Source organism: Phoenix dactylifera, chromosome 11, assembly GCF_009389715.1.
Source record: "Phoenix dactylifera cultivar Barhee BC4 chromosome 11, palm_55x_up_171113_PBpolish2nd_filt_p, whole genome shotgun sequence".
Classification (NCBI taxonomy): Eukaryota; Viridiplantae; Streptophyta; class Magnoliopsida; order Arecales; family Arecaceae; genus Phoenix; species Phoenix dactylifera.
This window is the reverse complement of record NC_052402.1, coordinates 29,031,925-29,157,431: the sequence shown is the minus strand read 5'-3', so window position 1 is coordinate 29,157,431 and position 125,507 is coordinate 29,031,925. Positions and strand designations below refer to the sequence as shown.

The window sequence follows — 125,507 nt, the reverse complement described above, 5'->3', positions numbered from 1 at the left end:
CTTTCATATTTTTCAGTCATACACGTTATGCTTGATATGTTCTTTTGAAAATAATGCCAAATCTGATAAAGATACTTCTATCTTTGGATATCATTCATCAAGCAATGCATATAGAATATTCAATGAAAAGATCCTAGTTGTAGAAATATCAATTCATTTTATTCTTTATGAGACTAATGATCTTTCATCAAGTCACTAAAATCAGATTATATGTGTATATGTTAATCTTTTTGCTTGCATATAACAATCTAAAACTAAAACACCTTAAGAAGAATGAGCAAGATTATAATTGGTCAAGTTAAACTAAATCATTTTTTAAAAGAGAGAGAATTTGAAATCTTGCCGATAAAATCGGAAAACTTGTTAATAATTAGAACCAAATTGAGTTTTCAGAAATGCACTTAATGAAGAAAAATTGGTGACTACTAAAAGATTCAATCAAGAAAAGATGAATTAAATCTTGATGAAATCCTTGCATGATTAGAAGTAAAGATCACCATTATCATTTGCTTGCTTCATGAGCTTTATATTCTGTCAAATGAATGTGTAGAATGCACTCCTATGTGGTTATTTCATTAAAAATGAGATCTATGTTAAATAACCACCATATTTGAAAATACTCATTACAAATATGTTAAAGCAATATATAATTTGGAACAAGCATCAAAAGCATGATATAAAAGCTTAAGTAACCTTTTTGATAGAAAGTAATAATGATAAATCTATACATCAAAAAGAAGAATTTGTGATATCTTATTTGCTCAAAGTATGCATTGATGACATCATTTTTGGTTCTACTAATGAAGAGTTATATGAAGATTTTACTTAGCTCATGTAAGGTGAGTTTGAAATATGTATGATGAATGAATTAACATCTTCTCTCAAACTCCAAATTAAGACAAACAAGAAAGGGGATCTCCATTGACCAAAGTTAGTCCACAAGAAAACTCTTATAGAAGATTGGCATAAAGAAGGTATGTCTATGACCCCATCTTGTAGAATTTGAAAAGGATGAGCAAAGTAGATCTATTATTTTAAAGCTGTATTGAAGCATGATAGAATAATTATTTTATCATACAGCTAGTAGATCAGATTGTATGCTCATTATGTGACCTTGTGCAAGACTTCAATCTAACTTTAATGAATCATATTTTATTGATAACAAATAAATCATAATCTGAATTTTGATAGAAACAACTGTTTAAGATAAGTTGATTAAAACTTAGCTAGCGTGTCTTATTGATAATTATCTTAAGCAAATAAAATCTAAACTAAATCGATTTCGAAAATAAGAAATTGATTTGACCTTGATAAATCTTCCTATTGCTTCACGTGCTTGTCCTTGAACCATCTTGGTTAATGAAACTATCTCTTTAGTTCAAGTGATATGTGCTTGCTTATATTTAGGCAATCTCTTGAGTAAAGTGACTCAATATTCAACTATTGTCATATCTTATATTGAGTCATCTAGTTAAAAATATGTTGGATGAATGGTTTGTATCTTAAAGAAACTAAAGACTTTCTTTCAAGAAAGAAAAGGAATTTGTTAATAATGCAGGATCCTTGAGTAAGAAAATGAGAGATTTCAACTTGAAGGACACCTCCACATAAGATATAATAAACATTCACATGCAAACAAGAGAGAGGACCTTCTTCAGCCAAAAGTTCATACATAAGAAATCTAGCAGGTATTTGACTTGAAGAATGCAGAATGAATCGGTAATTTTAGATACCTCTCTCATAAATTAGCTAAGCAAAGTCAATAACTTAAATCTTATTGTGGCATGATTAAAATCTTTAAATATTAATTTCTAGACATCATGTCTATATATGCATTAATTGACTTATGCTTTTAGACAATTGTTTCATGGTTTGCTCAAACTAAAATATTTCATTGCCTATATCATAACCATGAAATACACAAGTAAATGCTTAAAATTTTGATTTAAAATAACTTGTGAGAAGTTATGAATCCTTGAGCACAATGAAAATGTTGTTTGCATGATATACATCTATATGATACATAAGATTATTTCCTTATTCTGCTCTTTCATGCAAATTACTTGAGAATAACAAAAAGAGAGAGAGATAAAGAAAAGAAAATGGATATTATTCAAGAGAAGTAAAATCTAAGTAAAGGCAATTACTCCAATCTTAAGGAAAAGCAAAACAAGCATAATATATTCGGCACATTTGTGAGACTTGTGTGAGCATTCTTTTGGAAGGGATAAAATTCGTAATTAATTACACCTAAACAGGAAGAGTTTGAAGTAAACATTTTAACATTTCTATATTGCTCATCATAGGGATGGTGCCAATGGGGAGGCTAGTGGTAGTACCCGGCACTATTTGACCCAACCATTCGGTGTAGGGCATATTAGGGACGGCACAAGAGGGAGGCTAGTGGTAGTACCTCGTGTCCCTTCCCAACTCCACCGGATAGGGAGCAAATAGAGTATAGAGCATAAGAAAGTTAAAAATGAAAGACAAAGTAAATGAAAGTATATAAGAAGAATCAAGTCAAATTTTTAATCACTTGAAAACACACTTTAAGGATGAAATCAGTGCAAAATTATGTAGGGGGAGTTTATTTGAAAAGAATTGATTTTGATCCTTGACATTCTTTTTCTTAATATTTTAATGCATGACTTAACACATAATATATTATGCATGTGGCATGATGTTTTGAATTATGGGTTCTCAATATTTTGTAATGCTTCATGGTTGGATAATTTGATTGAATGTTTGAAATACTGCATAAATTTTTTTTGGTATTATTGAAAAGAAATTTCAGATTTGTCGGTCACAATCATCTTTAAAATCTGAAAGTTGAATAAATCTGTAAAAAGAAGAAGAGAAAGATATCTCTATTTAGGCAAAATGAATTGATCTTGATCTATCTCTCAACTTGCCTAACTTTGATATACAATATCCTAATACTTGTTAAAATATCCTCCATTTTGTATTGAAACTCAATATTAAATACAAAGACTCTGAAAGTGATCTAATGTTATTGAAATATGTGTTTTCAATCTTGGTAATTTAAGATGAACTACAATGTAGAAGATACATGTCTCAAATTATAATTTTGAGATCCTTCTTGGAAATTCTTATGAAAATTCAGAATCTGATTTTGTATAAAAGCTTAAACTTAACTTAAAAATGCTTATATCGTTACATCTTTGTAACCTTAGTCATATGCTTCAATGATCGTGTCATTTAGGAGAATAACTCAATATGACTTCTAAATGAAAACTTTAACATAAGAAAAACAGAATTAATTTTGATGCCTTGGTTGATTGCTCCGATACGCATCCGAAACATATCATTTCTTATCTTTTCTTATCTTTAAAATGTACTAAAACTGGTTTAAGTGATGTATTTTTCAACGATCTTGATTGCGAACAAATGTTTCTAAATATATGATTTTATTTAGATATTAAAAAGATTTATTGTGTTTCATGTATACATTGCTGAAAAACTATGATTAAGAAATTGAGTTCTGTAAATATATATACCTCAATGATCATCTATATGTTTTTCTCTCCTACATTCTTAAAGACTTCCATCAGAATTTATATATAGAGTGAATGATCTTAAAGCTAGAAATATTTCAGCTCACTCAAATGATTCTTAAAAGAAAGAAAATGTAAATGCTTTTGAAAGAAACTGAGCTTCAAATGAATCATTTTCTGATTAATATTTCTATACATTTTCTCTAAGATTAAGAGAAAGCATAACTTGTTCTTGAAGGATTAGAAAGAGTAATTGCTACAAATTTTGAATAATGCTAGATTACTCTACATTCTCGATATCATAGAATTTCAGTTTTATTCACGTTTATCATTAAAATCTGAAATTCAACAATAGAAAAGAATGATTAAAGAAGAATGCATCTTTTGAGGGGGAGCTTTAGATATTCAGTATCCTATCCTAAAGTTACTTTAATTTGAAGCATACCTTGATTTTTATGGAATGATTTTGATGAACCTCCTTATATTGCAAGACTTGCTTTAATTATATAATAAGTTTATACCTTGAGATGAGTTCTATAAAGGTTGTCTTATCTCAAACTTGAGTCTTATGAAAATAAGCTGAAACTTATAGAAAATATATTTTTGAGATTGACAATTTTATTGAACATTATCTTCAAATTCTAAACTCTTAAATGGAATGATCAATTGAGGGGGAGAAAGAAAATTTCAGAAGGAGAGATCTTATGGAACTTAATCGCATAAATCTATAACTAAAGGAGAGAGGAAGAATACTAAATGAGAAGTGATCCTAATACTCTCCAATATGTATCATTTGAAATTTAAATCTGAAAATCTTTATGATACACCTTGAGGCTTGTTATTTGGTTAGTATATCTTATGCATCAATCATGAACCAAATTACAATTCAAACAGTTGATCTTAAGAGCCTCTAGTTCAATGAAATAGGGGAAGAATAATGTGTTGAATTTTCTTGAGTGTCTCTCAGAAAATCTATTTTGGAATTCACTAATGAGTCCTAATTGGCTTGCTCTTTAGAACTTCAATTTAGTACCAATTCATATTCTTATATATCAAATTGTGATTATTTTTTAAGGAATAAAAGAAAGTCTTTAAAAGAACTCTAAAAGAACTTTCAAAGCCTTGCATTTTATGAATGCTCTAAGATATATCATAAATTTCATGATTCATATTTTGATATGTATGCCACAATATTTTTGTTCTTATATTCTGAAAATTAGTTCAATTGCTCTCATGTTGCTAAAATACTTAATATATTGGGCAAAAGATCTTAAATAAACAAGCTTTCATACTTATTATTGAAGAAAAGTTAAATTTCCATTCGTGCTTTCCTTGAATATCATTCTTGGTACTTCTTGAATTAACTTGAGAAAGATTCCACCTACACTTGATTTGAAAACTATCTTTGGAACCACATTCGATGTGTTCTCATTATAATTGGCTCTGATCTATGCTCATTAATCTTTTTCTAATATTATTGCCTTGAGTTATATGATTCATATTCTTGCAATAATTTGACATGCAAATCAGAGTACAAAAAGAAAAAGAAATATTTGAGTATTCTTATCTTTGTGCTTAATGTTTCATTATCTTGCAACCTTTTTGATGTTGTCAAAAAGGGGGAGAAATATCTAAGTATATGCTCATAATGCTGTATGTTTTGAATTGAATACAAATCAGCTTAAATTGAAATATGTTGATTGTGTTAATTGAAATATGTTGATTGTGTTAAGCTGGTTAAATCGAAAGCATTATCATGAAGTATGTTTTAAATATATATGTTTTCTAATTCATGCAACTTAGCTATGCATTAGTCCGAGAATACAATATATTTTATATTGCACATACTCCAAGTTTTGTCATCATCAAAAAGGGGGAAATTGTTGACCCTCTAATGGATTTTGATGAATACAAAACACTAGAGCATAATTTCCTTTATCTTAACAAGTTATTTGAGGATTTTAGTTGGTTAATTAAGAGTATTGTTAAGAAATGTCTAGGCAAGTTCCCATATTTTTCAAGAATTTATTGAAGAATTTTTGAGCTGAAGAAAACAGATCAGGGACAGCCGAGATGTCTCCGGGTTGTCTCAGAGACGTCTCTGGCACAAACAGAAAGAACTGGCACGTCCGGAGACGTCCCCTGAAAAAGCGGAGTCGACTCTCTCAGAGAATTCCAGAAGACCTGTTTTTCGGAGATATAACGGCGGAGTCATCCCCGAAGCAGCGGAGTCGTCCCCATGCAAAAAGCGTAAACAAGCGGAGACGTCCCCGTAAAGCGCGGAGACGTCCCCGGAGCGCGGAGTCGTCCCCGAAGCAGCGGAGTCGTCCCCATGCAAAAAGCGCAAACAAGCGGAGACGTCCCCGTAAAGCGCGGAGACGTCCCCGGAGCGCCTGGGACGCGACTGACAACTTTTTCAGGTAGATTTGAATTTCAAACGGTCATATCTTTGTGTCTAACGGCTATATTTGCTTTTTGGGCTATAAAAGGGACCTCTTAAGTGCTTCTCAACAACTTCAAACCAACTCAAAGCAAAATCATTCAAGAGAGAAGAAAGAAAAAGAGGTTCAAGGGAGTTAGTGCATTCAAGTGAAGAAATCAAGTGCTTTCAAGCTTCTCAAGTGATTTTAAGCTCAACTACTCTCTTCCGCTCGTGCATTCAAAGCTCACACTCAAACCTACGCGATCCACATCGGAAGAATCACCATTTTCCACGCTTCCAACGGCAAAAGGATTCTTCCGGGTTCTATTGTTTATCATTGTCATATTTGCTTATTTAGAGCTTTCCAATTGTTTGTAAAACTCTTCTAACATTGTGCTTGTTCCAGTCAAGGGACTTGGAACAAGGGAAAGGCGTCCCAAGCCTAGGTTAAATTGGGGGTTTTAGGGTTCGTTGTTAGCCCGGGGTAAAACAACGAGTTGGGTAGTTCACTCGAAAAACTACCGGATTGTAGGGTTCGTTGTTAGCCCGGGGTAAAACAACGAGTTGGGTAGTTCACTCGAAAAACTACCGGATTGTAGGGTTCGTTGTTAGCCCGGGGTAAAACAACGAGTTGGGTAGTTCACTCGAAAAACTACCGGATTGTAGGGTTCGTTGTTAGCCCGGGGTAAAACAACGAGTTGGGTAGTTCACTCGAAAAACTACCGGATTGTAGGGTTCGTTGTTAGCCCGGTGTAAAACAACGAGTTGGGTAGTGCACTCGCAAAACTACCGGACTGTAATCTGGAGGATTATAGTGAAATTCCCAAGAGGTCTTGGGGAGTGGATGTAGGTGCTGGGGTGCACTGAACCACTATATGTTTGTTGTGTTTGTGATTGTCTAACTTGCTCACTTACTTACTTAGATAAATTGCTTGCTTAACTCTTATCCGCGCATCCTTTAGTTGCAAGCATATTCAATTTACTTAATCAAGTCTCACTCAATAAATCAAACTGTTGCTAAGTTTAAATTCCACTGTGCATCTATACAACTTAGCATAATTAATTGAAAAGTGTTAGAAGTAGCATAAAAGTTTTAAAAGACCCAATTCACCCCCCCTCTTGGGTTGTATCCACTGGGCAACAGGTTTGTATGTTGTACTTTAAATATATATAATTGATTGTATTATTTTTTAATTTTTACGTCACTACTTGATTTGAGGATATTTTATAATGTTCATTGTAGAATGCAACATCTCACTAATCATTTTATAATTTGTATTATTTTAAAGCAATAAAAGGTATCATATAAGTTAAATTGGGATCATAGAAACATCAAAAAATATCAAGAAAATATAAAAAAAATCAAATTAGACTTAAGATTATTGAAAAAGTTCAAAAAGACGGATTACTAATTAAATATTCTTGAAAAGTCAAAAAAACTTATTGGTTTGTGAACTGGAGCCCTACCCGTACTGGTTCGGTACGGTACCGAACAGGTACCGAGATCCGTATCGGGCACTGACAGATATGGATCTCGGTATCGGTTCGGCGGACCTTGGTCACATGCGACCGATATGAGTCCTGGTACCGGTTCGGTGAACGTTGGTCACATGGCTAAGATTGCATTGTTAAAATGATAGATTCCTGCGCGACTATTCTTGTAACTCCATTGTAGGCTCTCTTGATTCGGCCTGCTCTAGAAAGAGACGAAGTCGTTTCTCCTAAGAGGAGGAAAGTAGTAGCCCATAGATCTAAACTTGCTCCTCTTCCCGCACATGAATAAGCAGGAGAAGTGACTAGAACGTATAAGTGGGGCTGCACCTTTTGAATCTGTGGTAGTTTTAGACATCAACAAAGACACAACGGAGTAGTCAGTTGAGGATCAAAGCGTTGCTAGTGTTACCGACTCGCCATTAGCCGAATCTTCAAAAGACCAAGCTCGATTTATGAAGGAGCTGACTCGCCAGTTTAGTGGATTGTCCCAACCATCACCTCATCGACTTCATTCCGGGAGTCACCAAGAGCTTCCTCAGCTGTCAAAGCAATCACCTGCTCCTATTACTAATATAGTAACCAAGATGCTACAAACTTCAAAAGAATCTGGGCCTCTTGTCAATCCAATCCCGATGCCAACTTCTAAAGCATTGCTCTTTAGCTCGTTAATTGCCGGCCTTGAGGTATTAATCATTATCTTTCTGATAATCAGTCCTTCTATCATCTTGATTCAATCTCCATTTACGAGATATAGGTAGATGTTTGATCTTTCAAACTTTGTTGGCCAGCGCTAGGGCCGGGCTATTAGCTTGTTCAGCCAAAGTTTCCTTTGCTGGCTTTGCATCTTCTCCCCAGATTCCAATCAAGGCACAGAAGGCCAAATGATTAGTACGAAGTATTATCGAGATCACCGTTGATAAACTCATCTCTCCTAGGAAGACAGTCGAGCTATCAAATACGATTGCAACTCCACGGCATTCAACCCACCTCATGACTGACTAGGCCTTTGTTGATCTTGAAGAAAGACTAACCGACCTCTCACTCCGTCACCGTTCCCTCGTAAACCTGACTAAGGAAGCCGACAAATTGACATCCTAAGTAGATGAGTTGGAGCTGGAGGTCGTTTCCCTCGAAGAAAATGTCAAACCTACTTTTGATGCATATCAAATGGTTTAGGACAAAATTCATACCTAGGAAACTTCCAAAGTAGAAACTTACCTCTAAAAGATCAGCCGCAGCTACCAAGATGGTAGCACAATTGGAATGGAGCTCTGTTTTCACCGAGGTAGCTCAGATTCGAAATACGCAGGCGTCGATTAAATTTGAGGCCTGGATGTCCCTAGCCTGGACACGCTCGGCAGAAGCGCTTCTGGTCCAGCTGGCACTGAGATGGCGCTGGCCGCATCGAACATTCCCTAGTGGAAGGAGGTCCAATAGGGGCTGCTACGCAGGTGGGGTTAATTCCCCCCTCCCCTGGAAGATTTTTTTTTTTTTTCATTAAATACTGAAAATAACGTAGTTGACCTCCCGAACCATTAGAAAGACGATAGTTGTCATTCTACACCACCGCTCGGCCGGTCCAAGTTGGTTCGACCACGTGATGGCTGTCCGTGTCTGATTCTTATTTGTAGGGAGTCGTGGAGGGAAGCGGTGTTCTCGCTCGCCACCCCCGGACATGTCTCTCTCCCATTCCATCCTCCGCACCCCTGCTCGAATCGCGGATGGGGACCCCGACCCTACCCCCGAATCCTCCAAATGTGCGCGCTCCCGCACCAGACGCCCTCCTCCCTCCCCTTCCTCCGCCCTTCGAATCGGATCGCGGACCGACGACGCTACCTTTCTCCCAGTCTCCCTCTCCTCTCATGCGCGCAGTCAAGTTTGGAAATCTGGAATTTTGACCCTTGTTTTGGATCTCTGTGAAGGATTGCTTCTCTGGAACTCGGTGATGAGGTTACTGTGAGATAAATTGATTGGAAAGAACCCAGTACCTTCAGCAGTGGAGATGGCATCGCCTGTCAAGTTCTTGTTTGCTCTTTTGATTTTTTGCGCCGTGGGATGGGCCATATCCTTGTAAGTTTTTGAAAAAAACATCTTATTTTTCACTTCAAAACCTCATAAAATTCTTTCACATTGGTCTAATTTCGATTCTTTGCTACAAAAGCTTTTGCTTTTTTTCTCTTTTTTGGTGAATCTTTGTTACACTATGAAGAAACAAGGAAAAAGTTAGTTTCCCCCCCTCTTCCTCAAAACCTAATTCGTAAGAAATTTCCTGGGCTTTGTAAATCCGTAGATACAAGAATATACAGATAATGCTGTTGATTTTAGCTTTTAACCTCAAGCAATTGGTCGATGATACCTACGCTAACCATGTTACAAGGCACGGGAATCACTCTCTTGTCAGTTCTGATTAGTTCGGATTTGAGTAGGATGGGTTCTTGTCTACATGCCATGGAACTGCGGCTTTGGACCAAAGTCAAAATTGTGGTAGTGAGTCATTGGATTACATGAGTTTCGGACTTATAGTGCACTTTCTGCCAAACATATGATCAAGAGTGATCATATCTGACTGATCTAGACTTCTGCTATTTTAGTTATAGCGAAGGAAAGAAAAAACCCTGTTACCTGCCCATGAAAACCGTCAAGTTTGCAGATGCAAAGTTCTCCTAGTTTATGTGTGCATAGATTAGAGAAGCTAAAGGAGAGAACCCTAGGTGAAGAGTTCTGATGGATGACAAAGATTCCAAGATCACTACTCTATGCTATGGGAGACTGGACCTCTTGCTGTTCTTGTGTAAATGACAGATACTTGAACGAAGTTCTCTCTTTTTCCAAATTTATCAAGGGGATAGCTCAGAAACCAATTGAGCCATTAATACAGAGTGCAGACATAGAGATCTTAATAGATACAAGAAGTGCCTATGAAGGAATTGAATTATGAAGCTTGAGCGGTCATGATGTTTTCTCTACCAAGTTAAGGATTAATAAAATTTCATGTGGAAGTATGAGATCAGTTGATGATAGTTTCTGTGCTCAAGTATTTTTGGAGGAGAGGGATATACTCAGTATTTACTCCATCCCACCAATGGATTAAAGTTCCTGTTAGCGCAGACTGGCATGTAGCTAGTGCCTTATTAACATGCAGCATGTCTGCATGTCCCTTCTTGGCTGTAACGTGCCATTGCATGCTAAGGATTGGCATGACATGACATTGAATTGCATCGGTAGTTATGACTTAAAACATAGTTAGTACATGCTAATTGCTAAAAATTTGCTAGAAGACCATCTTTGGTGCAACATTATGTTGATGAATATGATTCACATCCTACTAGGATAGTGATAGATCTTTGACAAGGGATATGCACAATGGCGTGATAGAAGTAGAACACCTAATTTCTTTTGTAGTGAAACAACCAAATTGCGTTCATGGTGAAGTAAAAGAAAATAAATTAAGTGGCAAAGTGAAAGAAAAAAATAAGTGAAAGCGGACATTTGCTACATTTCAAGCAAGGTTGTTAGATTGCCTAGGTGAAGCTAGGTTGTGGACACCCTTTATGGCCTAGGCGAGTGCCTAGGCACCTAGGCGGCGATCCAGGGAGGAAAGAACTCAAAGTCTTACTTATGAATGCCTTTAATGACATACATAAATTAGTTTGTATATCGTATATAAACTCCTTTTCACAATATATCACATCATAAAACCTTTTTTCACACTTAAAAGTTCAAAGAACAAAATCTACAAGAAAAAAGAGAGAATTGATAGAATTGCTGCCATTGCAACAACCAGCAAGCTATAGGGTCATGGCTCGGTAGCCAATACCCGGCAAGGAGAAGAAGAGGAAAGAGGAGAATGGTAAGGAAACGACAGCCAATAGACTATGGGGTCATAACAAACACCCATCAAGAAGCAGAACAGAGTCTGGTATGCAAGATGGAAGGAAAAAACATGAAAAACGGGGGAAGCATACCCAAATGAAGAAGTAATAGTAGAAGAAAATGAAGAAGGAAAATCAAAGGAAGAAGGAGACAAGGAAGAAGATGCTGAGGATTGGTCTAAAGAAGAAGAAAGCATGGAACTGTGAAAGGAAGAAACAATAAAAGATGAATACATTTTTGGGCACCAGTGGTAAGTGATTGCCATCATTGCCACTATCCATCACCATCAATAGCAACCGACCAGCCTCCAAGTAGCTGGTCGATTTTTTTCTATTAAAATCACGATTGCATAAAATTCATATATCACATAAAAATCCATTTACAATTTATTTGATATCAAAAATAATATTTTTTAAATAAAAAATCTCAGAAAGATGGATCATTACTTACCTTGCGAGAACAACTAGCAGACAAATCCAACTAATTCTGAAAGTCTCCTTTGGAGTCTAATATCCAAAGTTTTATTTTATCAAAATGCATCCATGACAAAATTTTAAAATAAAACCCTAAGCATCGGCAATCACCACAGAATAAGCCTAATAAATAGAGAATATTGCGATGGAAATTAGGGCAATGGTGGGTAATCATGGGAAAAAAGGTGAAGGATAGGGTTAACTAGGTGGTGGCGTCAGATGACCTAAGTTGACCCGATCTAGCAATCTAACTGGTCAAATGAGGATACTGGCCGGTACGAACCGGTCCGGGCTGGGACCGGTACCGGATCAGCGTGGGATCCAGTACCGGAAGTTTTTATTGAAAAACTGGCTAGTATGGCTGCCGTACCGGTACAGAGCTGGTACGTACAGGTCCGGGCCGCCATCGGTACGCCGACCGGTGCCGGTACAGCGGACCTTGGGTCAAATCATGGAACAAGAGTTAGGTTAGGGTATAAATAACACAACAGAATTGATGATGATGGAGTCCAGTGATGCATGACTCTTCTCTAGATTCCATCAGAGAGAGAAAGAAACTAGAGATAGAAAGAGAGTAGAGAGAGAAGAGAGAGAAAGAAAGAATAGGAGAGAGAATGAGAGAGAGGACAAAACAAGGAGTGTTGCCGACTTTCATAGGAAGAAGAAGAGGCCAATGATGGTGCTAGTGGTCATGGCCCACACGAACTCTCAAGGCTTAGCATGAAGATGGTGAAGAAGTCTCACCTCCACTCAACTTCTTCCAAAGGGAGCTTGGCGTCGCACCAAGAAGAAGAAGCATCTCACTTCAAGAAGAGAAAACTCTCAATTTTTTTCTAAAACTTCATTCCTATTGATTTATTCATCATCTCTTCTTTATATAGAGTAGGAGGTTGGAAAATTAGGAAACACTACAACCAGAATTTTAGAAAAAATCAGACCCCTACTCGACAAAGACTCTCTCAAAACAACTCCTACTTTGACAAGGACTCTGTCAAAACAACTTATATCTTTGACGCAATCAACTAAACAAGTCAACTAAGACTCCAAATCAGTTAGAACTCTCAAACGACTCATGAATTCAATGTAACTTGACTCATGGACTCAATATAACTTGGGCACCCCCAAGTTGGACCCAAACTCCACGCACGGCCCTTGCTTGGGTTCATACGTACTCATGGGTTCAATGTACCTTGGCATGCCCAAGGTTGGACCCACACTCCACGCACGCCCCATGCTTGGGCTCTTGCTTGAGCATGCCAATCGTTGGACCCACACTCCACGCACGCCCCATGCTTGGGCTCATGCGTGCTGCATCAAGCTGCCTGTAGGCTGGGCCTCATAGTGGTACCCTTGCCGATTTTCCATTGGATTGGTGTGGTACTGGTGGTACTCTCCTGGTCTTACAACATTTGATTCTTGGTTAACATTTTATTTGAAACAATACTTTCTTAAGTTACCAATTAAATTGCAAAACAAGGTATGCAAAAAAAACTTTTACCACTTATTTCTTTGTTGTATAGATTTGCTACTGTACTTATCAAAGAATTATAGTAAAGACAAGAAGATTTTTACCTTCGGATCCTTGCTTCCTCTGAGGAGATTGAACTATACATTTGGAGCTCTGATAAATGATGCAAGAGGAAGGGCTAGCTATCATTGTCATCTGACCCTCACTAAAACATCAGATATTATCAATGATTTGTAACATTATGATCATGACATTAGAGTTTTAGCATGCATTTGTTATCAAAGGGTGGTTGTTAAGTGTTCTATGCAGTCAATGACAATAGGTCACCTCATATGGTAGTCCTAAAACCAGCCCATGGCCAAAACATATCGTACCATGCCTAGCCATTATTTCCACAGCAAGTGAAAACGAAAATAGCCTTGGAACATTGGGTTTTTTGCAGATGACTATTTGGTTGAGATTCTTTTGGTAGCTCTAATTATTCCTGGAATCCTCTTGTAAAGGATGCATATAGCCTTTCCCATATTCTCTATATTTCAGCATACAATGCAGTTTTCAAGAAATATAATGACGATCATGCCTATAAATTGTGTCTTCTTAAGCACTATCTGCTATTTTGAACTTAAGCAAGCCTGTCTTAGGTTGATGAGTCATTCATAACTTGACAGTGTTTAATCAATCAACCTTGAGTATCAATGGTACATATTTATTGGTTATATAGTAATTACTGTCCACAAGAAATATTGCACTATTTTCCCTGCCTCTATTTATTTTTGCCTGTACCTGTAATCCAACTTGATGTCTAGTTAGCATGTTTCTTCTTAGTAGCTATGTATGAGTGCGCTGCTTTCCTTAGAAAATCAGAACATTTACCCTTTTAATCTAACCTTTAGCAATGCTTCTTATTTCAGGTTTGCTGCCAGGTTGTTAGCTTGGTTTCTGAGCCGGATAATGGGTGCATCTGTTGGTTTTCAGGTTGCCGGATGCAATTGTTTAAGGGATATTACTTTGTCACTCAGAAAGGTTTTTCCACTAAAACTATCAAAATACTCCAGGAAAGACAGTTTTAGTATATATGATTACCGTATTCATTTTATAGCATTCAGTTTTAGATACCTTTAGTCATTTTAACATAATCTTCTGGGGGAAAATGGATCATATTGTTGAATGCATAGCTCTATGAAATTCCATTATTCTTATGACCATATCTCAACTGAAAAATAAAAGCTTCATGGATGTGCACAGACACTGAATAGGTGCAGAACAAAAAAAAGTGCCAGTTTATCAGCATTGCACTCTTCTTTATTTTTGAGGAATAGGTCCTTCCTTTACAAGTTGTCTCGTAAATTATGTTCTGGTGCTAGAATGACGCTATAGGCCCTTTATAGAAACAAAATCTAAAATAAAGGCAGATCAAGTATGTTATTGTTGTACAATTATCATTAAAAATACTCTTCATAAATAATAATACGTACATTTGTAGTAGTGTACCAGATTTACCTATTTACATATTTATATATGTACTGATATATGTATATTGAATATTATAGTGTGAAAGCCTTCATCTTTTGTTGCACGGCCATGCATGGCTGAAGATACGATCGGTTGAATTATAACATGATTTTCTTGGCCTGTATGACTGACTAAAGTTGCCCAATACTTCCCTCTCTCCACAAGTTTTATATGCTTACAGCTTAAATAAATACTCATCTTGGTTCAGTTCTTGCTCTGTCTTTAAGAGTGATAAATAAGAGATGTGCAATACCCAAAAAAGACTGAATTTATCTATGGAGTTGCCGAAAAGTAGGAGAATCTTTGATCAGACAGCTGAAGACAGCCATCCATGCTTCTCTCACATGTTAGCTCCTGCCAACACGAGTAATTCAGGCTCCTTGGGCCAAACAACTGAACCTATGTCTTCACTCTCCACAATCTACAAATACTACTAACTTATTTCAATATGTCCCTCTTCTCTTTTCAATGTACAGAAACGGGAGCCTCCGAAAAGTGGGATTATTTGACAAGTTACATAAATAACAAAAAAGATTGATAAGGAATGAGGTCGTAGCGATCCATTCTTCCTCTCGCCTGTGAAAATGTATTTTAAATATACTTAAAAATGATTGTATAACATTTTTTTTGTCTATCTCATGCATCTCCATTATCTTCTTTCCATAGCCTAATCTTTTGAACTTGTAACAAGTGAACTCTGACTTTATCTTATGTCACATTACTAAATCAAAAAGATTACGAGCAAGATCTCTTTTCTAAAGATCACTTTTATGAGTCCTTCATTGCCATTTGTTGCATGGAATGCATGATAAACACACATTTACTCAGTTGACTTAATGGTTTTCTCATAAATGTATTTGGCAATATAATTGAAAATCCATGCGTTCTATGCAGAAAAACGTCTACATGTTACAATTTGTCAATGCTCTTTATAGTAGTAATGAATAGCCATTTTAAATTTTATACTTTTGTTGTATTTTATATCTGGTGCACATGCCAGTTATGAAAATCTGTTCTATTTTTCAGGGTTCTGTTGAATATCTATCGATTGGTGAAATTAAAGTTGTAGTTATCTTTGTCTCTCGGAGCCCAAAGATGCAATTCTTAATAAGTGATGTGGAAGTTGTTTTAAGGCCTACTGCAAAAAGCATTAAGAAGAGTAAACCTAAAAGATCACGTTCGGTAGGAAGAGGAAGGTGGATGATCTTGACTAACATGACAAGATTTTTATCAGTTTCTGTGAAGGAATTAATTTTGAAGGTTTGTTTTCGCTTATGAAATTGGATCTTGTTGGAAGATGCATGCCATCTCTTATTTATCAATGACATGATTTGCTCGGTGCTGCAACTAAATTGGATCATCTAAGCATGCTACTGCACATGATAGAGTTGATCCATTCCAATAAAACTCTCCACAGATTCTTAGTCAAAAAAATTGAAATGTCCAATGCTCTGCTGATTGTACTTTTTGCACTTTTTTCTTGAATTTTATGTTTTCATAGTCTTGTTCTATATGAGGAATGTGACAAATAAAGGATCCACAATTTTCAAGATTCCTGTTATGTACTGTTCTCCTCATGTGTGACCCACTAACGGCATTGATATTCATTTTTTTTCCTCCATACCAACTGCATGGTCCTCACTCTATGGCCTTCTTCCAAACAATTCTGAATAGCTTTTCTACCCTAACTATTACTATAACATTGTTTGAATTTTTAACATTTCAGCCAGGAATCTGATTTGATTTTTAGTGTAGTTTTGAAGGAGTTCTAGGTTTATGTTTGCTGGTTGATCTCTTCCTCTTTACATCACAGGCATTGGGATTGGTAAGATCTAAGGTCTTATTCCTTTGGGAGAATTTCTTCTTGATGTCAAAGGTTTAATTGGTATCCTTCGATTCGGTGTTATCCAAACTGGGGTGCACACAATACCATACCGATCCATGCTGCCCGATTTCGGGTGGTACTATGGTAGAAAATGAGAAAAAGATCTTGGGAGCTATCTTGGTATGGGGTGCATACAATACCATACTGTACCGCACTGACATGTACCATATCAAACCAGCAATATACCGGTACAATACTATGTCAAGATTGTTGACCATGCTAAAACCTTCTCGGTTCTGCACCGGTTCGGTATGTTATGCCTCGAATCAGGTGGTTTGGGACAGTTCGACAAACCTTGGTTAAGTTGCTGGATAGTAAGTTACAATTTATTAAGACCCTAACTTTCCAATAATAGACATATTCTTGGATTCACTTTTTTACTGCTCATCTTTATTCTGTTTTGGATAACTCCATCCATTTGAATGATTATTAGCAAGCCTTCTAATGGCATATATCTCTTTCTCAGGTTCAACACACACTTTTCATGGTCTGCACTACAACTTGTACTGTTTGGCATGATTTATGCATATCTATTTGCATAATGGATGCTTTTGCTACATGAGCCCCTGTGATTTGACTTCCTAAACCTTTATAATCAAAACCTTAAATCAAAATGGACAATTGCATGACTTAGATGATGAGAGGAAGATCTTCTTCTAGGTGAATTGAAGTTATACCATCATTGATCATGTGATCCTCTTGGAAATCCATGTCAAGATCACTCAATTAAGAGGAAATCCATGTCAAGATCACTCAATTCTTTCTTAAAATCTTTATCAACTCAAAGAAGTGTGCCATGTGTAGGTAAATCAATAAAGGTATTCTACTTAATTGATAGGACAATCCTAGTCAATATGTTTATCAACATTAAGAGTAACTAGCACATCCTTCTTTTGTTTTTGTAGTTTTCCATGTGAAGTAGGTAAAGATGTAAACATTTATTACTTTACCTTGAAGAAATATAATTTGAGCAAGAGGCCTCTTTGTGATGCAATCCTACTTCATCTTTATGAGCAAAAGGAAATTTAGAAATGAAGATAAAGTTACCACTATTTTATCTGTTGGAAGTGAACTTATTAGAATTTTGAGGATAAGATTAACCTTTCCACTTCATCAAAAGAAAGAGCTGTACACGGTTCTCATCCAATTCTTCATTTTTTTCTTAATTGTTCTTTAAAGAAGCAAAATGTCACTTGATATCCTCCAAAGGTCCAACCATTAATTATAATCTCTCATTTTCTCCATCCTCTTAGTTTCATAACTTAGGAAGAAGGCTTGGCTCATCTGGAATTAACTAGCTCTGAAGCATAGGAACTCCCTAAGTTGAATCTTGACATGTCTCAAAGGAATGAAATTGCTTTCCCTTAAGTAATATAACTAATATGACATCAAATTATGAAGAGCTCCAAAAACATTAAAAGGAAGAGAGTAGAAGATGAGTTCCGAGGGAAGTAGATATCAGGAGGAGATATCAGGAGGAAAGAAGATTTGGTTCCTCGATCACATGACAGAAATTATCCACTTATTGCTCAGTGCTCGTTATGCAGAAACAATCAGATATCAGAACTCTCTAACCGCTAGAAATTAAATTGACTCCTTATATGGAGCTTACATAGGAAGAGAGAAAATCTTATGATAATCTCAACTGATACATTTAATTTAACCAATGTAAGATATCAAATACTACTTAAAAGCAAATGCAACAAGAAAATCATAAAAATCCACTCCTGGATTTGAAATAAGGTGAACACTTTACCAATTGGCCTTAAGGCTTCTGGATAATAAATTTGCAACTGACTAGAACCTTAAAACACCATGAACAAGCATTTATTTTTTGCCTCTGACTATGCACCTTTTGCTGTCGTGGCCTTATCTAAGTTCCTTCACTATTGGCAAGGAAATGAGGAGTGTACTGTATTATTCTTTAAATTGTTTTATGCCAATTTAAATGGAGGCTTATGTTCTCCCTGATGTTGTTATTAGAGCACCATCTAGTATTAATAAAGACCCTATAGTTGTCGGGAGAAAAGAAGAAGGGCTTATTATGGAGAGAGCAGAGTGACAATTAATATGGCTGCTTAAACTGATGAATGAAGGCACAATTAGGTGCTTTTTCTTTAAGAAGATTAACATATATTTTTTTGAAGCTTTTGTTTCTTTATCTATGTACTTCCAAAGGCCCAAGAATTGGCTAATTCCTGCTTATGAAGTTTCTGGAAGACTGGATCTGTTTGTTTAGAATATGATGATGCATAAGATTTAAGAACTTACTCTTTATATCATTTTCTCTAACTTTTCATTCTCTCATTTATTAAGAAAAGTTTTCCAATTATCAAGCAGATCTCTTACCTGTAGGCACTTTCTTGCCCTAAGAAATTTGTGCTGGGTTGCTTTCTTTTCTCTGAGCATGAACCATGTCACTGTGATGGTAGGTTTCTAGAACTATCAACTGGCGTTCAATGCATGGAATGCCGTACCGGTCCGGTCCTAGACCGGTACCGGAACTACAAGAAAACCGGTATCTCCGGTTTTCTTGTGCGAACCGGCCGGTCTCCGTACCGGCCGGTTTGCAGCGGTACGAATTTTTTTTTTTTATGAACCACAGCGCGAGGTGCTGTGGTTTTTGGCTCGCGGTACCGGCCGGTACTGTACCGATACCGGCCGGTACGTACTGGACCGGACCGGTACCGTACCGGTCCGGCCCGCCACCGGTACGCCGACCGGTACCGGTACGGCGGACCTTCATTCAATGTTTCATGGTAAGCTCTACTGCCTAATGATGCATTGTTCTAGGATTTGATGCAGATATTTAAAGCATCAAATATGAGCTTGGAGTCAATCATGAAATGTATTTTCTGATGGCTCAAATATTCGTCTAGAAAGTTAAACAACACACATATGTGTCAAAAGGTTGCAAATTAAAATTTAGATTTCAAATAAATCTGCAATTAAATTGTGCAATTGAGAAACATGTTTTAGATTCCAGAAAAAATAAACTTTTTTTCCTATTAGTTGTCTTCTGATATGGATGAGGAAATAATAGGAGCAAGTTAAATGTTGTGCGATTCCTGTTTACCTAAAAATATGCTAAACAGATCGTTGTTAGAACCGACAAACAAAGTTTAAATTAATTTTACTCTTACCTGTTCTACTCGAAGAATAGTGGTGGTAAGAGGTCGATCCACAGAAAGGCGATTGGAGTTGCATAAAAAATAAAACGTTCACTCGGATTCGAAATCGATTTTTGAATGATAGAAGAAAAACATTATTTTGAGGATGTTGATGGATTCTCTAGTCTACCGGAGAATATTTTTTATTTGAAAATAACGAAAAGACAGATACTTGGAATCGAAGTCTAATTCAGAGTAGCGGTCAAATAGCAAGAAAAAAAATATTTAAATAAGATTTTCAGTACACATAAAATAAATTGTAGAAACTGAAACTTAGAATATAAATTGCATAAAAAGAGATTTATGGATTGCATCAAAAGGACAAGTAAAAATAAAGTGAAGATTGGAAGCCTAATGCTTCCTCCTTCTACAGAATAAAATATAAAAACAAAGAAAGAAAAATAAACAATTGCATTGTTTCTCTCCCTCGGTAGAGCTCCCAAAAAAATAACATAAAATATTATTTGGAAAACAGAGCTCTTCTTCCTCCTTTTTTTTTCTTTCTTCTCCAAAAGAAACAGAGCAATCCCCTGTTTCTTCTTCTCTCCCCACCGAACCGAGCTCCCTCTCTCCTCTGTTCTTTGGCTCAACACCCAGCCGAGAGCTCCCTTCCTCCTTCTCGATGGCTCCCTTATATAGATCCCCAGCAAGTGTGGATGGCTAGATTATGGGCGGAAGGAGAGGGCGGACGCGGTGGAGGTGTGGATCACAGGATTGCTGGAAATCTGGGAGGATGATGTGGATCTGCCGTGGAGGAAGGCTTGGAGGTGTCATGGACGGCGAGATGAGTTGCTTCACGAGCGGCTGGGACGTTGACACGGACTCGGGGCCGCGGGATCGACGGAATGGAGCTGGAACTCGGAGGAGGGGCGCTGTGGTCTTCCTTCTTTGGGCCAAGAGGGGGACGCGATGCAGGAAGGAACGCTCGGGACGGTTGATCGTGGCCGGGTGCTGGAACAGAAGGAGTTGCTAGGATGGATCGCGGAAGCTTGATTACGGGAACGTTGGAGGCCGCTGCGGGACCACTGGAGATGCGGAAGCTTGATCCGTGGAGGGGGATCACGGGATGAGGGGCTGGCTTCACGGGCGGAAGAAGAGGGCGGACGCCGGATGCTGCGAGGAGGCGATGATCCGTGGGCTGGTGGGAGGAACCGATCACGGCAATCGGTGGAAGCTTGGATCACGGGATGGTGGGGACCGTTGCTCTCCCTGTTTTCGCACGGGATGGCCGCGGATTCGACTTGGGAAGGAAGCTAGGATCCGCTGCTTGGATCATGGCTGGAGCTGGGATTTTCTTTGCCCTCCTGAGATGAGAGCTGGGAGACACCAAGTTCCGTCCAATTAGTTATATAGATAAAAAATAGTGTGATATGAAATCTGGCTTGTAGACGGACGAACTTGGTTCGTCACGGGTCATCTGTTCTGACTGGAGGTCAATTGCAAGTCTTTCAAGTCATGGGTCACCCAGCACCTCATAGTTATGATATGGCCAAATTAGATTTGCCCAAAATTCTTTCCCAAAAGCACAAACAAAATGGACCCGATTCGGACCCGAACCCGACTCGGACCCGACTCGATCTTCAACCGGGTCATATCTGGGAAGGGATCCTTCTGAAGTCAAATTTGTACTCAATGTGCATTTTATTACTAATTTATGATAATCTGTGTCAAACCCAAATATAATATTAATCCAGTGAATTTATCATTATCGGTTAGCAATAACACTAATTTTAGTGACATGTAGGTCGCACTTTTGTGCTCTCATCATTAAACATCTATGTTCTGTTGGTATTAAGTTCTTTAACAAATTTAGAGTTTAGACAAGTAAGAAGTCCAATTGAAGAGGATCCATGATATCATAAGAAGACTAGATGAGTTCATGGAACCAACAAGCTCTTAAGAAGGAAGTGATTATTCTCGGTAATTCTTTGGTGAAGGGACAATGACTCTATTACAATTTAAGGTTCCATGGCATCTTGAAGTACAAGATACATCGGTAGAATCAATTGCGTGGCAGATGGATAGTTTTTGCGCAAAATCATGTGGCTAGAGTCTGTAATATTGAAAATAATTACTGGAAAGTCATCACAATCTGCATCCCTGCAACCAAATATTTTTCTATGGGAAGCACCATTTATGCTGCAACCAGCTGTCTCTTCACAGGGAAGGAGTGTACTTTTAGGTTGTTGGTTTATGCTGCAATGAACATCTATGCTGAAACCATTTATGCTGTCCTTCATAATGTTCCAATTGAAGATTTCTGTTGGCTAAACTGAGATGTAGTTTACTTTTGGGTTGTTAGTTTCATGTTCTTTTTTGTTGTCATGTGCATATTTCTGCAGAAATTCATTTTGCACATTTCTGTTTTAGCAATTTGTTTTGGTATAGGAATGCCAATCCTCTTCTGCCGCTCCAGTCTTTATTGACTGTGTGCTTTCGAAGTTTAAATAATCTCTATGCATTGATCACTTGGTTGTTATTTTATGTAAACTTTTATTTGAATGTCATAGGCACCAAAAGCTGCCACTGTAGTCAAGGATCTGAAAGTGGACATATCTAAAAATGAGGCATCAAATTCTGTCCTTGATGTTAAGCTGCACCTTATATCTTTTCTTGTACAAATATGTGATTCACAGCTCAGTTTTGACCAGTCATCCAGTTTTTACCAAGGTGGCTATTTGGTCGCTGGGCAGACATGTTCAACTTCTCTGGACATGAATTGTGCTCCTTTTATGTGTGAGGATTTGTCAATCACTTGTCAATTTGGTCATCACAGGTCATTTTTTTCTTCCCACTAATAGTTATTGATTTTGCATCTTACAATTGATTTTCATATGACATGATTATGCATTTCTTGAGACAATTATATAACTATTTCTAAAAATCTTTATGCTATATAACTCACATCAGGCTTAATGAATGATGACTATAGGGTGCCAAACCTTTGAAGCAGTGCATGGTTAGACTTGAAGCAGCCATTTAGTCCAATTTACTGTTTAAACATCTGGTTCAGTTGAAACATAATGTGTGCAACATATGGTGCATACAATTATGAAGTGCAAAATTAGTACCCAGCATGTAATATATTATTATAATGATCAATTAGTTGTATTTTATTTTAAACATATTTCATGTTGAATTGCAAAACCTATTGCACCTGAATGCAACTGTAGACCGTAGCCTAAATTCCTATTAGAAAGCAGCCCATGCCAGCAGTGCAATTAGTGGAGATGATTCCTACCTTGTTCCCCACAGTCCTAGTGATGAATATTGTGACTCTCACCCCCCTCTCTCTCTCTCTCTCTGGTGTTCTCTTTCTGAATTTTCTATTTCTTTAATATTTTATATATTTCTTTCTTCCGTTGTAAACTACAGTAATCACAACTTGTTTTCGTTCCCCGCTCCTCTTTCTCCTTTTCTTCTATTTTAGTACTTTGCTGCACATGTACATATCTACTTTCTCCTCTTGTACTGGGCTGTTTGATATTTTGTTAGTTTCAGAAAATGGATAATGATGCCTGATTAAGGTCTACCGAACCGCTACCGAAAGCTAAACTGGTCGGCAGCTAGTTTGGTATCGGTAACCGGTACCGTCCCGACATATGGTACATAGAGGTGTGCTAGTATGGAACCGACACGCTAATTCAAGGCTCGCCGTCTCAGTACTAGACCCTAAACCGGTGCTATATTAGCACTTTGTTAGTATGGTACGGAGTTTTTTTCGCGTACCGAGTGTCGGTATGCCTTCTGTACCGGGTATCGATATCGAACTGTTATGGTATGGTATGGTACATCCCATACCGTTTAGTTCAGGTCGGTATGGTGAACTATGCGCCAGTTTTTTTCAATGTATTTTAAGTTTGCATTATTGATAATCAAATTTTTTCAATGATTTTAAGTATAGTTTAATGTTTTTTTTGATATTTTTATGTTCCTGATGCATCCTAATTGGTGCTTCTTGATGTTTTAGAGTGATGCAAAATATAAAATGATTAGCGAGATGTTGCCTGCTAGAAGAAGCAACATGAAATATCTTAAAATCAATTAATAGTTACAAAATATAAAATAATACAATCAACTACATATATTTAAAGTATCATATACATACTGATATCTAAAATCTCATTGAGTGGCGGTGTCTCTTGTAGGTTGCTGAATCATTAGCATAATCAGGACTTCAAGAGGCACGTCAGCCCACTTCTCTAACTAAACGACGCTATAGTCTTATACACTCATGCCATAAGGAACGTGCTTTGGCATATAATCATTCTCAAATCTCTCACTGATGCTTTAGCTCTGAGAGGTATTCTCTAGCTGATAATACGGCTGTGGAAGGACATATGCAAATTTGCTGGTAGCAAAATCTGACCCATAAGATGCTCCGAGCTGCGTAGGATAGTAGCCACCAGAAGACGATGCCTCAGACACATCATTTCTATATCTGTATTCCTATGGGTCATAAGCTGCTTGTGGCTGCGAATAATAGAATCCAACATACGACTCGAAATCTGATACATCTATAGATTTTACTCCATGCACCGATGTATCTGCAACTGCATTGTGTCCTTCTGAATGACCTCAAGAAGCCTGTCTCTATATGCAATTGTATTCTCATGGGCTCTATCAGATCGTGCACCGTGGTCCCTATTCTGTGTAGCATACATAAACTGAGACTTACTGGTGAATCAAAGACCACCCTGCAGCCGTGTTTTATAAACGATGGTCTGATATTCTTCATTCTCTTCCTGGCTATTAGATCTATGACTAGTAGAACTGTCATCACTGCTGTTTCTGGTCTTTGAATTTGATTGAACTGACTCCTTCACACTCTTCCTCGAGGCTGCAATTACTTTTTCTTTTTCTTGTTTGCTGTGTTAAGCAACTGCCTATTTTCTCTTCATCCCCCTCTCTACCTAGCTACACTGTGAGGATGGATGTCACCCTTTTGATTGAGTCGACCGGATAGCATAGTGGTTTCATCTAAGCAACTTTCGATTATATTTTTAAGAGGATGTCTCAGACAAGGAGTCAGGTGATGACCAGCTCCTCAGTGACCCCTGTGGTATGGCTGATCTGCTGGAAGGATGAATAAAATATTGCGATCTGCCCATTGATCTGCATTCATCCTAGCTTCACTGGCTGGTCATGGAGGCGATCCTGGCTCATCAAGCTTCGGCTCTTGCTGCTAGTCTACAAGCCATCTGATTATATGATCATTCTTATCATCAACGAAAGCCCATGTTTGAATTGAAACTGAGATACTGATACTCGCTTTAAAACCTTCTTTTTTCGCGCTCTAGCCGACTTTAAGCTTGAACGAACGCAGAGTGGAGTGAGCTACTGCGCGGGAAAGGAAGCATGTTATCCCTCGGCATTCTGCTTTCGATCCGGGATGATGGCACCATAGTCCAAACTGCTCCTCTGCGCCGTATTCGAAGCAAGCTGAATGCACAGGTCATTAATCATATAAAATGAAAGAAGAAAGGAAAGCTACCGCTCGAAGGCGATGGTTCCGTCTTCCAGTTGCTATTGCCCCGCATCCAGTCCTATCTGTCTCAGTACTCCGGTTGTGTGAACCAGAAAGATCTAGTTGACTTCTTTAAGGGCTACCTCTTCCAGATTCTCAAGGGAGACAAGAGAGGAAAGCGTCAGCGTAGCGATCCCCAATTTCATCAGCTGACAGCCTTGCTTTCTAAGTACCACGAGAAAGCCTTGGAGCGAAAGAGGCGCTTCTTGGACGGAGAGGATGGTGAAAGGGAAAGACCGAACGAGAAGTAGAGTCAGTGTAGGAAGGAAAGATCATCGTATAGAAAGAGAGAGCAAGAGTGATGATGAGAGGGGGCGAACGGAAGTTTCATCATTTTTTAGAGTGAATGCACTTTAGTCTTAATCTCAGATTGTAGTGAACAAGATTGTTGATACGTTTCTGTGTCAGACGGTTCCTTTGCTTGGGAATTAGGGCGAAGGTGGATCAATTACGCTTACAGCTACTTGAAGAGACTGTATGAGAGAGGAATCAGATAGCTAGCCGCTTAAGACTATCTGCAACCACTCGAAGGTCCACATCCGCCTTCTTCTTTGCAACTCTATCCTTCGCTACTCTGAAATTAGTTAAGTGCTTTTTTATCAGCTACCAGACCTACTGTAGACATTTCTGACACATAGATACATCAGAATAACCGCTAGCTAGATGCTGCTACAATTTGGTTACCCCTCCTTCCTCGAATTCTATATTGTACCAGTTGCATATTTAGTGGTGCCAAGTTAAGAGTATTTGACCATTATCCCAACCAATATCATGCTACGGGCTTTTCTTTTTTTCTATAGGTTTATCAAACACGTCAGTTTATTAATTATGTAAAAATAGTAAAATTTTGTTACGATTAAAAAAATATTTTCTACTCTAGAAAATATTTTTGACTTATCTAATACATTGTACTAGTTTTTCATATTTTTTTAGATTATTTATATTTTTTATTAATTTTTAAATTTAAAAATATATATTTAAATATCATAAATTCAGAAAAATATGTTTTTACTTCAAAAAATACTTTTGAATTATATAATATGTACTACTAATTTTTTGAACCCCACTATGGATGCTACATATATTTTTTGAAATCCGTGGACATGCATCGAATGTTACTTATTTTTCTTTTTTTTTAAATTTAGGCTTCGGCCACTATGCGCATGATCGCGTCAAAACTTGATTAAATTGACACCAAATTTAGCTGGAGAGTAGCTTGCATGCCACTAAATAAGCTTCTATTTTTACAATCATTTTTTGGATTTTATTTTATTTCTTAATTTTTAATTTTAAAAAATATTTTTTAATTTAAAATTATATATAATTTAAAAATTAAATATTTTAGTGAAATTATTTAGGTCATCCATAGATCTATAACATATCATGAAATTATGCGAAAATCAAAAATTTTGGCATGACCTCCCCTTATTTTGGAAATTTTTTGGCATTTTTCAGCGTTCAGAAAAAGAGGAGGAAATAAGGGAGGGGAGGAGAAACATATCTTGTTTTGGGTTAGATCCTCCTTGAATCGTTGAAATCAACACATTTTTTAGCCCGAGGGATTTGAAAAAAATGCGAAGGAACACTTGAGAAGGCTTGGGAAGCCTTCATAGGCCTTCCCACTAGTTAAAAAGAAAGAGGGAAGGGGGAACTGGGTTGGATCCGAACTGGTGCAAACAGTCCGGTGTGCACCGGTTCCTCCTGGAATCATCCTATTCGGACCGATTCTGAGCGGCTCGGGGCTGGTTTTGAATCCCACCGTCGAAATGACTCGGTCCCATGCTTGTTCGTCTCGGTATGGCTCGAATTGGGCAGTTTGGCCTGGTTCGGCAGACCATGTGCCTGATGATAGTTTTTTTTGGTAAAATGCCTGATAATTGTTAAACGAGTTCTATTAACAACAGGTTGTTCATTCTTGGTCTTCATACTTCCAAGTTTTATAGTATACCAAGATATATAATGCATTTAAAAATCAATAAATAGTTTTTACAGTTTTTATTTGTAAATATTTGTTATCCAAATTTGGAAATAGCTAAGAACGATTTTGCAGAAAATTTGTAGAAAACATGGTGAAATAGAATTAGAGTTGGACATATGATATAGGAAAAAGGAGAGAGAGATGTGGGAGAGAACTTTAACACAGATTGCATTTTACCAATTGTAGCTGGTATTTAAAAGAAGCTAATAAATGCTCTCTTTTTGTGTGTAAGGATCAAGAGATTAGTTGTTAGATATGGAAGGGAATGTGAGAGTACACGGGCTAAACATATGAGATAAATAAATAGGAGATTGACTAGATTAGAGAGAGAGAGAGAGAGAGGGAGAGAGAGCAGATGGGGAAGATATGTAAACTAACTTTACGAGATAAAAACAAAGGTATCATGCCCCAGAGCAACCACATGGTCCAGGCACATGACATGGCTGCGTATTCCTTAAGGGTTTACCTTTTGAAATATGTAAGGCCCAAAAAATCTTGTACTCAATTCATATTGATAGCAAAAACAACAGACCAAATATCCATATCATAATTAACAGATTGTGGCTTACATCAGTGCAACTACTAACTCAAATCTAAATATTTTATTTGAAACAAGAGTACTAAACATCATACGAGGGTCCAAATATCCACAAGCATCCAAAATAACATTTGAGTTGCAAATATCCCAAGTTTTAGATGACAATATCTATAACTGCTAACAAAATTAGACTAGTTTACAATCCCTCTTTCCTTGCCAAAAGATGGAAGTCCAGTCCGTGCTACAAAACAACTAGCCTTGCTCCAAGTCACACTCTTTAAATAATACCCCACCAGCCCCTATGCTTTAGTGTTTGTAAAATAAAGAAGAATAAGATAGTGAGTATGATAGCCCAAAATGTATCCCACATGCACTCCCACAATTTAATTTAGGATAAAAAATATATTCAAGAGAATTTTTCACAAATTATCCAAGAAATACAATAATATATATAAAATTGAATTACCAATCCAAACATAGATAAATAAAAGATCATATAGTTTCACCAAGTTTCAAATTACCCATACTCAGAACCTAGCATATGGAAGAACCTTTTGGATAATTCAGTCCCGGTCACGCTTACGCCCCTGAATAGGAATCAATATCTTGTTATGCTTATGCCCTATGACTGGGCATCAATCTAATGTCATGCTTATGCCCCATGATTGAGCATCAAGTTCATGTCATGCTTACACCCCATGACTGTGCAGCAATCTCATGTCACACTTATGCCCTGTGGCTGGGTATCAATCTCACGAGGCTAATTATCAAATGCATGCACATGTCATCAACACACTGTACACAGTCATAATCACTTAGCAACTATTACAAAGATAGAATTCTTAACTCAAGATATTAGCTTCACAAATGCAGGTTCTGTAAATCCTACTATAAAGGTCATAGGGACATTCTCATTATAATAATTAGATGTCATAACACAATTATATATAAGGTATTGATGCCTTTATGGAGAAGGGAGCATGTAATGACACTTACTTCCTGGCTCTATTCAAACACCTCACAAATTTCTCAAACAACTTAGAAGTTAACCTAAAACAAGGTAATTGAAGGTTGAAAACTTGAAATAGTTGCTATCTGATTATTCCCCCTCGTTGCATGATATTCTAGGCATTTCCAACTCCTAGGCTTGTATAAGGAGAGGCAGTTATAAACAAAATTCGTTTTTCCCTATAGGAGAATCCTAAAATCACCAAACTTTTTTGTTAATAACTATAGTCATCTTGCTTACATATGGCAAAATTGTATTTGTATGAGCAAATCCTGAGTCCAAGTGGAATAACAATTGACTAAAGTTAGGGTTTTGTAATCTGCCGTATTATATGGACAGCTGCAATTATTTCACCACTTCATATACTTTCCTTTGAGCCAGGGCTCCAAACTTTCCAGATACAAAATAAGCCATTACTACTACAATGTCACTAAAATCCACGTCAAAATACTAGTTCTAAGGAAGGTTTTAATCAAAGGCAAAGTCTGTGCTCTGTTTTACTTGCAAGTCAAAACATTCAAAACCATCCTAATAGGTTAACATCCTTCAAAAATTTTCTGATTTTGCTGGTTTATTGGTCCATGAGTTAACCCAGCCGAGTTCTAGTTATAATTTTGGACTTAAATAGGGCAGAACCTGTCCGCCCTGATATCACCATCAAAACACTCATAATCCCTACTTTCCACTTTTCTACCCAATATCTCTAAAGATTTAGAAATAAAATCTTACCCCAAACTCTCCAAGATTTTGTATTATAATGCCAAAAATTTAACTTAGAGAAGGGATTGGGGTCTACCTTGATGATGGTTTTAAATGCTTGGCCTTTCCCTCTTCTTCTTCTTCATCTTCTCCAAAAAACTAGTCTCAGATCACCACTGAGAGAGATAGCAAATTAATGGGGGAAAGAGAGGAAGAGAAAGAGAGAGGAATGTAAGAGAGCATTTGTGGGTGGTAGAAGGGTTGCTAGGAATGTGGCAGCCTCGGTAGTTTACGGTGAGGAGAGGACACATTTATGGGGGGAGGGTGTGGTTACATGTGCACAATAAAGGCCTAAGTGGTTCAGATTTGGGTACGTTTAATTTAGCTAAATGGTTGGTTGGGTGAGACAAGCTTATCACAAAAGGTTTAGCTTGTGTGAGAGAAAAAGAAAAATTTTAGAGGGGAGATTGTTTGGGTTTTATTGTGCCTTAGTAGAAATCCCAACTCCGAAAAGGAAAAGGAGAATGAGAGTGTCTATAGGGTTAAACATGAATGTTAGTATATACCAACAATATTTTTGTAAAATTTATATCTTGTTAAAATCTGGGATAAAAAAATATTTGGAGAAAATTTATTATTATTAATAGTTTTGAGAGCTAGGATAGGAGAAATCTGGCCAAAATTGGTAGGAGTTGAGGTCAAGTCTTGGTCCTTGGTAACAACCCTTAATGACTTTAACAATTGCACTAGTTGTTGGAGAAAAAAATATTAATAGATGGAATATCTAACTCTCATTAAGATAGATGAGAAATAAAAAGTATGCTGTACCGGTCGGTACCAGTCGATACCGTATGTACCGTGCTGGTACCGATGGGTACCGGTATAGGTATGTCAGTGTCAGTACGCTTGGCGTACCGTACCGTACCGACACTCGGTACACCTATGCTAGTGCGGCACCGGTAAGGGGTTCGGTACCGGTACAGCAAACCTTGATGAGATATCATTTTATTAGAGATAGGTTTCATGAAAAACTACCAAATGATAAACTTGTAAAAGTCATTTATTTATGTATTTATGTGAATATTATTTATTTCTCGCCAATCAAACATCCCTTGAGAATCTCCAATGAAGTTATAGTCTTGTCCAGGATGGCGGAATCGTCTTGAATCGCTTGGTTCAGGGTGTATCAAGCCGTACTGACAACTGACTAGGATAATTTTGGCCTTCAAATTGAGAAACCGGCAAAGAAGGGGGAGAGGGAGAAGAAAAAAGAGGAAAGGGAGAGTGAGAGAGAGGGAGGGAGAGATAGAGGAAGGGAGGGAGGAGATGGCAGTGGTGCTAGAACAAGGTCGAGGGAGGGGGGTGAGAGGATTTTCGAAATGCTCTCTCTTCCATGCATCGAAATAGGGGCGGGTTCCTGGTTTCGAAAGGAGACAAGAGCTTGGCCCCTTTTAATATTTTTTTTGAAATTTTTTAAGTGAAGTCGGTAGCCACTGGTGACATTACTTATTATTTTCTTTTTCTAATTTTTTTAGAGTGAAGTCGGCTGTCAACTTCACTTAAAAAATTCAAGAAAAATAAAAAGGGGCCGAAGCCTTTTTTTTCTTTCGAAACAAGGGCTCCACCTTTGTTCCAATGCACGAACGAAAGCCCTCTCTCCCTCTCTCCCTCGGCCCTGTTCTGGCACTGTTGCCCTCTCCCTCTCTCCCTCCCTCTCCCTCTCCCCCCATCTCTTTTCCTCTCTTTTCTTCTCCCTCTCCCCCCCCTCTCTCTCTTTTCCTCTCTTTGCTTCTCCCTTCCCCTCCCTCCGCCTCTCTCCGCTGCCCTCTCTTGCTCTCTCCCTCCCTTCCTCTCCCTCCCTCCATCTCTCTTTCCTCTCTCTCCTTCTCTCTCTCCCCCTCCCTTTCCGGTTTTCCTATTGGTTCACATCAGAATGACACGGCACAGGGGCGTACTTTACCATACCATTGGCCCACCGGCATGGGTGCCAGTTCTGGTACTGGGGATCTTGGTCTTGTCGTCTCAAGAAAATTTTTATCTTGTCAAATTTAATGATAGTACATAATTTTACCGACCATCACACTATTTCATAATCAATGAAGTGGATAAAATAAAATGCTTAAGGATGATAAAAGAGAAGTAAGTACATGCCAATTTAACCTATCTAACAAACATGGTATAGGTAAGATGTGATTTTCAACTAGTTTGGTGACTATGAATTTGTAGATTATGCTAAGAGATGTATGATTGAACCTGGTTCATATTGCAATCTCAGTAGCTCACAAATTATTATCTTCTAGGTTTTATTATCTTTTGCAAAATATTTCAATATTGACTATATAGAGACATATAGATGCTTTGCAATTGGGTAGAAGACACCTTAGGATTTTAAGCATGAAATTGTTTACACTGAATGTACTCAATCATGTAACACATTTTACATGGAAGCATACAACTAGTTATGGGATGAGTTTACAATGCTTTATGGAGTGCACAAATTGTCAGTCAGCTAAATGTGACTAAAAGTTAGTTATATAAGGTGTTTGTCATGCTTGCCATATCCTATTATACAACTTGAACAGGCAGCATGATGACTATATGAATAAAAACTTCTTACATCTTTTGCCTCAGGGAACAAGGAGTCAAAATCAATAATTTGGATGTTACATGTGGAGACATCATTGTAAACTTAAATGAGAACCTGTTCATTAAAACTAAAAGGGAGCCAGACACCTCAACTAGTGATGATGGTGATGAAGGTGCTACTTTGGACTTTATGTCAGCCAAAAAGTTGCAGAAAAATAAATTTTTGCCTTTGTCAATAAAGAAGCACATTTTTCTGTTTCCTGAAAAGGTTTGTGAATTTCCAGAGATTGTGCTGTTTTCTTCTGTCGTAATGCTTGCAGTCTCCGCCACTATCATCCACTTGCCACTATCATTCACTGCATTCTTTGTATTCTTCATAAAGTTTTTCTTTGCTCTTGTTATGATTTTATGTTATAAAAAAATTGTAAATTCCAGCATGTTTTTATATGTTATAAATAATATTTGGAATTGGAGCTATGTCTATCATTTCTCTTGGGAGCATTCTTCTTTAGTTTACAGTTTGCATATGTTGAGAGAATATGCTGGCATGTCTAGGTGCATATGTAAGTCAATATATTCTTTAGCTTGGTATATTTTAAGTTCATGGAGGTGTATTGGGGACAATTACTTCGTTTGAAATTTGCAGGAGTTCTTGTATTAGTCAATAAGCGGTAGTATCATTGAATATAAAAGTTACTGTTTGAAAAATGTAAGTTCTTCGAATACGATGTCATGATAGATTCCAGTTAACAATCATCTTAATGTTGGGCTCGTTTGGTTCGCAGGAAAAGGAGGGGGGAAAGTGTGGTCATTGGGAAAGTAATGAAATGCCTCTTGTTTGGTTGGAGTTTTCAAAGGAGAGAGATGGGAAAGTTGTATTCCCATGGGAATATGATTCCCACATTTCATGGGAAAGTCTTTCCCATGAGAAACATGGGAAAGTTACTTTCCCACGAGGTGGGAATCACTCCTTTTTTATTTTTTCCCAAAAAGACCCTTCAGCATTAAAGAAGCATTAAAGAGGCATTAAAGACCTAATTTTTATTAAGGGCATAATAGGAATTATACATAACTTTTCTAGGAAAGTGGATGGTCAACCAAACATAAGCACTTTGAAAATTTGTCACTTTCCCATGGTTAACCAAACATGCCAAAAGTACTTTCCTAGGTATCCTCTTCCTAGGAATCTGATTCCCAGGAATCATATTCCTAGGAGGGAAAATACTTCCCGCGAACCAAACGAGCCCGTTTTGTTTTCTCAAATATTGATACAAACTGAAATGAGTATGGTATTTGAAATGTGAATGTACATTCTACAAGGTGTTCTAGTTACATGTTCCCATGTAAGACATTGCTGCCATAATCTTAAATTCTTATTTATAACCAAAAGCATGATAATGTGCATATGAACTACTTTTTGGAACCTCCTATGCTTGTTGTTTAGAGAAACATCATCAACCAATGCTTTTTAAGTAAATCATTGTGATTTTTTCCTTTTTTCTGTTTTTAAAGCTTCCATTCTATTGATTGAACACGATCTCATCATCAGGTTTCCCCTCTATTTGCAATTGGTAAAACTCTTATGGTTCAACTTAAACATTCACATATATTATGCACTCAAAACTAGATGTTCTTGCTCAAGTCAACTTTCTTTGTATATTGTACAATAAGAATTACTTCATACTGCCCCCTACCTAACCAATTGAAAATTTTGTGAGCAGTCATATCCTTAATTCTAAGGACCAATTGAAATGTGTGGAAATATGAGCTCTTCTAGAGAAGGAAGCATAATTGGGATTGGAAATTCTCAACCTTGGTTGACATACGTGTTTGAATCTCCCAAAAAAATTAGATTCAAGTCATGACAATTCTAACTTTGCAAAATTCTGGTGACTCGATCCTAAATTAGGATGATACATGTGAGGGAAAGAGGTAAGGAAAAAGGAATGAAATAGAGTGAGGGCACATGTGATCAAGGTTTGTTGTACCAAGCCATACAGCCTGGTATTGGGTATACCTTACTATACAGGTAAGATAACAGTATGGTATGGGGCTTGGTTCGGTATGGTACTAACACATGGTATGATTACTGTCTCACCTCCAGCAGTGTACCATGTCTCCCTGCAGGGGCATATTTTACCAACTCGTATCATGGCAATCAGCTATTCGTACGGTGCCTAGTACTGGTAGACTGGTACAACAAACCTTGGTTGAGGTAGGTAAGATTGGTGGGTTTGGTGTGAGAGAGGGGGGAAGGAAGATGGGTAATGGGGTGTAGCTTGGGCAATGGAGGGATAGGGTGGGTGGTTGTGATTCAGGAGTAAGGAAGGAGTCAAGAGATTAAAAGCGAGAGAAGAGGCAGGGTAGGATTTTCATATTAATTTTATATTTTAATATTTTTAAAAATTTGAGTTAAATGAGATTTGACCTTAAACTGAATAACTCCATAGTGGGTGATATTTTCCCGGGCCAATCAAATTTATGTTGATTTTGATATGAGAATTTTCTGTTATAACTCGAATTAGACTAAAACTATACTTGGGCAAACCTGTTTGATTGCGTGCTATTTAGAACCATTGACCACTCAAGGTGAGTTACACGTAGCGTGCTAAATTACCTGATTGTTACCTACTGTAGTATGCCTAGACAATAATGCCATAAAATCCATACAAATGCATGTTCGACTTTACATATTAGTGGTGTGAGTAATAGTCTTAGTGAAGGGATAAATCAACTCTCTACAAGTTATTCCAAACCTAATTGTTGGCCCTTTTACAACAGAGGACACTTGTAGACCCTTTTTAAGTTTATAAAACTAACGTTTGAAAAACATATCTCTCAATTATATGGATTCAAAACATGAAAGCAGTGTTCTAGATGCTTCTATAAATTCTGGTTTCTTGCTTCTTGGCTATATGAAGTGTAATCCGAGGGCAATATGTCTTGAAAAGTAATGTCAATGCACCCAAAGCATGAAGCTATGTTTAGAAATAAACAACAAAATGTTAAGATCATTGCCTAACCATGCTTCTCCCATTTATGTGGATGCAAACTTTTTCCAGAACCATAGGCCTGGGAGGGCTCAAGGCACAATCATCTTTTGTACCTGCTCTAGATCTTCATTTGCATTTTCTGCACTCATTGGAGAGGCGTATGGAGTTTCTCCGGGCTGTGATTGTATAATATGTAAAGATAGGGTAGGGAAAGCAAGGAGAGAAAGATAGTACCATAGAAGAGATTATAGCATAATGTTAGCCAGCCCAATAACTGACCCACTTGACACTCTTAAGTGGATTCTAGGAAAGATTATAAAAGTTAGTTCTTGTTTTGGTTCCCTAGACATAGTTTCAATTTCGGTATTTTTTGTAGTTTTGAAGGTTTTTCTATGAGTTTTGGAGTTTTATTAAAAGAAGTCAGAATAAAGTCCAAAAATGAAAAGAAAAATTAAGAAAAAAAAGGTTCAAGTCAATTTGTTCTATTTTAAGTTTTCTAGGATGGTAATTTATGTAGTTTGTCTACTCTTAGGTTGAAATTAAACTGTGTTGATTATTGAAGCTAAAGCCATTAAATATATCCAGGCCTGTTTAATTAGATCCAAAACTCTAACTAATATCCCACACCAATTCATCTATAACAAGGTTTTGTCTCGGAATGGAATGGTAACAATATGGCTAGGACAGATAGAGGCAATTAGAATCAAAAAGATTAAAAAGCGATCGATACCAATTGGTACAGACTATAGATAGTACTGACCGGTACCGATCGGTATAGACCGGTATGGTTAGTATAATTTGTTCATGACAAAATTGGCATCCCACATCCATACAGGTGCTGTTTTCTTGTTGGGATGGGTATGGTACCGGTGGTACCATGCTGAACTGTAGTGTTTGATTGCATGGCTGAAACAAAAGTATGATCATATCTAAAATGGAAAGCTCTGTATGCCAAGAATAGACTAGTTTAGGTGAGAAGTTCAAACTTTGAACATATGTCTATAATAAATTGAGTAAATATTGGTAACCAAACTAGGAAAAACAACACTGATCTATCAAAATACGCTGCTTAGATCAAGATCGCAGCTAGTATGATTGTTGAATTACAATAATGTATCACTGATATTTTTAGAGGAGAAAATGATTTGCATCTAGACATTAAAACCTAACCCATCAAAATAATTTTCTTCACCCATAAATAAATCCATAAAGCAATTTCAAAAAGAACTATTAAACTATAGTCATAAGAGTTCAAGACTACACCTACTAGACATATAAGAAAATCTAATTGGCTCAAAAGAGCAAATCAGATCAAAGTTCTACATCAAGGTAAGAAATGATGACAAACCAACTAATCATAAGAAAATCAATCAATATTAGAACGGAACTAAAACTTATATCTCAAAAACAAACCAACCAAATCAGAAATTTCTATTGATCTACAGTCCACTCCAAGGTCGGTGGAACCGTCCTGAATCGGGCGGTTCCGGTCGTACCGAGCCGTCCTGGCAGCGGACTTAGACGGTTCGGGCAATGGAAACGAAACTTGTTGCCGGAGGGGGAGAAGGAAAGAGAGGAAAAGAGAGAGAGAGCGGGGCAGGAAGGAAGAGGGAGGAAGGTGGAGACCGGCGAGCTGTGCGAAGGCCGACGAGCCGTGCGGAGCCCGGCAAGCCATGAGGAGGCGCTTCTCCGATTTATCTACTTCACTTAAAGATTACGAAATTAAAAAGCAGCCAGACCCCTATTTTGAATGAAATAGGGGATCCGACCATGAAGCCTTCCTTCGCCTCCTTTCCGGGTTGCGGGCCTCCGTCGGCCTCTATCACCCTTCTCTCTCCCCCCTCCCTCTCTTCCCCTTCTCTCTTTTTCTCTCTCCCATTCGCCCTCTCTGCCGCCTCCTCTATTGCATCGGTACATGCCCGACACGGCACGACGCAGGCCTGTACCGACCCTTGCCGTCGGGCAATCGGTCCGGTGCCCAGTATCGGCACAGCAGATCTTTACAAAATAGCCTATTTTCGGATTAGACATGCACATTTATATGGAGATATTTTAACATTATAGCTAAATATAAGATACTATAATGAGGTTTTAGAGGAATGCATGCCCATGATAAAACAATTATTGCATCACATGAATGTCTTGATGGACCAAATTGCATCTCCCCCACTATAATAATCAAGGTCTTAAATACCATGAGACAGGGCTATCCTGTTTTTTTATGAAATGGGATGCCCAACAATACTTGGAATCAAGGTCCGCTAAACTGGTACCGGGATCCGAACCGGTACGAGTAGGGCATGCCGATTAACAGACCGGCACGCCCAATTTTTTTAAGAGTTTTAAAAAATTTAATTGGTAATCACTCATTTTGAACTTTTTCTATGAATTTAAGTCTAATTTGATGTGTTTTTGATTTTTTTTTGATGTTTCTATGATTCTGGTTTAACTTAGATATGCATCTTATTGCTTTAAAGTGATACAAATCATAAAATCAATATAAAATATTTTCAAATCAAGTAGTGACGTAAAAATTAGAAAATAATACAATCAATTACATACATTTAAAGTCCAACATATGTACCAATATCTAAAATCGAGTCGAGTGGCGATGCCTTCCGTAGATATCCGGATCATCAGCATAGTCAGGAGGCACACTAGCCCATCCTTCTGACCAACGGCATTGTAGTCTTATACGTTTATCCCATAAAGAATGCGCGTCGGATTATAAGCACTCTCGGATGTCTCGCTGAAGCTCTAGCTCTGAAAGGTGTCCTCTAGTTAATAATACAACTATGGAGGGGCCCATCCGAACATGCTGGCAACAAAATCCGACCTGCAAGATGCTTCGGATAGCGTAAGATAGTAGCCACCAGAAATGCCTCAAACGTATCATATCCATATTCATATCTATATCCGTATGGGTCATAGGCTGCCTATGGCTGCGGATAATAGGATCTAGTATACGACTTGAAATCTGATATATTTATGGATCTTATTTCACGTGCGAGGTCATCTGCAGCTGCATCATGTCCTCCTGAATGACCTTTAGAAGTCCATTTCCTATATATGATCGTGTTCTTGCGAGCTCTACCAGATTGTGCACTGTGGTCCCTATCCTGTATAGTATGCGTAAATTAGGACTCACCGGTGAATCAAAGACCATCGTGCAACTGGAAATCACTTGCGACGCTTTTGTGTCAAAGGTTTCTCTGCTTGCTATGAATGAGGGCGAAGGTGGACTTCACAGCCACTCGAGAAGACCGTCTAGGAGAGGATCCGAATAGCTAACTGCTTAGAATTTTTCGCGGACAACCCAAAATGAATCCACCATTCAGCTACAAAAACATTGAAAAAAATTACTTAAAAGTTAGTACCATATTAGTAACCATCTAATGCTAGATAAATGTCCTTCTGATGTGTAACATATTTGGATTCATATATTTCTTACTTACGACAACTGCAGATACTCCAAAGCTGTCGTTGCTCTCTCTAAATATTTTGGTTTATGAAAAAGAATCATATTGTGCTATGTTAATAATAGAATATACCAGTTAACTAACACATGCCACTTAAGTTCACTTATCTCTTCTAGACATAGGGCCGCGACTTCTGAATTTGGCTCTATCTTGTAAATCACATTAGGAGAGCAGTCAAAAGTTTGTCATCTATATCGATTCCAGGCATACTTTATAGTAACTGAGGGTTCAGGTAGTATGCTGCACATAAAGTTCGTTATTATCTTAGTAAAATTATATAAGTATAGGAGCAGTCTAATTTTCAATGTTCTTGATACCTGCTAGATGCAAGTTCCTACCCATCTAGTAGTCCCATCGCTGCTCAATGATGTCGATGCACTCTTGGGCATGTGTCGGATCTGCCTTGATGATCTGTCTTTGCCCTCTCTATTATATGATACAGGAAGTCCATTTGGGGTATCTCTCACTGTCCACGGTCTGATTGCCTTTACTATTGTAGTGGCCTGCTGCCAGAATGTTTGCCTTGTCACCAAGTCCTCGACACTGCTCCTTTCAGTGCCGGCCTTTGCATATCTACTTTCCTTCTACTTGGGATTGACAAACATCTGACATAGGCCCAACAATGTAGAACCCAACAATGGATGCTATATATATTTTTCTAGGCCCTCGGACATGCATCAAAGGCTACTTATTTCTCAATTTTTTTCAAATTTTGGCCTAGGCTACTTGCGCATGATCGCATCAAAACTGGATGAATGGACACTAAATTTTTATAGAGAGTAGCTTGTATGCCTCTAAATATGTGTCAACTATAAATTTGGGCCAATAGTTGCACCCTAGGGTCCTTAAGTTCACAAACCATGGTTCACAATCTCGGTACCGGTTGCTGTATTAGTATTTTATCAGTTTGGTACAGTATGGTGTGGTATACTTCTATGCCAAAATAGCTATGTAACTATTTTTCTCAATTTTTATTTCGGCATGTCTCAGTACGGACTGGTACGCACCTTAGTACGCCTTGATATAGGGCGGTATGGGGCTTTTATCGACTTGAAGGTGTGTTTCGTACTGGTTTTCTCTCGGTATGGTACAATATGCCCGTATCGAACGGTACAGGGCAGTACAGTAGACCTTGTCACAAATAGTTCCAGAAGAAGCTGGATCGTATCTTAAGCAAATGGGATCACAAAGGTAGGTTGGATAGGTCATTCTAGCAAAAGGTTATTAGGCTATTAGGTTTGCAATGTACCACTACATAACCTTTAGCTACTTGGATTATCACATCTTAGGGGACCCTAACACCTTAGTTTTGACTTTTGATTGACTTGAGAAAAATGTTGCAACAGCAAGCTTCCTTAGATCCGAAACATCTTGAGATTTAAGTCCCTCTATGTGATAGTGCAACCACTTAAGCAAATGGCCCTCCATTATTATCACCAACTCATTCCGGTCCTTAGGACCGTGAGGTTATGTGTTGAACACTTGAACTTATAACCAAAACATGCATCCATGGGCCCTATGTTTTGATACTTTCTAATAATACATTTCACAAGCTAATCAATGTGCTATATTTCTATGATCTTGTCACAAGAACAAGTACATCAGAACTCTTTTATTAAACTTTAGTGGGATGTAAATATCCGATTAATCTTCATCACCCAAATAGTTGTTCTCCTTTGTTGGATTGTGGGTCCTTTGTTGGGCATCCTACATGTTCTCACTATAACATATGCACATCCAATTAGCATCTACGAGCTAACCTTCTATATAATCTATGCAGTTTTAAATGTTGGTGCTAATGGTTGGGCCAGTATACCTTCGGCATGGTATGTGCTTTATAAGCATATATGCTGCTTCGTGCCAAAATAAAAAATAAAAGGATTTAAAAGTATTAGAAAATATTTAACTAGGCTCAATGAAAACCAATGCTGTGTGATGTTATTGTCTTGACCAGATATTTGCTTGCTTGCATGAACTGACATAAACCAAAAATTGAAACAATAGGTTTGCATAGCCTAGCTACTTAAGCAAGGTTTTAAATATTGGTGTCGGACCTCATATACCAGTTTTTGGCCGGAACGGTATGATATTGGGTACGGACACATGGTACAAAACTGCATCCCGTACCGATATATCTTGTGCCAATGCTAGAAACCTGCCAGAATGGTATGGTACTGTTTGTACTGTCCTGTTATGGCAGTATTTGAAACCTTGCACTAAAGTGACTATGAGATAGGGGATTCCACAAAGATCTCTTAGGTTAGCGGACATGCAGAGAAATAACAGATTGCGAAGACAATCTATCTTGACAATATGGTTTCAAATTAATGTTTTGTCAGGTGAACCTGTCAATGTATCCTGATATCACGAAGTGTTATGGAGTCATGATTCTGGAAACTATGAAAGTTAGCCCCATCTTATAGCCATTATGTACAGTTGGCAGCGCTAACTATGTCCATAGCTTTGACAGATTTAAGGAACAATATCCAGAACCTTTTTTCTTCCTCGATTGCCTAAAGCAATCGGCAGAATTTCCTATAATGTCCTCATGGATCATAGGAATCATACCTTATGAAACATCTTGTGCCAATTAAATAGCATCTAAATTAACATAAATAAACGGATTAATCAACCTCATTAATACCTTATTTTGTATCTGTTAGAACAACTTGTGCTCTACTATGATACCATTCCAAAAACAACTTCATGCTCACCTAGGTTTCCTCGTCAATCTATTCTACCAGCTAATCCTAAACTAGTAATTCGTACCAAAGAAATCCTCAGTTTGCTAATTTGCTATGGTCTTCATTGGTTTTGTTCTTTGTATTTTATGATGAATTGCTTTCAGATTTTTCATGCGAAGGAAAACTAGAAGAATTCATTATCTTCTACTCCTGGCAGTGCTCAAGTTTCATTAGCTCTAGGCAATGCATGATCGATCCTTGAATTTAAATTAGCTTAATATCTTAAAAATGAAGTACGAGATATACGAAACTAGGTCATTGATTTAATCAAATGTATATTCTCTGAGTGGTGGAACATTATCAATTCTCAACATAATGACCATCCAAAGCAACATCCTTAGTTTCATGGTTTGATTTTTAGATGTGGATGAAAGAAATTTCTAGCTTTTGCTTTTTATATGACCATGTACTAATTTTCCATTAAAATTGAAATTAGTTTAGTGCTAATGTTGATGAAACTATTGGTGTTTTTCTTCCTTGATGAATTGTATCTTTATCATGTTGACATGGAAACTGAGTATATGATGAATATCCATGTCCAGATCACGCTCAACACACTTGGCACCATTTTAATATTCAAGCATTGAGGTCAATATGTATAACTCAATATTCCTGAGCCATATAATCTTGGTTAGTTGCTATCCAAATAGCTCTATGGAAACCTTGGATTTTATTTTGTTGCATGGTCCACCTATAATGATCATAATATAGAGTTTTGGCTGATTGAGCATTGTATTATTAAGATACTGTTTTATTGTCATCAGGGTAATACCCTTCCTTTAGGTGTTTTTTATGGAGCATCTAGAGTTTGGTACAAAACCAAACATTCCTCCTATGGAAATTTTGATAAATCCGAATTTGTCCAACTCTTTTTCTTGCTGCCCTGTATCTTCCTTTGATTATTCATTTTCAATTCAAGCAAGCTACATGTCAAAATTTTGAACCTAAACTTTTGTCTGTCTTTTGGAAGTGTGGCCCTTAACTTCTCTTTCGTAACTTCCATGTATTTGAAGTAGGTCTATATGACAACAGATGAATTAACATTCCCTTCCTTGAAAATATTCATTGTACTCCATGGTACTAATCTTTCAATTAGATTTCCATCCTTGTATTGAATGTCAACATTTTTAAAATCTTTGTTCAAGTATGAAAAGATAACAACATAAAAATATGACTCTTCTGATAAGCTTGGTGTATATGGAACTCAGATGCTTTCCACAATTGGTCCCAAGTCCTAAAACTGGTTTCGAATTCTTAATGCATGCCCTTTTTGATTTCAAACAAGGTTTTGGATGCCACATGCCAGTTCTGTGCCAGCCTGGCAATAGCACTGCATGTGCTGTGCTATACTAGTGCTTCAAACATAGACTCATGGGCACTACTGGTTCCGCACTTCCCCCAACTCATGGAGGGCTGGTAATGCAGCTGTGCCACGTGCTGGTCCAGTGATGGCACAATATGTGCCTTATGGCATGGAACTTCATAGGCTGCATGCCAATATTGATTCATATATCCATTTAATATACTTGTTTTTCCTAATGCCCAACAAATGTTGTCTACTCCATTATATAATTTTGATAATTTAATTTCTTTTCCCTAACCTGAACAAATGTTCCTTATTCCATCTTATGTTTTGCGTTTATGTTAATCCTCTAAGTTGGAACCAAATTTTATTCTGTAACTTAATGGGAACCTGTAATTGACAAGTTAGTACTATAACATGATGGGCATCATGCCATATATTTATGTTCACTATATTTATAACTAATGTAGATGTGTTATCGTCTGCTAACTAGAGTACTCTGAAGATGTTATTGATGCATGATCATGTCCTAGGAATGTTACAATTAAAAACATGAAGTTGAACCGAAGTATGACTTGTGCTGCCTTGGTAATGATGTTCATTGGAAACACTTTAATTTATTACAAACCATGCTATTACAGAAGGGTGAAAAATAAAACATTATACAAATATCTCTCGCAATACATTGTAAGCAAGATAATTATGTAATTTTCGCTGTAATTTCACTGTAGTTAAAGTAGCCTCTCTCAACCATAGAGTAGTTAGGATTTAGGAAGCAACTTTTTATTTAATATGGTATTTTTTTTTAACATTTACTATGCTTTTATTTAATCAAATACAGCATTGGCAGAGTGAAATGATTGTTTTTAAAGTCTTATTATTATTACAAGATGCTTTAACTTTTATGGTTTATGTTACAATTTCTCTGGGGCTTATTTGGTGCTTCTACTCCTTGCTTAATTATGTGTTGGTGATTCTATAAAATATTTTCTGATTGATAGTTGTACTTCATAAGTGTTAGTTGACCATATGAGTGGAAGTTGACATGATAGTTCTTTGACCATATCATCTGACAAGATTTATTTATTCTCTGGAAGGTTAGCTTCAATATGCCAAAGCTAGATGTGAAGTTTCTGCACTGTGGCCAAGACTTTTCTGTTAACAACAGTGTTATGGGAATTGATCTTAGAAGTACTAAATCCCAAAGATATGAGGATTCTGGAGAAGTGATAAATCATATTTATCTTCAAATGAATTTCAGTGAAATTCATGTAAGTTATTGTTTGATAAGATTATTTTGCTCGGAAAACTCTCCTTCAAATTGATGCATTTAATTTTGTTCCCCTTTGTATATTCATTTGCAGGTCCTCAGAGGAGGTTCTGTGTCTGTGTTGGAGATCCTAAAAGTTGCAGTTATGGCTTCTATTGACATTCCAATGCAAGTGAGTTCTTCATCTTGCCATATTATGATTTAGCATTTGACCTTGTTGTATATTCTTGTCAAATTATCAAATCGACACCCGAGATTCAAGAATGCTTATGTATGCTTTCTGGCATAACATAATCTTCCAAATACCATAGAATTTTCTTCCTGGTCACCAGATCTACCACTAATTTTTGATTTTTCCCTTGCTTAGCCATTTTGCGTAGCCTTATGTGTTATACCATAGAAAAGCTGTTACCTATGTATGATGCCATACATAAGAGGATCTGTGTTTGGGAGGCAACATTGTTGGCAGATCAGTGCTCAAATAGGAAGTCAGTATGCTTGCATAAGAGATGGCATCGTCTCTATTGCTGTTTCCTTGATTGTTTAAATGTATGCACATGCAATGTCATGTGTGGATGCCTGCTCTGGCAGGGCTGTTAAGTTTTTCTGCTCATAATTAACTTATTCTGGTTATTTACTTTTGGTTCTAACTTCTAAAGTTGTTGAATGTTGAAACCAGAAATGAGCAAATTGGAATACATGGAGATCAAACTGAGACATTGTTGTGAAGCACTTTTTTGTTGATTGAGGATCTTATATAAGAGGTGATTGGTGTTCATATCTAATGGGAGTTATTGGAAGTTAACAGAAGTGGCAATAGACAATGGCCATGGTAGGCGTTGGGACCTAATTAGGAGAGAGGCTTCCCAATAGACAATGGCCCAGGCAGAGTTTGTTGGAAATCTAAAAAAGCATTAAAAGATTCCTACCAGATCAGCATGGCATCTGGTAGATTTAGGAATGAAAAGATGAAGGCTAATTGTGCTGGTTTATATAGGGTGGATGAACCATTCATGTAGATTTATGTATTCCCAGGGATTTGCTCATGTATTATGGCAAGTAGCTATTAGAAGACTTAGTTTATGCATGGGGAGAAGCTGGCAACTGTGTTTTCTGTTGAAGGTGTTCTTGTCTTCTGCAAGTAGCTGTCATTTTGTAATTAGGAAAACATGATCAAGCATCCTTCCAACTATTTGAATTGGCTTGCTTATTGTTAAAGTTCAAGCATTCTGTGAAAAGGTTTTAAGTCATACAGAGGCTGGCAATTTGGCTCTACATGGGTTGATTTGCAGACATGGGATGAGAGAAATGCTTGTACTTTCTGAGAGATTGGACCCACAAGACAAAGAAGCTAAACAAATATGCTAAGTTGAATGGAGGATCATGCAGATGTAGCTTTGAAGTCTAAGGAAAGTTGAGTAGTTCCTCAAGTTTGGGTGGAATTTTTTTTGAAAAAAGTTAGTGGAATGATCTTTAAATATTATATTAGTTTCTATGGTTGTGACTTGTGAGTTTTGATAGATGTAGGGTACGCCGAACCGACTTGGGCTGCTGTGGTAACGCGCCCGCGCAATTCCCAATGCTCGTGGGTGCGGTTTTGATGGAGGGTGGCTTTCGGCCCGGAAGCCTCCACACCACTCTATGTCCCGCGCTCCTTGTGCGCACCGTGAAGTTGGTCGATTCGGGCCGATGCGGGTAACGCCGGAAGGTGTTCGGGTGCTTAAGCGTTCGTGGGATTCAAGAGGCGGGTCTACTGGTTGCAGCTTGGCCCGACCCTTGGTTTGATGGAAACAACCAAAGACCACAAGTATGGAACTCAAGAAATGTAGAGGAACGCTTGATCGTTGATTATATTCCCAAAGACAAGATTACAAAAACAATCTAGTGGAACTATGATGGGTTCTCACTAGCCCAAGTCCTTAGAGACACTCTAGGACTGATTATAATAGAGCAAAGCTCTCCAAAGCCCTTAGGCCGAAATACATGAACTCTCTAGATGACAAAAAAGATGTCCTCCCAAGCTCTCCCCATGCATATTTATAGGCTCTTCATGGGGGATAAACACTTAATGGACAATGGCCTAGGTTGGCCAAGGCTTGGTCTAGGTCGGTCAAGGCCTTAGCTGGCCAAGGCCTGCGGCTGGCAGGCTGCTGGCGCTGTGGCAGGGCGCTGCTGGCGCTGTTAGGACGCTGGCAGGGCTGGGGCGTATGGCAGAGGCATCTGGCAGGGCGTCTGGTACGCAGGCGGCACTGGGGCGTACGGCAGAGGCGTCTGGCACGACAGGGGGTGCGACTGTCGGGTGTCAGGGCATGGCAGGGCGGCGCAAGGTGAGCTCGGCCAAGGCTGGGCATTGCACGGCCGCGACTGGGCATGTGTGGGTGCGTGGTGAGCTCGGTCGAGGCTGGGCGTTTTCGGCCGAGGTCAGGCATGTGCTTGGCGAGGTTAGTTTTGGCGAAGTTGGGAATGCGTGGGCGCGCGGTAAGCTCAGCCGAGGCTGGTCGTGCTCGGCTGAGGTTAGGCATGCGTGGTAGCGCGGTGAGCTCGACCGAGAATGGGCATGCTCGACCGAGGTCGGGCATGTGCTTGGCCCTCCTTCTCCCCCTCTCGACCCTATTCTGGTGGCCGCCACTCACCGCTGCCCTCTCCCTTTCTCCCTCTATCTCTGTCTATTTTCCTCTCTTTCCTTCTCCCTCTTCTCCCTTTGCCTCTCTCTCTCCCCGCCGTGCTCTCCTGCTCTCTCCCTCCTTTGGTCCCTCTTCCTTTCCTCCCTCTCTCCCTCCCTCTCTCTTTCTTTTCCTCTTTTCTTCTTCCTCTCCCCCTCCCTTGCCGGTTTCCTTGTCGGTTCACGCCGGAGTGGCACGACACGAGGGCATACCATAGTGTACCTCTGGCCTACCGATATGGGTGCCAATTCCAATACAGCAGACCTTGCTTGGTAGGGATGTATCAGTTGGGTACCTGTACGGGGTCTGATACCTAGACTGCAAACTTGGATAGAAGTAGCCGCAAAATATTATCTTGGGTGCTGACAACCTTGGTAAAAAAATCTAGTTTCTTTTAAAGCCCCTATCATAAGCTTTATTCCAAAATGGTATAGACTATTCTTTGACCTTGCTTCCTTTTGAAAGAATTATTCTAGCATTTCTCACGCTGTTATGTACTTATATATGATGCTTTGTCATTTTATTTTCCTGAAATATTAGTACTAAGGTGTTCTTTAGACCTCAATTATTTATGCAATTTTGTTTATGCATAACATGCGATGCATTTGCTTCAGCCACCTTTACCAATAGGAACTGAGATTCATGTCAAGCTTGGAGGATCTCAATGCAACATTATTACGAGCAGATTAAAGCCCTTGATTTCTCTTCACTTGGCTAAAAAGAAGCGGATGGTTCTTCATGAGGAGACTTCTCAACAAGAAAGTTCGCCAGCAGACAACACAAAGGCTATCATATGGACATGTACAGTCTCCACCCCACAGATGGCTATCATGCTTTACAGTGTTGATGAATTGCCACTATACCAGGTAAGTTATCTTTTACTATAAGCATGTTCATTTTGATATACTGGTAAAAATCGATGCTCTTTTAAGGCCAATATTTTTGCCAAAATCATCTTAGTGGTTGACATCGGGTATGAGCTGAGTAATGCTTAGTGATTGATTTGCCAATTGAATGTGGTGAGAAAATCTGGAAATGTTGGAGAAACATTCAATTTATATGAGAAAGATGTATTTTGAGCCTGATAGACCAAATATCTCTCACAATTTGAAATCTTGCTCGTGCTCACTCTCTGTTTTGGTGCTTCTGCAAGAACATTATATTCACCATTATACAAAATGACACTTAATCATCCAGCCACAAAATATTCTCACTAAATGATTTCTAGGTACTTTGACTAGTAATATGTAAGCACCACTTGGGAGGCTACATTTTTTCCCTGGAACTTGTTATTTTCTGTTTTTATCCTTTTGTTTTTCTTGTACTATAACAATTAGTTTATTATTTAATTGAAAAAAATGATGTTATGGAATTTGGGTACATGGATCAGATGTGAATTAAGCTCCTTCATGTGTAACAACTATTTCTTTTTTATATTTGTTCATAGTTTGGATCTATGTTAACAGGGCATTCTGTTCTTTATCACGTTGCTTTGCTTTCCAATTAGAACATCATGATTTCATTTGCAAAAACCTTCAACCTTAGGTGTTCATTGCTTCCTAAGATTCTCCTATGCTCACACTCAACCAAGCTGATACTTTGCAACCTTTTTCTAACACTTTTTTTTTGTTTATTTTAGATTAACAGCATCAACTCTTCCTGCCAGGAATGCATCTTGATTGTTCTAGATTCTTCTGTTTCAGTTGATCTGTTACCTGTTACTGTAGCTCAGTTTCTTTTTAAAAAATAATGTTTATGTAACATGTCCCATGCATGGAAACTTTTAAAGCACTTCCTTTTTGACTCCCTAAAGTGAAAAATAAATCATGAAGCATCAATGCATATTCTCCTGCTAAACTTATATGATTTAATTTGACGAAATACCTTGATGCAGGCATGCTTACAGTCTTGTCATCTACTTGCCAATAATATAGAAAGGAAGGGAATTCAATTACACGCGGAACTTGGTAAATTACATTTGAACTTGGTAGATAAGTGTCAAGAATCCTTGAAGGAAAGCTTATATGGTGTTGAAGTTAATTTGGGCTCCTTCGTTGACATTGCACGGGTGAGTCTTGATTGGGGACAAAAGGACATGGAGAAATATGATGAACATGACCCCAATCGGCGGAAACTAGTATTTTCCATCAACATAACTGATATGGGAATATATTTTTGCTTTCAGCATGTTGAGTCTCTTATAGTGACCTTGATGTCCTTTAAAACATTATTAAAAAGTTTATCTCCTGGTAAAAGAGCTCCACAGAACAAAGTTGGGCATATATGTCGCAAGAAAACTGCAAAAGGGACACAAATTTTAAAACTGAGTCTTGAAAAGTTCTCTATAATTTATTGTGGGAATGTGAGTATGGAAGATATGACTGTTGCAGATCCCAAGCGTGTAAATTTTGGTTCACAAGGTGGTGAAGTACTAATCAGTGTCTCTGCAGATGGCACGCCACGGACAGCAAGCATAATATCCACTAGCCCCAGTGGTTATAAGCATCTGAAATTCTCCACATCTCTTGATATTATTCGTCTTAGACTATGCTTGAACAAGGAAAAGCATTCTATGCAGACTGAATTGGAGCGAGCTCGATCAGTCTATCACGAATATCCGGAAGAAAATAGAGCCGGAACAAAAGTGACTCTACTTGATATGCAGAAGGCAAAGTTTGTACGCCGTTCTGGTGGAGTTAACGATGTTGCTGTGTGTTCGTTCTTCAATGTCACTGATATATCAGTCAGATGGGAACCTGATCCGCATTTGGCACTACTTGAATTAGTTACATGTTTGAGATCACTGCTATATAGTAACAGGCTTGAAAGTTCTGATAATGATAAGAAGGAAGAATCCATTGATTTGAATAAGGTACCGGGAAAAGAAGTAATCATGGATCAAGTACAAACTGAAAAGCAACGCAAGAAAAAAGAATCAGTTTTTGCCATTGATTTGGAAATGTTAAAAGTATCTGCTGAACTTGCAGATGGTGTCGAAGCAATAATTCATGTGCAGTCTATCTTCTCTGAGAATGCGAGAATAGGTGTGCTACTTGAAGGAATCATGCTTAGTTTTAATGAAGCCAGAGTTTTTAAAAGTAGTCGCATGCAAATTTCCCGTGTTCCAGTATCTAAGAGCAATCTGCCTGATTCCAAAATACAGTCTGCAATCTCATGGGATTGGGCAATTCGGAGCCCTGATGTTCATATTTGCATGCCTTACAGGTTGCAGTTACGTGCTGTTGATGATGCTGTTGAGGATACACTGCGAGGCTTGAAGCTTATTGCTGCTGCTAAAACAAATTTGATATTTCCTGTCAAGAAGAGTAGCACAAGAAAATCTAAAACTAAGTCAACAAAGTTTGGAACTGTCAGATTTATCATACGCAGACTTACAGCAGATATCGAGGAGGAACCCATACAAGGCTGGCTTGATGAACATTACCAGTTGATGAAGAATGAAGTTTGCAACACTATTGTGAGGTCAAAGCTTCTTGATGAGTATGTATCCGAAAGTAATCAGATTTCAGAAAATGCTGAACCAAATGCACACAATTCTGAAAAGAAGATCCGTTATAATGGAATTGAGATTGATGCATCTGATATGTCATCTGCTCAAAATTTTCAAGAAGAAATCTATAAGGAGGCATTTCGGTCTTATTATCTGGCATGTCAAAAAATGGTGATCTCAGAAGGGTCCGGCGCATGCATAACAGGTTTTCAGTCTGGATTTAAATCAAGTATGAATAGATCTTCACTGCTATCACTTTGTGCTACAGAATTAGATGTCACTCTTACAAGGATCGATGGAGGTGATGCTGGAATGGTTGATTTCATTAGAAAGACTGACCCTGTCTGCTCAGACAATGAAATACCATTCTCCCGGATGTATGGTAGTGATATCGTTTTAAATGCAGGGTCATTGGTTGCAAAGATACGAAACTATTCATTTCCACTCTTTTCTGGAACTGCTGGTAAATGTCAAGGACGTGTTGTGCTTGCTCAACAGGTCAGGCTCAATGCTGTTTGTTTTTCCAAGCTTTACCTTACAGAGAATTTATTCTGTCTTTTGTTCTATTAAATAGAGCATAGCAAAATACATTGAAGTATTTTACGTATGAAAAATCGTGCTAGTCCAATTTTTCTCTTTTCTCTTTCCTCAGTATATTTTCTTCAATTTCATTATTAGTGAGTTGAAACAAGACCAGAAACTGCTTTATGACTTATAGGTCTTTTTATATGACTTATGTCTCATGGGGACCTTGACCTGAATGGGTATTAGGTGTATTTTACTGTTTTTTCAAATTTGAAGGAACATGTGCAATTTTCAGATATGCTGTATTATACCCTGTTTGCTTGGTGCCATCAATGAGTTTTAATTTATCAACTAACTTACAATCTGGAAGATACATTTGTATTTACTATTAGACAACATTTAGTTTTGGATTATCCAACTGCATTAGATCTAGTTTGAAGTTGAAGGCAGTGCATTGTTTTGAGACTGGATATGAATATTTCATTTCAGAATCTGGGTATAAATTGGTATAGCCGGCAGCCCGGCACCATCTTTTCTAACCATGTAAAACTTCATAACAGATCCTTTGGCAGTTGCTGTAGATATGCAATTGGAAGCAGCGTTTTTTCTGTGTGTTGTTATGGGTACATGACAGTGAATCTTCTCTTGGTTTCAGGCAACTTGTTTCCAGCCCCAAATGCAGCAAGATGTTTTCGTTGGAAGATGGTGGAGAGTGCGAATGTTACGGTCAGCTAGTGGCACAACTCCACCGATGAAAACTTACTATGATTTGCCTTTGTATTTTCATAAAGGGGAAGTTTCATTCGGAGTGGGATATGAACCAGTTTTGGCGGATATAAGCTATGCATTTACCGTAGCTCTTCGTAGGGTCAATCTGGGCACTAGGCATGATCCAAGTTCACTAAATGAAGCTCAACCTCCTAAAAAGGAACGCAGCTTACCATGGTGGGATGATATGAGGTACTACATTCACGGGAAAGCTAGTTTATGTTTCGTGGAGACTAAATGGTATCTGCTTGGGACAACTAACCCGTATGAGCAGCTGGATAGAGCAGAAATAATTTCTGGTTACATGGAGATTCAGCAACGAGATGGTCATGTATGTCTTTCTATGAAGGAATTTAAGATTTATGTTTCTAGTATAGAGAGTCTGACAAAGAATTGCAGTTTAAAGCCTCCATGTCATGTCTCTGAACCTTTACTATATTGTCCTGCTTTCTCTGTTGAAGTTTTCATGGAGTGGGGATGTGAGTCTGGGAATCCCCTTAACCATTATCTGCATGCACTTCCTGTAGAAGGGGAACCACATGGGAAAGTTTATGATCCATTCCGCTCAACCTCTCTATCACTTAAGTGGAACTTTTCACTTAAATCCTCTCTTCTTCTAGCTGACCAGCTATCTTCATCTTCTAGCATGGAAGACATTAAAACACTAGATGGTTCTGTGTTGGTCTCTTCTCAAAAGTTGGATTGTACTTCACCTGATTCCCCAACCATAAACCTTGGTGCCCATGACCTTTTTTGGTTAATTAATTGGTGGAATCTATATTATCTTCCTCCTCAAAAATTAAGATCTTTCTCTCGGTGGCCACGTTTTGGTGTTCCAAGAGTTGCCAGATCAGGTAACTTGTCATTAGACAAAGTCATGACTGAGTTTTTTCTCCGCATTGATGCTTCACCCACTTGCATTAATTTTATGCCTTTACGGCATGATGATCCTGCTAAGGGTGTGACAGTTAGAATGACAAAGTTGAAACTGGAACTTTATTTTAGTCGTGGTAAGCAGAAGTATACTTTTAATTGCAAGCGCGAACCTCTTGATCTTGTTTACCAGGGTCTTGACCTGCATCTGCTGAAGGCATATTTAAACCGAAATGTTGGAATACCTGGAGGTCAAGATATTCGAACTAGTAATAAATCTTCTCAAACTGTGAAAGCAGATAAGTTCAGTAGCGAAAAATGGAATTATGTGACAGGTTGCACAGAAAAAACACGAGATGATGGCTTTCTTTTATATTCTGACTATTTCACTATACGAAGACAAGCTCCGAAGGCTGATTCCACAAGGTTATCAGAATGGCAAGAAGCTGGCAGGAAGAGTACTGAGATGACTCATGTAAAGTCTGAGTTTGATAATGGTAGTGAAGGTGACCATATGAGTGATGATGACGGATATAATGTGGTAATTGCTGATAATTGCCAGCGTGTATTTGTTTATGGCCTTAAGATTTTGTGGAATTTAGAAAATAGAGATGCAGTTTTGTCCTTGGCTGGTGGTTTATCAAAAGCATTTGAGCCTCCAAAACCTTCTCCCTCTCGGCAATATGCACAAAGAAAGTTGCTTGAGGGACAAGTAATTGATGGGACTCAAATGCCTCTCGATGATAGCTCAAAATCTTGTCCTTCTGCATCCAATTGTGCAAGTTCCTATTCACCTCAGCCTGTCAATAATTCATCTCATTCTCCAAAAATGGGTAATTCATCCTCAAGTGCAGTTGGTGCGTTGGTTAATAACTCTTTATTTTATATTTCTTGGTACATTAGTTTGATATTGATTTTCATATGTTTCAAGAGTTCATAGTTAGCTCTGGACTTGTATAGTAGTGCCTGTATTCTTTGATTTAGTACATAACAACACAAACTGCTGCTGCCTTGTACTAGTCATTTTCTTTGCTTTCTTGACAAATCAACTTCTAGAGTTGCTTTCATAAGATATATGCTTAGTGTTCAGAAAATTAATTTTCAATTAGTTATTCACCAGCAAGGCATGGATATGTTGACGACTCAGAAGAGGAAGGGACACGCCAGTTCATGGTTAATGTTATTCAACCTCAATTCAATCTGCACTCAGAAGAAGCTAATGTGAGTATATTATTTCTGCACCTAAGATTTGTAATATATACGTGAATGATGATGCAACATCATGCCTTAGTTTTATCTAGTAGATGAAGCAATTGTTAAGCAGATTTTGGTGTTATTTTTCCCTTTGGTCTTGCTGTTTTGATGATCTCCTTAATCTGAAGATGTGGACATATTTTCCTCTAATTAAAGGTAAAGTGGACCTGATCCATCTAATGGGATCCAATCAGCCCATATATGACTTAAGTTATAATAACACAATCATGGTATGCTGAACTGGCACGCACTGGCCGGTTCAGCATGTAACGGATTGGGCCGGTCCCTAACCGGTCTGGTACGGCGGTGGAAAACGGTTTCGGTATGGGGTCGGAACCAACGGTACGGAGGCGTACCGGTGCGAACTGGACCGGTACAAGCCCGATACCGCCTTATACCGGTGTGAATCAGATCGGTTTGCACTGGTACCCATGCTTGGGCAGCACGCCCGCATGTGTTATGCAGACCGATTCAGCACCAGTACGAATTGGTCCAAACCGGTCCCGAACTGGTCCCAAACCGGTCTCGAACTAGTCTGGTAGGCAATTGCTACGCCTACTGATACCGGTTCAGCATACATTGAACACAATATTTATGAAAGATCCCATCAAAGGCCTCGATAAAATCATTAGTATCAATCAGAATTTCACCATAATTATATTGTGATCTTATTATACCCTCTTAAAATAGAGAAAAGTATTGGTTATGCCCAAGATTGAACTATATCAACCTAAACAAATTTTCGATGAGCATGTTTCTGTCTTTACAGATGTTCTCCTTATTGACCACCTTCTGTTATAAATTTGAAGATCAACTTTGCTGTGTTTAAATTCTTTCGCATAATACAAAATTTGTGTCATATATTCTGCTGATTTTTACAAAATAATGAATTGGTTTGGTGATAAGACTTCCACAAACATCTACATAATATCTCCTAACTAATTAGTTAGGTGAGAAACAATGTGTACCCAATAACGTTCCACAAGTCAAGATTGGCCAGGATGGAGACAAAAGCAACTCTTGGCTGGTCTTTAGTCATTTGTGGTCAGTTTCGATGGTTTTGAAAGGTTTTAGCTGAACTAAGCTGACAGTGGACATGAACGCTATATAATCATTGGTTGGCTTTTTGTCTCATTTCTTTTTTTGATTTTTTAATTAGTCCCTAAAATTTACTCTACAAGACAAATTATGCTTTCTGCTTGCGTAACTCAACCAAAGTTTAAAATAACCTATATATCCTTGTTTGTCTTTTAGCTATGGGAGAGATAAATTTAAGTGTCTCTCCCCCTTATTCCCTTCATCATGATTCACCCCTTCTGTTGTTTCTTATATGCTTAGAAAGCTCCAGTAGCTACCCTTTAGGTCTAACAAAATAGGGAAAGATGAAACCTAGGTTTTGCATACTGGTCGGGACCGTACCGGTTGGACCGTACCATACCAGTATTGAACCGATGCAGTCTTGTACCGTACCGACATTCAGTATGCCTCGCTATCTCGTATTGTACTGTACTGTGTACTGATACTATAATAGGATGGTACTGGTAAGGAGTCCAGTCTAAGAGGGCGAACCTTGGATGAAACATTTGGTGCACACTTCAAGGAATCCAAAATCCAGATTTCATAGTTAGTTGACAAAGCTTCTAGTTAAGAGATGTAAAGTTGTTCACCAAAAGGGATAAATAGGAATGATTATTTCAATAGTTTACTTAATTTAAATTGTGGGATGTATATGCAATACATTTGATGTTTGTAGATCCTAATATACAAATTTAGAGGAATTAATTGACCAATAATGCAAATTGTTGATTGAAAGCTCAGAAAATGGTAAAGAAGAAAAGAGAAATGACTGTTCTTGTGCCTATCCATTGCCAAGAGTAGATTCATATGGCTTGAGCTTATATTTTTGATACTGTCCTCAATCCTACAAACAGTTAGATGAGTTATATCTAATTATAGTCATATTTCACACTTATAAAGTTACAGTACAGAACTACAGATATAGTTTCTTGGTCTCCTAAGGTACTGGTAATCATCATAACAAGCTATATCACTATGAAATTTTTATATGTATATTTAACTCTTGCAAATGTTTACAGTTTTACATAGTTTTAATTAGACTCTGTGAAACAATTATATATCATATTACTCTTTAAAATGATGCTAACATAATTAGTAAACCCTAATCATATCTGACTTCCATTCCAGAAAGACAAAACTTATATTTCCAATCATCCCAAACAAAGTGAAATACTCTAAATTGTGTCATATTTGTTTTCTTGTCATATTTTACTTTTCTATTACATCCCTAATGTTTCAATTTTTGTAGCCAAAACTCCTAATATGAACCAAAAATGCTGAAACCTCCAAACCTTGAAACTCAATGAGCCCAAAGATTTTAGATCTCCCCTCAACAATCACGATATTTTGATGCAGTACATAATATTGTACTTACAAAAACTTTGTCATCATTAACCACGATAATAAAAAAAATGTCATTTTTTTTTACATTGAAATTTTGAAGATTCTTTTAAATCTGCTCAAATTTGAGACTAGATCCAAACTTTACTTTTTTTTTTTTACATGCCAGTTGATAACAAAATTGATAATAAGAAAAATGGCCAAATAGTCCAATCATTCCATAAGGTTTTCACAATAGTGTGTTGCTTCATAAAGGACCCATTTTTGACAGGAAAATAGTTTTGAAGAATGATGAAAATATTATGATACAGCAAATAAATTAGCAGTATTGATAATAATATTTTTTTTTTTGTTTCTTCAATTTCTAAAGGAAAACCTCTACATATTATTGTTATATAATTCCATCCTTTTTATATAATGAATATCTCTTAACTAAAATTGGTGAATTTCTCTTCTCATTATCTAAGAATTGAATTCTTTCATACTTATATATCAGGGTAGGTTTCTACTAGCTGCTGCTAGCGGTCGTGTCCTGGCTCGTTCATTTCATTCTGTTCTTCATGTTGGTTATGAGATGATTGAACAAGCCCTATGTACTAGCAATGTATCCATTCCTGTGGCTGAACCTGAAATGATGTGGCATCGCGTGGAGCTCTCCGTGATGCTAGAGAATGTTCAAGCTCATGTAGCACCAACTGATGTTGACCCAGGAGCTGGAGTTCAGTGGTTACCCAAAATTCTTAGGAGCTCACCAAAAGTAAAGCGAACTGGTGCTTTACTTGAGAGGGTATTTATGCCTTGTGAAATGTATTTCCGCTATACAAGACACAAAGGTGGGACTCCAGAGTTGAAGGTACGCTCAAGTAGTTCTGTCAAACTTCTCATGCATGAAAATTGACTATATCTAGTTCTCCCTACTTAGAACCTACTTAATTAGCAAATAATTAGTTTTTTCCCCTACTCTGACTTTATGTGTGGATGCAGGTTAAACCACTAAAAGAGCTGACTTTCAACTCTCCTAATATTACTGCAACAATGACATCACGCCAATTTCAGGTTATGCTGGATGTGTTAACCAATCTTCTCTTTGCGAGGGTTGCCAGGTGAGACTACATCATCTATATAATTGGGTAATTCTATACTATACCTTGCATATCATTTATGATTCTTTTTAGTCACAAGTTTTTCAATTTCTCAATCCTAGGGTTCTCAAGAATTAGATCATTGTTGTGGATTATGCCTAGTTTATCTGTTCCCGAGAGAGTCTTGTGAAGAAATCTATGTTGTTTAAGAATTGGCTAATTTTGTTAGACATGTTAAATCAAAAGAGCAATTGGGCAGCTGATATTTTGTTTGGGGTTTCACCATTTGGTCCTCAAAATGAACTAGATGGACTCTTCTTTCTCCTATTCATATCGAATTAGGAGGATGGAAAAGGAACAACATAGATATACCAATATTGGAATCTATGACAGCCACTAATGCAATGTTTGGCTTTTCCAAAACCTCAAAAGTAGGATTAAATGGTATAGTTTTATATATTAATTTGTAGAAATCAAGGTCCGCTGAACCGGTATCGGGATCCGTACCGATCGACGCTCGGTACGGTTCAGACCCGGACCGAACCGGTAGGGTAGTGGCAGGTGGCCCACACCCAACCCAGTTCGAAACCGGGATGACTCAGTGCAAGATGGCCGGCTTGCACCGAGTCGGCACTGACCAAGATAGTTTCATATTCGGTTTCAGCCCCTAGAGGTCGGAACCAAATATGAATGACGAATCGACCTGATTTCGCATCGAGTTGGTTCGGTACTGCCTGAACCGGACGGTTCGGCCCGGTTCGACAGACCTTGGTAGAAATTCATGAATATGCAAACACTTAAAAAAACCTCTTTTAGTCTTACAAAAAATGAAATAATACATGAAGAAAGTTGTATATAGTATATTCAATGTTTATGATGGTTAACACCAAAAAGGAAGATAGTCAACCCATGAATGATATAACGTGAAGATGCTGTTGATTGATCCATCAAAATTTAAATCAGTGTAAATGACACAAAAGGCTCTTTGCATGTCTAATATATCTATATTACAAGTGTAAAATCTTTTATATTTTGTAACTCTGGTTTTTGAATCTAGTGGGCTAAATATTGCTAAAGAGTTGGTAATGTTTTCAAAATTTGGTTTGTGGCATGCGAGGACTTTGTTAAAACAATAATCATGATTTGAAGGAACTAAGAATGGTCTTTTAAGTCAAGCTACCATTGCAAGTTTGATATATGCCTGATATTAGTTCCTCCATTTATTCGGTACAAGGTAACATAGGGAGGACTGGTGTGGGTTACATGGAGTTGTCTTTATTTAAAGCATTTTAGTATTTGACGTAGCTGAAAAGGAAAAAGGTGCAATTTGGTCGATGAGGTTATGCTTTCAAGATCAACATGCAAATAGAATAAAACTGGATTGAAGAATTGTTTGCTTGGTGAAAGAAATTCTCTCGAAAATAATTTTATTAATATCTCAAAAACTGTCCTTTAGAATGTATTACATGCATATTTATAGAAAATGATACCCTAACCTTAATTTGGGCATTAAAACCGATGCAGAATGACTCGGAATAGGACTCAATAATAAGAAAACATACTAGAATTATTCTATTACAAATATGAAAATGTGACTAATATTTGATATCATTCCTAATGAAAAATTTATAAGAAAATCTTCCTGCAAATCAAATTTTTGCTTACTATAGCTTTCGATGCTTGGCATGATCTAGTTGGTCAGAGTACTTGTTGGTTTGCCCTTTGTGTTGTATCAGTATTTCTTTTATGTTCTTAAAAGTCCTAGATAACACTATAAAATTTTGATGTTCAGTTCATCTTAAACTTTATACATGGGAGCAAGGTCGGCGAAATCGTACCGAACCACTCGGTTCGGCCCATACCGAGCCGCTCGGTTCGGCCCATACCGAGCTGACCTAGTGTGGGACTGGGTCGGTTTGACTATTGAAATCGAGATCGGTCTTGCACCAGCCGGAACCGGCTAGAACCATTCGGAACTGACTGGTTCCGTTCGAACTTGATGCGAACTGTGCAGTTCGCACCGAGTCAGGCCAGTTCATAACCGACCCCCACCCCCTTTGTTTTTTCATAAAAGAATGTCCTCTTCCCAACGTTTTTTTACTTCTCTAAACATCTCTCTCTTTTCTCCACAGTAAAAATCACACCGTTTCAGCACGATTGAAGTAAGATCTAGGCCTAAATAAGATGTGCATCCTCTCCTCTATCTCATTCTTTCTATTATTTTGGCTCTAAAAAATAGTTCGAAATTTGCAAAATAAGAGATCATGCCAAAATTTTTCATTTTGGCTTGATTTTATGATATGTCGCAGTTCTATGGATGATCTACATGATGACATAAAAATTTTTAATTTCTAGACTATATATAAATTTTAAAAATTAAAAATATATTTTTGGATTAAAAGTAAAAAATATAAAATTTTTAAAATTTTTAAAAATATAAAATCAGAAGAATATTTAGGGCCATGCAAGTTACTCTAGTAAATTTTGATTTTCATTTATTCAAGTTCTGATGCGATCATGCGTACAGTGGCCTAGGCCTAAATTTGAAAAAAATAAAAAAAATAAGTAGTTTTTGATGCATGCCCACAGGCTTAGAAAAATATAAGTAGCATGCATTGTTGGGTTCTACATTGATCTGAGCTAAAATTATTTTTCTAAAATATTTATATTTAAAAATTATTTTTTAATTTAAAAATAACTAAAAATATATATTTTTAATCCAAAAATATGAAAAATTAGTAGGTAATATATATTTCAGAAGTAAAAAATATTTTTTCGAATTTGTGGTATTTAGATATATTTTTTAATTTAAAAATTATTAAAAATATATAAATAAATAAAAAATATAAAAACTTAGTATTATGTATTAGATAAATCAAATATATTTTTTGAGATAAAAAATTGTTTATTGTAATAAAATTTTGCTATTATTAAATAATTGATAAAATGATATGCTTGATAAATCTGCAGGATTGGAACCATAAAAAAAAAAGAAGAGAGCTATGGCATGATATTGGTTGGCATCATGGGCAAATGCTCTTGGATCGGCATCATTGGAAATACAACCGGTGCAACATAGAGTTCAAGAGAGAAAGTAACCATATTGAAGCTGCACTTAGCTGGTGGTTACTCCAACGTATCTATGTGTCGAAAATGTCCACAATAGGTTCGACAACTAATGAAAAAGCACTTCGCTGATTTCAAAAAAACAAAGAAGACAAGAAGGCGGAGGTGGACCGCACAGTGGTAGAACCACATTTCTATCACTTTAAAGAGTCAGAGGTGTCTACTCCAAATAACGAGGTATAAATCTAGGTTGCCATTCAGGCGAGCCTAGATGATCAGTGGCAGCAGGATGAGGCTGCCAACGTAGAGCTTGATTTAGGCTCTCACTCTACGAATCGGGCTTTGGTTTTACGAGCAGCTGAGTAGGTCCAGAGTTCAGGAGGACCTCAATCAGGGAGGCTGTCAACAGAGGCGGTGGCTGTATTGTATCTATGCTAGAGATTTTTGGTAGCAAAAGAAGTCATCCGAAGAGATTTCATCAGGAGCCACCATCTATGATTTAGATCTATATGCCTTCCCTAGCAAGAATTCGAAGCAGTGGAAGGTTGACACTTGACATAATGCTGAAGGAGAAGAAGGATATTTGATGAGCTATTAGATTTTGCTTCTACTTCAATCACATCTCAGCAAATATGGCAGATAATATGTACTATAGGTCTATCATTTTCTCCATACAGGCTACTGGTCCTGGTGTCGATCCTCTAGAACTGAAGGACATCTACGGTGAACCTTTTGACAATAATAAGGACCTAAAGAAGTAGATTGCTACATATAAGAGCAAGGGGCTCACATATGAATTGGTGGTGATGTGTGATGGTTGGATCGTCCCTACTAGATGGAGCATTATCAACTTTTTGACATATTATGATACGAAGGCTTTCTTCCATAAGTTAGTTGATGCTTCCAATTATGTGCACGATGCCACGTATGTCCTCAGATTGATGGAGGTGATTGATCAAGTAGGAAAGAAGAATGTCGTGCAGGTCATCACTGATAATAAGCCGCAATATAAGGATGCCAAAAAGATCTTGATGGAGCGGTGACCATATATTTTTTGGACTTCATGTGCTGCACATTGTATCGACCTCATATTGATGGATATTACGAAGATTCACAGAGTGCAGCAGACAGTGGAGATAGCCCAAACCATCATCAGATATATTTATAACCGTATATGGGCCATTTTACTGATGAGAAGGTATGCGGGGGAGAGATCTTGAGATCAAGAGTTACAAGTTTGTTACCAACTACATTGTACTTGATAGCTTTTTTGAGAGGAAAACAACCCTATGACTTGCGAGGGCCGATACTGAAGAGAGCATTGTCGAGGACTTGGTGATGAGGCAAATATTTTGGCAATGGATCGAGAAGATAGTGAAGGCTATCAGACCATTGTATGAAGTGCTCTGGGCCATGGACAACAAGAGGTATCCCTAGATGGGCTTCTTGTATCATTTGATGGAGAGGGCAAAGATTTAGATCAAGAAGCTCGATCCGACGTATGCCTAGAAGTACATTGACATCATTAAGCGGTAGTGAGACTACTAAATGGATAGGTACTTGAATCTAATAGGTAAGCAAGAATATTAAAAATTAGACTGCTTCTGTACTTGTACAATTTTACTAAGATAATAACGAACTCTATCTGCAAAATACTATCTGAACCCGAAGTTTCAGTACACCATAGCTGGAATCAATGTAGATGACGAACTTTTGGCCGCTTTGCATAATATGGTTTAGAAGATGGAGCCTGATCCAAAAATCACGACCCTTGTGTAGAAGAGGTAAGTTAACTTAAGTGACGTGTAAGTTAACTGGTATCTTCAATTATTAACATATTACAATACGGTTCTTTTTTATGAACCAAACTATTTAGAGAGGGCATCGACAGCTTTGGAGTCTCGACAACTGTCATAAGTAAGAAAACAATGAATCCAGATATATTACACATCAGGAGGATATTTATCTGGCGTTAGATGGCTACTAATATGATACTATCTTATGTATAATTTTTTTCAATAATTTTGCAGTTGAATAGTGGATTTATTTTGGTTTGTTCGCAAAAAAATTTAAGCGGTTAGCTATCCAGATCCTCTTCCAGACGGTCTTCTCAAGTGGCTGTGAGCACAATTGCTTCACCTCGCCCTTATCTACAGCAAGTAGAGGAATTGTTTGACATAGAAGCACCTCAACAACGTTGTATATATTCACTACAATCTGAGGTTGAGGTTGAAGTGCATTCAGAAGGTGGTGGAGCTAAAGTATATAGATCCGATCCATAGTGCTTTCGTTGATAATGAGGATGATTCTATGATCGGATGGCTTGTGGGCCAGCAGTAGGAGCCAGAGTTTGATGAGTTAGGATGGCCTCCATGATCGGGCAGTTTTGTAGCCAGCAAGGTTAGGGTTGATGTAGGACAATGGGTAGAGAGTAATATTTTATGCATCCTTCTAGCTGATTTGCCACAACCATAAAAGTTACTGGGGAGCCGATTACCACCTGACTCTTTGTTCGAGGCATCCTCTCAGAGATATGATTGAGAGATGTTTAGACGAGGCTATTATGCTATCTGGTCGACTCGATCAGGAGGGCGACATACATCCTTCCGACATAGCCAGACAAAGAGTGACATGAAGGGTAAGCATACAGAGAGTGACATGAAGGGTAAGCTGGCAGCTGCTCCGCACACAAAAAAAAAGGAACCTACAGACCCCATGGAGAGTGTAGAGGAGCTAGTTTAATTAGATTCAGAGATTAGGAGCAGCACTTTGGGTGGCCATGGATCTGCTGGCCATAGAAAATGGAGGACATGAGACCACCGTTTATGAGACACAACTGCAGGATGGTCTTCGATTCATCGGTGAGTCTCAATTTATGCATGCTACACAAGATAGAGATCATGGTACACGACCTGGTAGAGCCCACGAGGATATGATTTGCATATAGAAGATGGGCTCCTACAGGTCATTATGGAGGACACGTTGCAGTTGCAGATGATCTCGCACGTAGTGTAGGTTTTGAGTCGTATACTGGGTCCTATTACCCATAGCCACAGGCAGTTTATGATCCATACGGATATGAATATGGATATGGTGCGTCTAAGGCATCTTTCGGTAGCTACTATCTTACGCAACCTGGAGCATCTTACTGGTCGAATTTTGTTGCCGACTTATTCAGGTGGGCCTCTTCACATCTGTTTTATTAGCAAAAGGTCACCTCTCAGAGCTAGAGTTTCAATGAGAGATCTGAAAATGCTTATAACCCAGAGTATGTTCCTTATAGGATGAACATATAAGACTACAAAGCTACTTGGTTAGAGGGGTAGGCTGATGTGCCTCCTGACCATGGTATGCTGAACCGGCCGATACGGGCCGGTTCGGCACATACCATACCGGTACCGGGGCCGGTTCGGCACATACCATACCGGTACCGGGGCTAACCTGTACGGTTTAGCTGTGAAAAATGGTTCCTGCTGCATGCCGGTCCGGTTCGCGCCGGTACGCGCGGGGCAGCGCGCCTGCCGCGCGGGGAAGAAAAGAAAAGAAGAGGAAGAAAGAAGAGGAAGAAGAAGAGAAAGAGTAGAAGACTTACCGGTACCAGGCCTCGTCGGGGTGATCATCGTCGGGGTGCTCGCCCTTCTTTGCTCGCGGGAGAAGGGGAAAGAGAGGAGAAGAGAGGAGAGAGGAGAAGAAAGGAGAAGGAAGGAGAAGAATCGGGAAGAAGGAAGAAGAGAAGGAAAAGAAAAAGAAAAGAAAGAAAACGAAAAAAAAAAAGATGCGTCACGTGCGCGCAGCCTCGCCCATGGAAACATGCCCCGCGCGGCGGACCTGGTCGGTATCGGTTCGGTACGGCTCGAACCGGTACCGACTCTGTCCGAATCGCCACCAGTACGCGGACCGGTACCGGTTCGGCGTATCTTGCTTCCGACTATCCTAATGATCCAAATATCTACCAGAGGTATCGCTATACGACGAGATTTTAGATATTGGTATGTATATTGTACTTTAAATATGTGTAATTGATTGTATTATTTTGTAGTTTTTACCTCATAAGTTGATTTTAAGATATTTTATGTTGCTTCTTGTAGCATGCAATACTTCACTAATCATTTTATATTTTGTATCACTTTAAAACAATAAGATGCATCATTTGGGTTAAACCGAGATTATAGAAACATCAAGAAACATAAAAAAATATCAAATTAGACTTCAAAATTATTGAAAAGATGAAAAAGATTGATTATCAATTAATTAAACTTGAAAAATTTAAAAAAATGCGCACACCCAAGCATACCGTGTGTTGGTATGGTACTAAACCGGTACCGTACTGACCCGCCCGCCGACCAGTATGAGTCTTGGTACCTTCGCGAACCTTGCATGAGAGGATAAGAAAGCAATAACTAATTAATTTGCTATAATGTCAACTAAGGTCTACTGAACCATGCCAAACCAGCTGGAATAGAAGCCTTACTGTGCCTTCGCAGGGAGAGGGAGAAAGAGGAGAAAAAAGAGAGAGAGAGGGGGGAGGGAGGGAGAGGGAGGGGGAGGGAGGGGGAAGGACCCCAAGAGAGAGGGCTCGAAAGTCCTAATCGAAACAGGGGATCTCTTGTTTTGAAGGGGATCCTCGATTTTGAATTGAAACAAGAATCCCCTTTTGGAAAGCAATAAAAATAAATAGGGGTCCCCTATTTCAAAAGAAAATAGGGGATCCCCTGTTCCAATGAGGGCTTTCGAGCCCTCTCTCTTTCCCTCCCTCCCTCCCTCTCTCTTCCCTCCCCTCTCTGACTCTCCGTGTCAATATGCTGACCATGCTGAACCGATCACCAGCCGGTACCTTTTTCGGTACTACTTTGACAAAGCTTGATGTCAACTCTAACTATTACTTAAAGAAATTTGCTTTGGTGAAATTTTCTTTAATAAGTAATTCTATCAAGGAAACAACTTCTCTATACACATGGATAAGGTTGCGTTCATCTGACCCTCCCTAGACCTTAAGTGGTTTGGGGCCTCGTTTACTAGGATGCCCTTGTAATTGTTTTCTATAAATCTTGACCTTTGAAACTATGAAGAACAAAATAGGCATGGGATATGTTAAGTGTTAAACGGTAAAGGCAATTGACAATTAAAAAAGAAGAATAAATTAACTAGTCTAGAGGTTATAGGTCTCTCACTATCTTTCTCTACCGAGAGAGGGAGAGTGTGGATGAGGATATGCAGACAAAGAGAGAGAACAAGCTCTACTACTTATGGCAGATTTTAGTAAAAATCAAATAGGATTATAGTAAAATTATTCGAATAATACAATCTATAATGGACTTAGGATTCATAGAGTAGAAAAAAACTTGGGGATTGTAGGTCTCCTTTGTGGTGGCGTCGTGGCAGCGATTCTAGTTGGTGAAAACTTTTGTTAACCTATAAGCTTTTGTATTCAGTCCTTTTAACCAAGGTTTGCTGTACCGGTATTGAAATTTGTATCGGTTGCCTGGCGGTACAATATGAAACACAATTATGCTATTCCTTATCGGCCTTGTACCAACATTAGAGAACCGGTGAGGATGGGGGAGAGGGAGAATGAAAGAGAGGAAAAGAGGAGGGAGGGAGAGAGAGGCAGAGGGAGGGGGAGAGAGTGAGAGGCCAAGAGAAGGAGAGAGAGAGAGAGAGGACTTTCAAACCTCTATCTTTGAAACAAGGGCTCTAAGCCTCTAACCCTTTTTTTTTGAATTTTTAAAATTTAAGTTGGTGCAAAAAAATTCAAAAGAAGAGTGCCGAACCTCCTATTCTCGTGTGTCGGAGGAGATGGGGGCTCGAAAGCCCTCTCTATCTCCTCTCGGCCTCTCTCTCTCCCTCTCCCTCTCTTCCTCTCCTTTTCCCTCTCCCCCTCCCTCGCTTGTTTCTTGAACCGAGGGGCGGAATCGTACTAGTTTGCCTTGGTGATCCCAAAAGAACATGAGCAACATAGGTATATTGCTGAGTGATTTTACGAGATTGAGAGCATGAGAGAGAACCCTGTAAAAGGAAAATTGCATTGAGGGAGCATGATGTATATTGGTGAAATTCTAGTTATGAAATAGTTGTGATTAGTAAGGATCGCCGAACCGGTACTGGTAGGCGTATCGGTCGGCCACCGGACCGGTTGGGTACCGGTTCGGACCGATTCGAACCGGTACTACTGTTCACGCATCCGAAAGCCAAAAAAAATTTGGCCTAGCGGTACGGGGCCGGTACGTGACCGGTACAGGATGGTACGGACCGGTATTGGCCGGTACCAATTTTTAATACCGAACCGGACTAGTTTGGAACGCCCTGAACCGGCCGGTACAAGCCGGTTCAGCATACCATGGTGATCAGTCATGTAAATAACCCTCATGGGAAATTTTTTTGCTTATTTTGTCATTTCTAACCTGCTCTCATGAGGTATATCTAGTTTTAAAGCGGATATAAGAACAGATCTATCCCATTTGCTTTTGAAAAGGAATGGATGGCTTTGTGAAAAATATGTACTAAAGCAAAACTTTTATAAATCAGAATCTTGAGATGTTAATTGAGTAGCACAGATCAATCACTTTATCAATTGCACTAGTTGGGACCCACAAGCAGATTTGCATATTATCTTCCCTTTTGTTCATGCAAGCTTTTTATAGGAGCATTTAATTGGTTGGTCAAAACTAATTAATTGCATAACTTCCTAATGTGAGACAAACAAGCAAGTTTAATTGAAGACTTGAATGAGATTATTTTGTTTTCCTATGCATATGTTATGGTTATCAGCGTAGTAGTAAAATCTTGTATTATGTGAAGTTGCTTCCCTTAGGCATTGTTTGTATAACTGTTGATTCATGATGATGCCAAATTTTCTTGTTCTCCAGATATTGCAAAAATACTCTCTCATATCCATTTGATGATGAAGATACTGAAGAGGAGACTGATGAGATAGTTCCTGATGGTGTTGAAGAGGTAGAACTTGCAAAGATCAACCTTGAACAGAGAGAAAGGGAACAGAAATTGCTCCTTGATGACATGAGGAACATTTTAGTTAACACTGAGATATCTGATGACTTAACTCAATCACCAGAAAATGATAGTGATTTGTGGATGATAACTGGTGCAAAATCAATGCTGGTAGGATTAAATACCACTGATAGAAATTTGAATTTATTTGGAATTACCCTAAATTGTGTTTGAGTTTTTCCCCACTTATAGATTGCTGAACTTACACTACATGCTTTCTTGTGGTGATCTCAATGAGAAGTCTCTAATAATAAATGAAGATAATCTATTATAAATTTCTCTCAATTTGATTTGTCAAATGAAAGCTTAATTTTTACCATTACCTCAAAAAGCTTTTAAAGTCTATGCCTTTTATAAGGGTATGCATATCATGCCATGATCAGGTGCAAGGACTGAAGAAAGAGCTAGAGAAAATAAAAAAGTTGAGAAAGGAAGCATATTCTGCATTAAGGGTGGCTGTGCAGAAAGCTGCACAGTTGCGATTGTTGGAGAAAGAAAAGAACAAAAGCCCCTCATATGCTATGAGAATTTCTGTGAGAATCAACCAGGTCATATGGAGTATGCTTCAAGATGGAAAATCAATTGCTGAAGCTGAGATAAATGACATGGTGAGTGCTGATATATGCTTTTCCAAGAGTAATTGTTTGGTTGAAAAAGAAAAAAAATATTAAATCTTTGTCAAGGACAGGTAACATTTTTGCAGATGTCTTCATTGCTTTTTTTTATTTATTCAAATTAGTTTTATTATTTATGATGCCTTAATACGTCAACTAGCTGAACATATACTTAACAGATCCTTGCACCGAGATAATAGAAAATGGTACCACATTAATTCTCCATGTCCATATGTCAATTTATTAGATTTAGTCCGTCATGAAATATAAACTTATGTAGGTCTACCTGTGTGGCTTTCATAATAAATCTCAGTTTATCATTAAAATTATGCTATTTCCCTCCTTGCATATCTGACTTAATTTTCAAATCATTTTTGCATATGTCCTTGAATTATGTGTTATCTAATGCATTTGTGTCACATTCAAGGTCTGCCGAACTGATCGGAATCGGTCAGTTCAGGCTGTACCGAACCGGTGCCGACAGCTACCGGTAGGTTTGGCTGTGAAAATCGGTACCGATCCGAAACTGGTGTGACTGGCACCGGTAGAAGCGGGGAAGAAGAGGAAGAAAGAAGACAAGGAGCGGGGAAGAAGAGAAGGCAAGTACGTGGAAAAGGAGGACCTCTCTTCCTTGCTTGCGGGCGGGACCTCTCTTCCTTCTTTGCTCGCGGGAGAACGGGGGGAACTGGGAAAGAGAGGAGAAGAGAGAAGAGAGGGGAAGGAGGGTTCGGGAAGAAGAAGGGGAGAAAAAAATAAAGAAAGGGGAAAAAAACCCGCGCGCGGGGCCGAGTGGGGAACCGGGCACGAGTGGGGAACTGCGAGCCCGCTCGCGCCCGCTCGCAGGGAACCGCGCCCGCACGCGGTTCCCTGTGCTGCCTCGACGAGCCTACACGGGGCAGCTAGCTCTTGCGGGCTGCCTCGCGTGGGCTTTAAATGCCGCATAGAGTGGCGTTTAATGCCACTCTGTGGTAACGCGCGGGCGCGTGGGCGCGCACGCAGGTGCGCGCGCGTCCACGCGTCGGACGCGTGTTTTTTTTCCTATCTCGACCGATTCGGTACCGGTTCCGACCGATACCGAATCGGTACCGTATTGGAACCGGTCTTCACCGGTACTATCGGTACCACAGACCTTGGTCACATCCAAAAAAATTTACTTTTTGCCGAACGTTAAATTGTGTTTTCTAATTCTATATCAAATTTAAAAGCTGTACGTTTGTGTGATTGGTCAGTTAAGAAGTTGATGATATAAATTGAGGAGTTAACTTTGGAGCATAATGTTGTCTCACCAAAATGGTTTTCATAAGGGATGTTGTGCAATTTAAAATGTACAATTTGGGAGTAAAGAAAGTTATAGGAATTCTAACATAAATTCATAAGGTCAGGTATGTATGTATATGTACATAAAGTACGCACAAACCATCAATAATAGATTTATGGACATGTGTCCAACCCTCCCTTAAGCTTCAACAAGATAGGGCTAGATTGAGCATGGCTCAATATTCATCTAGATCAGCTCACTCTTATCTCATATTCTTAATGAGCCTACATAACCTTCTTGAACTTTGCGTGCTTCGAATTTTGAACCTAAACTGAAAATTGTTGAATCAACTGCTCCTTCAGAATGGCTGGTAATACCACTTGAGGTCGGATAGACCATCCACCCAATGCTACTATCCACTATACTAATGCTGGGCTTGATAGGAGCAAGAGAATTGGTGGCAACAAGCTGCCCATGATGCCATACTTAATATGCAATGCTTAAACAAAAAATAAAAGTTTTCAAGAATATAAGGTAATTAAGTCAAGTTAAGCTGAACCCTTACTGTGCCCCATATTGGTCTGCTACCGGTTCGGTACAGTATTGAACTGGTATATACCAACACATTACAGTATGGTGTGCCATTCCAAATCGATGCCATTATTTTCTTTGTAGTTGCGCTGAGCCTTTTCTATGGCTGCAGGTAATAGGATTCAGTATACGACTCAAAACTTGATACGTTTATGGATCCTACTCTATTATGAGGTTATCTACAGCTAAATCGTGTCCTTTTTTTTTTTTTGATAAAAGTGGCTACTCATTTCATATAACTCTAATGTGAGTACAACCTGCCATATCGCGGGAAAGTAAAAAATACAAAGGAGGGACGTCTGATGCGGACGTCCAAAGAAAATTTTCGGAATGCCGAGCATCAAACAAGGCGACCCAGTCTGCTGCCCTGTTCTTCTCCCTGAACATGTATCCTATCTGAACATCGCCTATCAACTGAGCCATCCTATGAGTCTTCCGGATGAGGGGGTGACCATCCCCAAGTTGATCCGCCCTCCAGAGCCAGTCGATAACCACAGATGAGTCTCCCTCGAGGCAGATTTGCTCCACACCAAGTACCTGCCACGCATAGGATAGACCCTCTCAAGCTGCCCGCAGCTCTGCCTCGACCACTGTGAGTCCTAGCGTGCACCGCCCTTCTGCTGCAATCATCCTACCAAGATGGTCCCTGATCACAAATCCAACCCCTCTAGTCACACCATTCACTGACCGGTTGCCGTCGAAATTTACTTTGAGATAGCCAAGGGGTGGGGCTACCCAAGAAACAAAGGCAAACCGGGGCGCTGAAGCAGCGTGAAGAGTACCCAAGATGTCCCTGGCTATCCCAGAAGAAAATCCAATGGTAGCCGTAAGAACCTCCCTCGCATATAGCGTCGCTCTGTCCACCACTATCCTCGGGGACGACCTCCTCCCCTCAAACAGGTCGGCATTCCTGTCCAACCAGATGTAGTAGGACAAGTATGCCATAAAAATCCCTGCCTCAGCAGATCTGGGACTCCGCATGGACACTCTCAGCAGATGAATCATATCCTGCACAGAAACCACCGAGTTGGGTAGTGGGACCGGTGACCTCCTCCATATCTCTCGGGCTCTAGGGCACTGCAGAAGGACATGCTTGGTCGTCTCCTCGATATCTGCACACTCCTCACAGCACTGAGAGACCACCATGCCACGCCGAACTAACAAGCTCCTGGTTGGAAGGCAGCCCCAGGCCACCTTCCAGATGAATAGCGCCACACAAGGTTTGCTGTACCGGTCGGTACCGAGCGTACCGTACCCGTATCGATGGGTACCGGTATCGGTACACCAATGTCGGTACGCTTGGCGTACCGCATACCGTACCGTACCGACACTCGGTTCATCTATACTAGTGCGGCACCGGTACGGGGTTCGGTACCGGTACGGCGAACCTTGGCGCCACATGGGGTGAATCCATAGCCTCCATATCCAACCACCCTCAATCTGATGAGCTGGCTCCCTACTGATCAAAGCATGAAGATCTCTAGCTCGAACCCGCGATTGTCCCGTCGGCATCCATACTAGCCTGTCAACCCTCCTGGTGGGGACCGAAAGAGACAGAACCGACTCCGCCAACTGCTCCCCAAAAGCCTCCCGTATCAACTCCTCCCTCCATCGACCCCCCTCTAAAGTCAGCAGCTCGCTAACCCTGCAGCCTGCTAATCTCGTCGAATCCACCATGGTCGGCATATGATAGATCGGCAGCTCGGTCACCCAGCTATCCTCCAACACATCAATAGAACGACCGTCATCTATGATCCATCTGATCTCCGGAAACACCACCCCTGCTCTAGCACACATTTTCCTCCAGACCGGAGAGTGGTGACGGCCAGCTCGCACCTTGGGAACCAAGGCGCCATATTTGGCCCTCATCAGCGAGGACCACATACTCTCGGGCTCGAGCACAAATCTAACCGCGTGTCTAGCCGCTAAGGCCTCCCGCCTCGCCACCAGGGACTGCACCCCTAAACCTCCGTAGCTAGTCGGCTGGCACACAACATCCCATGCCATCAAGTGGACCCCACCTCTGCCACTGCTCCTCCCCCAAATAAAATTCCTGAATAGCTGCTCAAGGGACTTCAGGACTGTAACCAGTGGCGTCGGAGAGTAGGTAGATGGGGACCGAGGTAAGAACTAATCGAACTAGAGTGATCCTACCTATCATAGAAAGTGTATGCATCTGCCAACCCTCTAATCTGCGTCTGATGCTGAGCTCCAGGGAAGTACAGTCCCTACGCCGCAGTCGCTGGTCCGAGAGTGGGACCTCCAAGTATGTCATCATACCCTCCTGCTCTCCCACCCCCAAGATCTTCAGTATAGAGTGCCTCACTACCACTTTGGTCTTCGGGTTGAAAGTTATAGCTGACTTGGTCAAATTGAGCCGTTGTCCCGATACTGCACAGTAATCCCGAAGAATCTGACAAATAACCCGGGCCGCTTGCCGCGACAACCTAGCAAGAAGCAAACAGTCATCAGCAAAAAGCAAGTGGGAGATCGGAGGGGCCCCCACTGTCGGTCTGTAAACCTCCAACTCTTGAGTAGCCACTGCCTGCCGTAGGGATCTAGACAATGCATCTGCACAAATAATGAAATCGTGTCCTCTTGACTGACCTTAAGAAGCTTGTCTCCTATATACAATTGTATCATCGCGTGATCTATCAGATCGTGCACCGTGGTCTTTATTTTGTATATCATACATAAACTGAAACTCACTGGTAAATCAAAGACCACCCTGTGGTTGTCTCATAAACGATGGTCTCATGTTCTTTACTCCCTAACTAGCAGATCCATGACCACTAGAACTGTCATCGCTGCCTTTTCTGATCTCTGAATCTGAGTGAACTGACTCTTCCACACTCCATCATGGCTGCAGCTGTCTTATTTTTTCCTTTTTTCTGCGTTGTGCAGCTGCCTGCTTACTATAAATGCTACATAGTATTTCAAAAAATTAATTTAAGCTCAGATTCATGTATCACCTTAGTATGAATGATAAATATATTTTTCTAAGACTGTGGGCATGCATTAAAATATGCTTATTTCTAAATTTATTCAAATTTGGGTCCGGGCTACTATGCGCATGCCGCATCTAAATTTGAATGAATGGGCACTAATTTTACAATTATTTTTTAATTTTATTTCATTTTTTAAATTTTTTATTAAAAAATATTATTTTTAATTTAAAAAATATATCATGAAATCAAGCCAAAATCAAAAATTTTGGCATGACCTCTATTTTTCATTTTTCTTGCCAATTTTCGGCCTAAAAAAGAAAGAAAAATGAAGACAGAGAGATGGGGAGAGAGGGAGTACCTTGAAAATGGCTTGGATCTTGCATTTTTTGTTGAAATCGATGTTTATTTGGGGGAAGCGGGTGGATTTTGAAGTGCGGAGGCGTGAGAAGCAATGGAAGCTTCTCACAGCCTCTCTCTTCAATTATAAGAGGGAAGAGAGCTGATTCAGCACCGAACTAGTAGGAGCTGGGCGGTTCACGCTAGTTCTACCCGAAACCGCTTGCTTCAGAGCGATTTGCAGCGGTGTGGTGCCTAAAACAATTTTCTGTGGCGAACCGACCTAGTTTCTAGGCAGTTCGGGGTGGTACCGCATACCATGAATTCAGTATTTAAAAAGAATTTAATGTTTGCTATGCTAACTTGATGTTGGTGTTGGTACTAAATCCTTATGTAGCAAATAGATAAGATTTTCTGAGAGCCATATAAGGTAGCTCAAATGTCATGCCTTGAGCCTCGAACTTGCTCGAACTCAAGGTGTGACCGCTAAAATCAAACAAAACTAAATTCAAACTTAACATCGTCAATAAAAGTTGATCAAAATACCATAAATATTTAACATCTTTAATAAAATCCACATGATTCAGTATATGCTAAAACCCATGATATATGTATTGCAGATCCATTGACAACGTTAAACCTCACTTATCATATATGATATTATACCTTCAAAGGCAAAAACTGCACTGACATCAGTTCAATGATATTTAGATCTGAATGGAAACTATGGAAGTATGGAATCCATTTCTTGGAGTAAATCCACTAGGGCTTTTACTAGTCACTTTGAAATTATATCATAAAAGAAGGTGAGCTACAAAGCTTAGTAAGTAAACTCTTATCGTGATCAAAAAACTGAAAGGTTCATAGGAAGAAATGGTTATGAAGTCCCAAAAGCAAAATTTTCAATAAAATAGGATTTCATGAAAGATTCAAACTCGGGTTTAGAGAAGAGTCCAAATAATATACACAAGATTCACAAGTCAAGAACTTTTTAAAAATCAATGACCGAAACACAATTTATATTTCAAAAACTCCTGTATTTCATATAGTTTCATATTTTCCTACATAATTTCACTTATACATCGAGGCTACATAAAATCCTCAATATACACAAGGCCATATAAAATGTAAGAACTTAGGACTTCACCCAAAAAGATAACCAAAATTTATTATTTGGGTTTCTTGGCCTTGTATAAGTACCCAAAATCTCCCCATTGCTCAACCAATGTGGGACTAAACACCCTTGCCCAGGTTTGCACATACAATTTGAAACTAAACACGCTTTCATGGGTCCTCACATATTCCTGTTGTTTAAGCTCTGAGCCACTGACATTCTCGCTAGGCTAAGGATACAAATCCAATAAAATCCAATTACAAACACCATGCTTGGCTTGTGGTCAACCTCAATCAGGCTCATGCTACAGTATCCCCTAGTTTAGATGGAACTATGTCCAGGTCGGCTTTGATACCATTTGTAATGACTAGAACCTCATCCAAACAGGCTATTCAGAAAGTACTAATGTAGGACTCAATACATGCCTACATGGATCCTCATATCAGAATACTCATCAAATAAAAGTTTTGGACCTAGTAGTGGTCAAGTAAATTAATTTGTGTTCTTAGATTTTTCTAGGTCTTCCATAATGACCATGAATTAGATTTTTTGCTGGTTCATCTTGAAGCATCTTAGCATTGTTAGAAGATTTATGATAAGTTCGTAACTATTCTTGCATAAATTAATCTCTTTTCCCAAGAAATACTTTGATTCTCTATTTTTTGTGAAAATTGTTTCTAGAAAAAATTCTTTTTCTTTTCTATGCCTTCATAATTACTTCTTCTTATCACTATGTCATCAACATATTAGGTTTGAATATTTTTTTAGATAGAGCTTGATTGACTTGTTATGTTTTGAGCTTGTGATACACTTAATGTGAGACCCATCATGCAATTAGAAGTATGTCTATGTAAGATCAGAATATTAATGCTTCTGTCAATTTCCCAAGTATTGTGTAGCAATATGATAGGTATGCCCTGGAGTCAAATCCCTGACTTTATAAGTTGCACTGTTGGGTTTAACAATGTTTGGTATAATGAAATCTATAAGATTTTAAGATCTGAGAAATACCTGAACTTTTAAAAGTTGATCCAGTGCCAAAATTTGGAAATTGATCAAAGTTGGGAAATTAACTTTTTATTCTTGGAAAATATGAATTTTTAAGTATTATTATTGAATTCCACTGACAGGTACTTTTTGCATGTAATATCTTAAGTAAATGGAAATACAAATGAAAAATTGGTAGAAGAGTTAGAACCAACCTAACCCTAGCAACAGTCCTCCTTAATTGATCTAGGAACCGACCTATCTAGGAACCAACCTAACCCACACATTGGAACCACATTTCTCCATTTATGAATAGGGTGCAATGAGGGAAGATAGGGAGAGGAAAGGGAAAATGTACTAGGCCCTTAGAAAGGATGAGGAGGAGAAGAAGAAGAGGAAGCGAAGCTTTGAGCTTGTAATACACTAAATGTAAGACCCATCATGCAATTAGAAGTATGTCTATGTAAGATCAGAATACTAATGCTTCTGTCAATTTCCCAAGTATTGGGTAACAATATGATAGATATGCCCTGGAGTCAAATCCCTGACTTTATAAGTTGCACTTTTGGGTTTAACAATGTTTGGTATAATGAAATCTATAAGATTTTAAGATCTGAGAAATACCTGAACTTTTAAAAGTTGATCCAGTGCCAAAATTTGGAATTTGATCAAGGTTGGGAAATTAACTTTTTATTCTTGGAAAATATGAATTTTTAGGTATTATTATTGAATTCCACTGACAGGTTTTTTTTTGCATGTAATATCTTAAGTAAATGGAAATACAAATGAAAAATTGGAAGAAGAGTTTGAACTTTGAACCAACCTAACCCTAGCAACAGTCCTCCTTAATTGATCTAGGAACCAACCTAACCCACACATTGGACCCAACTTTCTCCATTTATGAATAGGGTGCAATGAGGGCAGATAGGGAGAGGAAAGGGAAAATGTACTAGGCCCTTAGAAAGGATGAGGAGGAAGAGGAGAAGAAGAAGAGGAAGGGAAGCTTTGAGTCAGGTTTTCTGGATTTAGTTGGTTTCAATTGGTAAATAGCTTCTTTCTGTTTCATGAATTAAAGTTTAATGCTTTTCACTGTTGTAACTTGTAATCAATTTCAAGCCTGTGCTTTTTATTCCTTTGTAAGAGACACTTCCATGTTTCTGAATTTAAGCTTAATTTTTTCTTTTTGAGCTTGGAACTCCCTTTCAAGTTTGGATATTGTTTTCGACAATTCGACTTCTTGTCAATTTCAAAATTTAAGATTTTCTTTATGTGATCTTTTCAACTTTTAAATTCAATTCATAGTCTATTTCAAGCCTAGAAATTGCTTGGGATCGTAGAACCTAACTACCTGAAGTTCTTTGGAAACCCTAAAGTAGTATTATTCTGCATCTGAATTTGATCTGAATTAGTTCCTCAAAACATTTCATACCCTGATACTAGTCAGCTGTCAAAAGTTAGCGTCTGCTTGAAGTTTGGACTTTATGATTGTCTTGGTTTCTAAATTTGAACCATTTAAAAGTCTTAACTTGTTATGTCATCCTATGCTATCATGGAATCATGTTCTAGTTGCTATATGAAAGTATGAAATTGTATGAATCTTCTAATTTATATTTTTTTAAAGCTGATTTCACATTTACTTATTTTATTGAAGCTTTCTAGCAAATTTTCCATTCGATATTTGTGACAATACTTTCAAATAGAAAAGAAATGTTATTATTGAAAAAAATGAGCCTACCCTTAGATAGGTGCATATGAGTGGCCTCACTCAAAATTCGATGAAGAACCCTTATCTTGGTGGTATTGATGGCCTCTGCTACATTATGTTGACCCTCAGTAGGTGGTATATAAGTAGACTTAGTTGAATTATCAATGAGAAATCTCTAGCTAAGAGGTTTATGTGTACCCTTGCTCAAGTTGCATGAGTGGACCTTGCAGATAATAAGTGGCCTGGTTTGCATTGGCAAAGAGCATGATAAGTGGCTTCATTCAAATTATAAACGAGGACATTAATGGTCTCACTTTCATTCACAATGAGGATATGAGTGGCCTCGAGGGGCTAACTTAATCTAAAAGATGTGAATTTACTTAAAACTTCTGAATTTAATGTAAAATGCTTTTTGTTTGTTTTAACACAAAATTCTTAATGTTTGTGAACAGCAGATTCTAGTACTTGGTTCACCGATCTCCAGCATCATTTGATTATCAAAAAACGAATATGAGATACCCTTTTGCAAAATGCATTAGAGCCCAAGTTTTTGTTTGTAAATTACGTCGGTGATGATCTTTATTTAGTGAACAATTGCCAAAATCATGTGATTTCGCAAAAATCAGGATAAGTATAACCAAATAGTATTCACATTCAAGTGTTCAACAAATGGATCAACTCAAGGAGGGGACGGTTGCCAACAATGAACACAAGTAGTGGAAGTAGTATTTAGGGACAATAGCTGAAATATATACAATCTACAAATAGGCAGTAGAAAACACTATAGTGGTGAACATACCATAACAAGTTCATAGGAAATAAAGACTACAACTATATATATAAATATATGTATAGTCTAACATCCTTTCAGATTATAGTTAGCAAACCCAAGTATTGATCTCACATGTGTTTGTCATCAAACATTGAGTTCCAGGTTGGAACTAAAGGTCATCCCTTGCACCGTGCTTGAGTTAAAGACCATTCGGCCCACTATTTCAAAAACCTACTGATTCGATTTGTATCATTTTTACATGCCACACATCGTAAAACGATAGCTAGGGGTTTCTATTCAATCAAATATCACCTAAACCATGTCCAAACCATTTGAATTGGCTGCAAATCAAGTGGTTTGGGGTGGTGGGGGTTGAGGTTGGTTCGCCATGTACCAAGGCCAAATGAATGCCCAAACCAAGTATCACTTAGTACAGCTAGGAGTTGTTCTTAATATGCAAAAAGGCTTGTTTTGTATCGTTTGAAAGTAAAAACAAGCAAAAGGAGATCCTAAATGGATTCTGTTCCAATATTTGCAGGATTCAATCTTAAATTTTTGAATTTTTGGTCTAGAACAATTTTATATTTGTTTGAACACCATTCCAAGGAAGGTAAAGAAATAACAAATCAAGTTGCAAAACAGAAAAATTTGAGGATTCTAGCCTAGACTTCTTTAGAAACCAACCTTTTATTCGATGCCAAAACTCAATGCAATAGAGGGACCATGCTAATCTCATGTTTCTTGCTAATTGTTTGTACAAAATAGGCGAGAAATAAAATGTTTATTATATCTCTACATAATTTTGTATTGCATGAAGTGTCCACTTAAAAATCTTCGTTGCTGAATTCTCATATATCAATTCTTAATTTAAAGGATGGTACTTTGGTTTATGCATTACTTCCAAGTAAAACATATAATAGAAAAATGGACAGGGAAAAAAATAAAGTTGAGCTCCCATCATTCGATGTGATTAGAGAAAGGTCGGCAGTATTGTCTCGAACTGTCTGGTTTGGGCCGTACCGAGTTGTACTAGAGGTGGACCAGGACGGTTCCGGCCTTCGCATCGAAAAGCTAGCAAGGGAGAGGAGAGGGAGAAGGAAAGAGAGGAAAAGAGAGGGAGGGAGGGAGAGGGGGAGGGAGGAAGGGAGGGAGAGAGAGGGAGACGGCGACAGAGTGCAAGAGACGCAGAGGGAGGGAGAGAGAGGGAGACGGCGACAGAGTGCAAGAGACGCAGAGGGAGGGAGAGAGAGAGCTTTTGAAGCCCTCTTTCCTTCGTGGTGTTGGAACAAGGGCTTCGGCCCCTTTATTTCAATTTTTTGAAATTTTGTAAGTGAAGTTGGCAATCATAGTGAAGTTGGCAACGTCTGCCAACTTCATTGTCGACTTTAATTAAAAATTTCAAAAAAAAATAATAAGTAAAGTCCAGCAGTCGTGCCGGCTTCACTTAAATAATTCAAAAATGTACGTATATAAAGTGGCTGAAGCTTTGGAATCTTGTACCTATCCTGGGTTATAGATCTGGAAACTTTACCGAGCCCGGAAATATACCTTGTGTCTATAAACTTTGCTATAGCGATCCTGAGTCAATATACCTTTGTGCCTTATAATATTTGGAAACTTTATTGGGCCTGGAAATAGTATAGAGTTGCTTAACTTGCAGTGGTGTTGACATATTCTTATTCTCATGATGAGCGTAACAAAGACCAATTGGTGAGATATTAACTTGTTATTTTCTCCTAAACAATATTGCTAGTTTCTACACCTTATTAGTTGTGATTCATTTTGGTTAAAAAATGAATGGTTAACTACTTTCCTAGATTAGATAAATTTTATTCATCAGTACTTGATTATATTTCTATTCCTAAATCTCAAGTTACCAATTTTATTATGTTGAGTTTGAAACTCAACTACTTTAAAATGTCACATACTCATTGCCTGGTTTGCATGGTTGTTTATATTTTTATTGCTCGACTGTTATGCATTTTTATGAGTTTATTTGACAGATCTATGACTTCGATCGTGATTACAAGGATATTGGTGTTGCTCAGTTTACAATTAAGTCATTTGTCCTAAGAAACTGCATGCCAAATGCCAAATCCGATGTGCTGTTATCAGCATGGAATGCACCTCCAGAATGGGGAAAGTAAGATTTGGATAACATTCTTGCTTATGTATAGCTAGTCTTTTCTAGTTTCACATAGTTTAAACTTTAAAGGATATACTCACTTTTTTCTAACAAATATTTTGAAATTTGAACAATATTCTCTTGTAAGCACAATATGGATTTTGTCACCCCTTTATTTGAGATAACTAATCTATCATTTCTCTACTTGATGTCATGCTTTTACTTGTCTCAACTTGAAAAATAGATACTATAATCAGTCAATTAATTAATAATAATCCCACATCTCCTTGCATCAACTATAGAATAACTTACTGCTAATTTTCAAAAAGATGTGCCATGGTGTATGCTATTTGCAAACAATATAGTGTTAATTGATGAAACAAGGACTAGATTGAATTCTAAATATGACTTATGGAGGAAACCTTTAGAGGATCAGTGCGGGAAAATCAATAGAACAAAGACAGTGTATATGGAATGTAAATTTAGTGAAAGTAGAAATAATGATATGCTCCCAATTAAGTTGACGTACAAGAGTGATCGCTTTCATTATTATGAGCTATTATAGAAAATAATATGGAGGTAAATGAAGATATATGTATTAGAATTAGAGCTGCTTGAATGAAGTAGAGAGGGCAGCTAGATATTATGTGATATGCTCATACCTTAGTGACTTAAAGAAAAATTATATAGAACAGCAACAAGTACAATGTTATATGGCTGAGTGATGGGTAATAAAGAAACTACATGAAAATAGGAGCGGAGCAACATAGTCACTAGGGGGGTTATGGCCCTTCTTGATTTCAGAAAGGTATTATAAATTTTCCTCTATTTCTATATACATGCCTATCCCCCTCATTATTTATTTCTGTCATATATCCCCAACAAAAAATAATTGAATTTTGGGATGATTAAGGTGGGAGAGAGGGAGAGAGAGAAAGGATGGGTTTTATGAAATGATGGAAGGAAAGTGGAAATCTTGGAAGTTGAGAAAGTGCTGTTTAAGGAAGACGGAGAAACAAAAATGTATAGATAGTTGGGATGGGACCGGTACGGACCAGTCCGGGCCGCCACCAGTACACCGACCGGTACCGGTACGGCGGACCTTGGTTGGGACTTGGGAGGATTAAATTTTCCAGAGAAAGAAGTCTTTTCTTACCTTCTTAAGTAGTGAATGATGCTAGGCTAATACTCTTCCTAATCATATCCCAAATAACTAATTAGGTATGCTATACCTACATTTTTTTGTATAGTATTTTGTTTAGCATTTTAGATTTCCTTTTCTATCGGCCCTTTTTTGTGTTCAAAAGTTTTTTTTTCTTAGATTTTCTTTCGACGTGTATTTTAGTGGGAATATTTTGGAAATCCCTATTGAATATTGATATATTTAATAAACTATTATAATTTTTATTAGTATTTTTTAACTTCATATGTCTTTCTGCCTTATATATCCTTTTCTATAATAGATAGGTTTAATCATAAATTAGTTCTATTTTGTATTATCTTTTGAAGATCTTGTTTGATTGAATGAAAATAGTCTTTGAAATCTCTTAAAATTAATAATTAAAATAAAAATTTTAGGTATATAATTGTAATTTGTTTTTGGGTGATATTGTTCCTTACAAAAAAACTAATTATACAACATTAACATATTATATTACTTTGTTTTTAATCAATTAATAACTTTTACAAGTAAATTCTTGTCATTTAAATAATGTATGTTGGAAATGAATATCTAGAAAGGACAGAAAAGCTAGGAAATCGTTAGAAATGAATATGTTAGAAAAGCTATTGGTGTTGCACAAATTAAAGATAAAGTTATGGAAAATTGTTTGAGATGGTGTGGACATGTAAAACGAATATCTGATAAGGCTTTACTAAGGAGAGATTCTTTAGTTTGTATGGAAGGTTGTACCAAAAGGAAAGAAATATCTAAGGCAACATGGAAGTTGTAAGAAAGGATATGGAGAAGCTTGGAATAACATTTGAGGTGACCTTAAATAGGAATACTTTGTGATTGAGGATCCAAGAGGCCAATCTTGAATAGTTAGGAAAAGGCTAGATCAAGGAATGTTGTACCAACCCAAACCGTCTGGATCGGGGAATATTGAACGACACCGAAAGTGGATTAGCACGGTTTCACCCCTCGGTTCGAAAAATCCGGTGAGGGAGAAGGAAGAGGTTGAAGGTGAGAGAGGAAGAGAAAGAGAAAGAGAAGGAGGGAGGAAGAGAGGTAGAGGGAGGGAGGGAGGGAGAGGCCGAGAAAGGGAGAGAGAGCTTGAAAGTCCTCATCTCCTCCACATGCGGCAGCCCACAGGGGTCATTCCTGTTTCGAAGCAAAACATTTGCTCCACCCCAAAATTCTTTTGGAATTTCTTATGTGAATTCGGCAAATGGTTTAAATTTTAAAATCACCAATTTCAAGTAGTTATTTAAATTTAAAACAGCCTTATACAATAGTAGCCTACAACCTTGCTAATGGTGTCTAAGAATAGTTACTAAACAGAAATAAGTAATTTGGATGAAACAAAGAAGAAGAACTAATTATTATGGATAAGATATTGAAGAGAAAAAGAAGCAACAATAAAAGAAGAGGAGAAAGAGAGAAAGAGAAAGGGTACATGGTTTGGAATTGTAGGCCATTTGCCTTGTCCCTTTGATTAGCTAAACTATTTGTAAGAGCATCAACCTTTGATAGTTGTTGAACCAGGTTTTTCATATCACAGTTTAAGAATCCTTTTGAATATGTGTTTAATGTCTGAAAGATTTGAATATTGTTAGTTCACAGACAATATGGATTGCCACTATTTTTTCCCCTTTTACTGCAATTGTTGATTTTACAACGATAGATTGCTTTTTAGTCTTCTATAGCTTGAAACACAAGCCTACAACCAACATAAGTATCATCTTTCATATCGTAGCTATCAATCAACAAGAGGCATGCCCAATAAGCAGATTGGAAGTCCCAATTCGGTGATGATTTCTTTTACAAGCCTCCATCATATGGAACACCTTTTTGTTTATCAAAGGAGGCAGCATCAAGAAGTTATGTGCTCCTTATGTGCTATGCTGAAACAAAAATTATTAGTGAAAGGACAAAACAATCAAAAAAAAAAAATTTCTGTGGCTGTTGTGCTAACTCAATCTTGTTGTTGGGACTGACACGGCGTAGGGCATGCTAGCTGACATGAGCAATTGCTAAAATCATTGCTTAGCAGACCAAAGAGGTTCTTATGGAGTAGTATCAACACATCATATAAATTATGGATCCTAACAAGGTTTGCCAAATTGGCATGCCATATTTGTTTACAATTTTTTATGCTTCAATGAATAGTAATCATTTTTTTTTTATTTTTTGAGTGACTTTAAGTGTAATTTGATGTTTCTTGATTTTTTTCGATGTTTCTATCATCTTGGTACTTTTTAAATAATGCTTCTTGATGTTCTGGAACGATTTTTTTGCATCACCGTGGCATCGCGCTGAAACAATACTATCTTAGGAAGGCAAAAATCTGGCAAGTTTGTGTCATTGAATTTGCTACCCCTAGGCTTTTGCATTAACATCAGGCTTAGGGTCGGCAGAATCGTCCCAAACCGGACAATTTCGGCCGTTCCGAGCCGTATCGGCGGCTCACCGGTATGGTTTTAGCAACGAAAATGAAAATCGTTGCAAGGGGCGGAGAAGAAAAGAGAGGAAAGAGAGAGCAAGCGGAAGAGGAGGGAGAGGGAGGAGGGAAGCTGGCGGACGTCGGTGGAGGGCTGGCGGAGGCCGGTGGACTTCACTTAAAAATTGCGATTTTTTTAACGGTCATACCCTTATTTTGTTCGAAACAGGAGAACTGACCGTGGTCTCACCTCATCTCCTGCCTAGGCGTCGGCCTCCGCCACCATCCGCCAGCCTCTTCTCTCTCTTTTCCCTCTCTTTTTTTTCTTTCCCATGGTTTGTGTCACCCTCTCTTCTGTCGGTATAGGCCCAGCATGGCATGGTGTGGGCCCGTACCAACTCATGCCGCAGAGAATCGATACGGTGCCTGGTACCGATTCCACTGACCTTGATCAGTTTAAATTCAAAATGTAAAGAAAAATACAACAATTCTGGCTTTGCATGCTAGAAGTAATATAAAATATCCTAAAATCAATTAGTGAGATACAAAATATAAAATGATATGATCAATTACATGTATTTAAAGTACAACATATATATTGACATCTAAAACCTCGTTGAATGCGATGTCTCTCGTGCATATTCGGATCATTAGCATAATCAGAAGGCACACCTCTAACAAGCAGCATGTAGTCCTGTACATTCATCCCATCAGGAATGCGCGCTAAGTTATAATCAGTCTCGGATCTTTCATTTTAGAGCTCTCTATCTGAGAGATATCCTCTGGCTGATAATACGGCTATGGAGGAGACCATCTGAATATGCTGGCAGCAAAATCCGACCTCTAAGGTGCTCCGGACTGCGTAGGGTAGTAGCCAATGGAAGATGATACCCCGGACGCATCGTATCCATATCCTTATGTGTCATATGCTGCTTGTGCCTGCAAATAATAGAATTCAGCATATGATTCGAAACCTGAAATATCTATAGACCCTATTGTACATACGAGGCCATATGCAGCTGCATCATGTCCTCCTGAACAACCTCGAGGTGCCTGTCTTTTATATACAATTGTATCCTCGCAGCTTTACTAGCTCGTGCACCATGGTCGTCATTCTATGTGGCATGTATAAATTGGGACCACTGGTGAATCAAAGATTATTTTATATTTGTTTCATAAATTGTGGTCTCATGTCTTCCACTTCTTTTCTAGCCACCAGATTCATGATTACCAGAACTGTCATCGCTGCTCTTCCTGGTTTCAAATCTAAGTGAACTAACTCCACTCTCTTCATCGGGGCTACAACTATCTTTCCTTTTTCTTTCAACTGCGTTGAGCAACTGCTTGCTTTTCCTTCATGCCCTTCTATGCCTAGTTATGCTGGGAGGATGGATGTTGCCCCCTAACTAAGTCGATCGGGTAGCGTAATGGCTTCGTCTAAGTAACTCTCGATCATATCTCTAGGCGGATGTTTTGGATAAGGAGTCATGTGATGATAGGCTCCCCAGTAACCTCTGTAGCTATAGCTGATTAACTGGAAAATTGTGTGGAATGTTGCGACTGCCCATTGTCCTGCATCTACCCTAGCCTCGGCTATAAAACGGGCTAGTCGTGGAGGCAATCTTGGCTCATCAAGCTCTGACTCTTGCTTCTAGTCCATAAGCCATTCAATCATAGGATTATTCTCATCCTCAACGAAAATATTGTGGATTGGATCCATGTACTTTAGTTCTACTTTCTTTTGAATGCGTGTCATCCTCAACCTCAGATTGTAATAAATATATACAAGATCATTAAGGCGCCTCGATGTCAAACGGTTCCTCTGTTTGGTGTGGATGAGGGTGAAGGTGGATCAGTTGCGCTTACAGTCACTCGAGGAGACAGTCTGGGAGAGAATCAGATGGCTAGCCGCTTAAGATTTCTTGCCGACGAACCAAAATGAATCCACCGATCAACTATAAAAATATTGAAGAAAATTACATATAAGATCAAGGTCCGCCGTACCGGTACCGGTCGGCGTACCGGTGGCCGGCCGGTACGCGGTGGTTTCAAAAACCACAGCGCCTCGCGCTGTGGTTCTAAAAAAAAAAACGTACCGGTGCGAACCGGCCGGTACGGGCTCGGTACCGGCCGGTACGGGCTTCGAACCAGCCGGTACGCATCCGTACCGGCCGGTTCGGCTAAAAAGTCGGAAAATACCGGTTTTTTAGTGGTTCCGGTACCGGTCTAGGACCGGACCGGTACGGCATTCCATGTATAAGATAGTATCATATTAGTAATCATCTGATGTCAGATAATAGTTATAGCTGATATATTATATACCTAGATTGATACTTTGTTTTTTTTACAGTTGCTGTCGAGACACCAAAGTTGTTAGTGCCCTCCTTAAACATTTTCGTCTATGAAAAATATACATGTTATAATATGTTAATGATTGAATGCATGAGTTAATTTACACATGCCACTTAAGTTAACTTACCTCTTGTAGACATAGGGCTGTGACTTCTAGATTAGGCTCTATCTTGTAGATCACATTACGCAGGGGGGCTAGAAGTTTCTAGAATATATCAATCTTAGGTAGTAAGCTACAGATAGAGTTCATAATTGTTTTAATAAAATTGTACAAAATAAGAGCAGTTAAATTTTCAATGTTCTTGCTTATTTGCTAGATGCAAGTTCCTATCTATTTAGTAGTCTCATTGCTGCTCAATGGTGTTGTACTTTTGAACATGCTTCGGATCTACCACCCGATCCGATTTTTTACCCTCTCCATCATATGATATAGAAAGCCCATGTGGGGGTACCTCTCATTATCCATGGTCTGCAATACTTCGTATAATGGGTTGATAGCTTTTGAACCGCAGAATCGGTGCGAACTATGAACCAGTTCAAATCGGTTTGGCCTCCCCCCTCTTTCAATATCTCTAAAAGCTTGATTATGCTCTGTTGAACCGAGGTTAATCTGGACCGCTTGGTTCACCTCGTACTGAACCGATACTGTATCGAACAGGTAGCTGACCAGTACGGGTCCTGGAATCGGTTTGGCTAACCTTGCAAAGAACACTTTCCTTAATGTAGGAACTGACAGCTAAGTATTTTTATCATGGAGACCTTTTACTTCTTATATGCCTTGTAGTATGACTTATGGAATTTTTCTTATACCAAGGACTTAAATATGAAGTCATCCCATGTAGAGTTAATAAACCAAGGAAAACTGCACAGAGTCAAATATTGGAGGAGATTTACATGAGTAATTACTTTTTCTTCATGATATTAGGACATAATCTTAGGATCAAAAATCTTCGTAGCTGATTACTAAGGAGGTCAGAAATCAATTTGAACTTGCCATGTACATCTAGTATATATCGTAAGAAGCATATTTGTCCACTTATCAGAAGCACATATTGGATTTTTTTCCAGGAATCATTGACTTGTCTAGGATGGTTTTAGGAATGAGTCAAAAACATTATAAACAAACTCAAGAATGATATTGAAAGAATTTATTCACCTTGAGAGAAATAAATTTCTACTAAGTTTAAAATGAAAATCTTATGTAAGCCATTTCATAAGCAAGAACACCCAATACTTTACCTTTTGCTTATGATAATAGCAAATGATTGCATTTAAATGTGTTGTCTAAATTGTTTAACCAAGTTTATGAGTTTGAATGGCAATTGAAGGAAAAAGATATATAAGGTAGGAAGCATGACACTAAAGGAGAAGAAACAATACGTGATAATATTTGATGTATGTTATAACATTCTACAAGAGTGACATCGTGCTAGATGCATCGTGGAGCACTCATCTAAGCATCAAAGTCATGGTAACTAGACTAAGTGATAATGCTTATGTTATACAATTACGTTGTATTCAAATATAGAAACAACATTTGCTGTCTCACTTACTGCAAATTACTATTAGAATGCATTATCCTTGAGTTGCCCAGTTGCATTTCATTCTATACATTCCTTGTTCTTAAAAATACAAATTGGTTTAGCTATCAAAGAAAATAGAGAGTGAAGAAAAAAGGCATGAAATTTTAATATACTTAGTTTAAAAGAAACAAATAAAAAGGATGAAGACTTGAAGAGGATGACTAATTAATTCAATTGGGTTCAACTGGGTGTGGATTGACTCAACCATGTGCAGAAATTGCTGATGGATTATAACGCAATAGGAATTGGGCCTTGGACTCACTATGGGATTGGGTTAGGACGTGAAGGACTTGTGGGTGGCTAGGGATTAGGTGTTCTAATGGGTTTAGGACTCTAGGTGGACGTGAGCAAAGGATAAGAATTGTTTGTTGGCGTGAGATAGGATTGTATCTTTTTTTCCCCTTTTCTTTGGCGGATGGGAATGAGGAGTCCTGATGCAGGAGTGCGAGCCCAAGTCATAATAGATGTACGTCGAGTTTGGATCCTTGCTTGGGAGTGCCCGAAAACACATTGGGTTCATAATTTCCAGCATTTAATTATATTGGATTGAGTCTATATTATTTTGGTCAATTAGGCCACATTGAGTCCTTTTATTTTGGGTTTATTTGAGTTCTTATTTTGGGTTTGCAATTTGCTGATTTATATTTATGATTGAATCCTAAAATGAGTTGTAAGTTTGCTGAATTGAGTCTTCAATTGAGTCCTTATAATTGAATGCCAAGTGGCATCAAAAGAGTCCATGTTATGTAAGGATTGGGTCAAGTCACATTGAGTTTAGTTGTCCCAACACCTAAATTTAATTGAGTCCAAGGCATTGAAGGGTCTTGATTTAATTTAGGAGTTGTGTGATTGAGTCCTTGTATGAGAGGATTGAGTCCATGTGATTAAGATTGAGTCCATGTGTTTAAGATTGAGTCCTTATAATTGAGTGTCATGTGGCAATCCTTGGCTAAAGATTAGGAGGCTTAAGAGTCCATGAAGAGGACTTCTCCACGTGAAGGAAGGAAAGAAATCAGAGGCGTGAAGAATTTTTGAAGAGGAGTCTTGGCACAAGAAGGACTCTTCATATGATGATCAACTCTTGCTGATTTTTAGGGATCCTAATATTTTGATGTGGTGCCCCCTTTGAGAAGGATTTCCAACATGAAAGAATTCAGCATGAAGGCCTTTGCATCACGTGAAGAAAAGGGATATCATCTGATTGTGGAGTCTAGGGTCTAGTCTCTTGGGCGTGAGGCATTTGGTTTAGTCGTGTGAGTGACATTGAGTCCAAGTTGCGGTGAGATTAAGTCCTTGTAAAAAGTAAAATTAGTTCACAATTGATTAGAGTCTTCAATGCCTAATTAGGTTGATTCCAAGCGTTGATTGGGTCTTTGGTTATGTGGGATTGCTCCACGTGTCCCATGGGATGGAGTCCTAATGACACTAGGATTAACTCCATGCAGCAAGGGAGAAGTCCTAAATAAAGTAGGGCTTGTGTACGGTTGGAGTTTTCTCTCCCAAAACTCCAATCTGCACACCAAAAAGGGGTGACACTTGTCCAACTTTTAGTTGGCAAGTGGTTTAGGATGTTTATCTTTAGATTTGAATTTTAAAAAATGTCCTTATCTGATTTTGAGTCCAAGTAAATCTGCTTGTAACTTTCAACCTCTCTCTTTATAAGAGGAGGTTTTGATGAATGAAATCATATCAGATTTAGTTGAAAAAAAATTTCAGAGATTTGTGAGAGAAAGACCACGAAAAAGAGAGGCTCCTTTCCTTGGTGAGACGCCAAAAAAAAAGGGCGAGATTAGGGGAGTGAGACGTTCTCCTATTCCACCTAGAATTGGGATGTTGAAGGGGTGTGACTCCTCGTCAATATTCCATAGTTATCCCATTTATTCGCTGCCACCTAGCCATATTCCCTTGAGTTCTAACCCAATTAGGGCTCATCCTAATTAGCCACATCATCCACATATTTTTAGGTCCCCCGCATTAGACTCAAAATCCCAACAAAGATTCAGCCGCCACCATCAATTAGCACCAATACACTTAGCCAGTTTTTCATCCATTGAACCCAATCAAATTAATTAGCCATCTCTTTCATCATCTCCTCCCTTCTATCCACGTGAAGCCCTATCCCCCATTACCATTGCCAAAGAAAAAAAAAAGAAAAAAAAAAGAGAGGAAGTTTCAGTCATCATTGTAAAAAAATTTCGCAACCTACTCCAACTGCGTCAATTGGTATCAGAGCAAAGGATTTTTCACCAACCAGAGCAAATCCTTTGTTCTCCATGAATATGTGGACCAACCATGTTTACAACGTTGATTGGAGATTTCAATATCACCATGCTTACAACACTGATTGGCGATCTCAACATCATCATGCTTACAACACCGATTGGCGGTCCCAACAGTGAGAAGAAGAAGAGATGGATCATACGAGGGCACGACTACGACTTCGTCACCAACAAGATAAGAAGCTGGATGAAGTTCTCCATCGAATGGATCTTATATGGCAGAAGGAGGAGGCGTACCAACTTGCACTTCGTATAGAGTTACAGCAGCGACAATGACGCCCTGCACAAACACCAATCGTGCGACGGCCTCCAGAATGCAGCAGCCGAGGAGTTCCTTTTCGTCGACGTAACGCTCCTGTTTTCAGATCTGAAGCCTCTTTTAATCGATGTGCTTATCAAGAAAGAGCTGCTCCATGGGCCAATAAAAGGGGCAAAGGACCCATGCCCCAATCCATACCGCAAGGAAGGAACCAAGGTACGCGGTACCGACTGTACCGACGTACCGGTGGGCATCGGTACCGGTACGGTACCGAACCAAACCGAGCCGAACCGGTACTGTACCGATGGGGTTAAAAGCCAAAAAAAATTGGAGCCGGTACGGACTGGTCGGTTCGGGCCGGTACCGATTCGGGACGGGCTGGTACCGAGTCGGTATGGGTCGGTACCGGTCGGTACGGGCCGGTACGCGTCGGGTACCGGTCGGTACGGGCCGGTACGGTTCGGTACCGAAATTTGTAGCTGTACCGTACCGGTAGGGTCCGGTACCGGTATGTACCGGCCGGTACCGACCGGTACGGCAGACCATGGAAGGAACCCTACGGATTGCTACAAGTGCGGCGGTCGAGGCCATTCCATCGTTGTTTGCCCCACCAAAAACCAATGTTCACATTGGTATGTGAGGAGGACGAGATCATAGAGCCTTCTGATGTTCCTCCTCAGCCCACTGATGCCGAAAGAAGCGGAGTAAACGAAGGAACTGAGGCATGCGAAGAAGATCTTGACGCTGATTCAGAAAATTCAGCATAGATCAACCATGAATTCGGGACCATGTTTGCATCGATTGCCAAGAAAGAAGGTTCTGAAAATTCGGCAGCAGCAGGAACATAGCAAACTGAAAATTCTCCAGCAGTAAAAATCAAGCAATCCGAAGTTTCTACAACAGAAAATTCAGATCAGCAGATGGGCACTGAAGAACCCATTGATGCAGCAAATTTAGATCTGCTAGTGGTCAAGGAAGAGTCAAGTTCAGCAGCGATCCGCGAAGAAGTCGGATCTGCGGGCGGGCTGCCCTGTGCGAGCGGAGGAATCGCACGCGGGCTGATTTCCAGCGCGGAGAATCGCGCCCGCGCACCAGGAAAGCGCGCCGCGTGCCGAAACGCGCGGGGGTAGAGCGTCCCGCGTGGGCCGTGCGCGGAAACATGCAGGGCGAACCGCGCGCGGGCGCGCGGCCCCGATTTCGGGCCACGCGCTCTCACACCATAGCACGTGCGCGCTGTGGTTTAAAAAAAAATGGTACTGGTGCGAACTGGCTGGTTCGCACCAGTACGGCCGGTATGAGACTGGTACGCAGTCGGAACGCATGCGTACTAATTGGTACTAGCCTGAAAACAACTGGAACCGGTATTCGGACAGCGGGAACCGGTATCTACGCTGTCCGGATACCGGTTTCAGGCTGGACCGTTCTGTACCGAGCCAAATCGGCCGGTACAGACCGGTTCGGCAAACCATGCTTGCAACCCATCATAGTTCGGCAAACCATGCTTGCAACCCATCATATGTATGATTACATGTCAGACTACTATCATCCTTAATATATTGGGTCTTCCCTTCCACTTCTTAGGCCAAATAGTAATATATAGATCAACAATAGCATATAGGAAACTAGTTAGAGCACTGTGATAATCAGTAATAATTTTAGACCATTGGCATTGTTATTTAGAACCAAATATTTTGAAGATCGTAACATTTGCTTCCTCTTGTCATGTTACATTACCATAGTTCATGTTCCGAAGCTCTAAATATGGCATCATGTATGTTCTTGTTATGTTTATCTGCATTATCCTCTGTAATTAACATGAAATTGTTGATGAACATTGATGAATATTGATGTAATCTGGGCTGATCTGGTTCAGGTTATTAGAGGACTTCAGATAGTAAGATTTTCGTCATAATTGCATCATTACTTAAGCCCAAAATGGGCCCAAATTGCACACTATGAGCGATTATGGTATATATGTGAGCAGATCACTAATTAGGGGCATTTTGGTCCATCCATTCTAATTAAGTGGCTGCCCCTCATTAATAAAATTGTGTTGCACATATTCCTGATTAAATTTAAGACCATGCGACACATCCTTCTCGCCACCCACCTCTTCTCTACTTCAGCTCCTCTCTTCTTATTTTGCTATCTTTTCTTTCAAAATTTCTTGAATTCTTCTCCTCTTATTTTCTTTCCCCTCCAGCACAGCATACCTAATTTCGGTATTTGGTGTTTGTGCCATATGACACTTTTCTTTTGGAGGGTTTATCAATATGAGCACAGTATGCATCAGGTCAAACCTGAAACATCTGCCAGCGGTGTATATCTGAACCAAGCGCATTTTAAATATTCCGTATTTTCCTTCTCACGGGAATGTGACATTATCTCTCAACTCCTTATATCACTTGCTTTTTCTTTTTATTTTTTATAGTTACATTTTATTTTCCAGATATTCTGATATTTCATCTTGCAATTAATTTCTTTTATCCAGAGCTCTATAAGTTATTTTCTTCCTCATATTTGGAATTTGACTGCAGAAGTGTTATGCTTCGCGTAAATGCCAAGCAAGGAAGTCCAAAGGATGGCAACTCAACTCTTGAACGGTTCCAGGTCAATTTAACTAAATTGTTTGCTTTTATTTTTCTGACTTATATTATTTTACAATTTTTTAAACATCCAAAGCTTAGTCTTTTTTTTAAGAACAATTTTGCTCCATTTTGTGCATAAAATGCATGTCTATTTATTGATAAGGTAGCTGCTCCAGTCTTTTCTAATTAGTCTCTCACCAAGTAAATTGTGAGACCTATTGACATAGCATATTTTACGTGTTAAGGTTTTCTTAATTAGGTATGGCAATTATGCTAAAGGGTATTCGAGCTCTTGGGTGCCGACTTAGCACCAAATTTGCACCTGTGCCATGTGATAGTGTGGTGCCAATAGCATGTCGTGCCATACTATACCACTAAGGCACCAATACAGGGCTAGGTAATTGCGACGTAAAACCTTGTTCTCAAGAAACTTGAAAGATGAGGACATGATAAAATACCATTCTTGAAGAAACCTTAAAAGATCAGAATGTAATGAAATACTATTCCTCAAGGTCCATTTTTCACAATTGGTTCATGGATTGTGGTAACTGTTTTGATGAAAAATGAGTGCAATTGCAATTTTTCATAACATGATTGTGTATAAGTCATATTAAGATTAACATTCCAACATACATTTTAATTTCAATTATTTCTTGCATTTATGTATTTAATTTAAACAGAAATTACTGAGTCTAAAAAATGTAATTTAAACAGATACCCTGCTCTTCTTTTTTAACCATTAACTTCACCACAATTGCATATATTTCTTTTTTCATCCATTTTAGAATGTATTTCTGCAGAAATTCTTTGAACGGAAGGAATAGTTTTATCATCACGTTATAATCTCCTTTTATTATAGTAATCACAGTTTTAAATCCCAACATTCCTATTCCTGTGAGAAAAAGCTAACTAGGATGGGGGCAGGACTCTGAAATCCATCCACATCTAGAAAGAAAAAGAAAAAAGAAAGAAAGAAATGAGGGAAAGAAGAAGAAAAGGGAAAAATGAAAGGAAGGAAAAAAGAAGAAAAGGGAAAAGCAAAAGGAAAGAAAGAAGAAGAAAAAGAAAGAAAGGAAGAAGGGAAAAAAGAAGAAGAAAAAGGAAATAAAGAGAGGAAGGAAGAAGAAAAAGAAAGAAAGAAAGAAAGAAAGAAAGGAAAGAAGAAAGAAGTCAAGAGGAAAAAGAAACAAACAAAGAAATAAATAAATAAAAGAAAGAAGGATAGAGAGATAGAGGTTACCTGCAGGGACCCTCAACCGAGATGGCTGCTAGGTTGGGGCGGGAAACTTGGGTGTCGTGTTCCTCGGAGAAACTGAGATGGGATTTAAAGCCTTGATAGTAATGCAAGTCCGTTTACTTCTGGATTTCATTGATTATTAACTGGGAGTTTTGGTTTTTACTCATCTCGCTTATGAGGGCTTTATACTTAGTTGTTAAGATTTTCATGCTTAGACTGGTTTTCTCATAATGTCAGTGAGATTATTCTTCTACTGCCCTCCATGTATGGTTCAACTTGACATAAAATAATAGTTTAGAGAATCCCTGCTTAAATGATGATTGCACTGGTATACAATTATTGTAGGTTGAGATTTATCCATTGAAGATATATTTGACTGAAACAATGTATAGAATGATGTGGTCATACTTTTTCCCAGAAGAAGAGCAAGATTCACAAAAACGGCAGGTTAGTTGAAACCACCTCTCTGATGTTCTTTTCATGATATCTTCCTTGAATGCATAAGTCATAATTTCCTTTTCCCCTATCAAAAACATGAAGGAAGTTTGGAAAGTTTCAACTACAGCTGGCTCAAGACGGGTTAAAAAAGGTACATCTGGTCCTGAAGTGACAGCATCAGGCAGCAATTCCACAAAAGATGGCGAGTCTCCTGGAAGATCCTGTGCTATTACAGCAGCTTCAGTTACAGCTGGCACTTGTGGTCAAGGTGATTCTTCCCAAGTAAGTTGTACAATTGGGCAAACATGTCATAAGAAACATATACGTTCTTTTCAAAAATCTGACTATAGACTAAGAACAGATGCAATATTAAAGATGCAAACACACATGCATGCACATGCACACATATGCATGTGTGCATGCTAAGTAACATCAGATGCATGATACAAATAATGTATGGACTTCCATGCCATTTTACAAATGAAAGCAGTAACGCTGAAATTGAAAACAACTAGTCCTGACAATTTTACTCATCAAGTAACACCATCACCCTATAGATATTAGATAATTAAATTTGTCTGAATTAAATGTTTATGGTAGCATCTGTTTATATTAAGTGGGGGAATCTGCATGCAGGCGTCGAAGTCACAAAATCAAAAGGAAAATACTATATTTGGTTCCAAGCCCGGGCTTCGACGCACATCTTCATTTGACAGAACATGGGAAGAAACTGTGGCAGAGTCCGTGGCTAATGAACTTGTCCTGCAAGTTCATTCTTCAAGCATTTCTTCCTCAAAAAGTGGTTCACTAAATGCCGCACCAGAATATTTAATTAGCGAGGAGACATCCAAAAATAAAGCAAAGGATTACAAGGCAGTAAAATCGTCACGCTCATCTCAGGAAGAAAAGAAGGCTGGCAAAACTCTTGATGAGAAAAGAGATAGGCCACGAAGGATGATTGTGTTTCATAGTATCAAAATAAGCCAGGTTTGTTTATTTTAGCTTGTAGTCAGGTACTCTAACTCAGTTGATTGTGTTATTAACCATTTTATTACACAATGGTCACATAGGTTGAATTGCTTCTTACTTACGAGGGGCCAAGGTTTGCTGTAAGTGACTTAAGGCTGCTTATGGATACATTCCATCGTGATGATTTTATTGGCACCTGGACGAGACTATTTTCACGTGTTAAAAAACATATCATATGGGGAGTTTTAAAGTCAGTAACAGGCATGCAGGTAAGTTATATGTGGCTGACCTGCTTTTTCGCATTACTGGCTCAAATGTGCATCTCAAAGCATTCTTAACTTTATCCACAGTGTGACTTAGATCAAATACTATGAAGTATTAGCTATTAGTGAAATCACTGATGCCATATCTCTTTAACCTTGCTTTTGGAGTAAGACTATCTTTACTGCCCAACTTCAATGCTTTCCTGAAAATAGTGTATTACTAATAGTTTGTGATGTTTTGTTCCAATCTAAGTCCAGCTCAACCTGCTGGGCAAGTGACTCTCCATTTTGCTTCGTAACTCTGAACATGTTAATAAACAAAACATTTTCCTAGACTATTTTATCAGGTGAGTTGCATTCGTGTGAATCAGCATGAATGATTACTTTAGTGACCAGCTGATTGCAAACAACGAGCATTTTTTTTTTAACATGTAATTATCATTCACCAGAACAAATTGATTCTCTTTTATACTATTTCTTTTGTAGGGTAAAAAGTTTAAAGATAAATCCCAGAGCCAAAGGGAGAGCCATGGAGGTGTTGTTCCTGAAGGCGATCTTGATCTCAGTGACAGCGATGGAGGTCAACCTGGAAGGCCTGATCAGTTGCCTACCTCATGGATCAAGCGTCCAAGTGATGGAGCTGGTGACGGATTTGTGACCTCCATTAGGGGATTGTTCAATTCTCAGCGCCGTAAGGCCAAAGTATTTGTTTTGAGGACTATGAGAGGTGAGGCAGACAATGAGTTCCAAGGCGACTGGAGTGAAAATGATGTTGAGTTCTCTCCATTTGCTAGACAATTGACTATCACGAAAGCCAAGAAGCTTATTCGGCGGCACACAAAGAAGTTCCGCTCTAGAGCTCAAAACACCTCAGGTGATCTTTATAAGTAAATATTTTTTTTGAAGCATTTATTTTATGATTATTCTATGATTACGAGGGTTGTTCTATGACTATGAAGATAGGGCTCTTTGGGTCTAGACCTCTCAACAAGAGAATATGATCTTTTGGTCCCAAAATCTTGTTCTCTAGGAGCATTACCCTTTTTCCTAAAGAATCATGTCAGGGATGGGATGGATCAACAAAAGCATTTACACTAAAAGTTTATATGGCTGATTTGGAGCTTTCCTATTACTTCTTTATGCCACTGACACTGTATAGGCTGCTAGAGAGAGGAGCGATGGGAGAGTTCCACATTCTCTCTCTCTCTCTTTGTATTTTTCTTTTTGCGAACATGTGTGTGCATGTGCTGTGTATTACCCTTTTTCCTAAAGAATCAGTCAGGGATGGGATGGATCAACAAAAACATTTACACTAAAAGTTTATATGGCTGATTTGGAGCTTTCCTATTACTTCTGTATGCCACTGACACTGTATAAGCTGCTAGAGAGAGAAGAGCGATGGGAGAGTTCCACATTCTCTCTCTCTCTCTCTCTGTATGTTTCTTTTTGCGAACATGTGTGTGCATGTGCTGTGTGAGAGAGAGAGCAAGAGAGAATTCTATTGTACCAATTCATTTTTCTTGTGTCTATCACATTGTAGCTAAAACAGTATCACATCCTTATTTACTGTCAAAAATGAGAATGTTATTATACAGAATCTTCATAGTCAATCCTTTTTTATTTTTCCTTTCTTTTTTTGTGGAACACATTGTTGTGAATCAACACAAATGGATCACTTATCTGCTTGCACTTAAAGCATATTCTGTTCATATGAATAAGCTTTTGCCTTCTCTTTTATATAGGTGTGTAATACAGTAACATAAGTGGCCATTATCTAACAGTCTCTTTTCCTTTAGAGTTGACACTGCAACAAGAGGAATCACATCCTTCATCTTCAAAGGGGACAACTCAATTTGCAAGTGACTCTTCTGGTGCATCATCTTATGAGGACCAAAATGAGTAGAGAATTCTAAATTGCAGACTTGTTTTCTCAATGCTAAACAACTTCGTTCTGTGAGTGAGAAGTCACTCTGAATTCATTAGTTTCTTACTAGCCAATACAGTGAAAATTTGTAGGCGAGTACCTGTTATATACTGGTGGCAACCGGTGGAGTTAGGAGTTTTTGAATAGAAATCGTCAATAATCATGCAGGCTTGAGCAATGTTATAGAAGAGGCCTGCAAGCAAGGACAGCAAATAGTGATGCGGCTTTTGTGGTGATGATTGCAACTAGTTATCCCAAGTTTACATGGAGTTTATTTTGTAACCCTTCGCATCGGGCCTATTTGCCTATATAATTATTTATTGTCTCATTTTTTGGAGGAATTCAAGGGTTCCAGTGTTCTATTATTGCCTTGTAATCTTTTGTATTAGCAATTAGTAGCAGGTGTCCAATTTATGTATTCTTCTCATATGGAACCTAACTATTTCACACATACTGGCTACCAAAAACAATAGCACAATGTACCGCTACTTGGGAAATGGATTTCCTTAGAATGTTCTCTCCATACTTTCATACTGCTATTGAGCAATTGATTATGCAACCTAGGTTTGGAAATTTACAATTACTAGTTTATCACATTAAACTATTTAAATTACATTGGTATCTTGATATGAAACTTCTTTAAAAGCTATTGAATGTCGGCCTCTTCACATGGTTTTTAATGGCATGGTCTTCGGTTGCAACACTTGGAAATATTACCTAAATGCAGAAAACTTAGATAATTGGCATCTTTATTTAGGTTATCCAACATTTTCGTCTCAACTGAAATGTCAATTTATTAATAAATAACAAAAGATAAGATGATGGAATTTAGAAGGGGAAATATTGTATCTTTTGGAGATAAATTATGAAAGAAGAGAAACTGGAATCTAAGGACTAAACCAATAATCTGGGACCAAATATCTAGTTGTATTAGGAGAATAGCTAAACATGTCTCAGGAGAGTGCAAGGGGAAAAGATATACGAATAAAGAAAAATAGTGATGGAATAATGAGATACAAGTGACAATTAAAATAAATTGTTTTGTATTAAATCATGGCAAAATAAATAAAAAGATGCAAAAATGCTAGTAAGTAGAGGTAACCATGTAAGATATAATACTTTATGTGATTGGTTAGTAATATAAATGGTATATGTGTTGGAGTATTTCAAAATTTCAAGTCTACCCTTCCTTTGTCTTTTGTCTTGTGTACTTTCTTTAGTCCCACATTGGAAATAGATGAAACTCAAAAGATCATTTTATAATCTTCAACCTTTTAACTTAGAAAAGCAAAGAAAGTAAGTAGCCTATGCACGCACGAGCCCAATGGTGGTCTAAGACAAAATTGGCAGATCTGATCCGAAAACGTGTTAATCGTGCGTCGCACTCTAATGGTAAAACACTATGTTTTTTAAATAAACCTCTTTCTGGGTTGTTCGATAGTGTCACTGCATTTGCGAATGTATGCTTGGAGTGACCCGGTTGTTGTATCCTAGAGGATAGGCCGCCATTACCTGCTACATCGAGATTCATTCTCAGAGGGGCACAATCTATTCTTAAGGACAGTGAAATCACGTCTCAACTGATAAGTTCTTTCTTTTTTCTATATGTTCTTTTCGTAACAATATGTTGGATTCAAAAGGTAAGAATGAAATTTTATGAAATTAGATACGTCAAAAATGAGAAAAATAGGATGTTAGTGAAAAATAAGAAAACTAAAGAAAGCTCGAGATATTACTTTAACAAATTATTAAATGAGGATTCTAACAAAGAAACCTTTATGGGAGAAATAAAACTAGGGAACAAATTTTCTTTTCATACAATTCATAAAATAAGACTTGAATATATTAGAGAAGCTATAAGAGTTGCATAAATTAAGGATAAAATAATGGAAAATCGATTGAGATGGTATAAATATATACAATGGAGACATAAGAAGGCTCCCGTAAGGAGAGGTATATTGGTTTGTGTTGAAGGTGATAAAAAAAGAAGGGGAAGATCTAAGATAACATAATTGGAGGTTGTGTGGAATGATATAGAGAAACTTGGAACCACATTGGAAGCAACTCTACGTAGAAATACTTGGTGAATAAGGATCTATAAAGGCAATTCCATATAGTTGGCAAAATGCCTAATTATTGTTTATGGTTATCCAACTGGGTATTGTACAATTGATACACTATAAAATTTGGGCCCTTGCTATCTTAATTGATATATTCCAAGTCATTGGCTAATATACTATCAAAACATTGACTGCGATTTTACAGTCTTCGTTTTATTATTTTTGAAGGGTTTCTTTTCAAATGCCTTCGAATTAGTAACTAATGTTGGTTTTAATGTATATGTTGATATTTTAATGTCGTGATTCGTATGTATTAATCAACATTATCGGGATCATGAATCATTTCATGGAATCTTCTTATTCTTAATCTAAGAGACTCAAACAAAAGCTTTGTTATCTTCCGTTCTCCTATTTTTTCGGCGTAGGACAAGCATAGGGTTTGTCCTTTGTGACAGGCTATATACCCCGTGGACAGGGGCCTTGCCATGAGCACAGGCGGCGCTATGCTTGCAATACCCATTGAATCTTCAATAGAGCTCCTGGTTATATACGGATCAGATACAAGTATATCCATATCTATATTTATTTTATTTGATAAATATAAATATAAACTAGTCGGGTGCAAAAATTTATATTCATATTTATTTTAAATAGATAAGAATATAAATCAATTGAGGAAGTATAAATATAAATACAGATATAAGTTGAATAATTAAATTTTATCACCACAAAATCAAAGATATTATTAAGTGGATAGTAAATTAAGTTAATAACATGTTAATATGGTCATGTATTTTTTAGAAGTTCATGAGTACTATATAAAATTAAATAAGATTACCAATAAAATTAAAAATTTAGATACAAATCGAGTAGTTGTCTATCGATATCCATTTTTCTTTGACAGATATGGACATGTATACGAATTTTATTCAAATACTCAGATTTCTATCTATATCCGAATATATTCAGATGCAAAAATGGATTTGGATAGAAATTATCCGGTCCACTTTCACCCCTATAACCTTCTCTTTTTTCCTTTCAAGCTTTGTGAAGGTCTTAAGGATATGAAAGTTTAAAATTCTCTGAGATGATTCATGATCTAGCATGCAAGGCACTACTTCATTGCACATCAATGCAGGTCATCCCACTTTTTTGCTTAAAACAGGCGCTTCATATAGTACGTGTGTGAATACACCCAATAAGATCAAAATACAGTAACTCACGGAGTGCCAATGGCAGCTCCCCCTCCCCCGACCAAAGGGCATACCCCGAATGGTGGGCCACGTAGCCAGCTACCCAATCGGCTGCCCCGTTGGCCTCCCTGAGTACATGCTTGGCCTGGATGGCCATCCCATCTCTCATCATCACCACGATGTCACGGATCAAGGGGAGGTCTGTGCCCTCACCCCTCAATCCCCTCTGAATCCACCCGATGACAGTGGCCAAGTCACCCTGTTGCCCAGATAGACAACCCAAGAGGGGGGGGGGGGGGGTGAATTGGGTTTTAAAATAATTTTGCAATTAAAACGTTGTGGATGACTAATTAATGCTTTACCAAGATGATTAATTAATTGCTATGTGCTGTAAATGAAATGAGAGTAAAAGAAAGAGACACACAATCACAAACACAAGGCTTTTATAGTGGTTCAGAGCTAACCCTTGCTCCTACATCCACTCCCCAAGTCTCACTTGGGAATTCACTATAACCCCTCGGATTACAGCCGGTTGTTTTACAAGCTCACAACCAAACTTGTTGTTTTACGAGCTCACAACGAACTCGGTCGGTTTTTCCTGGCTCACCGACTAGAACCACCCCGATTGTTTTTCCGGGATCACAATCGAACCCTTACATGTTGGTTTTACACTCGGCTCACCAACCAACCTCTACACCCTTGATTCAATCCCCCGATTGAACCAAGTAAAGACAATATGGAAAGAATAAGAAACAAACAGAAAAACTGAGCTTCTTAAAAAGCAGATTTGCTACAATATAAACTAGAGAGAAGTTAAGAGCCCTCAAACACTTTTGAGTTGGAGTAGAGTAGGGCTTCTTGAACTTTGAGTCTCCTCTGGAATGTCTGGTCGACTTGAATGCAGGAGGAGGCTTCTTTAAAATACTGGGAAGAGGAAGTTGGATGGAGTTAATGGCGCTCTTCCTTCTTTTCGTTGAAGACAAGTATGCAGAGAATGAATGCTTGATTTCTCTGAATGGAATGGTGCTTCTCTGCCTTGCTACAATCCTCTGTGGCTATTTAAGCCATCCCCCACGAAAACTAGCCGTTAGACACCTTTTTCTGCCCGTTCTGCACACTCTGCACAACCTGACAATATGTCCGTTGGGGGTCGGAGTCGACTCGCGCGATCAGGAGTCGACTCGCCTGTAGCGGGAGTCGACTCATGCTTTTCTGGAGTCGACTCGGCAACTGTTCCGGATTTGAATTAAAGTGGCCTCTTCGACTGGGAGTTGACTCGACTTGACCCGGAGTCGACTCGCTAACTTCTAGAGCTGACTTGGCATTTTCGGAGTCGGCTCATCTCATGAAATCCATGGAGCTAATTTTCAACTTGGCCCACTCGAGTCGACTCGACAATCCTGGGAGTCGACTCGGCGCTCAGAGCCCGAACTCCCAATCTTCTGTCTTTTGGCTCGTCCAGTCTTGGAGTCGACTCGAACTTCCCCGGAGTCGACTCGGCTCTCAGTTTCCGAAACATAGCCTTCTGCCTTTTTGGTGTAGCGCTGCCTTGGAGTCGACTCGAGCTGTCTGGGAGTCGACTCGGCTCTCAGAGACAGTAAATCGGTCTTCTGTCTTTTTGGGGTCGCGCTGTCTCGGAGTCGACTCGCGTATTGCGGGAGTCGACTCGAATCTCAGAGTCCGAAAACTCCTCTCTGACTTTTGCCTTGTGTACCACTGAGAGTCGACTCTCGCTTTCTTTGGAGTCGACCTGCCAACCATCGGAGTCGACTCGCGTTCCACAGGAGTCGACTCGAATCTCAGGGTCAAAATTCGCTCTCTGACTTTTCTGTCTGTAACTCCTTGGAGTCGACTCATACTACTCCGGAGTCGACTCGGTAAACATCGGAGTCGACTCGCGCACTTCAGGAGTCGACTCGCTGACAGGTTTTGAGTTGATGCTTTCTGCTCGTCTGTCTGTTCTCAGTCGGAGTCGACTCGTAATGATCCGGAGTCGACTCGAGCCCGTGCCAGTGATTCTGATACGCTTGGAGTCGACTCGTAATATTCTGGAGTCGACTCGAGTCTCAGACTTTGGTTCAAACTGACTTCTTAACTTATCCAAAATATTATGAACCAAGTCTAGAAACACTTTAGACAAGATTTTCACTGAAACACTCAATTGAATTCATTAGTAAACAAGAGATATACTCAGATGCTTTGAGCTCATCAAAATCAAATAGGGTTATGATCAATCACTCCACAATCTCCCCCTTTTTGATGATGACAAAACATTGAGTATATGTAAAGTGAATTGCTCAATAAATAAGGAAATAAAATCCATAAATGAATTCAAGTGTCTGGTTATTTGATTTATCCAAGCTTGAAAGGCGTGAAACAATAAATTTTGGAATTAAAGCTCCCCCTTTCATTTGGAATTATATAAGCCTTCATATCATGCAATCAATTGTTTGGCTTATATATATTTAATGATTTAGCTTTCTTAAAAATTCAGATTCTCCCCCTCAACATATGCATTCAACTTTGTTTTGATTCTCTGAATTTCTTTTAATGCATTGAAGTTTTTGAACTAAAATTTTTGGTTTTTAGAGGGAAAATCTGACAATTTGTTCTTGAGTTGGATTCAACTAATCTCCGAATATCCCTTGAATAGATTCTGGAGATTACTCCATTAGGAGCCCCAACAGAGAGATAATGAGCCTCGAGGTACCAAATCCACTAAGAACAAATTATGTTTTAATTTTTGATTCTTATTTTGAGTTCTTTTATGTTGATTCCATTTACATATCTACTAAATATTTCTCCCCCTTTTTGTCATCATATCAAAAAGGAGGTAAGCAGAACAAACAATCACTTAGAGATCAAATTGCACACAATTGAAGAGAATATGTCTACTCATTGTATTGATGTGTATGTAAATACATTTTAGAATACAATAAGTAAAGCAAAAAAGTACATGTCAAAATAACACAAAATAATCTAAGGCTTCCTCGAGGAGGATGCGGCTCCTCCTCTCGAGGATGTGGCTCCTCCTCTCAATCTGTTCTGCTCCATGAGGAGGGTGACCGCATCTGTAACATGCCCGAGCTGAGAGATAATGGACGAAGTGGCCCTGCTATGTGTAGTGGAGAGCTCGGTCACCGACTTCTGAAGTGCGTCCAGCTTGTCGATGAGCACGTTCGACAAGCGCTCGGCCCCCTGAGTAGTGGTGCTCATGTCCTTCCGGATGTCATCGCGCATCTTCCGAGTGATGCCCGTGACCTCACTCATACTGGAGAATTGAGCCTGGATCAGGCTCCGGACGTTGTAAATCTCTTCCCGCACATGGGCCGTCATCTCAGTCACGACTGTCAAGGAAGGGACCAACGCTGACGAAGGTGCAGGAGTGGGAGCAGGCACTGAACCCCGGAGCTCCCGAAGTAGATCATCTCGCAGATCTCGGACAATCTCCTGCCGCAACTCCCGGAGCTGCTCAGGAGCGATCCGGACCTCCATGACCTGAGGAGCTGAGGAGGAGGGTCCGGCTGAGGTGGTAAGAGCAGAAGTGGAGGGAAAGTCAGAATAATCTGAGTCTGGCTCAGGACTAGGGGAATGTCTGGTGGTATGTGTGGAGGTGGAAGACTTCCTAACTCAGGTCCCCTCTACCTTCCGAAACCCCATCCTGTGTAGGGTCCCCGGACGCATGCGATCTGTCCATCGCAATGCGCGAGAGGGTTCCCCCTCAGGAATGGGAATCTCGGCCTCCCTAAACAAAAGGTTGAACATCATGCCGTAGGGGAGGGTGAGCCTAGGTCTATCTAGTGGCTCACATAGATATCTATAAATAAGTTTTGGAAAGTTGACTGGGGTGTCCTGGAGAATGTAGAACATAAGGGCGAGGTCCCTCTCAGAAACAAAGTCGAAGCGCCCAGTCTTCGGGAAGAGGGACCTAGACAGGATGCTCAGGAGGATCCGCACCTCAACTGGAAGTGAGCTAGCGGATACCTCATCCAAGGGGGACTGGGGTGGATGCCCTAGAATGGCCGTAAGGGCCTCAGTCCTATCCTCAGGGTGTGCGGGTGCCACCCCAACTTGGAGAAGATGGAGGACCTGAGCAATGATATCCTCCGAAATGAATAATGGGACACCGGCTACCGTGCCCTCTATACCCCCATCGCCCCTATGGACGGTATCGTAGAACTCCCTAACTAGTCCAGGGTATGTGGGGAGATCTAAGGTGAGGAAATACTCTAAGCCCTGGGCCCTAAGTCTCTCTCCTATCGTAAAGCCCTCCCGGGAGAGATAGTCGAAATCGACGTATCTCCCGGTGGAGACCGCCTTCCCGGCGCACGGCCTTGAGGGAACCGCCCTCGGCGGGGAACGAGCCGGAGGTTGTGGCCTCGCGGGATCGTTCCAAGCCTTGGAACGTCGCTCGGTGCCGGTTGCGGGTTGGGGCCTCTTCCGGCTTGGGACAACGGTTTTACGAGGCATGGTTGACCTAGAATGGAGTAAAACGCTAATGGACGGTGAAAGGTCGACGGGAAAAAGCTTAGGGACGGCCGGAGACGATCTAGGAGTCGGCTCTAGGGTTTTGAACAGTGGCGGCGGTGAAAATAAGTGTTTTCTAAACGATGGAGTTAGGGTTAAAAAGTCGGATTCCGACTACGAGTCGACTCCTCTGAGTCGCAAGTCGACTCGACCTCGAGTCGACTCCAAAATAGGCGCGAGTCGACTCTCCTTATGTGCCTGTTAACCTCGAGTCGACTTCCGTCTGTATGCGAGTCGACTCCCCCTCTGCTGCCATCGATCTCGAGTCGACTCCCGCAAATGCGCGAGTCGACTCCCCCTTACGAGTCGACTCTGAAACTTGCTCGAGTCATCTCGAACTCTGGCACGCACCTAAAAATCACGCTATGTTCGTGCCGAATGAGGGAAAATCACTAAATTATGATCTAATTTGATGATCATTGAAACGAAACTCTATATTAATCACAATCTAATCATCAAAATCAAATGAATCTAGTGGAAAATACCACTAGGATGGATCAATCACTCCTAATCCCCTCCTAAGCACACTAAATCTCTCTTTACTTAGGGATTTTGTAAAAATGTCAGCTAATTGATCATCAGTACAAACAAATTGTAGTGTCATATCACCATTCAGTACATGATCTCTTATGAAGTGATGTCTTATCTCAATATGTTTAGTTCTTGAATGCTGAATTGGATTCTTAGTTAGATTAATGGCACTTGTATTATCACAATTAATGGGTATTTTATCTTGTTTAATGCCATAATCTTCTAATTGTTGTTTGATCCATAAGATTTGAGCACAACAACTCCCGGCTGCAACATATTCAGCTTCAGCAGTAGATAATGCAACCGAGTTTTGTTTCTTGCTAAACCATGAGATTAAGTTTTCTCCTAGAAATTGACAAGACCCGCTGGTACTTTTTCTATCAAGTTTACATCCAGCAAAGTCTGAATCTGTGTATCCTATTAATTTTAGGCTAGATTCTTTAGAATACCATAAACCTATATTCTTAGTTCCTATTAGGTATTTAAAGATTCTCTTAACTGCAATTAAATGTGATTCCTTAGGATTAGACTGATATCTAGCACACATGCAAACACTAAACATGATATCAGGTCTACTTGCAGTAAGATACAATAAAGATCCTATCATACCTCTATATAGTTTCTGATCTACAGATTTGCCTGATTCATCTTGGTCTAATTTGCATGATGAGCTCATGGGGGTGCTGATTGACTTGTTCCCCTCCATATCAAACTTTTTAAGCATCTCCTTGATATATTTGGCTTGATTGATGAAGATGCCTCCTTCAGACTGTTTGATTTGAAGCCCGAGGAAGTAGTTCAGCTCTCCCATCATGCTCATCTCAAATTCACTCTGCATCAAATCAGCAAATTCTTCGCAGAGGCGATTGTTAGTAGCACCGAAAATAATATCATCAACGTAAATCTGCACTAATAACATATCTTTGTTTTGCTTTTTCAGAAATAGTGTTGTATCTACATTACCCCTAGAGAACTCATGTTCTAATAGGAATTTGCTAAGCCTCTCATACCATGCTCTAGGTGCTTGTTTCAAACCATAAAGTGCTTTGTTCAATTTATATACATGATTAGGGTATTGATGATTTTCAAAACCAGGAGGTTGTTCTACATATACCTCCTCATTAATATACCCATTTAAAAATGCACTTTTTACATCCATTTGAAATAGTTTGAAGTCCTTAGAGCATGCATATGCTAATAATAATCTAATAGCCTCAAGTCTAGCTACAGGAGCAAAGGTTTCATCAAAATCTATACCTTCTTCTTGATTATAGCCCTTTGCTACTAGTCTAGCCTTATTCCTTATGACAATTCCATTTTCATCAAGTTTATTTTTATAAATCCATTTGGTACCTATAATTGGATATTCAGAAGGTCTTTCAACTAGATTCCATACTTTGTTTCTAGTAAATTGGTTTAATTCTTCTTTATTGCATTTATCCAATTTACATCGTTTTCAGCTTCTTCTATGCGTTTAGGCTCAAAATGTGAAACGAAAGCTAGATGATTGTTTAAGTTCCTAAGGGATGCTCTAGTCCTAATAGGTTGAGACGGATCATCTAGAATTAATTCCTTAGGATGCCCGTGAGCATACCTCCAAGCTTTAGTTAGCCCATGATCTACTATAGTCTCTTGGCTTGATGATGCATCTTCAATTAATTTTTGACTGTTATCTTGTAATGTCATCTCGTCAATCTTTTCTTCAAGAATTTCCGTATCATCATCAAAATTAACTCTCTTGCTAGAAGAGATATCACTAGAATCATCGAAGACAACATGTATGGATTCTTCTATAACTAGGGTTCTTTTATTAAAGACTCTATATGCTTTACTAGTCGTAGAGTACCCTAAGAATATGCCCTCATCAGATTTAGAATCAAATTTTTCTAGATTATCTTTCCCATTATTATGAACAAAACACCTACATCCAAAGATATGAAAATAGTTTACCTTTGGTTTTCTGTTTTTCCAAAGTTCATAAGGTGTTTTCTTTATAATAGGTCTCAATAAAACTCTATTTAATATATGACAAGAAGTATTAATGGCTTCTCCCCAAAAGTACTTAGGGAGGTTACTTTCACATAACATAGTTCTAGCCATTTCCTCTAGAGTTCTGTTTTTTCTCTCCACAACTCCATTTTGTTGTGGTGTTCTAGGTGCAGAAAAATTGTGTGTTATCCCCTTTTTACTACAAAACTCATCAAATAAATAATTTTCGAATTTGGTACCATGGTCACTTCTAATAGCTATTACTGAAGTATCTCTAGCATTGGTTACTTCTTTATGAAATTTCTTGAAAACTGAAAAAGCTTGATCCTTATGAGCTAAGAACATGACCCAAGTGTATCTAGAATAATCATCTACAATAACTAGACCATATTTATTTCCACCTAGGCTTGTGGTTCTAGTTGGTCCGAATAGGTCCATGTGTAGTAGTTCTAGAGGTCTAGAGGTTGAGACACAATTTATAGATTTAAAGGAGTTCTTTGATTGTTTGCCAAATTGACATGCTTCACATATTTTATTCTTTTCAAACTTTAATTTTGGCAAACCTATCACCGAATCTCTTTTAACTAGTTTAGATATTGTGTCCATGCTTGCATGACCTAACTTACGGTGCCATAACCAACTAGCATCATTGTCCTTAGTTTCATTAACAACTAAGCATGGGTTGTGTTTGGCAAGATCCTCAAGGTCTACAACATACACATTTCCACGTCTTATTCCTTTAAAAACTAAACTATTGTCATTTGGGTTTGTTACGATGCATAGTGATGGTTTAAACATAACATCATAACCTTTATCACATAATTGACTAATGCTTAATAAATTATGCTTAAGACCGTCAACATATCTAACATTATCAATAAAAGTAGAAGGGGTAATTTGTACTTTACCTATACCAATGATGTGACCTTGGTTGTTGTCTCCAAAAGTCACAGCACCTCCCTTCTTAGCTTCAAGGGTGAAGAATTGATCCTTGTCACCCGTCATGTGTCTTGAACAGCCACTATCCAAGTACCAGCAATTTTTGTTGACCTTGGCTGCAAGACACTCCTACACAAGCAGATCATATAATTTTAGGTACCCAAGTTTTCTTGGGTCCTTCATGGTTAGTCATGTTGGTTCCTTTTGGAACCCATACCCTTTTGATTTTTCTTTTAGTTTTTCCTTTCCTATAGTCACATACATTTGCTTTATGTCCTACAGTTCCACAACAAAAACAGGTTATTTTCTTAATTTTACTTTCTCCTACTTTAACAAAGAAGTTACTAAGAAGTTTTTGCTTGTTTTTAGGTTTGTATCCTAGACCTGCTCTATTGAATACAGCTCGTTGACTATTAAGTATCATATTTAATTTTTCAGAACTATATGTAAATTTTTCAACCAAGGGTTTGTATTTCTCAAGTTCTTTAGTTAGTGTCTGTTTTTCTGCTTTTAGATCATTTAGTTCTTTTGTGATACTCTCATTTATATGTTTATAGTTTTTGGGTTCTAATGTTTCTTTGTTCAGCCTTTCATTTTCTTTAGTTAAGGTATTATTCTTTTGTATCAAGATTTGGTTGCTTGTTTTAAATTCTGCATTTTCTTTGGTGATAGAATCCTTATCCTTAACTAACTTATCGTATTTATGTAGGTAAGATTGATTAGCTATTTTTAGTTCTTTATTCTTAAGATTTATGGCCTTATATTCAATCATTAATTCATTAAATGCATCATACAATTCATCAAAGGTAAAATCGAGATGCGTGTTGGATGTTACCTCATTTTCATTGGCCATGAAACAGAAATTGGCCTTTTCTTCTTATTCCTCATCCGATGATGAAGATGATGCGTCGGAGTCCGATAAGGTGGTGACAAGGGCTTTCTTCTTCTTGTACTTGCTGCCCTTCTTTAGTAAGGGACACTCAGCTCTGATGTGCCCCGGCTTCTTGCACTCATAACACCCAATCCCCTCATTTTTCCCTTTCCTTACCTTTATCCTTGCGATAGGAAATTTGAGGGGCCTCTCCTTTGATGATAGGACTTCTTGTGGTTGATGAATTTTCTGAACTTGCGCACAAGAAGAGCCTCATCATCATCTCCCTCATGATCTTCTTCTTCACTGCTGCTACTGCAAGACAAATCTTTGTTAGATGATGTAGATTTGAGAGCTATTACCTTTTTCTTATGGGAGGACTCTTCTTCGCTGTGCTGCTTCATTGTTAGCTCGTGAGTCATTAGGGATCCAAGGAGCTCTTCAAGTGGAAGCTTGTTCAAGTCCTTAGCTTCTTGGATTGCCGTCACCTTGGCTTCCCATGATCTTGGTAGACAGCGAAGAATTTTTCTGACAAGATCACTGTTAGTATAGTTTTTGCTAAGGCTTTTTAGGCCATTGACAATGTCAGTAAACCTAGTGAACATGCTAGTGATTGTCTCATTAGAATCCATCTTAAATAGTTCATACTTATGAACTAATATATTTATTTTGGATTCTTTGACTTGATTCGTGCCCTCATGGGTCACTTCAAGTCTGTCCCAAATCTCTTTTGCAGAATTGCAAGTAGAGACTCTATTGAATTCATTCCTATCTAATGCACAGTAAACACATTCATTGCTTTAGAATTGAGTTGTGCCTTTCTCATGTCATGTTCATCCCAATCCTTTTCTAGTTTAGGTACAGTGACACCCTCTACATAGATGGATGGGATGTATGGTCCATTTACTACAATGGTCCACATCTCATAGTCTTGGGCTTGGATGAATATTCTCATCCTAGCCTTCCAATATGAGTAGTCGGATCCATTAAAGAATGGGGGTCTTTGGGTGGACTGACCCTCAATGTGGGAAGATCCAAATGGGGTTGTCATTTTGATCTTTTACTCTTAGGGTAGAAGAGTTTAGGCTCTGATACCACTTGTTGCCCAGATAGACAACCCAAGAGGGGGGGTGAATTGGGTTTTAAAATAATTTTGCAATTAAAATATTGTGGATGACTAATTAATGCTTTACCAAGATGATTAATTAATTGCTATGTGCTGTGAATGAAATGAGAGTAAAAGAAAGAGACACACAATCACAAACACAAGGCTTTTATAGTGGTTCGGAGCTAACCCTTGCTCCTACGTCCACTCCCCAAGTCTCACTTGGGAATTCACTATAACCCCTCGGATTACAGCCGGTTGTTTTACAAGCTCACAACCAAACTTGTTGTTTTACGAGCTCACAACGAACTCGGTCGGTTTTTCCCTGGCTCACCGACTAGAACCACCCCGATTGTTTTTCCGGGATCACAATCGAACCCTTACACGTTGGTTTTACACTCCGCTCACCAACCAACCTCTACACCCTTGATTCAATCCCCCGATTGAACTAAGTAAAGACAATATGGAAAGAATAAGAAACAAACAGAAAAACTGAGCTTCTTAAAAAGCAGATTTGCTACAATATAAACTAGAGAGAAGTTAAGAGCCCTCAAACACTTTTGAGTTGGAGTAGAGTAGGGCTTCTTGAACTTTGAGTCTCCTCTGGAATGTCTGGTCGACTTGAATGCAGGAGGAGGCTTCTTTAAAATGCTGGGAAGAAGAAGTTGGATGGAGTTAATGGCGCTCTTCCTTCTTTTCGTTGAAGACAAGTATGCAGAGAATGAATGCTTGATTTCTCTGAATGGAATGGTGCTTCTCTGCCTTGCTACAGTCCTCTGTGGCTATTTAAGCCATCCCCCACGGAAACTAGCCGTTAGACACCTTTTTCTGCCCGTTCTGCACACTCTGCACAACCTGACAATATGTCCGTTGGGGGTCGGAGTCGACTCGCGCGATCAGGAGTCGACTCGCCTGTAGCGGGAGTCGACTCATGCTTTTCTGGAGTCGACTCGGCAACTGTTCCGGATTTGAATTAAAGTGGCCTCTTCGACTGGGAGTCGACTCGACTTGACCCGGAGTCGACTCGCCAACTTCTGGAGCTGACTTGGCATTTTCGGAGTCGGCTCATCTCATGAAATCCATGGAGCTAATTTTCAACTTGGCCCACTCGAGTCGACTCGACAATCCTGGGAGTCGACTCGACGCTCAGAGCCCGAACTCCCGATCTTCTGTCTTTTGGCTCGTCCAGTCTTGGAGTCGACTCGAACTTCCCCGGAGTCGACTCGGCTCTCAGTTTCTGAAACATAGCCTTCTGCCTTTTTGGTGTAGCGCTGCCTTGGAGTCGACTCGAGCTGTCTGGGAGTCGACTCGGCTCTCAGAGACAGTAAATCGGTCTTCTGTCTTTTTGGGGTCGCGCTGTCTCGGAGTCGACTCGCATATTGCGGGAGTCGACTCGAATCTCAGAGTCCGAAAACTCCTCTCTGACTTTTGCCTTGTGTACCACTGAGAGTCGACTCTCGCTTTCTTTGGAGTCGACCTGCCAACCATCGGAGTCGACTCGCGTTCCACAGGAGTCGACTCGAATCTCAGGGTCGAAATTCGCTCTCTGACTTTTCTGTCTGTAACTCCTTGGAGTCGACTCATACTACTCCGGAGTCGACTCGGTAAACATCGGAGTCGACTCGCGCACTTCAGGAGTTGACTCGCTGACAGGTTTTGAGTTGATGCTTTCTGCTCGTCTGTCTGTTCTCAGTCGGAGTCGACTCGTAATGATCCGGAGTCGACTCGAGCCCGTGCCAGTGATTCTGATACGCTTGGAGTCGACTCGTAATATTCTGGAGTCGACTCGAGTCTCAGACTTTGGTTCAAACTGACTTCTTAACTTATCCAAAATATTATGAACCAAGTCTAGAAACACTTTAGACAAGATTTTCACTGAAACACTCAATTGAATTCATTAGTAAACAAGAGATATACTCAGATGCTTTGAGCTCATCAAAATCAAATAGGGTTATGATTAATCACTCCACACACCCTCCAACATAATCAAGCTGGCCCGCAACACAACCCGTGCATGATGAAGGCCTGCCCAGGCTGCCCGCAGCTCTGCTTCGGGGACCGATGTATCAAACAACTGGCAGCCACCTGCGGCTACTGTCCTAGCGTGCGAGTCCCGTATGACAAAATCTGCACCGCCACGCGTGCCACCATCCAAAACCGATCCATCGAAGTTGACCTTAAGGAAGCTCGGGGGTGGGGGCTCCCAGGTGAAAAACACCATCCGAGGAGCTGCCGGAGCAAGGGGGAACCCCAGGTGTCCAAAGCTGTCAAAGGTCTATCTGTAGATAGGGTGAGCCTGATCTCTGTGGCCTGTGCCCGAGCAAGATCTGCCACAAACCTCGGTGACATCCTACGCTCGCCAAGAGTACGAGCATTCCTAGCCAGCTAAATCTGATATGCTGTGCAAGTCACTCTGATACCCTCCTCGTGAGTCTGTGAACTGGCTAACCACTGTCGTATCACCCTGAGAAACTGTAGTCGCGCACTCCGCGCTCCCTGCGGGATCCCAGTCCACTGCCATGTCGCCCTCGCCCATGTACACTGGAAGAGCACATGGTCCACTGACTCCTCAGCTCCACACGTCTCACACTCTACCGGGACCCCCCAGCCTCGCCTGCTAAGCTCTGCTCTCGTCGGAAGGCGGTCTCAGCATATCTTCCATAGGAAGAGAGCTACCCTCGGGTGAAGTCCAAACCTCCAAATCCAAGTGCAGTCCGGCCCCGGCTCGTGCTCCGCCTGAATAATGCGGGAAAGATCTCCCAGTCTGACACTGGCCCGGCTCGAGGTACCGCACACCCTAACGTCCGGCCCCCCACATTCGGGTAATGGAAGGGACCGAATTCTCGCAGCTAGGTGTGCCCCGAACAACAACCTGAGTCTGGCCTCATCCCACTCTGCCCCTCCTGGGACTAGGAGGTCACACACCTGTAGCCCCTCCACTGCCTCGGTGTCAACCATAGTCGGCCAGCAGCTCAGGGGAAGGGACTCCCGATCACATCAATACTCCGGCCGTCTCCAATCAAATACCTAGTATGTGCCAATACAGATAGCATGTACCTTCCGATCTCGCGCCACATGAAGGAGACTCGACGACCCCTCCACGCCGCCACTGAAACCCTCCGACCATATCTAGCTGCCATCACCTGACTCCAGAGGCCGTGTGGCTCTAACAAGAACCGAGCCGCGTGCCGAGCAAGGAACGCCTCGCGCCTCTCTATGAGGGACTGCACCCCCAAGCCACGCTCACCAGTAGGAAGGCAAACCTGCTCCCATGCCACCAGGTGCACTCCATGACCTCCACCGTATGACCCCCATAAGAAGCTCCGAAGAAGGCGCTCGATTCTCAACAGAATCGTCTTCGTAACCACTGTGTTGGCCATAAGATACACCGGTATGGATCCCAGCACCGCTCTAACCAATGTCACTCTCCCCATCATGGATAGGGAGGACACCCTCCATCCCTCCAACCTGCTCTGGACTCGCTGCACCAAACCCGAGCATTCTGCCACCCGTAGCCTCTGGCCAGTAATAGGAACACCTAGGTAGGTGAGCGCCCCCTCCTACTTTGGTATCTGCAGTATCGCTCTAATCTCCTGTCTGACTCTGCTCTCCGTGCTGGGGCTGAAAGAAATGGTAGACTTAAGCAAATTCACTCTCTGGCCGGACGCCACGCAGTAGTCTGCCACCACCCTGCGAAGAACCTGAGCATCTGAAATCCGTGCCCTGGTCAAAAGAAGACAGTCATTAGCAAAGAGTAAATGGGAGTAGGACGAGCCCCCGGGGCTGGGGCATAGGCCTCCAGCTCCCGGCTAGCGCACACCCTCTCCAAAGACCGTGACAAGATATCAGCACAGATAATAAACAAATAAGGGGATAACGGACATCCCTGTTGTAATCCTAAGGTGGACTCAAAGAAGGATGACAGTGTGCCGTTGACCAAGATAGAAAATTTTGGCCCACGGACACACCCCATCACCCAATCAATCCACTGCCTGGGGAAACCGTAAGCCTCCAACGCCCGCTGAAGAAAACTCCACCTGATCTTATCATAAGCCCGCTCCATATATAGCTTGACTGCCATTAGGCTGTGCCGCTTCGAAGCTCGCCGAAGATCCCACATCATTTTCTGGGCCAACATAACATTGTAAGAAATATTTCTGCCAGCCACAAAAGCCCCCTGCTCCTGGCTAATGATGTCAGGTAAGAGGGGCTTCATCCTGCCCACCATAATTCTTGCCACAACCTTGTATAAGGTTGTGCACAAGCTGATAGGACGAAAGTGACAGGGCTCGGTCGCATTCTGACGCTTAGGCATGAGCGTGATGAAGGTAGCTTTCCAACCCACAGGCATAGCTGCCTGGGTAAAGAAGCACTGAATAGCCTCCACCACCGCTGGTCGGATAATACCCCAGTACCGTCGAAAGAAGAAAGGGGGAAAACCATCAGGTCCAGGGGCCTTGTCAGGAGTCAAGGCCCAGACTGCCTCCTGTACCTCCAACGCCGACACCGGCTGGATCAAGGATACACTCTCAGCGTCATAAATACCAACATCCACTCTCAGAGGGCGGTCCCCATCACTGGCCTCCTCATCCTCTGTCCATCTAGTGCGGAAAAAGTCGAGTAAGACCTGACGGATGGCAGGCTCACCCTCCACTTAATGTCTGGACCCATCTCGCAGAGAGTGAATCATGCTCCTCCGTCTCGGGTCACCCCACTTTCAACCCCCGAACCCCTGCATGCTATGCGGGTATGTTATCTAATAGGATGCCCCTAAACTTGGGACAATTTCATCCCTAAAAGCTCTAACCATCATATAGATCATGCACTCTGCACATTGGCTCCTTTACTACATGCCCTGAGAATTTAGATGCTCGTGTGCTACCATCGGAACCTTGGATGCTAGGAAGTTGGCATCCCAAGGCTCAAGTTGAATCATTTTGATTTTCCCACTCCTTTGGTTCAAACGACAAGGTATTGGTATCTAGACCTTCAACACCATCCTTATGGCATCCAAAACAAATTTTGAATTTCAATGTCCTCAGAAGTATCTGCGATCTCGTAGAATGTGTGGAGTGATTGATTAAAACCCCATTTGATTTTGATGAGCTCAAAGCATTTGAGTATATCTTTTGATTACTAATGAATTCAATTGAGTGTTTCAGTGAAAATCCTGTCTAAGTGTCCCAAGACTTGGTTCATAATTTTTGGATAAGTTAAGGAGTCTGTTTGAACCAATGTCTGAGACTCGAGTCGACTCCCGAGTATCACGAGTCGACTCCAAGCGTATCAAGTTCACTGGCACGAGCTCGAGTCGACTCCAGATAAGTACGAGTCGACTCCGACTGAGAACAGACAGAAGGACAGAAAGCTTCAACTCAGAACCTGTCAGCGAGTCGACTCCCGAAGTGCGCGAGTCGACTCCGATGTTCACCGAGTCGACTCCAAGAAAGTAAGAGTCGACTCCAAGCAGTCACAGGCAGAAAAGTCAGAGAACAGTTTTCGGGTCTGAGATTCGAGTCGACTCCAGTGGAACGCGAGTCGACTCCGATAGGTGGCAAGTCGACTCCAGAGAAAGCAAGAGTCGACTCTCAGCGGTACACAAAGAAAAAGTCAGAGAGCATTTTATGGACTCTGAGATTCGAGTCGACTCCCGCAATACGCGAGTCGACTCCAAGACACCGCGACCCCAAGACAGACAGAAAACCAAGTTACTGCCTCTGAGATTCGAGTCGACTCCCAGACAGCTCGAGTCGACTCCAAGACAGCTTCACGTCAAAAGGCAGAAGACCATCTTTCGGAAACTGAGAGCCGAGTCGACTCCAAGGAAGTTCGAGTCGACTCCAAGACTGGACGAGCCAAAAGACAGAGGATCGGGAGTTCGGGCTCTGAGATTCGAGTCGACTCCCAGGACAGTCGAGTCGACTCGAGTGGACAAAATTCAAAATTGGATCCACGGACTTCAGTGGATGAGCCGACTCCAAAATTGCCAAGTCAGCTCCAGAAGTTGACGAGTCGACTCCAGGTCAAGACGAGTCGACTCCCAGTCGTGAAGGCAACTTTAATTCAAATTTGGAACAGTTGCCGAGTCGACTCCCGCTACAGCCGAGTCGACTCCTGATCGTGCGAGTCGACTCCAACCCACCAACGGTCATATTGTCAGGCTGCGCAGAGTGTTCAGAACGGGCAGAAAAAGCACTCTAACGGCTAGTTTCCATAGGGGTTGGCTTAAATAGCCACAAAGGACTATAGCAAGGTAGAGAACAACCATTCCACTCCAACTAATCAAGCATTCAAGCTCTGCAACGTGCTCTTCAACGAAAAAGAGGAAGATCTGCATTTACTGCTTCCAACTACATCTTTCCAGCAATTAAAGCCTCCTTCTCCTGCATTCAAGTCGACTACTCTTTCAAGAGGAGACCAGAAGTTTAAGAAGCCATTCCTCATCTCCAATCTAAAAGCGTTTGAGGCTTCTTAACTTCATTTATTGTTCATATTGTTTTCATCTGCTTTTTGAGAAGCTCATTTTCTATTTTCTTTCTACAACTTGTATTTACTTAGTTCAATCGGAGATTGAATCAAGGGGATTGAGGTTGGTTGGTGAGCCGAGTTAAAACCAACGTGTGTAAGGGTTTGATTGTGATCCCGGGAAAAACAATCGGGGCGGTTCTAGTCGGTGAGCCTGGGAAAACCGATCGAGTTCGTTGTGAGCTCGTAAAACAACAAGTTTGGTTGTGAGCTTGGAAAACAACCGGCTGTAATCCAAGGGGGTTATAGTGAATTCCCAAGTGAGACTTGGGGAGTGGACGTAGGAGCAAGGGTTAGCTCCGAACCACTATAAAACCTTGTGTTTGTGTTGGATTGTCTCTCTTCTTCTTCCCCTCATATCACTCACAGCACTTAGCATTAATTAAATAACTTGCAATAGTTTTTAATTAGTCAACCACATTGTATTAATTATTCAAATTATTTTAAAACCCAATTCACCCCCCCTCTTGGGTTGTCTATCTGGGCAACAAGTGGTATCAGAGCCTAAACTCTTCCACCCAAGAGTTAAAAGATCAAAATGACAACCCCATTTGGATCTTCCCACATTGAGGGTCAGTCCACCCAAAGACCCCCTTTCTTTAATGGATCCGACTACTCATACTGGAAGGCTAGGATGAGAATATTCATCCAAGCCCAAGACTATGAGATGTGGACCATTGTAGTAAATGGCCCATACATCCCATCCATATATGTAGAGGGTATCAAGGTACCCAAACTAGAAAAGGATTGGGATGAACATGACATGAGGAAGGCACAACTAAACTCTAAAGCTATGAATGTGTTTTATTGTGCCTTGGATAGAAATGAATTCAATAGGGTCTCTACTTGCAATTCTGCAAAAGAGATTTGGGATAGACTTGAAGTGACCCATGAGGGCACGAATCAAGTTAAAGAATCCAAAATTAATATATTGGTTCATAAGTATGAACTATTTAAAATGGATTCTAATGAGACAATCACTAGCATGTTCACTAGGTTTACTGACATTGTCAATGGCCTAAAAAGCCTTGGCAAGAGCTATACTAACAGTGATCTTGTCAGGAAATACTTCGCTGCCTACCAAGGTCATGGGAAGCCAAGGTGACGGCAATCCAAGAAGCTAAAGACTTGAACAAGCTTCCACTTGAAGAGCTCCTTGGATCCCTAATGACTCACGAGCTAACCATGAAGCAACACAGCGAAGAGGAGTCCTCCCACAAGAAAAAGGTAATAGCTCTTAAGTCTACTTCATCTAACAAGGACTTGTCTTGCAGTAGCAGCAGTGACGAAGAAGAGAATGAGGAAGATGATGGTGAGGCTCTTCTTGTGCGTAAGTTCAAGAAATTCATCAACCACAAGAAGTCCTATCATCAAAGGAGAGGCCCCTCAAATTCCTACCGCAAGGACAAAGGTAAGAAAAGGGAAAATGAGGGGATTGGGTGTTACGAGTGCAAGAAGCCGGGTCACATAAGAGCTGAGTGCCCCTTACTGAAGAAGGAGAGTAAGTACAAGAAGAAGAAGGCTCTTGTCACAACACTATCCGACTCCGACTCATCATCCTCCTCATCAGATGATGAACAAGAAGAGAAGGCCAATTTCTGCTTCATGGCCAATGAAAACGAGGTAACTTCCGATACGCATCCTGATTTTTCTTTTGATGAACTTTATGATGCATTTAATGAATTAATGGTAGAATATAAGGCCATAAATCTTAAGAATAAAGAACTAAAAATAGCTAATCAATCATACCTACATAAATACGATAAATTAGTTAAGGATAAGGATTTAATCATCAAAGAAAATATAGAACTTAAGACAAGCAACCAACTTTTAACTCAAAAGACTAGTACCTTAACTAAAGATAATGAAAAACTAACTAAGGAACTTTCAGAACTTAAAAATCATAAACAAATCTTAAATAAGGATCTCACAAAAGAACTTAATGACCTAAAAGCAGAAAATCAAACTCTAACTAAAGAACTTAACAAATACAAACCCTTAGTTGAAAAATTTACATATAGTTCTGAAAAATTAAACATGATACTTAATAGTCAACGAGCCGTATTTAATAAAGCGGGTTTAGGGTATAAACCAAGAAATAAACAAAAACTTCTTAGTAACTTCTTTGTTAAAGCTGGAGAAACTAAAACTAAGAAAATAACTTGCTTTTGCTGTGGTACTATAGGTCATAAAGCGAATGTGTGTAATTTTAGAAAAAATAAAATAAAAAGGAAAATTAAAAGGGTATGGGTTCCAAAAGGAACCAACTTGACTAACCATGAAGGACCCAAGAAAACTTGGGTACCTAAGATGACATGATTTGCTTGTGTAGGAGTGTCTTGCAGCTAAGGTCAACAAAAACTGCTGGTACTTGGATAGTGGCTGCTCAAGGCACATGACGGGTGACAAAGATCAATTTTTCACCCTTGAAGCTAAGAAGGGAGGTGCTGTGACTTTTGGAGACAACAACCAAGGTCACATCATTGGTATTGGTAAAGTTCAAATCACCCCTTCTACTTTTATTGATAATGTTAGATATGTTGATGGTCTTAAGCATAACTTATTAAGCATTAGTCAATTATGTGATAAAGGGTATGATGTTATGTTTAAGCCATCACTATGCATTATAACAAACCCTAATGATAATAGTTTAGTTTTTAAAGGGATTAGACGTAGAAATGTATGTGTTGTAGACCTAGAAGATCTTGCAAAACATAACCAATGTTTAGTTGTAAATGAAACTAAAGATAATGATGCTAGTTGGTTATGGCACCGTAAGTTAGGTCATGCAAGCATGGACACAATAACTAAACTAGTTAAAAGAGACTCCGTGATAGGTTTGCCAAAATTAAAATTTGAAAAAGAACAAAATATGTGAAGCATGTCAATTTGGCAAACAATCTAGGAACTCTTTTAAATCCATAAAATGTGTCTCTACCTCTAGGCCTCTAGAATTATTACACATGGACCTATTTGGTCCAACTAGAACAACAAGCCTAGGTGGAAATAAATATGGTCTAGTTATAGTAGATGATTACTCTAGGTACACATGGGTCATGTTCCTAGTGCATAAGGATCAAGCATTTTCTATGTTTAAGAAGTTCCATAAGGAAGTAACAAATGCTAGAGAGTCTTCAGTCATAGCCATTAGAAGTGACCATGGTACCGAATTCGAAAATCAGTCATTTAATGAATTTTGTAGTAAGAAGGGAATAACCCATAATTTCTCAGCACCTAGGACACCACAACAAAATGGAGTGGTGGAAAGGAAGAATAGAACACTAGAGGAAATGGCTAGAACTATGTTATGTGAAAGTAACCTCCCTAAGTACTTTTGGGGAGAAGCCATTAATACCTCTTGTCACATACTAAATAGAGTTCTATTGAGACCCATTATAAAGAAAACACCTTATGAACTGTGGAAAAACAGAAAACCAAAGGTTAATTATTTTCATGTTTTTGGATGTAGGTATTTTGTGCATAATAATGGGAAAGATAATCTAGGAAAATTTGACCCTAAATCTGATGAAGGAATATTCTTAGGTTATTCTACAACTAGTAAAGCCTATAGAGTCTTTAATAAAAGAACCTTAGTTATAGAAGAATCTATACATGTTGTTTTTGATGACTCTAGTGACATCTCGTCTAGTAAGAAGGTTAATTTTGATGATGATATGGAAATACTTGAAGAAAAGATAGATGAGATGGGATTACAAGATGATAATCAAAAGTTGATTGAAGGAGAATCATCAAGCCAAGAGGCTATTATGGATCATGGGCTAACTAAAGCTTGGAGGTATGCTCATGGGCATCCTAAGGAACTAATTCTAGATGATCCATCTCAACCCGTTAGGACTAGAGCATCCCTTAGGAATTTGAATAACCATCTAGCTTTTGTTTCACACTTTGAGCCCAAACATATAGAAGAAGCCGAAAATGATGTAAATTGGATAAATGCAATGCAAGAAGAACTAAACCAATTTACTAGAAACAAAGTGTGGAATCTAGTAGAGAGACCTTCTGAATATCCAATTATTGGTACTAAATGGATTTATAAAAAAAACTTGATGAAAATGGAATTGTTATAAGGAATAAGGCTAGACTAGTAGCAAAGGGGTATAATCAAGAAGAAGGTATAGATTTTGATGAAACCTTTGCTCCCGTAGCTAGACTTGAGGCGATTAGACTACTATTAGCATATGCATGCTCTAAGGACTTCAAACTATTTCAAATGGATGTAAAAAGTGCATTTTTAAATGGGTATATTAATGAGGAGGTATATGTAGAACAACCTCCTGGTTTTGAAAATCATCAATACCCCAATCATGTATATAAGCTAAATAAAGCACTTTATGGTTTAAAATAAGCACCTAGAGCATGGTATGAGAGGCTTAGCAAATTCCTATTAGAACATGAATTCTCTAGGAGAAATGTAGATACAACACTATTTTTGAAAAAGCAAAATAAGGATATGTTATTAGTACAGATTTATGTTGATGATATCATTTTCGGTGCTACTAACAATCGCCTCTGCGAGGAATTTGCTGATTTGATGCAGAGTGAGTTTGAGATGAGCATGATGGGAGAGCTGAACTACTTTCTCGGGCTTCAAATCAAACAGTCTGAAGGAGGCATCTTCATCAATCAAGCCAAATATATCAAGGAGATGCTCAAGAAGTTTGACATGGAGGGAAACAAGTCAATCAGCACCCCCATGAGCTCATCATGCAAGTTAGACCAAGATGAATCAGGTAAATCTGTAGATCAAAAACTTTATAGAGGTATGATAGAATCTTTACTGTATCTTACTGCAAGTAGACCTGATATTATGTTTAGTGTGTGCATGTGTGCTAGATATCAGGCTAATCCTAAAGAATCACATCTAGTTGCAGTTAAGAGAATTTTTAAATACTTAATAGGAACTAAGAACATAGGGCTATGGTACTCTAAGGAATCTAGCCTAAACTTAATAGGGTACACAGATTCAGACTTCGCTGGATGTAAGCTTGATAGAAAAAGTACCAGCGGGTCGTGTCAATTTCTAGGAGAAAACCTTATCTCATGGTTTAGCAAGAAACAAAACTCGGTTGCATTATCCACTGCAGAAGCTGAATATGTTGCAGCCGGGAGTTGTTGTGCTCAAATCTTATAGATTAAACAACAATTAGAAGATTATGGCATTAAACAAGATAAAATTCCCATTAATTGTGATAATACAAGTGCCATAAACCTAACTAAAAATCCAATTCAACATTCAAGAACTAAACACATTGAGATAAGACATCACTTCATAAGAGATCATGTATTGAATGGTGATGTGACACTCCAATTTGTTTGTACTGATAATCAATTAGCAGATATTTTTACAAAACTCCTAAGTGAAGAGAGGTTTAGTGTGCTTAGGAGGGGATTAGGAGTGATTGATCCATCCTAGTGGTTCCACTAGATACATTGATTTTGATGATTACAATGTGGTTAAAAATAGAGTTTCTTTCCAATGATCATCAAATCAGATCTTAATTAAGTGATTTTCCGTCATTCGGTACGATTATAGCATGAGTTTTAGGTGCGTGCCAAAGTTAGAGACGACTCGAGTAAGTTTCAGAGCCGGCTCCTAAGGGGGAGTCGACTCGCGCATTGGCGGGAGTCGACTCGCAAAGATGGCAGCAGAGGGGGAGTCGACTCGCATACTGTCGGGAGTCAACTCGAGGTCCACAGGCGCATAAGGAGAGTCGACTCGCGCATATTCTGGAGTCGACTCGATGTCGAGTCGACTCGCGACTCAGTGGAGTCGACTCGCAGTCGGGATCCGACTTTTTAACCCTAGATTTGTCGTTTCGAAAACACTTTTCTTTCAAGCCGCCACTGTTCAAAAAGCCCTAGAGCCGACTCCTAGGTCGTCCCCGATCGTCTCCAAGCCATTTTCCCATCGATTCTTCGTCGGACATTGAGTTCTCCTCCCTTCCTAGGTCATTCCCGGTCGGTTCCGAGTCTTTTCCGTCGGTCCTTCACCGTCCTCTAGGTTTTTCTCTCAGTTTAGGTCAAAATGCCGCGTAAGACCGTAGTTAGGAAGAGGTCCCGACCCGAGGCCGGTCCCGAGCGGCGCTCCAAGGCGCGGCACGATCCCGCGAGGCAACCACCTCCGGCTCGTTCCCCGCCTAGGGCGGTTCCCGCGAGGCCATTGGCCGGAAAGGTCGTCTCCACCGGGAGGTATGTCGATTTCGACTTCCTCTCCCGGGAAGGGTTCACCATAGGTGATAGACTTAGGGCCCAGGGCCTAGAGTACTTCCTTACACTGGACCTCCCCACATACCCGGGCCTTATTAGAGAGTTCTATGGTACCGTCCATCGGGGAGATGGAGGTATCGAGGGCACAGTAGCCGGTGTCCCTTTGCGTGTCACGGAGGATCTTATTGCCCACATCCTCCACCTTCCATTAGCAGGGGTGGCTCCCGCACACCCTGAGGATAGGGTTGAGGCCCTTACGGCCGTTCTAGGACATCCACCCAGTCACCTCTAGACGAGGTATCCGCGAGCTCACTACCGATTGAGGTGCGGATCCTCTTGAGTATTTTGTCTAGATCCATCTTTCCTAAGACAGGGAGATTTGATTTTGTAAATGAGAGAGACCTAGCTCTTATGTTCTATATCCTTCAGGACACCCCAATCAACTTCCCTAAGCTCATCTATAGGTATATGTGTGAGCCCCTAGATAGACCTAGGCTCACCCTCCCATACGGCATGATTTTCACCCTTCTTTTTAGGGAGTACGAGGTTCCCATTCCTGAGGGGGAGCCCTTTCGCGCTTTGCGATGGACTGATCGCACGCGTGCGGGGACCCTACACAGGATGGGGTTTCGGAAGAGAGAGGGGGTATGGGTTAGGAAGTCTACCCTCACCGCTCAGACCACCAGACCTTCACCCAGTCCTGAGCCCGATTCAGACTACCCAGACCTTCCAGACCATCCAGACCTTCCATCCACTCCTCCTGCTCCTACCACCTCCGCCGGACCTTCCTCCTCGGCTCCACCATCCATGGAGGTCCGGATTGATCCTGAGCAGCTCCGGGAGCTGCGACAGGAGATAGTCAGAGATGTGAGGGATGAGCTGCTTCGGGAGCTCCGAGGTGCGGTGCCTGCTCCCACTCCTGCACCCGTATCTTCTCAGTTGGTCCCTTCCTTGACGGCCGTGACTGACATGACGGCTCATGTACGGGAAGAGATCTACAATGTCCGGAGTTTGGTCCAGGCCCAGTTCCACAGCATGAGTGAGGTCACGAGCACCACTCGACAGATGCGAGAGGACATAGGTCGTGACATGCACACCACCACCGAGTGGGCCGAGCGCTTGTCGAATGTACTCATCGACAAGCTGGACGCACTTCAGACGTCGGTGACTGGGCTTCAGACGTCGGTGACTGAGCTCTCCACTACACATAGCAGAGCCACTACGTCTATTATCACGCAGCTTGGCCATGTTACAGATGCAGTCACCCTCCTCATGGAGCAGAGCCGATTGAGAGGAGGAGCCACATCCACGAGAGGAGAACCCACATCCTCGAGAGGAGGTGCCTCATCCTCGAGGAGGCCATAGATGTTTTTGTGTTTTGTCTTGTTTTACTTTACTTATTGTATTCTCACATGTATTTACATTCATATCAATACAATGAGTAGATATTTTATCTTCAATTATGTGCCATTTGATGATTGGTTGTGCCATTGATTGTGTGTGATTGCCTCCTTTTTGATATGATGACAAAAAGGGGGAGAAATAAAATATGTAAAAAAAAAGGGGAGAAATATGTATAAAGTATGTAAAAGGGGCGAAATATGTAAAAGAAATCAATGGAAATCAATAAAAACATAAAACTCTTAAAAACACACAAATTTGTTCTAAGTGGATTCGGTACCTCGAGGCTCATTATCTCTCTTTTGGGGCTCCTAATGGAGTAACCTCCAGAATCTATTCAAGGGATATTCGGAGATTAGCTGAATCCTACACAAGAACAAATTGACAGATTTTCCCTCTAAATACAAAAAATTCAGTTCAAAAACTTCAAAGCATTAAAAGGAAATTCAGAGAATCAAAACATAGTTGAATGCATATGTTGAGGGGGAGAATCTGAATTTTAATCAAACTAAATCATTAATGACATATAAGCCAAACAATTGATTGCATAATATGAAGGCTTATATAATTCCAAATGAAAGGGGGAGCTTTAACTCCGAAATTTATTGTTTCACTCCTTTCAAGCTTGGATAAATTGAATTACCAGACATTTGAATTCATTTATGGATTTTATTTCATTATTTATTGAGCAATTCATTTTACATATACTCAAAGTTTTGTCATCATCAAAAAGGGGGAGATTGTGGAGTGATTGATTAAAACCCCATTTGATTTTGATGAGCTCAAAGCATTTGAGTATATCTTTTGATTACTAATGAATTCAATTGAGTATTTCAGTGAAAATCCTGTCTAAGTGTCCCAAGACTTGGTTCATAATTTTTGGATAAGTTAAGGAGTCTGTTTGAACCAATGTCTGAGACTCGAGTCGACTCCCGAGTATCACGAGTCGACTCCAAGCGTATCAAGTTCACTGGCACGAGCTCGAGTCGACTCCAGATAAGTACGAGTCGACTCCGACTGAGAACAGACAGAAGGACAGAAAGCTTCAACTCAGAACCTGTCAGCGAGTCGACTCCCGAAGTGCGCGA

The 125,507-nt window shown here is 39.4% G+C and overlaps 1 protein-coding gene across 3 annotated transcripts; it reads left to right on the top strand.

Annotated features, from left to right (window-relative positions):
* The first annotated feature begins 9,103 nt into the window (after positions 1 to 9,103).
* Positions 9,104 to 97,573, top strand: LOC103722438 (protein SABRE-like). Of its 3 annotated transcripts, none has more exons than XM_017846506.3 (23): positions 9,104 to 9,501; positions 14,157 to 14,268; positions 15,784 to 16,017; positions 22,323 to 22,588; positions 32,195 to 32,417; positions 43,766 to 43,939; positions 44,033 to 44,110; positions 47,216 to 47,467; positions 48,496 to 50,610; positions 51,293 to 53,111; positions 53,399 to 53,499; positions 56,447 to 56,803; positions 56,935 to 57,053; positions 66,965 to 67,217; positions 67,490 to 67,714; positions 79,435 to 79,574; positions 92,169 to 92,241; positions 93,802 to 93,903; positions 93,997 to 94,176; positions 94,531 to 94,881; positions 94,965 to 95,132; positions 95,613 to 96,000; positions 96,923 to 97,573. In XM_017846506.3, the coding sequence occupies exons 1-23, from the start codon at positions 9,434 to 9,436 to the stop codon at positions 97,027 to 97,029; spliced, it is 7,905 nt and encodes a 2,634-aa protein (XP_017701995.3). In that variant the 5' UTR covers positions 9,104 to 9,433; the 3' UTR covers positions 97,030 to 97,573. The 3 variants fall into 3 exon arrangements, with proteins under 3 accessions (XP_017701995.3, XP_038987963.1, XP_038987964.1); XM_039132035.1 differs by having other exon boundaries at positions 51,293 to 53,135; XM_039132036.1 differs by lacking the exons at positions 9,104 to 9,501; positions 14,157 to 14,268; positions 15,784 to 16,017; positions 22,323 to 22,588 and having other exon boundaries at positions 43,771 to 43,939; positions 51,293 to 53,135.
* The last annotated feature ends 27,934 nt before the right edge of the window (positions 97,574 to 125,507 follow it).

Bases quoted from the DNA above. Each gene is read 5' to 3' on its own strand.
- LOC103722438 (XM_039132035.1), top strand. From the start codon at position 9,434: ATGGCATCGCCTGTCAAGTTCTTGTTTGCTCTTTTGATTTTTTGCGCC. The intron at 9,502-14,156 runs GTAAGTTTTTGA...TTCTTATTTCAG, and splicing joins GTGGGATGGGCCATATCCTT to GTTTGCTGCCAGGTTGTTAG. The intron at 43,940-44,032 runs GTAAGTTATTGT...ATTCATTTGCAG, and splicing joins TGAATTTCAGTGAAATTCAT to GTCCTCAGAGGAGGTTCTGT.